Source organism: Micromesistius poutassou (assembly GCF_964030765.1).
Source record: "Micromesistius poutassou genome assembly, chromosome: 20".
Taxonomy (NCBI): Eukaryota; Metazoa; Chordata; class Actinopteri; order Gadiformes; family Gadidae; genus Micromesistius; species Micromesistius poutassou.
This window is the reverse complement of record NC_140290.1, coordinates 4244647-4388825: the sequence shown is the minus strand read 5'-3', so window position 1 is coordinate 4388825 and position 144179 is coordinate 4244647. Positions and strand designations below refer to the sequence as shown.

At 47.7% G+C, this 144179-nt stretch overlaps 2 protein-coding genes across 2 annotated transcripts; both read left to right on the top strand.

Moving 5' to 3' along the window:
• The first annotated feature begins 31220 nt into the window (after positions 1-31220).
• macf1a (microtubule actin crosslinking factor 1a) lies at positions 31221-141268 on the top strand. Its single transcript, XM_084484494.1, is given in 105 exon segments — positions 31221-32935; positions 36474-36640; positions 36854-36966; positions 37334-37440; positions 37620-37739; positions 38606-38701; positions 39080-39207; positions 39596-39689; positions 40214-40368; positions 40694-40988; positions 41417-41545; positions 41686-41763; positions 42493-42654; positions 43813-43917; positions 44261-44356; positions 45266-45391; positions 46611-46763; positions 47811-47822; positions 49292-49446; positions 49948-50074; positions 50269-50452; positions 51115-51284; positions 51786-51964; positions 52691-52829; positions 53153-53346; positions 53771-53930; positions 54051-54134; positions 54242-54349; positions 54568-54666; positions 54815-54937; positions 55119-55210; positions 55307-55442; positions 57748-64611; positions 64724-64879; positions 65055-65270; positions 65449-65607; positions 65942-66241; positions 67272-67421; positions 67752-67985; positions 68267-68461; positions 68869-69042; positions 69703-69870; positions 70110-70301; positions 70589-70762; positions 71136-71259; positions 71571-71770; positions 72308-72625; positions 72903-73069; positions 73494-73650; positions 73878-73989; positions 74100-74162; positions 74385-74623; positions 74997-75126; positions 75463-75662; positions 76114-76341; positions 76883-77159; positions 79260-79858; positions 80166-80354; positions 80789-80995; positions 81857-82174; positions 82681-82863; positions 107036-107197; positions 107497-107667; positions 108694-108860; positions 110318-110477; positions 110932-111258; positions 111838-111922; positions 112172-112398; positions 112974-113180; positions 113851-114078; positions 114448-114582; positions 114584-114670; positions 114897-114899; positions 114905-115099; positions 117061-117286; positions 118260-118486; positions 118775-118897; positions 119046-119147; positions 119439-119540; positions 119713-119886; positions 120188-120343; positions 120639-120836; positions 121253-121381; positions 121895-122077; positions 122347-122502; positions 122886-123092; positions 123913-124032; positions 124328-124497; positions 124844-125003; positions 125470-125664; positions 126071-126343; positions 126699-126887; positions 127006-127117; positions 127547-127710; positions 128012-128174; positions 128359-128513; positions 128872-128946; positions 130421-130438; positions 131389-131506; positions 132129-132191; positions 132743-132775; positions 135118-135338; positions 136564-136674; positions 138410-138521; positions 138810-141268. Coding segments are annotated over 105 exon segments (24942 nt in total). The 5' UTR covers positions 31221-31621; the 3' UTR covers positions 139070-141268.
• Positions 92718-99277, top strand: LOC311364979 (uncharacterized protein). Its single transcript, XM_084484493.1, has one exon. The coding sequence runs from the start codon at positions 94817-94819 to the stop codon at positions 98429-98431; it is 3615 nt and encodes a 1204-aa protein (XP_084340619.1). The 5' UTR covers positions 92718-94816; the 3' UTR covers positions 98432-99277.
• Positions 141269-144179: the final 2911 nt, after the last annotated feature.

Genomic DNA, 144179 nt, shown 5'->3' with positions numbered 1-144179 from the left:
GTCACCACATGACCTACCAACAGGGCAAAAACAACACAGAACCAAACAGTGTTATTGGCGGGCAAAACGATAACCACTTTGGTGTGGTTCAATAACCAAATCCACTTTGGTGTGGTTCAGGTAGGATAAGGATGTGGGCCAAAGCAAAACTGAATAACGTTACCACTTAAAGAGTCTGCATGTAGCTGCACCTGTGCTGACATCCGTACCTGCTAGCATAGCACCAGCATCGCTCCTAGCACCTCACCAGCACCAAGTCACTGTCTTCCAGAGTCCTCCCCCACCCACCCTCACCTCCTGGTGGTGCAGCAGTGCACGTGTGCCCCCTATAGCTTGGAGATTCACCACCAGATCTGATCGTCTGGTTGTCGCCTCGTTGTTTATATCCAGAAGCTTTGTGTATGATAATAGAAGTAGCCTGATGGAGTGTTGGTTCATGACCTTTTAAGGCTGTATAGAGAATGCCGTGCTGCTCAACCATGGCAGAACGTTGGCACACAATTCCCTCTGAGACACCGGGTTTAGCCCCAGTTCGGTGCGTGAAATAAAACATTCAAATAAAATAAATGACAACGTGCTTCTATGTTGATAAAACCAGGAACAACCACGAATCGTACACTTTATGCTTAGTGGCCATTGAAGAACTAACATTTAGTTATTTGATTGTAACTCCCGACTCTGCCTTCTCCCTGTGGCAGGGTGTGTTAAAAGTATCATGCGCTGAAACTACTGCACCCACATGTGGCTGATAGGAACATGATTTGTTAACACTTAATGGGCCGCTACCTTCCCTCTCTCTTTCCCTCCGACCGAACTATAATCAAAGACGACGGATCACGGAATATGCAATTAGTGTGTGTGTGTGTGTGTGTGTGTGTGTGCGTGTGTGCGTGTGTGCGTGCGTGCGTGCGTGCGTGCGTGCGGTTAGGGGGTAGATGTGGTGAAAGGCAGATCTAAAGGAATAGGAGGAGGAGAAGCAGTGGAAAGAGAGGGGATGGAGGCTGTGGTTAAAAAGTCTTAGCTTCTCTTTACCTTATACTGTGGAACCTTTGGGGTACACACTGTTCTACATGTTTTTCAACCAATCAAAGTATTAAAAGAAGGTTAGTTCAATGGTCAAGACACCTGATCAGTGAATGTTAACCAGTAGGATTTAAAATGAACTTAAAGGTTTGAATTGGGACCCAGGTGAGTACTAGTTTAGGCTGGCTGTATATGATGCTGTCGCGGTTCAGGGTTAGAAAAACTGGTAATAGCCTAAAACGGATGCATTTGTAAGATGTTGCAGATGAGTCAGCACATAACATACTGCTGGAGAGCCAACAAAGGATACCCCTCCAAAGCTGATTTGACCAGGCCTGTAAGGCGCTGAGCTGTATACGAGGCGTGGCTCATGCGTCTTCCTGTTTACTTCCTGTTGCCCCTGGACTCGACAGGCCCTGGTTCCTGGAGACAGAGGGGCAGCGTTGGAGACTAAGTGTTCTTCACAGCTTGACAAGCAGGATGTCTTCCGTTGTCTCCATCTTGTGTGTATGTGTGTGTGTGTGTACAAAAGTGGGCTAGACATTCACATTTAGACAATTTTTATTGGGTCTACTACAGTTTAACATTCAAGACAGCTAGCATCTTGTGACCATCCTGCTGGCTGTGAGGCACAACCTGGACATAGCCTGGGGGATGTTTATTTGGCCTGGTTGATTTTTATATATTCTTGGAGCAATGCAGAGTGCAGCCATGTTGTGGTTGTTGGGGTGGGTCAGGGTCATCTTAGCACTTCTTGAGGTGAAACCTTTCTCTCACACTGCTAGGTGGCATGCGTTTGTTTGATTATATGGGTTTGTACATAGGTAGGTCGTTTTTTTTTAGTGTGTGTGTGTGTGTGTGTGTGTGTGTGTGTGTGTGTGTGTGTGTGTGTGCTTTGTTAGTCAGTTGGTTGAGTGGTACATTAAGAGGCTGATTGATCAGGAGGGCCCCCCCTTGTTAACCCCGTGTACTGCCAGGGGCCCCAGCTCCCTCTTTTCCCCCACTAATGTACATCCCTTTCCTTCTTTATCTCTTCTCTATTTGCTTATTTGTCAAGCAATCTGTCTTCATTCCCTGTCTTTTGGTTAAATTCTTGTTTGTCATGGCAAACCTAGCCCTGTCAACTTGTCTGTCGTCTTCTGCAAAGCCTGATTTACGTTTGTTTACACTTTGTCTGTCGGCATCTCGCAAGCTAGCCTACATAGTCGAGGTCCTTTCCCACTGCCTGATAGCCTTCGTGCATTCGGTGACAAACAAACTTTAATCTGTCTCACATGGGTTGAGAAACAATGAATTAATATAATTGAATTGACCTTTGAAACAATTTACCATAAAAGTTGAGGCGCGCTCTCACTCCTTCTCCCCATTATCGGATACACTTTGTCGGTTCTTTGTCTTGTGTTTCTTGTGCAGTCTTGTCTTATCCTCCCATGTCCAGTCTTGTCCTGTCTAGTGTGTTCAGCCAACTCTATTCTTCAAATTGGGGTCATACCTCTTTCTTGAAGTCCTCTTATCTTTTTTCCAGTTGCGCTTGGTGAAGGTCTTTGTTCCTCTATCTTCCTCCATCTTCCCACGTCAACACCTTGCCCCTGTCCTTCCTGCTTAAGTGTTTCTCTTCTCCCTTATCCCCCCTTTTTTTCTCACAATCTGTCCCTTCCTCTTCTGTTCGGTCTTTCTCTCTCTTGCTCGGCCCCTTTCTCTCCCTCTCTCCCCTTTGAGCTTGTTAAAAAGGAATTACTGTGCTGTACTGGTCCCAGGGTGATGAGTGTGGGTCTTGACGTACACCTGACTCCCCTAACGAACCTGCCCCACTGGCCCAGCGGGTGGTTACCACTGCCTCTGATCCCCCGCCGCGTCTGTCCCACCAACCTTGTCCCACTAGAGGGGACCGGATACCGGCTTAAAAAGCACACATGAACAGACACACGCACAAGCGTACGTGCATACACACAAGCATGCGTGTGCACACACAGGGGTATCTGTTTATTTGGGGTCTTCCAAAATGTGATGTATATGGTTGTAAATATTTTAGATCGGGAGATTTTGTGTGTTAATTTGAAAGAGTGAACAGAAGTGATACAAAACCACTGTCTCTTCTCTCGGCCCCATCATTTACCATCTCTCTCTCTCTCTCTCTCTCTCTCTCTCTCTCTCTCTCGCTCTCTCTCTCTCTCTCTCTCTCTCTCTCTCTCTCTCTCTCTCTCTCTCTCTCTCTCTCTCTCTCTCTCTCTCTCTCTCTCTCTCTCTCTCTCTCTCTCTCTCTCTCTCTCTCTCTCTCTCTCTCTCTCTCTCCCCTCCTCCTCTCTACTTCTTTCATCCTGTGATGCAAGCGACCAACCACCCGTTGTGGTGGTCAGAGAACAAACACGATAGCCGCCGCAGTGAGAGTTTATGTTCAGTTCACCCTGCGGAGAACCGACCATAAACTCTCCCTGTCACATCGCTGACGAACCACATGCATACAAGCAGGTCCATGCTTGTCATGCTTATCCGTCCCGGTGAGGGGGACAAAGTTCACGCCAAGTATACGTAGCGTGCACACGTGCGCCTCTGGAGTCAACAAAGGACCTGCTTGCTGGTTCAACACGAACACAAGCATGATCGCAATCGCTCACACAAACAGCAATCGCTCACACAGAATCTGCACAGCGTTGTCCTACTCAAACAGGCCAAGGAACCAGACACGCACACACGCACGCGCACACGCATGCACGCGCACACACATGCACGCGCACACACACGCACGCGCACACACGCACGCACGTGCACACGCATGCACGCGGACACACGCACACACAGGCTTCTGTGTTTGTGAGGGCATAGGGAAACGGTCCCATCAGTTAGAGGACTTTTCCCTCGGTCTTTCTTCATGCAGTGCTACCCGAGACCTTTTAACAAGCTGCACTCGGGACAGTTTAACCATCACACCCATTATCAGGCCTCTTCAAACCAAAAGCACTCCACTGATAAGAGCCCCCTGTTTTCACTGGTTCCTGTGATAAAAGTGTCACTCCATCAGGTTTCTTGTCCTTACCTTTTTTTAGTACTGAAAGTACTGAAAGTACTGAAAACCAATAATGCTGAAAAAAAAAAAAACATTAAAAACAAACACGCAACGCCGACGTGTTTGCTGTGCTGGAATAGGAGTGCTGTACTGGGCTGCGCTGTGTGCCAGGCCTGTCTGTGAGATGGTTACTGGTCTCAATGTAAATGTTGACGTCATGGGCCGCCGGGACCCCACCATTTCTCAGGCATTGTAGCGGACGCCCCTGACAGCCCGATAATTACAGCTTTTTTAGAAGAAGGTCGGGTCAAGTGGTCCACTAAAAAGGTCCATGAACGGCCTCTGTGTGTGCGGTGAGGGGATGGGGATGGGGGGAGTGTGGTTGTAATAGAGAGGTTGCCATGGGGACCAGAACAGCTGGGGTTAAAATTGAGGGTTTGGTTGCCATGGTTATGGTTGGTCGGTTGGCCTGTATTTGTGTACACTCTTTACGTCGGAAGACCTCGGGTCCTTTATTCTCCCACGTTGTTTTGTGTGCTTCTTGGGGCTTGTCCCTTCCCATCCGCTGACCTCATCACTAGAGGGGTTTTGTCTTTTTCTCACTTTCTCTCACGACCTTATAGATATCGCTCTCTTTGTGCCAAACTTCTCTCTCTCTCTGTCCTGCACAGACAAAAGTAGGGAAAAATACACAGCTCTGGTGTGTGTGTGTGTGTGTCTGTGAGTGAGCACATGTCTTTTTTTGTTTTTATCTTACTCGTGCAAAGTGTTCTTTAAATGTGGACCTTTAACCAAGGCCTGAAAACATCTCACCTTCTCTAACCTTCTAGTTCATTTCCTTTTTCATTTGTCCTCTCCTTTTAATCACGCATTTGTTTTGACCCCCTTCTCTCATTTGTACTCTCTGTCTGTCTCTCTCTCTCTCTCTGTCTCTCTGTGTGTGTGTGTGGGTGTGTCTCTTGCGGTCTCCCTTGTCCTCTCTTCGTTCTTTGTCTTTCTCGCTCTGTCTCCCTCCCTCTCTCTCTGTGATTAACCTACAATTATCAAAGGCCGTAAAATCCTAAGAACTTTGTCTCAAAGCTCCACTTTGTTTCCCTCCTGAGAAGATCATAAATCTCCTCTTCACCCCCCCACCCAAGCCCTCCTCCGCCCGTCTCCCACCGCCCATCCCAGTTAGCGGGTCCACCCAGCGTTCTGAGCTGCTTTCACCATCAACAACACTGCTTCTACCACAATATTTACTCTTCGTCTGCAATTTGTGTGTGTGTGTGTGTGTGTGTGTGTGTGTGTGTGTGTGTGTGTGTGTGTGTGTGTGTGTGTGTGTGTGTGTGTGTGTGTGTGTGTGTGTGTGTGTGTGTGTGTGTGTGTGTGTGTGTGTGTGGGTTTAGGCAAATTTTGGAGATCACCAGGTTGACTCAGTAAGGCACACACAGACACACCTTTGCCCTACGGAGAGATGTGTGACCGGCCAGTTAAAGCTCCATTAGTTTCCCCTGTGCTTGTATAGACGAGGGATGGATGGACATGAGGAAACCAGCAGGTCATAGATCAAATCAACTTTGGTCTAAACCAAAGCAACTCCCAGTGAATCTGTGGTCCACTTGAATGGTCCTGCATTTACATGCAGGGACTCGGCCCAAATCTTTTGAATGATTTAATTTAAATCTCGCCCATTATATCCCCTATTTGTGGCTGATATAATGAGGCATGTTTGAATCAGTCTTTGTTGTGTGCTGCTCTATTAAAAATAGATCTCTTAACTAGTGCAGACCAGGAGGGTGACCGAGAGGCTGCTGGTAATCACTGACTGTTTCCTGTAAATACAGGCGTGCGTGTGTGCGTGTATGTTTGTGTTTTGTGTGTGAGGGAATGCATATGTCTGTATGTGCGCACGGGCTTGTTGTATAAGCTTGTATCCTGTCCTATTTAGATGCTAATGTCCCTATGATCTTGGAGCAGAGAATGTCATAAACCGTTTATCGTTTGTCGATGAAATACGCCCTCTAGGCATGTGACGGGCCTCCTATATGTGTCTATTTGAATCCACACGTACCACAAACCCAAAAAATTAACCATACTCACAGTTTTACCTCAACAGTGAAGAGAGAAAGGAAACCTTGTGATGTGAGAGGAAGTGACACGTGGCCTACCAGAATCAGATCTGGGTTGCTACAAGGCCTGCTGTGTGGTTGGCACCCTGAGGGTACACGTGCCATGAGGTTCTGCAGATGTCTTCATCTATGTCCCGGTTTGTCTCTTTCTGTTACTTGCCAAAGCCACGGCCGGGAATATTGCTCCCAACTCTGAGGTGAACTCTGTTCAACTTCTTCTTTATAAATAGCTCACCCTCATCGCACTTATAATCCCCCCCCCCCTTGTGTTGTTTAGGTTTGTGCGTAATTTGTTGTGATTTGTGTGTGTGCCGGGTTATTAGGGTTAGGCCACCTGGAGGACATGACACTTCCCTTCCCTCTCCTCTCATCTTTCTCTCCTCACCTTTAATCTCCGATGGCACCCCAGGGTCAATCTGTCTTCTCTCTCTCTAACTCTTATCTCTGTCTCTCTCATTCTCAATCTCTCTCTCTCACACACACACTCTCTAATTAATCTTGACTATGCTCCTGCCCTGCCGTCTCGGTCCAAGCGGTGTAGTGATCCGTTCAATGATCCCCGTCAAAACAAAGCTCACTTAAAATCTGTCATCACTAATGCCGGTTAGCCTAGCCCTTTTGTCCATTAGCCTTCATGAGCTCAACCTCCAAGCTAATACACGTGTGTACACAGACAACCCTACGGTCACTTAAGATTTGTGCTGTAGCTAGATAATACAGTGGCACAGCCTTGACAGGCCACTTGATATACCACTGCAGGTTTAGCAAAGAGAAATGCAGCCTGCCTTTCCATTTAGCTTCAATTACTTGTTTTATTTTAAGATATATATATATATGCTAGGCTGTCAAACGCATCACCTGTAGGCTAACGTTTTAGTATCAATGATGGTAAAATGAATGTGTCTTAGTTGTTGAAAACATACATTTAGCGGTTGATCGGTTGGTCAGTTAAGATTTTATGTTCTTCCTGAATTTCTATTAGCTCCATCCCCCTGCTTGCAAACACCAGTTAACATCTGACATTTCAGCCTAAACCTCAAGTATTGGGTTTTGTCCCCCCAGGAATACGGTCTTGTTGGCAAGAGAATCCAGTGGCTACTCCAAGGCTGCCCCCTAACAGTAGCATGCAGTACTGCAGGGGGACAGCCCGTCCTATAGGGATAAAGCATGTTGTTGTAGAGGAGAGCATCATTTTCAACCTGCTCCATATCTTAGGGTTCCGAGACTCGGATGACCTGTCTGGACCTGCTTTGATTTTAGAAATTGATAAGTTTCCGATTACAACATAGCTGCAACCACTTTTGTAACGTGAAATGTTCAGAGAATTACACTTAAACCTTTTTCCTCTATTCACGTTCCTTAGCGACAGAGTTTCGCTCTACTCCGCACTGTGTGTGCGTGTGCGTGTGCACGTGTGTGTGTGTGTGTGTGTGTGTGTGTGTGTGTGTGTGTGTGTGTGTGTGTGCGTGTGCGTGCGTGTCCCGCTGGGCCCATTATACTCAGGGTTTTATATCCAGGATGGCGGGTCGGGCCCCCGGCAGCCGGCCCAGCATCCAAACAGGAAGTGCTTTCGCTTTGCTTGTCCAATGGCAGGGGGTCGGGGGTCAGGCGGCTGCTAGGGGAAACTGTGGGGGCTGCCAGCAAACATTGACGATGTGTCACGGCCGAGCCACATGCAGCTGTGTGACAGCGGGAAGTGCTCGGAAAAGCGGCAGTGTGTCGGGAGGCGAGGCGTTACGTCATAAAGCTGTCCCTGTCCTTCGCTTTAGACTGGCCTCCATTCACGACTCGTGTGTTTCACACAACCGCACGAAACATCATTCGATTTCACACCCTCGTCTCACAAGAGCCAGGGTGTGAGGTAATGGGGCTTTAGGATTGTTGAAGGTTTCTTATTGTGTCAAATGAACTGAAAGGTTTGTTCCTAAGCAGTGTCATGCCTGTGGGTTTCAAGCGTTATCACTGAGGGAATGTAGATTAGTCTTTACTTGGGAATGAAGAAATTCATTGAGAACGTGTGAATTTAAAAGGTTGAACGTATGATATGGGGGCTGAGTGTGTGTGTGTGTGTGTGTGTGTGTGTGTGTGTGTGTGTGTGTGTGTGTGTGTGTGTGTGTGTGTGTGTGTGTGTGTGTGTGTGTGTGTGTGTGTGTGTGTGTGTGTGTGTGTGTGGTGTGTGTGTGTGTGACCTTGCTGCTGTTCTTGCTGTCCGTGCCAAGGATGCTGACTAGATGAATTGAGATTTGCTGGTGGAGGGTGTGGCTGAGAATCTCTCTCTATCTACTTTCTCTTCTTTCTCAGGAGAAGGAGGCTGTGCATATGGAGTAGGAGGATGTTCACCTTGTAACATGTATATGATGTGGTTTGAATGAATCGCCTTGGCAAGTGGTTTATTTAGTCTTCGTTTAGTTCAAAGAATATCCTGGGACAGGACACACTGGGAGCACCAATGTGTGTGCGCTGGCAGTGTGAGATTTCTCTCTGTGATAGCCGAATGAAAGCGGCCATTCACGTCCCAGTACAAAAGGCCACCAGGCGTCACAATAACACTGTGGTCAGTATCTTGGCTGTACTTTCTTGCTCGATCTCACCCTCTCCCTGCCTATTTCGCTCTATTTCTCCTTCCAGCACACTCTCTGACCCAGTGCTCTCTGTCTCTCTCTCACTTTCACTTGCTCTCATTTTCATTTTGTCGTTTTTATTCAGAATCTGCCATCCCATCATCTTCGGTCTTCACTCTTGCTCTCTGCTTCTGTCTCGGCTCCTGCTCAGACGCGTCCAAGGTGGATCCACCCTGTGTGTGTGTGTGTGTGTGTGTGTGTGTGTGTGTGTGTGTGTGTGTGTGTGTGTGTGTGTGTGTGTGTGTGTGTGTGTGTGTGTGTGTGTGTGTGTGTGTGTGTGTGTGTGTGTCCTTGTGCTTGACTGATGAAGCATCATACAGGAAATACTGAATGTTTATTTGACCTCTAACCTCGTCAACACACATGCAATCACATACAAACACATCTAGAGGCACATTGACGCATAAAGACATACACCCTCCTACCTTGACAATATAATGCTGTATATATAGCTGACGAATACCCATTGTTCATGGTCATCAGGAATTAATGTCTTTGTAATTGTTCATGGTCCATTGGTAAAGGTCAGATTCAGCCTGCTTGTTGAGGAAGGGACTCCCCCATGTAACTGTAGATACACCGGATGTGAAAGGTAGTGGAGTTGGGTGGAGTGTGCACAGCTGTGCCATAGAACATTCAATATTCATATTTATAGATCCATCTATATATATTATGTTTCTAGAGCCTTCTTGGGACATCTGATACAGCACCCACAAATAAATGAAATAGTTGCAATAGTTTTCCCCCATAAGAGCTCAGTTACAAAATGTGATAAAGTGCTTAAATGGTACACTCGATCGGTATGAAGATATGAGATAAGAATGTAGGTATTTGGGTGCGGGTGTGTGCCACAGTCTGTTTTAAAGTGTAGCCTCAGTGTCTGTGTCACACACTCTAATGTTTTGGTCTCTCCTGCCCCACAGTGGCAGCTTAACATCACTTCCTACTGCAGTCAGGGTCTCTCTTTCTCTCTCTCTCTTCCTCTCTTGCCTTGAGGCTTTTTCACACACTTGGTGAAATAATGATATTATTAATAATTTATGTGTGGCAGCAGGGGAAATTATTTTGAGTAATAAGTTTCTGTCCTTTTTTACTTTATATGTTTCTTTAACTGCTGAGTCAGATTTGTTTGCTTCAGCCGAGGATGGTTTTCTTAGAGTTTTTGACTTTGGTTATGACCACCTGGATATTGCAGAAATATGATTTGGATTTGTTTTTACTTGACTATTAGAAATTTTAAAAAGAGGGCCAAGAGTGGATATTCAGTTTAATATTATTCTATGTTATTGTGACTCATATTCCCCTTATATATACATGCTGTTGTTCTCCTCTTCTCCTTCCCTTGATTACTTATTGGTTTTATAAGGCTGTATTTTTTGCTTTAGCCTTGATATTGCTAGTTGTTTGCTTTTGTGAATAAGCTATGTGGGTGGTTTTAACAACAGCAAATGTTTGATTGTCGTCAACGTCATACTTTATAGTTCACATACAGCATGTGGCATCTTGCCGCCTTGGAAACCACCAGCTTGCCTTTCTGGCCATTATAAAACAGCAAATGGAAAACATGGCCCCCAGAATTGGGGGTTTTCATGTGGTGGACCAAAGTTGTCATTAATGATTACGTAGGGGTCTATCTATGACTCTACCTCATTCTTAAGCACATCGTTTCTTTTAATTCATCAAATTCACTGGTTTATTGGTTTCGCTCATTGATCTATTTTCCATTGCACGTACCAGTTCGAAGGCTTTGTTTTGTGTAGAGGTTGCTAGGATGAAAATATCAGTGGCATTTCCCAGCAAAACACACACACACACACACACACACACACACACACACACATTGTGTGATGTGTCGGTAACTCTAGGACCCCTGTCTCCCAGCAGGCAAACTGAATCATACTGACTCACTTAGTGATGTTCCACACACACAACCTCACACTGGTTAAGGTCTTATACATGCTGTCGCAGTCAGCAGACGTCCATTCAAAGATAGCCGTTAATAAAAATAACCCTTGTGTCTTCCCTCAGAAGAAAATGGTGCGACACACACACGCACAAGCACACCGGGGTCTGTTGACTGCTGCCCCGGTGATTTACTGGTCTTAGCGGTGCTCCACGCAAAGGTCTGGCCGCCGGCTTGTATCAGTGGAATGGAATTCAGTGTACGAGTGTCATCGAAAGGCAGAGAGATTCAGACCTACAGCCAAGTTACAGAGAGAGAGAGGGAGAGAGAGGCAGGCTGTGAAGGAAAAAGGGGTTGCCTCGAAAGAGAGAGAGAGAGAGAGAGAGAGAGGCTCTCTGAAGTTCTCAGCCTAAACAGAGTAACGCTAACTGTACATGTTTCAGAGACGAGGGAGAGTGCAGGTTTTAGACAATCGAAAATGGCAGTTAGGAAGTAGGACGTATGGGAAAATACATATTTGCCTTTTTAGAAAGAGAAGTGAAAGAAAGAAGTTGTCTTTTTCGTAGAAGTTTTTTTTTTTAAACAAACTGATGATGGCAGTAATTGCCTTTTTCTTTCTTTCTCTGTCTTGGACATAAGCAACATCTGTCCTAGCTGTTCGATCTTGCAGTACATTTCTTCCTGGTTCGTGTGGGATTTACGGGTATCTTTGCTCAGCGTTTGGTCAGCAAGGAACGATGGATATCTTCATGGACCCAGCGGTGATGACATCGTTCCTTGTGGTCGGTGCGCACGTCATCACGGCGGCCGGTGTCTGGTTGTACCGCAGACACCGCAGACGGTCGCAGAGTCACCGACCAGGTAAACGTAGGCAGTCTGGACCTACTACCTGTCGAAGGTAGTAGGTGTCGTCCTTTTATACATTTCCCTGAGAGCGAGAGAGATACGGGTGGTGATTGACACCAATGACAACCTATTACCTTCCTAGTTCCCTTTTTATGTATATTTTTCCCCTCCCCATCGTTTAAGTGCCCCCCCCCTGATTTCTGTCGGCGTATCACCCTCTCTTTTTCATTATTTTGGAATGTGATGATGTGGTCCTTTTCAGTTAGCTGTGAGGTGGCACTTCACATGTTGCTAATGCAACTAGCCTGGTTACTTGGCAGCCGCAGGCTTTCTATTTTTGTTTACCATTACCGGAGAGATGTTTTTTATATGGCTATTCACTGCTCACTAAAAAGGCGCTTGTGTATGATGGCATCCCGAGTACTTCTGTGAGTCAGTGAGAAAGAATTGTCCTTATTTGGCATTCCCCAAAAAGGAGACAATTGTTTCACGCACTATTATGTCTGTTGTGTGTCTGTTTTTCTTTCTGCTGTAGGAACAAGCTTTGACTGGTTGGTTTTTCTTTTTTTGTAAACAATTTTGTGTTGGTTTAGTAAACAGATGTAATCTGTGTTGTGTCAGTAAGCTGCTTAATGCAGCCCTGTGTCTCAGTATTTACAGCTCCAATGTAAACACTGTGTTGTGCATTTGTACCGTTGTACAAATCTCATCCTATGTACAGTGTGTCAAATTATACTTTCCATTAATCTCATAGAGATAGGATAATTGTTTTAGCCAAATCATTGTAAAGCATTGTATTCATCATCTATTGATGAATACATCATTATTTTATTCATATAAATTTGTAAAACACTTAAGGTTTGTATGAAAACATTGGGCTCGGCTGAATATACCATTTGTGGGTTTAGTTTAATTGTTTTTCCAACTTTCCGTGCCATGACAGTGTTGAATTCAGAAAGAATCATCATATTGTCACGGTTTGTCTAACTAACTTGATTATGATGAGAACAGAGTGTGTGTGTTTGTGTATCTCGTGTGGGGGCGGTATCTTCATTGTGTGGGAGGAAGGGAAAGTTAATGACAGAGTGACAGTTGTGGGTATTTGCCATGGTTGTGTGTTATCTTGGCTTAAGTGAGGGATGTGTTATTAATGTGATCTTTATTTTTAGATTCTTGACAGGATGTGGGGTATGTCACAGTGATGGGCGAAGCTGGGTGGAGTCCTTCAACTGTGTGTTTGAAAATATATATGGATATTAGAGGTGTCCATGGGCGTGCATAGAACTTGTTAGTCATACTCATCCACATTGTTCATGAACTCTGCTGCACCCACAATGCACTGCACGGATCATCCCTTCCAGGCATGTTGAATGGAGTGTTACGTGTACAAGGTCATGTGACGGTGAATTATGATTAATCTCTGCTTCGAGTGATTCAATTATGCCTTTTGTGGTGTTGTTTTAGCCTGCGGTTTTCACACTTGACTCTATGTTAGCAGTGTCAGCCTGTCGCAAGAACAGTTTAACATAAATAGCGTTGTTAGATAGATCCTTAACATACGTTAGCAAAAGTGATTCATTATATTCTACAGTCACATATTCTTTCTAAAAGGTGTGTAACAATCACGAGATACATTAATATCAGAAACCAATCAAACAACCACAAAACCGGCCGACAATTCCAATTCAATTTTTTTATTTACACATAGCTATGACAAATTGAATGGACCGTAATTAAATCTGATGCTAATCTGTTGAGCGGCGAGCTAACCGAGCTAGTGATTAACATGTTGTTGGATGGTGTGGACTAACTGGAGAATGAATGAACTGCTCTGGGGCGCCCAGCACACTGTTCAGATAAATTAAATAAGACGGACCCGGAGACATGGAATGACCAGCATTGAGCGATGAATATTAATGAAACGCATGAGTCTGTCAGCTTTGTTTTTCTTTCACGTCCACTTTAACAAAGTGAAAGTGAAATAAATAGGTGGACATGATCAAAATGAGGGTTTTTTTGGGGATCCAGGGCTTGTTCCCATTGAATTACATCACATTGAATCAGAGCTGCAGACGACTAGAAGATTAGGAAAGGAGGAAAGATAGAGAGAGAGAGTGAGAGAGAGAGATAAGCACACTGCGTGGTATTAGAGGCGTTAAGCTGCATGTTATTTTTAGTTTTGATTTGTCCTGAGACAGGAAGATGGCAGAACAGGGATTGGATAGAAAAAAAACAACTAAGTGATGAGCAGGAGTAGCCGTGAACGAGGAACGAAAAAAAGCAATCTCTGTCTAAGCTTGGGACTCTGAGTCACTGTCTGGCCTGCATAGGTGTAATTGTCTGTCTATCTGTCCAGGTGTTTGTACGTGTGAAAGGGCTGTACTGTGTAAAGACATCTGTGTTCATCTCAAACACTCATACAAGCATTGAGGTCACGTAGAATGGATCGGCTTTCCACTCATCAAATTATGAACAGGTTTGACCTCTGACCTCCTGACTTCTTTCCTGGCCAGGTTTCATGACATGACTCCAGGGGGCAGTGACATCATCAGAGCATTCGTGCTAAGGAGGCGGCCTGTGTTGCTAAATGATGTCATCGCATTTGGGCTGTTTTCCTCTGGCAGCCCTGATCTTCTGTTCTGCCGTAGGGAAAGAAATGTGCTATAAATGATTAAACCTGAGCCCAGTGCAGTCGGAATGAAACCAACTATTTCGATGGACTTAAAAAGTTATACAGAGAGAGAGCCAATAAGAGAAAACAAGGTAGTGTCAGATGTGAGTGTGTGTCTCTGTGACGGTGTCTATCCAATGTGTCAAAAACACAAGGCGGTGTACCTTTCAGATGGCCCCCTTAGCTAGCTTAGCCTGTTCGCTGTTAACACATGTTACTATGGCGACAATATCCTGTCTGCCTATGGTTGTTGTGATTCTGGGAGGCCATCTGACAAAGGCTGTGTTGCAAGACACACACACACACACACACACACACACACACACACACACACACACACACACACACACACACACACACACACACACACACACACACACACACACACACACACACACACACACACACACACATTCACACATGCATGGGTCTGTTTCCACCCTTTTATTAAATCAGACATCGTCCGTAGTACAGCATCTTCATACCAGATCTGCCTCCAGCTGCTGCTTGCTCTTTCTGTCATACGCTCATGGCCATTGGACTAGAGGACACTCAAGAGCTTGGAGGAAGTCTCCCGTTCAAAAGGACCCAAGGGTGGTTATCTTTCGTTCCGAACGGAAGGAAGGAAGGAAGGAAAAAGGGCAGACTGGGAGATATCAAGGAGACGTTGCAAGGATACAGCCTGGCTTTACTCAGCTTAAAGTGTGTGTGTGTGTGTGTGTGTGTGTGTGTGTGTGTGTGTGTGTGTGGTTATTTTTTGTCTGAGTAAGGAAATATTTTTTGGTGTTATTTATTTAGAGCACTGCTGGAGCAGATGAGATCATCACAAAGGGTCGTTGGTAGAACTATTTCACATGTTTTAAGACTTCCTGGTTCTTGACCTTCCTGGATTCTTACTCAAGACCGTGTTATTCATTTAACGTTTGTTTTAATCAACTGCTGCACTTCTTTGCTCTTGGATATAATTTAAACTGAATGCCACTGTGTGTCAGAAACTTCTTGGCAGAACAAGGTCAGACACGTGTCAATTGTGAAATAACCTTTTGAATAATCACATGAAGAAACAATACCAACGGGATACCACGATAAGTGTATCTCTTTTTTGAGTGAAAACATGAAATGGATGGAGACAATTTGGATGTAAAGGAAAAAAAAAAACTGTATTCACAAAGAACTGTGAGCTCGTGTTCTGCCTCCGACGTACAAGAAGAATCCTCTAGAAAACCCAGTTTAGGACAACCATTTCGACCACAGCAAACGGATAGAGAGAGGAGTGTTGGAGTGCCACAGACTGGTGAGGCAGTGGAATAGTGCAGGAAGAGTAGAGGGAGGGAGGGAGGGACAGGGAGAGGGAGGCTGTCCTTGCTAGTTCTTAGGTGGGCGGAGCACAGACTTTGACACACACACACGTGTGAGCGATTTAGAGAGAGAGAGAGGGGAAGAGTGAGAGAGAGCGAGCAAGTAAACGTCACGGTGCGCCGTCCAAGAATTGGTTGTAATGGCTGTAACGGACTGCAGAGAGATAGACAGTGAGAGAGAGTGAGGAGGCGCAGGAGGAGTGGCTTGCTGGCTGTCAGCTGTGGAACAAGCTTAGTCTCTCTCTGCCGCTTGCATGCTGACGTTGTGTACAAACTTGAAGTTCCTGCTCCAGCTGCTCTTAGCTAGCAAGAAGAGCCGGTATGCATAGCTAGTGCCGCCGGAAGAAGAGGACGTCTTATAATTACACCTGACCTCTCGGCCGGACGCCGGAGCTCTGCTCACTGCCGCACACGGGGCACATGTGGACCTGTTGACCGCAGCGGGAAGGAGAGCAGGAGGGACCGAGAGGGGACACAACACAGGGATTAAGAGAGAGAGAGAGGAACAGCATGGTGGAGAATGTGGCCCGACTACAGGAATGAGTGTGAGCTCAATGCTCACCTGTACTCGCTCATGTGCTGTGCAGGTCAGTGTCTTGGCACGCAAACACGCGTGTGTGTTTGTTGGTGTGTATGTTTGTTTTGTCCTTGCCACAGAGGAGCTAGCGGAGCTAGCGCTGCTATTGTTTACATACGGCCGGTGTGCAACGTGCAGCAACAGAGGTGCTGTCAGCACGTGTGTGTGTGTGTGTGTGTGTGTGTGTGTGTGTGTGTGTGTGTGTGTGTGTGTGTGTGTGTGTGTGTGTGTGTGTGTGTGTGTGTGTGTGTGTGTGTGTGTGTGTGTGTGTGTGTGTGTGTGTGTGTGCGCGGGAAGTTTGAACAGTGTAGATTTGTGTACAGACCACTGACATGAAAAAGGCTGAACATGGTCTCAGTCAATCAATATGTGTGTGTGTGTGTGTGTGTGTGTGTGTGTTTGGATAGTATGCAGGGATGTGTGTGAACAATGGCTCTCTATCTCTTTCTGCCTCAATGAGAGCCATTCTCTGACTGACACACACACACACACACACACACACACACACACACACACACACACACACACACACACACACACACACACACACACACACACAGCAATACATTATTTTGATTGGCAGGAAATAACCACACGTGTTACTACAAACCATTATCTTCATACTGGTTTGAAGATAATGGTTTAGACAACAAGGCTAAAGGAGGCTACAGCTTGACGCCACTTCTGATTGAGTTGTACAAAGTCTGAACTAATTGCATGTTAAAGGTGTTTACGTGTGTGTGCACGTGCGTGCTTCAGACTATAAATGGTGGCAAGCAGGTCAGGTTTGTATAGAAAAGCATGTTGTAGTGGTGACACTATTGCGCAAGAGATTGTTGAAATCTATCTGCCTGGGGCCCTGCCCTAGTAAGTGTCTTTCATCATGTGTGCCTGTGTGTTTCACTTTGTGTGTGTGTGTGTAGGTGTGTGTGTGTGCGCATACGCTACTGAGGCTTACCTTTAACTAATTTAGGGATTTGACCTAAATCCCAACCTGCATTTCCTAATTGGATATCCCCTCTACTGTTGAAGCTTGCCTCTATTAAAGCTAAAGTTAGCATGTTGCTATTGCTGTTATAACATGTGGGAGAGCCTTAAAGTGTGTGTTGAGAGATTGTGTGTGTGTGTGTGTGTGTGTGTGTGTGTGTGTGTGTGTGTGTGTGTGTGTGTGTGTGTGTGTGTGTGAGAGAGAAAGGCTTTGGGGTACAAGCAGTTTTAAAGAGGAGGAAGGAAGTCAATGATAGCTTATTGCCACATGGTTTCTTGCGGTTACACCGTCACCATGGTAACTGTCTAAACAACAAGCAGGAAGGGGAAGTACCTGACACCCGATGCCTTCTGATTGGCTGAAAATTGTATTCATAGAAGGGAGGGAAAAATCTCAGTGTGTAGAGAATGGCGCCGAAATCATGACACACAATCTAATAATATATACTTAGTAATAGTTAATATCTTTACTACATAACATCTCTGTGTATTGAAGGAATATCATATATATATATACAGCTGGTATATTTTGAATAATTATGTAATTTATAGAGAACATTATAGTTCTCTACCATCAAAACTAAGGACATTCCCATATGCGTGAATGTAATACATGTGTGATATTTTAAGAGAAATGTTCATGTAATGAAATGTCAGTTATTTGTGTTCTCTATCTTTTATTGCCCTTTTATTTTTTAATCTTTTTTGCTGGATGTAAGAGGCATAAAACCACACATGACATCACTCTCCTGTGCTTCAAGACCGTTGGTTTGTGATACGAAAGAGAGGAAAGAACGTGGAGAGGGGGTCTGTGTTTACTCTGTCAGACTGATATGAGAGAGAGACATAGATGGATAGAGGCGAGAGAGAGAGAGAGAGAGAGAGAGAGAGAGAGAGAGAGAGAGAGAGAGAGAGAGAGAGAGAGAGAGAGAGAGAAGAGAGAGAGAGAGAGAGAGAGAGAGAGAGAGAGAGAGAGAGAGAGAGAGAGAGAGAGAGAGAGAGAGAGAGAGAGAGTGTAAGTGCAGAGGAGGCAGATGTAACATGGTCGTGGCCCAGCATGGGGCTCTATTCTGGGCCTGACGGCTTCACTCCTCTGGCCTGTGGGTGACGCAGCGCTGGAGCCCTGCCTGACTACAGCTCCCACTCCATTTCCCGGCCGACACCAGGCCTGGAACCACTAGAACTAAATAAAACAGTGGTCTCTCTAGCAAAACCAAAGCAAATCAACATGCAGCCTTTCAGTCTGCCTTGTGTTGCAGAGAACACTCCTGAATCAAAATGATGTTGGTGTCATGTCCCAGGCGTCTACATCCACGTACTGATGTCCTCACTGATTGTTTTGGCATGAGATTATTTAATTAAACTCTATTTCCATCCCTTCTCCCTTCCTCCCTCCTGTGTTCCAGATGAGAGAGACAGAGTACAGAAGAAAACCTTCACAAAATGGGTCAACAAGCATCTCATAAAGGTACAGTACCGTGCTACAAGCTACTTTCTGATTGGCCCTCCTGCCACTAGTGACAGAAGTATGTCAGAAGCTTTTGTGATGCTAACCTATCAACCTAGCAGTTAAACACACAGCAAAAATGTAACAGGAGCTTTCCTAATGTATATACTTTACATTGAGACATATCATATTTCAAGTACCTTAAAAGTTCCAGCGTGTTGGAAGTTACAGTTTGCTGCCACATATTGAACCAACATGACTTCACTTCAGTTGTTGCCATGGATACAGTAAATATCCGCTGTTGACATTCCGGGTGCAGGTGATGAAGATCGAATGAATGACGGAAATGCAGTGAGACTGCAAATGGTTCAGTAGTGCAGGTTATGTGCTACTGGGCTCTGTGTGGGGTAAGCCCCTTTTACTATGAGCTAGTGATGATCAATGTGTGTCTTTTCTGGTCTTTCTCTGTGACAACACACAGTGAGAGGTGTGAAATGACTACACATTGTCCTACACAATTGACTGGTTGCCTGGTTTACAGGTTTGTTGGTCTATGGTTGGTGCTTTTTTAGCTTGTTATGCTGGTTAGCTGTTTATTTAGATTACTAGGTCAGATTGTTGTATTGTTGTCTTTCCTTGGCTTCAGGTAGAGGAAAGTTATCTCATGTTACAATATATTCATATGTTAGAAGCTCAGGCCCTGGCTGGCTGTGTCCACTCTGCCTGTTGGATCCTGTAAGAAAATAGATGAGTAGATACATGTAAACACCTGTGCTCATATTGAATGGATAGGAAACAAATTATTTTTTATTTGCTAAATTAACTTAGGGTAACCAGACGTCCCCGGTTACCGGGGACCGTCCCCGTTTTCAGTGACCTGTCCCTGGCTACTGCTATCCCCGGAAATGTCCCCGGATTTCACTGTGACTGAAATAAAGATCCGAAGCCCCCCCCCGTCAACAATCCTGTCCGACCGCAAACCCGTACCACCCCCCCCCCCCCCCCCACCCCCCCGTCAACAATCCCGTCCGACATGTTTGGAGGTTTTTAAACCGCTGAACCCAAAATGTCCCCGGATTTTGTCTCAGAAATCTGGTCACCTTAAATTAACTTCAACTGAAAATGAGAGTGAAGTAATATTACAATTATATAAATAAATGAATAAATGTAAATGGAAGTAAAAAGGAAAAGTTCTAACAACCCACCAACTATCTGTATCCAATTTATATCCGTGTGGAGTCCTTCTATTTCTGGATACAGCATATGAATTTGAAGTTATGTTGCATGGAATTCTCGTCCCTCATGTACCGATCCTCTGCCCAACGCACATGTTTCGTGTCACGCACACATGCAACACTCCATTCTGTCACTGACCAGGAGATGTGTGTCGGACATTCTGATCACATGACTCTGATAGAGGAGATTCTATTTGACCTCATAACTCCAGAGCAACTGTTGGCACCGCAGTGTGTTAATGTCACTCTACGGTGGGCTAGACTGGCACAGCCCAGATAGAGAGAGAGGGTAGGAGCGGAGAGGGAGAGATACCGGTACTTCAAATCAGAGGTGGAACTTCCGAGTTCAGAAAGTTCAATTCCTAGTTTAGGAGATGGCGGGAACATGGTACTTCTTAATTTAAAAGACAAAAATGTTGCTCAAATGACATATATTATATCTAAATATTTTACAATATTAAACATTTTGAACAATGTCTGTCATAACTGGCTTCATGCCAACAAGAGAAGTATCAACTGAAGAATCACCTTTAAGTAAAGAAAGTGGAGGCAGAGCATCAAAGAAAGACATAAAACTAGCGAACAAACCATTTTCCTATCTTATCAAGATGGAAAACACTAGCGAGGGGGAAGACAACTTTATTTGTCTAATGACATCATCATTCCAGGCATTCCTCCTGTTTCACGCTTGTTCAATCTTATGTAAGTGCTGAGCTGGACAGGTATCCGATCAGTCAGATTGTCAAAGGCTTTGGTAGGTCTGTTTACCTGTGTGTGTGTGTGTGTGTGTGTGTGTGTGTGTGTGTGTGTGTGTGTGTGTGTGTGTGTGTGTGTGTGTGTGTGTGTGTGTGTGTGTGTGTGTGTGTGTGTGTGTGTGTGTGTGTGTGTGTGCAACAACAGAACAAACCCACCAGTGCAAACAGTGCCCTTCCTGTTAAACATAGTTTCTGTTCTTAAGGCTGCTGTTGAAGTGACAGACTAAGACCCAGTGTTTTTTCCTTGGCAGGACACACTCACAAACTGTTACACAAGGAGAGTAGCTGCAGGTTAAGACCCAAGCTGTGTTCAATATCTTTCCCTATCACGGATATAGTGCACTATATAGGGTGCTTGCCATTTTGTAGTGGTGTTCGAATTCTCAGTGGTTAATTTCATACAATATATAGTGGACAATAAAACATCCCAAATTTGAGTGAACATACGATGTTCCCTACATGTTATACACACAATGCAATCTGGCTAGAATCTGAAATATCTTGTATTGGCTCAAATCTTTAACAACAAAGCTGCTGACTGTAAATTAGGTGTGTCTTGGGTCTCGGCCAAGGCTGGTGTCTTTAGATGATCAGGTCCACTTGAGGTTTATTGGGCATAATTGTGGAGAATTGATGCACAAATGTGTTATAACTCGACCTTACTCTACAAACATCATGCAGGTAAAAGTAGAAAAAACAAATAGAATATGTGGTACTAAGTACCACAGTCATAATTAAGTCACATACAATTGCTACACTGATCCATGCATTTCCTAAAGCATCACAAAGTAAATCAAACAGTCCTGCTTAACTAATCCCAGAAACTACCCATATGTGAGTGAATGCTTGAGTTCAAATTGATGTAGCAGAACAGCCAAACAGCTGAAACCCAAAGGGAGATGAACGCATGAATGCACCAGCACACAGAAACACAGATGCACACACAAAATGTCCAAAAATAAACTATTATGAATTAGTGTTTATGCATGAGCAACGATTTGAATTGCCATCAAACAGGTTACAAATCATACTATCCTTAACTTTATCTACTATCCTATTATTATTTTGTCAATCTTACCTGGGGGGAAAACTATTGCCAGTGTTGTGCCTGAACGCGTTCATTGAACGATAGTTCGTGAACTCGTTCATATTTTGGGCGAACGTGAACTGAACGTACTGTATTACTGCCTGATGAACATTACTGTGAACGCGTTCATTCTGGTGTCTGTGAACGGCAAGCTCTCTCAGTTTAACTTCGTTCAATAGAGTGCCAGATTTCTAAAGATTTCTAAAGAGCCTAAAGAGCTAAAACACACCATAAACAGGCCTTAAAGGACAATTCCGGTATTTTGAACATTGAGCCCCCTTTCTGGTTTGTCTAGGATGAAATAGAGTGGTTGACACCGAATGTTGACGATTGTTCCTGTCTCGGGTATTTGGCTTGTTTCGAATCGTCCCTGCCTGCTTCAGAATGGCTGGCTACATGTATGCACAAACCTAATAATAGCTCCCAGCAACATATTGAAAAAAATAACTATGAACTAGTTCATTTAAAAAATTTGTGAACTGAACTTTGAACTAGTTCATGTAGAAAGTGAACTTTCCCCTGACTATTTCCCTAAATGCTTTCCTCAGCATTGTCAGAGTTGAAATGAGGTTGGAACAGAACTTCTCATAGTTGTAGGGGAGTTTGTACTTATCTTTGATCTACTACCCTTCTGAACCTGTGTACTGCACACAAGATGTAGATGTACCACACACACACACACACACACACACACACACACACACACACACACACACACACACACACACACACACACACACACACACACACACACACACACACACACACACACCTATGTTCAGTTGGCGATGACAGAGCTGTGCTTCCTGCGTCTAATTAATCCTACTTTAAGTTTTTTGTCCCGTCCATGACAACACTCGGGCCACCAGGGAACATAGGAAGGGAGGGGTGGAGAGAAGGAAAGGAGTGGAAAACATTAGAGAGATGTAATAAGTGCAGAGAGGAATAGGCGGTAAGCCGTGGTGACAAGATAATCCTACAGGAGGGACTAGAAAACCACTCCCAATAGGCCTGTTAAGCACTAATGAAGCCTATTGGGAAGGTGTGTGTCTGGTAAAGATAAAATGGTAACTTCTTTAATGCAATCATTTTGTGTAGTGTGAGAGAAACCAAGAAATGCTTGTTGCCATTTATTATCCCAGCTCAGGTGAACCCTATTAGCCGAACGATGTAACTAAGTACAGTGACTTAACGAGATGTCAAACTGGAAATGTTAATCTAGTGTTTGGTTTTTATCTGTTGATTGATATTCGGTTTTGACTAAGGGTTGCTGCTACTGGTGAACCTTTGCGGGTCATGTTTCCCCCTAGAGTTGGAATGTGGTACTGTCATATGCTGTCATCAGGGCTGGTCCATTTGACACTTGCTTGTAATCATGAATTTAAAAATACACAGAGAGGGCAAATTGATAATCTAAGGATAAATATAACAAATGTATAATGGTATTAATTAACTCATTTATTTATGTGTTTAATTATTCTTAATTTCTGTATTTTTATTATCTAAAAGTACTACATTTTATTGTGAAAGAGCCTTATATCAGAAGCCTATAGGGTCGCCTATCATATCTTTTCCCTGCTCTCTATTCCCCGATCAATAATTCATTTTGGTATGTCCCAGAGCTCTTTATGCTGCAGTAGTCAGTCGAGTGGTCTATCTAACTGTGGTCGGGAATCAATTAAAGTCTCTGACATTCTCTAACCCTGGTGCGGGTGCTTCACTGCTAGGGGTCTGAATGCTGAGTCACAGATTCCCCCGGCTAGCGGCAGTCACACCCGTTGCCTGATGTGACAGGGGGAGCAGCGGTCACAGCTGGTGCTGAGTCTGGGTTTCCATGGCAACCACTGATGGGGGTAGCTGTGGTAATCATTATGGCAGTTGTTGTCGGGAGTAGAGTCGACATCTGTGGATACTTTCTCCAACACTCTTTGTTTTTGCAATTCGTTCTATATCCTGATCTTGGCGTTTCCCCTTTATTCATCTTATCTCTCTCTGGATTTTGGCACAGCCGTTCATAAACATTAACATAAGAGTATAACTGATCAAAGTAAATAATGCTAATGCGTAATTTCTCTCTCTCTCTCAGGTGAGGAAGCACATCACAGACCTGTATGAAGACCTCAGAGATGGACACAACCTCATCTCCCTGCTGGAGGTCCTCTCTGGAGTCACCTTGGTATGAACGCACACAAAGACTCACACGCACATTCGCACGCACATGCACATTACAGATAGGCCGTTGGTAAGTAAAAAATCTTTGAATGCGTACATAATAATGTGGACTTTTTACACACTTTCACACAACAGGTACTCAAAGTAGCATCATAGGTAGCCACTACAGCTGCCTATATAGAACAAAAACACAGACACCAAACACAGCAATATTATTACAGACTTGTATTATTTAAACACAACCCTTCACAGAAACTTTGCCTCAACAGTTTGCCTCTGTTGTTGTGCTGTAGTGACCGTGGTGACAGTGGTTGTTGTTGTTTCCTGATGATGTGTTGAGTCATGCAGTCCCAGTGCTTCCCAGACACACATTATGGTGCTGTCTGACAGAATAGCCGACGGGCTGAACCCACTGCTAGCTAGAATGGTACCAGGGAGACACCTTTATAAATAGTGCATTAACAAGCACATTGGAAAAGGAAAAACTGTGAAAAAATAATTAAACTAAGGAAATTAATAGGAAATAATTCTCACATTCACATTTTCATAGGTTTAGGTGGATTAAACCTAGCCATAACATGAAGTATGTTTATCTCTAAGAAGTGGGTGTCTAATATATTATTTCCTCCTAAATATAACACGTTTCAAAATGTGATCCAAAAAAAGTGTTACTTTAGCCCCCGCCCCCCGTTCAACCTCTCCACTGTCTCTGTCTCTCGTTCTCTCTCTCTTTCCTGCCTCTCTCTTTCTCACTGTCATTTCTTCATACCATACTTTCTCTACCCCCTCCGTCATCACCATTTATCGACTCCCCATCTTTCTGTTGCCATAGCAACTCAAGAGCGGCCCCGTGTCGGTTAGGGCGTACGTGTCCCGCGCCCCCCCTCCCATCTTGATCGCAGGGGAGGATGAGGAGGAGGAAGGAGCCCAAGGAGTATGTCTGACCATGCCCCCCCCCCCCCCTCTCTCCATCGCATCCATACTCACTCCTTTCCCTGAGGATGACCTCTCACCCTTGAGCTTTGACCTTCACCCGGGGCTGGGGTTTGGGGCTGCATGGTAGTGCTGCTGTTCCAATTGTGTGCTGATATCACTCCAGTGTTAAACATCCAATGGTAGTCTCTATTGAATCCAAGTTAATTAATTGATGATTATGATGAGAAGTCATTGAATATCCTAGCTCTCATCTAATCTACAGTAGGTACACATAGTTTTCACATGCAGTTTGAATAGATTGCCTGACTCGGCTCATTGGCAGCCATGAAGTAGTCCTCTTCGCCATACATGGCTGGATAGTTGTGCGGTCATTTAATTGAACAATGGATGCTCTCTCCCTCTCATGGTTCCCAGCATGGTGTGAAGACCCACACAACCGCATAGTTGCACCTGCTTGTATTAAGGAACAAGTGTGTATCTGCATCAAAGTGTGTGCGAGTGTGTGGGTCACAGTGTGCAGTGTGTGCCCCGGTCCGAACTGTTCAAGTCCTTTGCACTGGCTATGTTTGACTTTTTTCCTAACAAGATGACACCTCAGGATTTTCAAATATAATGGCATGGTTTGATGTGCAGTGTTGTGGTTCTGCCCTGCCTTCAACAGGTCCTGTTGAAGACAGCGCCCTCTAGTGGATAATGAATATCACCACACCTTCACTTTTGGCCTCAATGTGCTTGGAATAGAAAAATGTCTGCATTGTCTTGTTGCCTGCTGTCAAGATACAATTGATAGTGGTCAACTTTCAAGATACAATGCTTGTTTGGCTAATCTTTTCTTCTTTGCTTTCTTATTTTCTAGCCCAGGGAAAAGGGCCGGATGAGATTTCACAGACTACAAAATGTGCAGATAGCCCTGGACTTCCTCAAACAAAGACAGGTACATGAGTCTCTGTCTGTCTGTCTCTGTCTCTGTTTCTCTCTGTCCGTCTGTCTCTGTTTCTCTCTGTCTGTCTCTCTCTCTCTCTGTCTGTCTCTCTCTCTCTCTCTCTCTCTGTCTGTCTGTCTGTCTGTCTGTCTGTCTGTCTGTCTGTCTGTCTGTCTGTCTGTCTGTCTGTCTGTCTGTCTGTCTGTCTGTGTCTCTCTCTCTCTCTCTCTCGCTGTCTCTCTCGCTGTCTCTGTCTCTCTCCGTCTCTCTCTCTCTCTCTCTGTCTCTGTCTCTCTGTCTCTCTGTCTCTGTCTCTCTCTGCCTCTGTCTCTCTATCTCTAGTTATTTTGTGCTGTCATTCATCCAAACAAACAAACCAGGACCCTAAATCCCAGTGGTTTCTCTGTCTCAGGTCAAGCTGGTGAACATCCGGAACGATGACATCACCGACGGCAACCCTAAGCTGACCCTGGGTCTGATCTGGACCATCATCCTTCACTTCCAGGTCAGTCTGCTGTTTCTGATTGGACGCGAGTGGTTCATGGCTGTGCTCTGAGTCCTCACTCATGAGGGATCGCTCCCTGGCTGATGGGGTTGTGGACCAAGAGAGCCATGATGCGAGGCTCCCTAAAACTGTGGCTTCATGAAATGCAGTATCATCAAATACCTCCCAGAGGGTTCATGTTTATTGAGCAAATCGATGGATTCTGTAATGAAAGGGCGATGGAAAGATGAGGGATGGTCAAGACGATGAAAGAATTCGGGGGGTTTCCATGGAAATATAATTTTTGTGGCTTTTGAGTTTCCGAGTTACCAGATGGACCAGCTGCTTAACATCTACTGCTCAGCATGTTAGTTTTGTCTCTAAAGAGTCGGGTTCTGCCAGCTAGGGGTTAGTTGTGTGCTTATTCACATATGCACACAGTGACATAACATGAAAGGTGGCTGGTTCCACAGCTGTACCGGTGCACATGTCCATGCACGTGTGCAGAGTGTATTTCTGTCTGTATTTGCTTTTGCCCCTTGTGTTTATAGTCTGGGTACACAAGGTAGTCTTTGACCAGTGTGATATCAAAGAACATGCAAATCCTTCCTCCAGTTCTTGTTATCATTCAAATGTAAGGCAAACCACGGTACACAGGACACCCAACAGATCAGGAGGTGTCTAATGTAACGGATTGAGGCAAGCCTTGAGGATGGTGTGTCCTGCTCTAGTTTAATTCACACTGAATGTCCCTGCACCAATGCTGTCATACAATGGAGAGCACATTTTATGAAAGGGAAAACCATCATTTTAACATGTATGAGGATATGGTTACTTTAGGTTTTATCACGTCAACAGTCTGCCACTGTTCTTAAGGGTGACCACTAGAGTGCACTGTGCAGCAGAACGGTAGTTGACGTCACCACTTGTCAAGGTGACACAGAATGGAAAACACGTTGCCACGGATACTGAAGGAGGGGCACATGACTCTGCAGCAGTCAATTGCAACAGCATGAGTCAGCGAGAGAAGCCCTGAGCAAGATAGAGATGGAGAAATGGAGAGATGGAGGGTCATAGAGACATAATTATAATCAAACCTGTGCACAGATTTGATCATAATTAAAAGAGTAAGAGATATAAAATACTGGTGATTTCTTTATTCACAGGTATATCTGTCTGGGTGAAATCAAACTTAAACATATTCTCACCAACCAAGCCGACCCATCTTTGTTAATCCTCCAAAAATATCAATAGAAATACAATTTTAATGTATGCAATGTTGCATAAACAAAATGTGACTGCAATTACTCTTTCAAACCACTGAGTGTCACTAGTCTCTCTTCATCTGAGTGGCAGCAGACTGCCAAATATGCCCAACCACTGGCATCTACGGCTCTGGCTTTGCTGAAATGGCTGTCATACCTGCTGCTCTATTAATTATCGCTGTCCTAGATGTTGGTGGACGCTTCCATACATCAGATTCTGCAAGTAATATCTGTATTCCCAATGATAGTTGGCCTTATTTTAAAGTTCTGTTACTTTCTTCCTGATGACCCAACGTATTTTCTAAATTCCTTTATCTTTTGCTGATTTTGTTGTTTAAACAGTGATCTTTGAAGAATTGACTTGGAGCCATGTATTTTATGTGCAGAGATGCTGGGAGTCTGTTGTTGAGGCTTGCTGCCGTTGAGCCTAGCTGTTGGAGCTAGCTAGCGGTGGCTGCTCGTGAGTTTCCCTTCTGGGAAATGTCTTACCGCTGTTGAAGAGGATTTACTGTGATGCCTGATTTGTGGTTCAACATCGGGCCAAAGTGTGTGTGTGTGTGTGTGTTGAGTGTCGAGTGTCGCTGTGGGTGTGTGTCATCCCTTTTAATCCTCCTCATAGTTTCTCTTTTCTTTCTTTAATCTCCCCTTTGCACTCTATTAGTCTACTTTTTTTCACGTGACCACAACATCCTCTGGGGAGATGGAAAGTTGTTTTAATGTTTAGGAGCGAGGGAGAGTGAGGGAGAGATTCCAGTGAAATAGATTGTATTGCTCCTTGGAACCATTCCCAGGAGACAATAGTGTGATGCTCATCGCATTCTCCTTCTTTTCCCTATTTTTATCTTTCTTTCATTTTCGTGGCTTCTTCAGATTCAATGGGGGCTTTTCAGGTCGTGTGTGTGTGTGTGTGTGTGTGTGTGTGTGTGTGTGTGTGTGTGTGTGTGTGTGTGTGTGTGTGTGTGTGTGTGTGTGTGTGTGTGTGTGAGATATCGAAGGGTTCCCACAAGCAACTGTGACTTAGAGGGAGCAAGAGAGCGAGAGAGAAGAAAAAGGAAGCAAATAGGAGGAGGAGCGCAGAGCTGGGAGGGGTAGAGAGAGAGAGAGAGAGAGCGAGTGAGTGAGCGATCGAGCAGTAGAGAGTGTGAAGCCGCAGCAGCAGCAGCAAGGAGATCAAAGCCTTTCCATCGCCCACCCTCTCTGTCTCGCTCTCTCCGGCGGTGGTTGAATACAAGGGATAAGTCGGGAGGAGGGAAGCCAGCAAGAGGGGAAGCGAAACGGGGCCGTCGGCTGTCACAGGAGCTCACGGCATCCCCTCATCTACAGGCCTCTCCACATTCTTCACACTGGGGGAAGACACGCACGCAGGAGAGGGCTGGCGGACAAGGACAACCTGGGGACTGTCCAGATTTGTGTGCACACACAAAGACGCACACACACACACACTCAAAGGACTCTCCTCTTGAGCAGCGGTATCGAGATGGATCAATGCCGGACGGAACCCCTTTCCACTTTTTAGAGGGACTATTAGGCTCAGCGCCGGCGCGCTTCCTCGCAGGATAAAGCAGCGTTAAGCTGTGGCACTGTGGCTGTCTCTCCTCTGCCTCGTCGTACGTATTGTGCAGGTTGTTTGGATTTTGGCTGGATTCTGAAACTGAACCGAGGGGGAGGGTCCCATCGCTCTCGAACCGGACACGGCTGGGGACACGTTCTCTCCCGTCCTCTGTAGCAGACTGGTCGAGGCCAGTGGATCTCCTCGCTTCATACTAGTCTTCGGACCCTCTACTGCTTCCTCAAGCCACCCCTCCTCCTCTACCTCAGCCTGGAGACGGACAGACGCGGTCCGGAACCAGCCACCGCTCCTGGCCCAGATGTCTCTCCTAATTAGACATGGAGCTGGAGTTGGGAGGCTATAACGAGACACCGGAAGAAGCGGAGAGAGAGAGAGAGAGAGAGAGAGTGGGGGTGCAGGACGAGTTTCGCTTCATCTTTCTTCCCACCCCCCTCTTTGTTACAACGTGATCTGCCCGATATCTCCCCCACCCCCTGCAAGACTATGTATTTTTGTTGGGACTATTGCATCGACGCACTGCACCACCTGATGAGGAGCACCTTGGCCTGACACAGAGGAGGGGACACAGGCAGAGGCCATTTGTTTTTGTGTTGCACTACCACCCCCGTGGGTATTGTCTTGACCGACTTGGTTGGAGGAGAATCTGTAGTCCTGGGTCTAGCTGGGAGGCGTGCGAACACAGGCTTGTCTGGTCTGCCTAATCCTCTGGAGATACTCTGATGTAATAGCTACCACCGAGACTGGCTGAGCTGCATAACGGATATGCACACACATGGGCGAGTTCAGATATCAAGGCTCCACAGGTAGCCAGAGTTTAGGCTTGCACACGACTTCTTTTGGACAAGCATTTGTTTTTTGGCTACGAGCTGTTGATCGAGCACCTGCTTGAACTAAAGAGGCATACACGCACACACACACACACACACACACAAACACACACGCTCTAACGCACACATGCACACACACATAGCATCTAGCATGTCAGCGGCTGTGCAGTTGGATGTGCAGGGAGGAGAGTTGTGGGAGGAGTGTGGGAGCCTGGAGCCGGCACTCTGATTGAGTTATTAACAAGATGTCACTCCATTGGCTGGCTCTCCCAACAAGCTACCGCAGCATAGGCTGAGTGCACACTCTCCTTCAATCTAGCCTCCATCGCCTGCGAATTGAGAGACTGTCTTTAGTCGTTAGCATCAGAGTATATCGACAGCGCTATCCGTACGACTGCTACGGCTACAGCTACCGCTACTACCAATACTACACTTATTACGACTGCTGCTTAATATTCAGTATCTTCTTTTACTCCGACTTGGCTGACAGTGAGGGAACAGGGCTACAGTTGCTATGCCACATCAATATTTAATGTGCTTACATCACAACAAAGAGATTTGCATCGAAGTCACAGCAGAGCCGCGGCCTCTGCCAGTGTGGAACTGCTGATTTTTAAACAGCCACGCCAACCCTCACTCCATGTGATATCATGTGCAGTGTTTGATGCCGTCCACCCCGGAATAACGTGGCGTCGAGCCAGTGAGATGAGACTGCTATTGATTCCAACTCGTCTTGCCACTTTAGAGCACACACTCGCAGACACATCCCTGCACACATCCAGCCTTGCGTGCACACACACACACACACACACACACACACACACACACACACACACACACACACACACACACACACACACACACACACACACACACACACACACACACACACACACACACACACACACCAACCAGCGAAGACCGAACACACAAGCTGTGCCGTGGAAATAGTCCAAGCCTTAATGAGGAGTACGAGAGAGTGACTTTGCAGTGCATGGGTTTTCTCCCCATCCCCCTCGCTCCTTCTCTCTCTGTGTTATAAAAAATATAAAATATCACTGAAGCCCACAGACCTCAACTGGTTGCACTGCCTTTACTACCAGGGGCTACCAAGAACAGGACTAGGACCGAGGACCCAGGACCAGGAAGCTCAATCCATGCAGCCCACATTTATTTCAACCCCCCCTCCCCCCCCCCCCCCTCCTGACTTGACGGTGTCTTGGTGTCCTTGACGACAAGCGCACGTCCCCGGAGACTAGCGGAATTCAGAGTAAAGGAGGCCAACACAAGCACACACACACACACACAACCAGCAGAGACACTGGCAATAGGGGCTAGCTGCCCACAGTGTGGTTGAAGAGAGGCATAGAGGAAGACCCGAGAGCGAGAGAGAGAGAGAGAGCGGACCGAACAGGAGAGTTTTGACACGCATTCCTTGCAGCAGGATTGGCCTCTCGCTGAACCAATGAGCACCCCAGGCAGGGGAAGCCTGACTGCCTCTCTCCAGCTCCATGTGACTGCGTTCACCCTCTGTCTTTTTAAATATTCAGTGTCCCATGTCGACAAGGCGGGAGCTGAAGCGTCCCTTGCTGACGTTTTCGTTCTCACAGGTGTCCGGGTCGACGCGGGCGACTGTCACTCGTATCGCATAGCCGCTCTGATCCGCCCCCTGTGTTGACCCCTACTCGGCTGAAACGGCCAGAAGCAGTCGTGTAAATGGCGACTTAAACGGTTCGTCCGCTTCCTATATTCCTATTTTTTCTAATCCTCTAGTTTTTCTACTTTTTCTACCGGAGAGCCTGTGGGCGGACAGGGCCGACATGGGGAGCTCCATGGGGTGCGTTCGCCCCCAACGGGAGGATCTTAGTGGGGCCCCGCCCCTTTCGCCCAAGAAGCGCCTGCGCTTCAAGAGGAAGCGCAAGGGACGGAAGGGCCGGAAGGGCGAGGCGGCCCAGGAGGAGTCTGGGCGTCGGGGGAGCCACGACCCGGACCCCCGGGACGAAGAGGAGGAGGAGGAGGAGGAGGGCGAAGGGGAGAAGGCGTCCCTTCTAGAAACGACGGATTCCAAAAACAACAGGCTCTGCTTCAGGGGGGTACCGGACCCCCGGTTGGGTCACTTCATGTCGTCCAGCAACACCCTCGCCCCTGGGTGTCACAGCGTCTCCATGGGCGGCAGCAGTCTTCTGGAGGTGACCCCCAAACCCAGCCCGGCCTGGAGGGGGGTCTTCTGCCTCCCGGGCCAGGAGGACACCGTCAGCGCCATCGTGGAGCTCTCCAGCCTCCCAGGCCAGACCCCCACCACCAGGGCCCCTCCAGCCAGCATAGCCCTGGGCACCGCCAGCACCGCCAGCACCGCCACCAGCAAGACCCCCCTGGGCAGCACCACACCGGGGGGCGGCAGGGTGTGCCGAGTCAAGGAGAAGGTCCAGGGGGTCCTGGAGAAACCTTGGATCCTCCGACCCAAGAAGGAGAAAAAGGAAAAGGGGAGAGCGCGGCAGCAGCAGCAGCAGCAGCAGCAGCAGCAGCAGCGGCAGAAGCATGAGGTGAAGGAGGCCGGAGGGACGGGCGGAGGCCGGAGCGGAGGTCGGAGCGGGGGCAGCGCGGGCGGAGGCGGGGCCCAGGCGGCCTTGGAGAGGGAGCGGAAGGGGGTCATCCACATCCGGGAGGCCGATGGGAAGCTGTGCGTGGTGCGGACCGTCTACCCCAGCGACTACGGATCCCCCGTGTGGCGGGGAGACGTCGACGGGGTAGAGGTCCGGGCAGAGCCCCCCGCCCCGTCCCCCGTCACGGGGAACATCCTCACCGTACAGCTCTCCGAGGACGATGACGGCAGGGCCAAAGCGGCCGACCCCGGTCATGCAGTTTCTGCACATCAAACGGGGAATCGGGAAACTAAGACCGTCGCTCAGCAGTTTGACCTGGACACTCCCCTAGGCAGGCTAGGGGGTATTTCGATGCTGGAGTCGGGCTATGCCAGTGACCTGCCGTTGACCTCCCCCGGTACTGGGGGCACCACGCCCAGTCAGACGGACTGGGGAGGCCTCACCACCAGCAGCTCCTCGGAGAGAGTGGACTCCATGGTGGAGAGTCCTCTGTCTCCATTGCAGCAGGCACCTGTTAAACACCTGCCACAGGTCTGGAAACAGCTACCCCTCTCTGTCTCCCGCGCTCTCTCTCTCTCTGTCTCTGTCTCTGTCTCTGTCTCTCTCTCTCTCTCTCGCTCTCTCTCTCTCTCTCTCTCTCTCTCCTCTCAATTGTTTTTTTTTACTGAGAATATGATCTCTCTTTTACTGTCTTTCTTTCTCTTTCCTCCAAGATATTTTTGGGTTTCCTCTGTTTCAGCCTGTGATAAAGCCTCCAGAGCGTGTGGTTGTCATGCTCGCTTTGTTCATTGCGTGTGCTTACTCTCTTATCATCAATGCAGACGGCTCTACCCCCCTCCCCTTCCTGTCCCTTTCCCCAGAGGCTAATCAACCCAACACAGACTGTCACCCCATTCTCTCTCATCTGTCATTCTCTCTGTCTCTCACTTTCTCTCTCCTCCTTTCTCTCTCTCTCTCTCGGTCTCTGTCTCTCCCCTCTCTGTCACTCTCCTCCTCTGTCTCTCCCTCTCTCCTCTCTCTTTCTCTCTCTGTCTCTGTCTCTCTCCTATCTCTCTCTCTCTCTCTCTCTCTGTCTCTGTCTCTGTCTCTCTCTCTGTCTCTCTCCTCTCTGTCTCTCTCCTCCCCTCTCTGTCACTCTCCTCCTCTCTGTCTCTCCCTTTCTCTCTCCTTCCCTCTCTGTCTCTGTCTCTCTCTCTCTGTCTCTCTCTTCCTCTCTGTCTCTCTCTCTCTTTCTCTCTCTGTCTCTCTCTTCCTCTCTGTCTCTCTCCTCCCCTCCATGTCACTCTCCTCCTCTATTTCTGATGCCCTTGGCACACCGGCCCTTCATCTCTCCCTCAGCCGTGGCTGACAGCGTGCATTAGTCTGAGAGTGACGAGTAAAGTGCGTGTGTGTGTTTACTCTGCTGGTGCCTGGAATTAGAAGGCAAAAAACTGTGTGCTGGGTTTAAACCTGCACTGCGAAACATTTCCCTCGCTTCCATCACATTTATGAAAAACCCTTACCCCCATTGCTCAACAAGCCCAGGGATTAGGGTTTCTGTTTGAACTAATGCATTTCAATGATGAAGTTGTAACATAGTGCAGCTTTTAAGCCACGCTCACCTTGAAGATGAATGAGCTACGGTAACTACTGCAGTACAGAGGGAGAATACGAGAGAGGGTATATAAGGGAGGTTGACCGGGGCTGACGCTGTGCAGGAGAGAAGTTGTGCGTTACCCTGTGTGTAGTGTCTCCCCTTACATTGTGCAGGATGGAGAGAAGCGCTGTGCGTTACTCTGTGTGTAAACGTTGTGCGTTCTTCTGTGTGTAGCTTCTCTTCTTACGTTGTACAGGAAGTAAAGAAGCGTTACTCTGTGTGTAGCGTCTCCTATTACGTTGTACAGGGAGTAGAGAGGCGTTGTGCGTTTTCTCTGTGTGTAGCGTCTCCTCTTACGGTGTAGAGGAAGGAGAGAAACGCTGTGTCACGCGTGCAGCTAAGAACGATGAGACAGGCTGTTTAGCCCTCTGCCAGGCGAGCAGCAGCTGCTGAGTAATGGTAAAAAGGAGGCAGCCAGCCATGTTCGCACGCACACACACACACACGCCAACGCACGCACACGCACACACACGTGCACAAACTCTTAGCTACACACAAGCTAGAGAAAACAAATGGAATTGGTGCTAGACCAATTTGATCACGTTGCAGGGATAGAAAGGACCTACGCGTTCTTTTTCATAAAAATCTGAAAATAAATCCTCCAGGTGGTGAAAGTGATTGATTTTGCACCAGAGCGCCATTAGCAAAGTTCTGGTACCGGCCAGGAAATAGATAAATTGAGATTTGGCCTGATAAATCACACATTCACACTCTTGTGTGCAATGTGTTTGTGTTGCATCTCCTCTTCTGAATAAATAGGGATTTGAAATGCGCATTCATCAACGGGTTAGCTACTGTGACTGACCCCCCAGGGAACGTCTGTCTCACAGCGAACATGGTATTCAAATCTTCCTGTCCAGCCTTCCATCACCTTTCTACCATCATTCTGTCCATCCATCCACGCATCCATCTAGTATCCCTCCTTCCATCCAACAGCTGCCCCTTCATCATCCCATCCCTCCCGATTTGTCTCTACTAATCCATCCATCCGGGCCAGGCATCCACCCACTCCTCCCTGTGTGTCTGAATCTATAAAGCGATCCATCACTCGTTCATTCACCAATTAAATTCATCAATTCACATTACTCAAGAAGACAATGCAACCAACCGTGATTACATTATCATGTTTCTCTCTCTGTTCCTATTAAACCCCCATTCTCTCCATCCTCCCCTCTGCATCTTTGCTGTAGTCCTCCATGTCTATCCCCCCCCCCGCCCCCCAATGCATGTCTTCATATTAACCCCCAACGATCTGTACTTCAAAGAGCCAATGTGGGGGGTTAGTGGGGTCTCCCTTGGGGGGGGGGGGGGGGGCTGCTGGGGGTCTTAGATGTTTGGCTTTGTATTAAGGATTAGTTCAAGCATGTTGTGTGTGTGTGTGTGTGTGTGAGGGGGATGCACACCGTCAGATCTTTCTAGTTGGCTTTTAAGACTCTTAATTGTTATGCTATATATTATTATAACTGAAGATATCATCTCCATGTTACACATTCTTCAGGGTCTTGATGTCAACCCCTTTCTCTTCACCGATGGAGCCCCCGCGGTTGCATATTCAGGTCCCTGTCCCACGAGGGGACAGGGACAGGGAGGGATAATTGGATCATGCTCGTGAGCGTTTCAAAGCATTTCTTAGCAGTGTCGCGGGCGGGGGGGTCTTATGTATGCCTTGCATGTAGGCCTCGCCTCTGTCAATAGCTTAGCCGTAGCATTAGCCCGATTGAGTGTTTTGTGGCCAGGCCTTTGTGGTTTCGAGGTAAGCAGCGCTGGCTAAAACACAATGCTACGTGCTCCTTCTCGTAGTACACAGCCATGTCAAGATAATTATTCTGTTCATGCACAGGGACCTAGAGCAGGTTTTTTCTATATTTTCTAATACTGCTGCTTCAATGAGCAAACCTGAATGGAGTGAAATATGAGCTGGAGAGTACAGAGTGCTTAACAACATAGTTGTCCCGAATAGACTGTTGGGGGGTTGGTGAACATACTGTGGTGATGACGAGGAAGACGGATGAGGTATATGAACAGAGATGACAGGTTGAATTAAGATGACTGAAGACCTTTAAGAAATCGTGCCACAGAGACCAATCAACAAGGTGTGTGTGTGTGTGTGTGTGTGTGTGTGTGTGTGTGTGTGTGTGTGTGTGTGTGTGTGTGTGTGTGTGTGTGTGTGTGTGTGTGTGTGTGTGTGTGTGTGTGTGTGTGTGTGTGTGTGTGTGTGAATGGATTTTTGGAAAGAACTATCCACCGAAACTATTTATTTAATGAAGATTGTTTTTCTTGTTTCGTGCCCGCTTTTCTTTTCAAGGTCCTTTTTTAAGAATGAAGAATTTAACCTGGATATTAAGAAATGGTCTCTCTCTTTCTATCTGTCTCCGTCTCTTTCTGTTCCTCCCTCTGTCTGTCTGTCTGTCTGTCTGTCTGTCTGGCCTCCAGATCTCTGAGATCTATGTGAGCGGGGAGTCGGGTGACCTCACGGCCAAGGAGAAGCTGTTGCTATGGACACAGCAGGCCACGGAGGGCTACCCAGGCCTGCGATGCTCCAACTTCACCTCGTCCTGGAGCAACGGACGCCTCTTCAACGCCCTGCTGCACCGATACAGGTGAGGGACGCACGCACACACGCACACACACACACACACACACACATGACAGACAGACCGACAGACACAGACATGACACAGACAGACACAGATATGACACAAGAGACACACATACACATATGACAGACAAACACATACACATATGACAGAGACACACATAAATGCATGTATTTGACACACACAGATAACTGTTTTAAATATTTCCCCTTCCAGGCCAGACCTGATTGATATGGAGGTGGTGACACACCAAAGTAACCGTGACAACCTGGAGCAGGCGTTTGAGATTGCAGAGTCGCTAGGGGTAACCAGACTGCTGGACGCTGAGGGTGAGGCTGTGTTTCTTGCTTGTCTGACTGCATGGCTCAGGGGCTGATTTACTGATGTACTGGCCAAAGAATAGGTTCAGTTGTTGGCTGATTAGTTGGTCCTCACGTTCACATAATGATAAGCACATCATAATAACATAATATTGTGGCATTACAGTAATCACATAATTAAAACATTTTATTGTTCTTTGTAAGTCGTGTTTGATAAAATTGTATTTGGATTACAGTACAGTACTACTCTACAGTAATCCAAATAATCCAGTAGTACACTATTAGCAATAGTAATGGTAGTAATAGTAATGATCTTCTTAAGGCGTTCAACTGTCTTTTAACTGCTGTTAACCCTGTGCTCCTCTCGCCCCTCCAGACGTGGACGTCCCCTCTCCGGACGAGAAGTCGGTCATCACCTACGTGGCTTCCATCTACGACGCCTTCCCTAAGATCCCAGAGGGAGGGGAGGGCATCCCAGCCCACGTACGTCCCAGTGTCCCCCGCACTCTGTACAATACACACACCAAAAAAATGTTTTTATTAAACATATATCTACATATTTTGATACTTACTTTTTGGATTACTTTTTGGGGCTTGTCCTCGTGCAGTGCTTTTTGTGTGTATAATATTCTAATAATAAAGTTACAATGTTCCCCCATCAGGAGGTGGACCAGCGGTGGTCTGAGTACCAGACCCGGTTCTCCTCTCTGATGCAGTGGAGCCGCAAGCACACAGCCCTCATGGCTGACAAGAACTTCCCCCAGAACCCTGTGGAACTCAAGGTGAGCCCGTCTAATCCCACCCAGCTAACCACCCACTGTAGCTGCACTGGGGACTTCTAAATCAATTATTCTGATTTGGGGAGTCCCATTTTGAATAAATGAGGGTTGCTGGGTTGTTTGATTCCCCGCGGGTTTGTTTTTGGGTTCGATGCCTATTGTCATCAGTCTGCCTGTCGGCATTACTGACCTATACACCTCACCCCAATCTGTTGCTTAATGATCAGTATCTGTAATCACCGTCTAACACCATCAGCTCCTTTATAACCCCTATCTGTATTCAATACAAGGCACCAATTTAAGAGCTGCTCTAAAAGTGTCTCCTTAATAAATAATTCAAAAGCAAAACAAGAAAACCTTGCACATTATCTTCCATGTTACTTTACTGGTCAACCACTCAAAACCAAACCAAACTGCGTTTTTCAGCAGTGGCTTCCCTTCACTTCCCTATTTTTGTTCACGTAAAAAAACCGCATTCAAGTAACAGGCAGGTTTTTCCCATCTCAGGGGACAGGGGGGAGGTTTACTAGCAACGCTTTTGCCTCTCGTCAGAGAGGGGTTAACGACGCTAATGATTTCTTGTGTGAGCCACACCGCCACTGTCCGTTCTAATATTGACCCCCCCGGTAAAACATCAATAACCTCCCTTCAACATCTCCTCCATCTCTTTCTCCTTCTCTCTCGCCATACTTGCCGCTCTTCAACCCCGCCCCCACCACCACTCTCTCTCTCTCTCTCTCTCTCTCTCTCTCTCTCTCTCTCTCTCTCTCTCTCTCTCTCTCTCTCTCTCTCTCTCTCTCTCTCTCTCTCTCTCTCTCTCTCTCTCTCTCTCTCCTTCTTCGTGTCCTCCACTCCACCTCTCCCTCCAGGCACTTTATAACCAGTACATCCACTTCAAAGAGACGGAGATCCCCATCAAGGAGATGGAGAAGAGCCGTGTGGAGCACCTCTACAAAATGCTCGAGGTAAAACAGCCGGAATGGAGGGGGCGCCGTAGGGAGGGAGGGAGGCAGGGGTGAGAAGAATTGAGAGAAATCGGGCTGGCGCACACCACGCGCTTGGCTTGCAGTGGATCATGAGGCAGAGCCGAGAGGTGTGTTTGTGTGTGTGTGTGTGTGTGTGTGTGTATGAGACACTGTCAAACCAATAACTTGTCTTTTATGGTGTGTGTGTGTGAGGTCATTGATCCCCGAGCGTTCCCGGCATGAAACATTCTTGTCGTGTGAAAGTGCAAACACATGATGGTTGAAGAAGGCTCTAATCAGCTCATTGTTTGTGTAAAAGGTTTGCTTCCCTGATGAACCGTATCGTTGTTGTGCTTGTGCGTTTGTGCGCATGTCCAGGTGTGGATTGAGTTTGGTCGTATCAAGCTCCCTCAGGGCATCCATCCCAACGAGCTGGAGGAGGAGTGGGGGAAACTCATCTTGGAGATGCTGGACAGAGAGAAGGCCCTGCGGCCTGCAGTGGACAGGTACACACATAAACACAGACATACGCACGGCCACCAGATTATCAACCAGAATCTAATAGTTCCCACGCGCACATGGTAACACATTGGGACACACACACACACACACACACACACACACACACATACACACATACACGCAGCACACATACATGCAGCACACATACACACACACTCTTATGCAACTCACACTTAGTATCACACACAAATTAAATCATCACAAACACACACTCAATAAGTAATAGTACACTCACAAGCATTTTCACACACATACATCCTACATAATTTATATAGATATTAACATTGGTTATAAAAGCTAGTCATGCATGAAATTAATAAGATTAATCTGTTAACTGCTGTATGTCTGTTTGTTTTCTTGTCTGTGAAACAGGGTGGAGTTGCTGCTTCAGATGGCCAATAAGATCCAGAACACGGCTCTGGACTGTGAGGAGAAACTCACTCTGGCCAAAAACACTCTCCAAGCTGTGAGTCCACACACAAACACTTCTGTATGAATATAACCCAAAATAACAGACGTCCAATCACAACGCCCAGCTTTTACTCTACACTGTTAAAGCTAGCCTAATAAGACCATCTTAATATTCCCCATCACTTTTCGCAGTGAATATCAGTTGGCTAGGTAGGAATTGATTTCCAAATATGGGCGCAGCCTTACATTGTTCAAAACACTTTGCACTTGCCGAATCCTTTTGAAGTAAAGCAAAAACATAGTCTTGCCTGAAAAATAGCCTTCAGTGCAGACTTCTGTTTTTCTATTTTGGAGAAAAACTAGTTTTGATTGCACGGAAGATTGCAACATTTTCCTCCTTTGCCATTATTTTTCATTTTGGGCAGACTGTTGCTCTTTCTTTGTCATTAACTTGAAGATGGATCTGCAGAGAGAAATGGAACATAAACCTATAAGCTCAGGATGGTCTCACGATGCTGATATCAAGCCGCCATTTAAACCCCTTGCCTCCACCCCCGCTCCCATCTCCATCCTGTGCAGGACATGTCCCGCATGGAGAGCGGGGAGGGGGTCCAGTGTGAGGGTGAGCTGGCCTGCTACCTGCAGGACTGTGAGGGTCTCATCAGGCAGCTGAACCAGGACGTCAGGGGGCTACGAGAGGAGCGCTACTACCAAGTGGACCAGCTGGCCTCCAGGTGAGCGGTCGGCCGGGGAGGGGGGGGGGGGGGGGCTGAGGCGTGGGGGTGGCAGAAGTCAATACCTTGTAGGCCTGAATGTCTTTTGAATGATTATGGGGATTGCTGCTGTGAAAGTGACAAGACAAAAAGAAATTGATTCATGGTCGTCAAAGGTATTTCAGAAACCCTCTTATCTACCCGCATCGTATTTATGGAGAGCTCTTATCTATTGATCTTGATCGTGCTGCAAAAGCAATACTAATCGACGAACACCTTCTAATATCCACCTTCCCTCCATTCAATTGACTTCAAGCATTAACCCGCCTCCGCCTCTCCCTCCCAGGGTGTCGGGTCTACAAGAGGAGCTGGTCTCCCTCAGGCTGCAGTGCTCCAGCGTCTACAGGAAGGGCCACTTCTCCTCCCAGTCCCCGCTGGAGCAGACGGCGCCCAGGCCGGCCGACCGAGGCCTCTCGGTGGGGCAGACCCTGCTGGGTGCGGTGGGGGCCGTGGGGGCGGTGGGGGCCGCCCTGCTCCGCAGACCCATGGCCCGCTCCCAGCTGGTGGCCATGTCGTCGTCTGAGGACGAGGGGAGCCTGAGGTTCATCTATGAGCTGCTGGGATGGGTGGAGGAGACCCAGGTGAGGCTGAAGCTGCACCCGCTAAATGAAAGCTGCACTTGCTCAAGGAAATCTGCATTGACTAGATTAAAGCTGCACTTCATTAAAGAACCACTAACTGAACTATAGATGCCCCAATTTCCGGACGACTGCCACTTTTATTTTGTTATTATGAGTGTGTGTAGAACTAAAACCCACCCACCACAAGGATTTGTGTGAATTAATCAAATCATTTTTTGAAAATGTATTTGTTTCTTCGTTTTACGATAAATGCTTAACTTCTTAACACAAATGTGCAATGGGGAGTATTCACCTGTGTGTGTGTGTGTGTGTGTGTGTGTGTGTGTGTGTGTGTGTGTGTGTGTGTGTGTGTGTGTGTGTGTGTGTGTGTGTGTGTGTGTGTGTGTGTGTGTGTGTGTGTGTGTGTGTGTGTGTGTGTGTGTCTTCAGGATCTGCTGGAGGGGGCTGAGTGGGGGGCAGACCTCCCCTCGGTGGAAAACAACCTCCAGGAACACAACGAGATACACACCGCTGTGGAGGAGCTGCTGAGCAGCATCCAGGAGGCACGCAACTACCAGGTACGCACGCACGCACGCACACACACACACACACACACACACACACACACACACACACACACACACACACACCCCCATGTAATGTGTTCCGCAGGCTGCACTCGTTTTTAATGAGCCCTTCTTCTACTCTTGTCCTCCAGGGTAAAGTTTCTCCAAACTTCAAGAACAGCTACTGTGAAACCATGGCCAAGCTGGAGCACCAATACTGCAAACTACTGGTCAGTCCCACACAAACTCCCACCAAATCTTTTCTTATATATGCCCTAAATATGGTAAGGCATGTGATGGATGGATCATAGAATAAACTACTTTTTGGTTGTCTTTCCTATTAAAGAACAAGGCCTTTAATATACGTATGAAATACATGTTTTGTTCCTCCATCACTTTCACTGGCACTCCTACACTCTGTCAAACTCTGTTTGCACCTCCCTTGAACTCGCTCTCATCGCTTAAGTCTCATAAACACATTCTCTGTGCATCCTGTTTTTGCACTCACGTCCGTTCTTTTATGACTGTGATTCTCTGTGTGTAATCACCCGCCTGTTATATGCGAGTGTGTTTGTCAGGTTGATGTTGAACCTTGTCCAGCTTAGTATTGGGTGACATGCTGACCATGGAGGGTGTTAAACAAACTGACCCTGTTGTTCTATGCTGCACACACACACACACACACACACACACACACACACACACACACACACACACACACACACACACACACACACACACACACACACACACACACACAGTGTATTTAATACACTGTACCACAAGGGCTATATAAATACCAATCGTGGAACACACCAGAAAACCACGACATAAAACATGACACATGACAAATAAAAAAAGAAATGACAGAAGGTTCCTTTCATCAGTTGTTTCCCCTGACCCTGACCAACGCTCACCACAAACATGCTATTTATTTGTGTGTGTGTGTGTTGCCGTAGGAACGATCGTCATGGCGCCTGCGGAGCCTGGAGAGCCTGCACGGGTTTGTGACACGCTGCACAGAGGAGCTGATCTGGCTCAACGAGCGGGAGGAGGAGGAGATGGCCTACGACTGGAGCCATGGGAACACCGGCCTGGACACCAAGAGGGAGCTCTACGCCGTGAGTGGAGGGCTGGAGGGGTGATGGGGTGGTGGACTGGAGGGCTGGAGGGTGGGAGGGTAAAGGGTAGAGGGTTGGAGGAGTGGAGGGTGGACGGGGGAGGGCGGAGGGCAGAGGGGTGGAGGAGTGGAGGGCGGGAGGGCAGAGGCATGGAGGGCTGGAGGGTGGGAGGAGTGGAGGGCTGGAGGCTGGAGATGTGGAGGGCAGAGGAGTGGAGGGTTGGAGGGTGGGAGGCGTGGAGGAGTGGAGGGCTGGAGGGTGGGAGGCGTGGAGGAGTGGAGGGCTGGAGGGTGGGAGGTGTGGAGGGTGGACGTAGGCGATGATTCAAGGTCAGTGGTTCCCGTGATAGAGTGTGGTCGTCACTGTGGAATAGAGATATTGACTCATTGAGATGCCCAGTCCAGGTAGTTTAAAGTATTGTGGTTGGTAAATAGTATATGTCCGTAAAAGGATGAGAATAGAAGGTTTGGAAAGGCAGAGAGCTAAAATGGTAGTTTTAGCCTGGTTAAGTGTATTTTAGTAACATTTACTTTAATGTATCTCAGTTAGACTGTGTTCGAATGGTCTTTACAATTAAAGAATTCCCCCATGAAATAAAATAATAAGTGGTCTTGTTTCTGGGGTATTTATTTATAAGAAATTACTAAATATGCCATTTACAGTATCTTCACTTACATTCTTGACTAATGTGTTTGTGTTTATGAGCTATTTTTGCTATTAAATGCTTATTATTATACTGACAAGGATTTATAGTTCATCATGAGGGAAATAAACTTAAACTGTTACTATAGTAAAACTATAAAACTGTGTGTGTGTAGATATATGTATGTAGATATATATATATATATATATATACATATATATATATATATATATTCTGTTTGAAGGCATTGAAGGAAAATATATTATTTTGAATGAAAATACCAATAACAAGGTATCCACTATACTCTTCTATTCACTATGTGAATATCTAATAAAAAAGTTAACGATACAGAAAAGTTCACTCATGCATACTTGTATTAAAATTAAATATGAATTAAAAGGACATGCAAACCATGTTGTGTTCAAAGATAATGAGCTTCCTGTCCCAGTTTAACAGCAGCAGGCAAACATCATATTCCCCTCGGGTCAACCTCTCTTAAATCACCTATCCGGCAGGAAATGAGGTCGGAGCTGGACGAGAAACAGGACATGATGCAAGTGCTCCAGGAAACAGCCGACCGCCTCTGTCAAGAGAACCACCCCGCCAAACAGAGTGTAGAGGTGAGGTTGCCTAGCAACAGCCACCCCTCTCTGCTGGGTACACAAGATGGTGACCTTCACGCACAGGGTCTGGTGTAATATTGCGTGCATAAGTCAGAGTGAATATAAATCCTACTTGATTCCCACAGTGAAAACTACCATCCTTCATATTGAAATCTTTAAAAGCCTTTTGCAACAAAGGATTTAGACACTTGGCATTGAAACATCTATCATTCATTTGGTTTTTCCCATTATTTTGATATGGGTGCATACGCTTGTGTGGTACCACTGTGTGATCCCACAAACCCAATGGGGAACTCTGAGGACTATTCTTCATCCGTATGTCTGTCTGTCTGTCCTCCAGGCATACAGTGCGGCCCTGCAGACCCAGTGGCAGTGGGTGAAACAGCTGTGTGTGTGCGTCGAGCAGCATCTCAAAGACAACGCTGCCTACTTCCAGGTAGGACAGCCCAGGGCAATAGGCCCCAGCCCAGGGCACTAGGCCCTATCCCAGGGCACTAGGCCCTATCCCAGGGCACTAGGCCCCAGCCCAGGGCACTAGGCCCCAGCCCAGGGCACTAGGCCCCAGCCCAGGGCACTAGGCCCTATCCCAGGGCACTAGGCCCCAGCCCAGGGCACTAGGCCCCAGCCCAGGGCACTAGGCCCCAGCCCAGGGCACTAGGCCCCAGCCCAGGGCACTAGGCCACAGCCCAGGGCACTAGGCCCTATCCCAGGGCACTAGGCCCCAGCCCAGGGCACTAGGCCCCAGCCCAGGGCACTAGGCCACAGCCCAGGGCAATAGGCCCCAGCCCAGGGCACTAGGCCACAGCCCAGGGCAATAGGCCCCAGCCCAGGGCACTAGGCCCTATCCCAGGGCACTAGGCCCCAGCCCAGGGCACTAGGCCCCAGCCCAGGGCACTAGGCCACAGCCCAGGGCAATAGGCCCCAGCCCAGGGCACTAGGCCCTATCCCAGGGCACTAGGCCACAGCCCAGGGCACTAGGCCCCAGCCCAGGGCACTAGGCCACAGCCCAGGGCAATAGGCCCCAGCCCAGCCCAGGGCACTAGGCCACAGCCCAGGGCACTAGGCCACAGCCCAGGGCACTAGGCCCTATCCCAGGGCACTAGGCCCCAGCCCAGGGCACTAGGCCCCAGCCCAGGGCACTAGGCCCCAGCCCAGGACACTAGGCCCTAGCGCAGGGCCATAGGCTCCATTCCACTTACCACTACTAATGTGCTATGAGGCTTTAAGACCATCTTGATATCAGAAACAAAATATACTGTGTATCATATGATTTTGCCCCAATTATTGTTAACTCTCTGTTCGTCTCTCTCTTACTGTGTGTGTTTCTTTGTGTGTGTATTCTCAGTTTATGAGTGAGGTACGCGACTGTGAGTCGTACCTGCGTCAGCTGCAGGACACCATCAAGAGACAGTACACGTGTGACCGCAACAGCAGACTGGGCAAACTGGAGGACCTGCTACAAGACTCTATGGTACGTCCTGCGGTTCTGTCCTACTCTCACATTCAAGGGCTTTTCAATGATCAACACAGAACTTCTGGGGAAATCTATTCTCATGCTGTGCACGTCTCGTCTTACCCGCTGCCTTCAGATCTGTGGTACCAACTGCTGTGCAAATCCAGCCTTTGGAGTTTCCATTGAACTTCTTAGGAATACATAAGAATACAGCAATAAATCCTCCACAGACGTTTCTAGAGCTACTTTAAAGAAGAGCCGGTTGAAAGTGAGCTTTGAGGTTAATCTGAAATGATATTGAAGTTTTTAAAGATTTTCTGTAGACCAGCACTGAGTGCAACTCGCTGCATAGCCTGCTGTAACTGCAGCCCCTGAATCTTCCTTCTGCCTCGGAAAGTTATAGCTTACTGCTGGGTTATAAAGAACACAGGCTGATAGGCCTGTTTGTCTCTGGTAGCCATGGCGATAGGATGGGAGGTAATCTCTTGTGCTGGAGGATTCTCGCTGAATCATGCCCCCTGTGGTGTCTTAATTAATCGCATCACACAAACACACGCATGCATGCATGCCTGCACTCACACAAACACAAACACTTTCTCCCACGCGCACATTTTCCATAAACAAACAAACACGCACACGCACACACGCACACATTGTGACTCAGAGCAGATGGTTGACGGAACAAATAGGAGCAGTGGTACGGCCCGGTAGCTCGAGCACATCCCTCAGAGGTGTGTTTGTGAGCATACGTGTGCAGACACATACGTGGGCCTTCAGCCGCAGTTAATGACGTTTCCGGTCGGCTGGGTTGCGGCTCCCTCTGGAGGACGCCCCTCTAACCTCTGTACCGCGCGGTAACTCAAGTTCGGGACGCAAACCAATCTCCTCTCTGCTCAGCAGGGGTGAAGGGGTGAAGGGGTGAAGCTGGGCTGTCACTGCTCTTTCCCTTTCTCACTGCTCTTTCTCCTAGTTATCGTTCCTTTCCTTGTTAAGACACGCGTCTACTTTTTCATTCATTTCCTGATGCGATGCCTTGCTATGCCTCACGACTGAAAAATGTATGTAAAAGTATGAAATGTTGAGATATATATGTTATAATATTAACATTCATATTATTTTGAAATAAAAGTACCCCAGTGTTCACTACCTCACCGGCCCACTTCCTCATCTGTCTGTGAAAGCATTAACATAACGGGGTGATGGACCGTCCCGCTGACCAATGACACGTGCCCTACAGGAGGAGAAGGAGCAGTTGATAGAGTACCGCAGGTCTGTGGCCAGCCTGGTGGGGCGGGCCAAAGCGGTGGTCCAGCTCCGCCCACGCAGCACAGACAGCCCCCTGGGAGCCGCCATGCCCATCAGAGCCATCTGTGACTACCGACAGATAGAGGTGAGGACGCACACGCACACGCACACACACACAGACACACACACACACACACACACACACACACACACACACACACACACACACACACACACACACACAGTGGTATTCACCATCGCACTTTTCAGATGAAAGGCTCACTTCAAAAGCTCAATGAACAGCCTTGCAGCGTTCAGATGTCGTGACTGTTCCCTGTTCTATTGGATACAACGATGCTTTTTGTTCTTCGAGACTTTGTTTCCCAGACTAGAATAGTGCTGATGTCGTTCCGCTGAACAAACTGAAACAAATAGCAGGAACCGTGGAGCGGCACAGCCATGATTAATGAGAATAGGAGAATTCCATTTGCTAATGTTATTGCTCTTTTTTTTCATGCCAATCTCATACAGCACTCACATGAAATGGCCCAGACACACACACTTTATATCCCTCCTCTCTCTCTCTCTCTCTCTCTGTACCTCTCTCTCCCTCTATGTGTGTGTGTGTGCTGTGATATCCTCTGGGATTTCCAAAAAACGTTGAATAATGTAGTCGCCAACACCTTTGCGGGTTTTTTCGTGGCAGATCGGTGTGTGCCTGTTAAAGCTCTCTCTATCTGAGGTCCTGGTTGGCACGGACACCTGACCGCATCGCAGCGCTTCTATTTCGGTCCACAGTCCTCTCTGACAGTTTGTGCATGAAAAGGGCTCCAGTATGTAGCGGACTATTGGCCAGGTCATCTTTGGCTGTGTATATATACTCCACCATATAACATAGCATGATGGGAAAAGCAGGAAGACACATGGGCTGTGTTGGAGGTAGAAATGCTATGAACGTGCACCTTTTTATTTTTATCGGAAAAGATAATAAAAAAAAAACGTTTCTCCTCCCCTCCTCTTTTTGTTGTGTTCCTTCTCTCCTCTCTCTCTCTCTCTCTACATGTCCTCGTGGTCATCTGCTACCTCGGACTACCCTGCCCCCTCCTCTCCCCTCCCCCTTCTCTTCCCCTCCCTCCCCCTTCCTCCTCCTCTCTCCTCCTCTTCCTGTCCTCTGTCGGCTGGGTTTGGCAAGACTGACGTTCAGGTATAGCTGTCTTCTCCCTCTCTCACCTCAGACCCCGCTCTCACACGCCGCACACTCAGCACACTCAGGGCTAGCATGAGATAGCATTGAAAGCTAAGTGTCATTCAATAGACATATAGAGGTATGCTGGGAGGGACATCACCTCAGACGGTGGGGGTAAGAGAGAGAGAGAGAGAAACCGGATGCTTAAAAAAACAAAGCACTGGACAGAAAATCAGGGGTTCATAAGTGGGGTCAGGGGTCATTAGGAAATATCTGTTGATGATGTGAGATAATTTCCGTTGGACACTGGGGGTTCTGAACAGAGTTGTAGTTATAAAAACATGCTTGTTCACATGTTTAATGCTGTCAGACATTTGGGGGTCTTTCCCACTGTGAGTCAAGACCATTTTTTGAATCAAATCAAAATGTTCAGTCAGTTGGGGCAGGCTGCTAACAGTTGACCTAAGTTTAGCTGAGCTAAGAGAACTGAAGCGACCTGAAATCAGACTTCGGAGGCTTTCAGGCAAATAGACTTCTTAGAGACATCTTTAAGCTTTAATGTACATTTCTTATGCTGTACGTGCACCTCTTGCATTATTCATATGTGTGAGGGGCTTCTGTGTGCGTGCTCGCGTGCAGAGGGACGAGGTGAGAGAAGAAGAAGCGGGTGGGTGGGGAATAGAGATCTATCTTATCTCTGCACAACCTTGAAAGTCTTCCCCGCTGTTACTGCTTTTTCTTTAGGTTTCTTTCTTATTTTTTCTAGATTATCACTTAAATATGCAAGATTTCTAATCTAATTACTAATTCTAATTGAGTCGTGATGATAGCTGGTCTTCTGAAACGCATTCAATCGAAAATGTGTTTTATTGAAAGATGTACCATCTTCTCGCTTGTAATTGGAGCAACCCTAGTATTTGTGTGGCACCATTCTCCTACCTATTGCTTTCCAACTAACCAAATTAAAATCATTAACCAATGCATTGTTAATAATAAGTGCCATTATTTAATCGTGGCTTTGGGATTTTGTTTTACATGTTTCTGTATTTCTGTTTCTGTTGTCATTGTCGTTTCTTTCCTCATCTTTTCACCTCTCTCTTCTCGCCTTCAAACTCTTTTTTCCTGTCGGCGTCTCATCCTCTTCTGCTGCTGCTCCTGGTGTCGCTGTCTTGTGAAAACATTTCTCCACCTCCAACCACCTTGTTTTCTGTATCTTTTTCCTTCTGCTCTTTCTCTCCTGTCTTTTCTTCTCTCCTCCCACAACCCGTTGTTTCTGTCCCTCCACCTCTCCTCCATCCTCATCCATGTGTCCCCCCCCATCCATCAACATCCTGTCTCCCCCATCTTTTCTCTTCCTTCTCCTCTGATCTCCCCCGTTCTGGCTCTCTTTCCTCTATCCCTTCTTCTCTCTCCCTAATGTTTTTCCCCCCTCTTTACACTCTCTGTGTCTCTCTACGTCTCTCTCCCGTCCCTCTCTCTCTCCGTAGATCACTATATCCCGTGGGGAGGAGTGTGTGTTGGAGGACAACTCCCAGAGGACCAAGTGGAAGGTGATCAGCCCCAGTGGGAACGAAGCCATGGTCCCTTCGGTGTGTTTTACCGTCCCCCCTCCCAACCAGGAGGCCATCGACACCGCCAGCAGGTACTGTAGTACACACTGTTACTCTGCTCCGCTGCTCTACACTGTTTTCTACTGTTTATGCTGTTCTAATATACTTTGTTCTAATCTACTGTACTGTACTCTACTCAGTTATATTATACTCAGTTATATACTACTCTGTTCCATTTGACAATACTCTGCTCTATTTTGTTCTACTCTACTCTTCTGAACCCTCTTACAGTTTGCTCTGTTACTCTTTTTTATCTACTTTCATCTTCTCCACTCTACATTACTCCGCTCAATATTACCTGACTCATCTACATCAATACTCAATAAATTTTTCTGCAATCCTTTTGATCTACGTTCTACTACTAAACACTACATTACTCTTTTACTTGAAAGCAATATCCCTTCTCTATTCTGCCATCATCTACTTTACTCAACTCTGCTCTACTCTACTGTGCGGTTTGTGATCACACCATGTCCGGCTAACAGTACAGCAAGTGTCTAAATCAGTCTGTCCGACCGTCCGTCTGTCCGCAGGATGGAGCAGATGTACCAAAAGGTGATGTCCCTGTGGCACCAGCTGCACATGAACATGAAGAGCGTGGTGTCCTGGCACTACCTGACCAAAGACCTGCGCACTGTGTCCGCCTGGAGCCTCGACACTGTGAGGACAATGACATAACAACAACACAACCAATAAACATGAATATATACATACAAATAAGAAGTACAGAAACTCTGGATGCTACCATCAAGAGTATTGTTTTAAAGCCGGGCTTACTAAATGTACATTCCCATCACCCCACCGTCTCCCCCCTTCCCCACCCCCTGTCTCCCCCTCTCCTCCTGCTGGTCCAGATGCGCTCCCAGACTCCGCCGGAGCGGGACCAGGCCCTGGATGAGCTGGAGTCCCACCTGGCGGACTTCCTGTCGGACAGCAAGGAGAGCGCTCTGTTCTCGCCCTCCGAGAGGTCGGACCTGGAGAAGGAGGCCCAGCAAGCCCAGCAACACTGCCAGGACCTGCTGCTCAACATGGAGACCGGTAGGGAAATATACATGGATACACATTTTTACACACTTTTCTCTCTCTCTCTCGCTCTGTGTCTCTGTCTCCTTCTCTCTCTCTCTCTCTCTCTCTCTGTCTGTCTGTCTGTCTGTCTGTCTGTCTGTCTGTCTGTCTGTCTGTCTGTCTGTCTGTCTGTCTGTCTGTCTGTCTGTCTGTCTGTCTGTCTGTCTGTCTGTCTGTCTGTCTGTCTGTCTGTCTGTCTGTCTGTCTCTCTGTCTCGCTCTGTCTGTCTCGCTCTGTCTCTCTCTCTCTGTGTCTCTCTCTCTCTGTCTCTCTGTCTCTGTGTCTCTCTCTCTCTCTCTGTCTCTCTCTCTCTCTGTGTCTGTGTGTGTCTCTCTCTCTCTCTCTCTCTCTGTCTCTCTCTCTCTGTGTCTCTCTCTCTCTCTCTCTCTCTCTGTCTCTCTCTTTCTCTTTTTCTCTCTCTCGCTCTCTCTCTCTCTCTCTCTCTCTCTGTCTGTCTGTCTGTCTGTCTGTCTGTCTGTCTGTCTGTCTGTCTGTCTGTCTGTCTGTCTGTCTGTCTGTCTGTCTGTCTGTCTGTCTGTCTGTCTGTCTGTCTGTCTGTCTGTCTGTCTGTCTGTCTCTGTGTCTCTGGGTGTTTATTTATCCATCCATCCTTCCTCTCCTACTCCCCACTGCAGTGGAGAAGGACGAGTCTGTCTCCCGGTCCTACCTGTCGGAGCTGCAGGACATCAGCCTCCACCTGGAGGACGTGGAGCGCAGGCTGACCCGGGCCATCCAGACCCCGCCCCTCAGCCACCTGTCAGGGGACAGTGCGGACGGCGGCGCCGCCAGGATCACCGAGCAAGAGGTGGGTGTTGGCTGGGCGATAGTTTGTCTGGTTTGTTTGTCAGGGACAATGTGCAAATAGGCATTGGTCTCAATGAGGAGAGCTGCATTATATGGGGTTACAGTATTGATAGTGTGCCAGGGGCTTCCCCTGCTGGTTGTAAAGGGGAATGACAGGCTGTGTCATGTGACATACATGTATATGAAGACAATTCTCACTTTTCAAATGGCAAGTGGCTGACAATATTAAGTATTAAGAGTATATTATTTTACATTAAGAGTCTTTAAAGAATACAATAATAGCCTGAATATAATATATTTTATTGTCCAATGACCAGATAAATTAAGATAAATAGTTAGTAGCAACATCAGTAATTATATTAAAAAATAAGAAAAGAAATACAGGATATTCTTCAACAAAAACTACCTTTAGAACTGGTTAAGCATTCCCATAGCCTCATGGATAACCACCGTTTGTGGACCTCCTCCCTCCCCTCCCCCCTCTCCCTTCCCCCCCTCCCAGAAGATGCAGGCGGAGCTGGAGGCTCTGCAGTCCAGCGTGGGGGAGGTGTCCCGCCGCTGCGTGGGCTACTTCCAGGAGAAGCCCACCTCCTCCAGTGTCCCGGCCATGCGCTCCGAGCTCAACCAGGCCGTGGAGAAGATGGACAAACTGTACAACCTCTCCCACGTCTTCCTGCAAAAGTCAGTGCACCGCTGTCAGGGTAGCACACACAGTTATGAGTGATGGAGGTGGTGTTATAGTTAGGGCTGTCTTGGTTGTTTAGTTCATTTGGTAGCAGTTGACAGACAGAAATTACAAAAATAAAAAGGACATAAAAAAAACTAGACGGATTTCGGCAGGGGCCTCATTATATGATGCAACGTTGATTTTTTTTTTTAATGCCGGAACGATATTTATACTGTAAATATTGTGGTTCTGTAAAAATTGTAACACGATATTATGATTTTTTTAATGCAATTTTATATTTTGTGTAGTTTAACTTATGGGTATAACATTGGGGTTTGCTTTCTTCAGGCCTGTTAGTGTCCTCCATTGTCTTTTATATGAAAGTGTCTGAATAGAACAGAACCTAGTTCAGGGGAATCAGCTATAAGGGAATACTCTACAGTGCCCCCTGTAGGATGGTACCCTTAATGTTTCCACTAACATTACATTGATGATGAAAAAGACAACATTTTCTATTTTATTTCTTTGTTCTTTGTACAACAAAGTCTAGAGCACCGAAGTTGAGCATCAGTTGTTAGCCAGACAGATCCTTATTTTAGCAGTAGAAAAACATAAGGTGTTTTATTATGGTTTCAGTGAGGGTGCTGACAATAAGAAAAGCCTTATGTCACATGATGTCACGTTTGCCCACTCTTTCTCTCCCGGCAACGCTCACTCTCTGGCTGACCTCTGACCTCCAGGCTGAAGACGGTTGACATTCTAATGAGCCGGCTGGCGGACACAGAGGAGGTGGTGAGGAAGTACGAGAGCCGACTGAGCGACGAGGACACTGTCCCCGCCGACACCGCCGCCATGCAAGACCTGCAGGAGCAGCTAGCGGTGAGAGAGAGACACTCACTCACTCACAGAAGAAATTGTTTACAGAATGTTTCAAACTGTTAACACTAATGCACAAACTCACAAACTCAACATAGCCCACGCACAAGAACTAATCAGACCAAGAAAAAAGCAATCAAACCAAATTTGCCACCACCTAATACTCTCCCTCTACCCCGTTCCTCTGCACCCACGTCTCTAAAATCGACTAATCTAAGAGGCAGAGCATATTTAATAATCCAATCTAAACCTAAAATGCATTTTCATCCTTTACTGGGCTCCACACACTCCACTAATCCTCTCCCCCTCCTCCGCTCTCTGTGTAGTCGTGGCAGGGGGAGCTGAGCGCGCAGGATGCCGTTCTCCGCTCGCTGCAGGCGGAGGTGGAGCGGGCGAGGGAGGCGGGCTCCCAGCTGGCCCGGCTCCACCCGGACCGCAGCTCAGAGCTGGAGCGCTACCAGGAGAGGGCCAATCAGATGGCAGAGAGGTGGAGCAACGTGGAGCGGCAGATGGAGACACGGTGAGCAGGGGAGGGAAGGCAGGAAGGAAGGGAGGGGACACCTGGTCGAATGGAGGGACGCTAGAAGTCAGGATAGTCGTGAGTGCCAAGGGTTTTTTGACTCGAGGCCAGAAGGTTCTGGGTTTTATACCCAATGATCCATACCTATAGGCATCCTTGAGCAAGTATCCCAATATCTACCTGTTACTTAATGACCTGTATCTGATTATAATATGTACCTGCATACACTCTCTACACCTACCGGTTCCTTAAAGCCCTCTATCTGTGATGACCTATGCCTATCGCTTACCTGCTCCTTGAAGCCTTCTATCTGTAGTGAATGCCTACCCCTTACCTCCACCTTAAAGCCCTCTATCTGTAGTGTCTGTGTGTGTCTTTGTATGAGAGCATCTCCTAACTGGTGAGCCGGTGCATGTTGTTCCAGGCGTGCTGACCTGGAGGGCCTGGGCTCGTCCCTGCAGCAGTACAAAGACGGCCACTCAGGCCTCATCAGCTGGATCGAGGAGACCACGGAGAGACAGGAGAACACACAGCCGGGCCAGATGGACAGCAAGGCCCTGTCGGAACAACTGGCTCAACAGACGGTCTGTATCAGGGCGGACACAGAGCAACATCAAAAATCAAATGCTGTGCTTGGTTCAAATCAATGTTTGTGAAGTTTTTCCAGTGTTTTAAGTTTGTTTATGCTTCGATTCCTTCCCCAGGCCTTGGTAGTTGAGATCGAGGCGAACCAGACCAAACTAGACCAGTGTCAAATTAACGCCAAACAGTACTGTACCTCAGTCAAGGTGTGTATCTGTTTCACCAAACAAAAACATTTCTACTTGCTCATAGTGAACTATGATGAAATATACAAATTGTTATAACTGTCTCTCCACTCTGTGTGCTTTTGTAGGACTATGAGCTTCAGTTGATGACCTACCGAGCCTTCGTGGAATCCACCCACAAGTCCTCCCTCAAGAGGAGGAGGATGCACTCCTCCTCAGACGCCATTTCTCAAGAGGTAAGGAGAGCGACGAGGGACAATAGGCCAATGCAAACTTGTGTTAAGATGTTACCAGTTGCTAAGCATATTCCTTTCATTATATTTATTTTTCTTATACATTTTTCATTATTTTATGATAAAAAAATTGCCTGTCTCTCTATCTCTCTTTCTCACAATTTTTCTAGGCCGAAATGTATTCCTGAATGTATTCATAATTTGTCTACGTGTGTCTGTAGTTCATGGACTTGCGGACACGCTACACCGCCTTGGTTACCCTGACAACGCAACACGTCAAGTACATCAGCGATGCTCTGAGGAGACTAGAGGAAGAAGAGGTTTGTACTTTTCGTTATTTAATATCTGTGGTTTCTACATGCGCCTATATTTAAATTTTTTTGTACATACATACATTTCTTCTCTTTGCTGAATTCCCTCTATCGCTGGTCTCATTATACTATACTGTCTCTGCCTGTGTGTGTGCAGAAAGAGGTGGAAGAGGAGATGCAGGCCAGGGTGGGCCCGGTCTCAGATCTTCTGGGCTGGGTGAAAGGTCTCCAGGGGCGGAGCCTGGGCCCCAATGCTGAGTCCTCATTGGCTGCTCAGCAGGTACTGTTCAATTTGTCAAAAAATACATTTGATATGATACATTACAACCTAACTTATTACAGAAAAATAGAGATGTTTGACCTGACTATGTATTTTCCATTCCATGGTATTCCACTCACATTTTACCAAAATAAATGTAAACAATTTAGAATGCACCTGAAATTTATATATTCTGTTTCAGGCCATCACAGAACAACTCTCCGCTAGGAAGGAGGAGGTCGCAGAGGCCATCAGGAGCACCCAGGTGTTCCTCCAGTCTAAACAAGCCAGCAAGTAAGACTCACTCACTCACTCACTCACTCACTCACAAGAATCCCGGGCCCTTAAGTCCTCATATTAACCATGGGGGCCCCTGTGGTTCCCGTCCAGGTTGTCCCCAGAGGAGAGTGCCCGGGTCAGGGCCCAGCTGGAGGAGCTGACCTCCACCTACAGCCAGCTGTGTGACAGCTCCAGCCAGCAGCTCCAAAAGATGGAACACCAACTGGCCAAGGAGGAGGAGGAGAAGGTAAAAAAGACGGAGAGAACCCGACACTACAAAAAACAAGTTGGAGGGAATGGCCCTGGGCAAGGTGGAGGAAGGGGTGGGGGTGGGATACAGAGGGGAGACAGGGGGTTGGGCGGATGAACAGAACACACGGATGTAAAGGTTTGGAGGTAAAGAAGGTGTCTCGGCCTGTCCAGAAGGACGGGATCATCAGAACTGCGTTTTTATTTTAATGCAAGCTTTCGAAAAACAACCTGCAGTCACGCTGATGTTTGTCTGCACAACAACATCGCCACTTCAGCCGCGTGGCTTCTCTGAAGTGTGCGTGCCATCCGAGAGCAAGAGGGTGTGTGTGTGTTTGTGTGCGAGGACCGTGTGAATACTTTATATAACGAATTGCATGATATGTTTGTATTGCTCGACCACTGTGTGTTATGACATCAGCATCAAACCGGGAATTGTGGAGCTGGTTTGATTTAGCTCCTCCGACCCTTTTCAGACACCAGTCCACTAAACCATCCACAAAATCAATCAGTAGTTCACTTTATTTATCACATCCTAAGCTGAGGTAACCAGAAGGAGCAATTGTTTGCATGTATTTATTGAATGTATTAAAATTTTCATTTCGGTGACGATATTTAATCCAAATCACTTTTGCAAAGATATAGCTTTTGGCTCATTCTTTTGAAAGAATAAGCTCATTGCACGTGGACACAGGATGCATTGGACTGCGCAGTCTGAACTGGGTCGTAGCACAGAGCGTTGTTTTATCACGGCTCCAGAATGTCTGCATCTCTCACCTTCTCATATCACAAAACCCTTCACCCTTCACACGGCCACCGTCATCTTCATCACCTCACTTTCATCGTCATCATCGTCATCGTCATGAAACACATCTGCTTAACGGCTAACTTGGCTAATCTGTGGTCTTTGTGGTGCGTCAGTAGGGTAGCGCTGCCATGCTAGAAGTTATAGCCGTAGAACCTTCATTTGGTTAGAAGACATTTCTGGTGTGTGTCACTCGCTAAAGGATGCACTAAAATGTTATTGGTTAACCGTTTAACATTTTGAGACGGTAGTAGTAGTAGTAGTAGTAACGGTAACATCAAACATGTTCCATTGGTTTCACTTATTTATGTGTAAACATTGTAAATGTCATACAGTCCTTCTTGTGATATTCCATCATTTTTTGATGTTTGGCATGAGATGATTAGAGCATAATGGATATTTAATAGTTGTTTGCTTGTGTGCAAGAATACGTGCAGGCTGTGTGCGTGTGCAGATGTCTGTACAGCTCAATGAGTTGGACTTAATAGGCCAAACAGTGCTGTGGATATCAGGAAAACTTTCCTCAGTTTCATTGCTTTTTAACATGAATACCTCCGAATGGCCCGTCGAATGAACGGCGGGTCCTTTCAAAAGTGTTTTTCCTTATTCCCCGGGAAACAAAAGGTTTAGATTTTCAAGGTGTGTTTAGGCTGAAGTGCACCAGAGGCCTGCTGTGCAACGTACTCACATCACCGTTTTGAGCATGATGTGTCCAGGTCACGTGTGTGCGTGTGTGTGTATGAGAGTATATGTCTGTGTTTTGTTTGTGCTAATGCTCAACTGCAAATTATTTGTGTGAAACTTTAAACCAGCATTTTGCTTGAAAACCACTAACAGCTGCCATTGGAGATTCCCAGAGGACATCTGAGTTCAAAGCAGAAATGGAGTTAATGCTTTAGCCATCTTGAATGAGTTATTAGACAGTATAGTAGTATTGGGTTATGAGTTATAAGGTTCAGGTCATAGGTACAATACCGCATGCAGACAGCTTACTTCTCACCTGTTGCGCCCCGCTCTGCCAAGCACAGGGCTGCCCACGATAAGGTAAGTGTCGCTCGGCCTCTATCTCTCTCTCTCCCACTCTCTCTTTTACAGTATCAAACCATATTTTCTTTCACCAATTTCTTTCACATATTTTCTTTCACCTTCTGAGGTTTTTCTTTTAGTTTTTCTTTCTTGCTTTTTTTTGTGTTTGTTGTTGCAAAGCTGTGCATGCTTAGTGCTATTTGTGTGTATGATTTAATAAATGTGAAGAAATTGTAGCTATATGTTAGCTATAATTGTGTGTTCATGCATACTTTTCTTGTAATTCAAAACATGGTGGTGGGCTTAAAACTTTTTAGTTTTACTCTTCTCTGCTAAATTTATATTATTTATATATTATATATAATTTTAATTGAGAATTAGTTCTAGATTCACATTGAAATATTTTACATATTTATTATACATCGAGATTCTAGTATACATGTATTGATTATATATTTTTCAATTTTTACAGAAACAAACTGTTATTGCTGGAGTCATCGACATGGGATCCATGGAAACCTTCTCAGTGTTCCATGCAGCCCAGTGCGGCCTCATTGACCAGGAAACCTGCCGCTTCCTACTGGAAGTCCAACTCATCTCTGGTGGGCTCCTCCAGCCTCCCTCCCCTCTCAGCCTCTCACTGGAGCACGCCTTGGCCCAGGGAATGATAGACAACTACACCAGCCAATCGTTATCTTACTTGGAAAGGGCCTTGCATCTGGTGAATGAGACAAAATCAAAAGAGGGAGAGAAGCAATGTCTCCTGCCAGTGGCTTTAGCCTTAGAGGAAGGGGTTATCAGTGAGCAGTTGGGGCTCCATATTCTAGAGGTCCACATGAATACAGGAGGCTTGAGATATCCCAGTGGAGAATTGGTGGATTTGGACATTGCCTTAGACCAGGGTCTTTTGCCTCCAAGAATCTACAATAAGCTCCAATCACAGCTTCAACGTAGGGAGCTTATTGACCCAAATACAGCAGAAAGGTTAAGCCTGTCTGAGCTACAACAACGCTGTGTAAGTCATGAAGAGTCTGGCCTTCATCTCCTGCCTGTTCACCAGCAATCTGGAGGAAACGTCTCCCTATGTTCTGGAAGAAAAGTGGGTATCTTCCGCGCCATCCAAGAAGGTCTTGTCGACCAAAATGTTGCCGTGAGGCTACTTGAAGCTCAGCTATTTGCTGGCGGTATTGTTGACCCACGTTCTGGACATCGTTTAACCCTTCATGAGGCTGTTAGCCAAGGATTGATGCATCGGGATCAGGCATGCACTATACTGGCTCGGCAGCTCCAAGCTGGAGGAATATTGGACCCACGGAGTGGAGAGCGTCTAGGGTTGAAAGAAGCTCTCCGCAGGGATCTTCTGTCTCCTTCTTTGGCTCTCTTGGTACTTGAGTCCCTGCAGTCCTTCATGGGAATGCTGTGGCCAGAATCTGGAGAACTAATGCCCATTGCTGAGGCCCTACAGCAGGGAGTCGTCTCAGAAGATCTGGCGCGAAATGTCCTTGGGCAACGTCATGTTGTTGGAGCCTTGTATGATGCTGTAGCACTTCACTTGGTACCTCTCAGCCAAACAACTGAAAAAGCCCTGGATCTCAGTGTAGCAAAAGTCCTAAGCAAGATCCATATCCCTGATGTTCTCCACTATATGACCCCATTGAGTACTCCATCTATGAATCGCATCAGCTGGTGTTCCACCAGCTCCTCTCCTCCTCCATCCTCCCCACCCCCTGGATCCCTAACTACAGGGCATTTCTGGGACTCTACTCCCATGGATTATAGTGATACACAAGAACAAGCAAAGCATGGGTTACTTTTCCATCTAATGACTCACAGCTATGTTGATGTTGATTCTGGGAAACGCGTTGTGCTTCTAGATGACGAGCTTGTGGAGTTGGTCAAGGCGACTGGGCTGTCATGTGCAGACAATTCTCCTGGATATCAAGTTCAGGAGGAAGGAAGCAGTTTGATCCCTGGTTCAAAGCAGACCATAGGGAGTATCAGAACAGTAGGATTGAGTGCCGAGGGAGAGAAAGAGGAAACAATGGAACATGTACAGACAAGCTGTCAAGCAATCACAAAGGATGTCTCCTCCAGTAAAATCATTGAACAAAATGGCAGAACTAGTCAGGAAAGTAAAAATGGTGTAGGTGACAGATCATTGCAGCAAACATCAACTCAGAAAATAGAGCCAGCAATCGGAGGGAAAGGCGAGAAAAGAATAGAAAGTGTCACCGCAAAAGGTGAAACAGATATGGCTCCTCTGAAACGAGAAGAGAACTCTGCAGGAAAACCTCTAAGTGAGCAGATAAACAAGTCAGGTGAACACAAAGAGGTGCCTAATCAACAGGGTAGCTCACCCTCAAAACAAGAGGACACTTCACAATCCATTAACCAAGACAATGCAACTTCTTCTGTAGTAAATACAGAAAGAGTCTATGCTGAGTTAGAACAGGATCTATCCATCGTAGAAAATTCTAAAACTATAGATTCTGCATGCTCCCAAGATGTAAAATCTATGGGATATGCTAAAAAAATTAAAAAGTCGGAAGCCTTAGATTATAAATCACAGTTTAGTAACCGTAACACAGAGACAAATAAAACTAGGGAGGAAGCTGAGATGGAGAGGTTAACCATAGAGCTTAAACAAGGTGGCCTCCTGACGGAGGAAGGCGACAGGCTGCTCCCAGATGAGGCTGTAGCTCAGGGAATCCTCCCAGGCCACACTGCAGTTAAACTCATGTCCCAAGCTGGTCTTTTTGGTGGTTTCCTAGATGCCACTAGTGGTGAGTTACTCAGTTTAGAGGACGTAATGCAGGAAGATCTTCTTGATGAAGACCTAATGTGGAGTGTTCTTAAGTCTGATAAAAGCCTATCTGGTGTAGTGGACATTGAAAAAGGAAAGATCTGTGGGTTGAGGGAGGCAGCTCAGAAAGGCTTGATCGACTCCAACACTGCTTCTCGTCTTCTGGAAGCCCAGGTGGTCTCTGGGGGAATTGTTGATTTAGATAGGGATGAAAAAGTATCAGTAACCCTCGCAGCTAATCTGGGTCTGATCGAGGAGAATCAGAAAGAATCATTAGAGGCATTAGAAAATGCTTACAAGGGAAAGGCCACAGAACCGCAAATGGCCATTGCCAAAGCCACATTACAACTACAGATGGACGGCATTGTTGACCCTGAATCTCGGTCTCCTGTTCCACTCGAATGCGCCATTCAGAAGGGATTGATTGGTTCAGAGGAGGCTTATCAGGCACTGTCAAAGCAGGTTGCTGAAGGGGGTATTTTACACCATGCTTCAGGAACAAGGCTGTCCGTTTCTGATGCTTTGGAGAGAGGACTGGTGGACCGCTCCCTTGCCCCTGGACTAGAAGAACTGCAGTGTGTCTACAAGGGGAACGTCAGCCTTTTATCACATCCAGAGGCTGCTCTTTTCCAAGCTTCAACAGGAGCTATTTACAGCCCAGAATCTCGACGTAAACTGACACTGACTGAGGCAGTTTCTAATGGTCTGCTTGAGGAAAAAGTGGCCAAGGAAGCTATGGCTTCTGCTAGTGTAACTCAAGGAGTAATTGATCCCCAATCCTGTCGTATTGTCCCTTATTCTGACCTAGTACAGCAGGGTAAGATAGATCTTAACACAGGAAAACGATTCCTGGAGGTAAAACAATTCAGCGGTATTCAGGATGAGCAAACGGGCAACATTTTAACATTAAAACAGGCCATTGCAATTGGAAAAGTTGACCCTGTTCCAGCTTTGAGGCTGCTCCAAAGCCAGGCTGACAGTGGCGGGATCATTGATGTCACATCTGGAGATAGGCTCCCTCTGCCTGAAGCCTCTGAGAAAGGTTTGATTGAGGAGGATATGGCCAGAGTAATAGCCATCAACCAGATCACCAAAGGAGGCCTGATCCATCCTACTACTGGTAAAAGAATTGCAAGTCTTGATGATGCTATCATAGCAGGGCTAATCTCAAGTGAAATGGCCTTTGGTATCCAAGAGAGCAGGACTTCAGTAGAAATAGATGATGGGGAGGGTAGTTCTACGCCAGTGATTTCCTCAAACAGTGCCTACAGCCCTGGTGCGGGTTCATCAGTAGCTAGCAACCTGGCAAAATGGTCAAGTGAAAGCTCTGTATCATCATCTCCACTCTTGGAGCAGTCAGAGAGAGATTTGGTAATTAAAGAGGTGGATGAAAAGCAATTGGATTATTTGACATCAAATCAATTGAGCTTGTGTGATGACACTTTAGAAGAAGATACTGTAGAACAACCACTCTCTGAGTCTGACTCATCCATTGACCTGCTGGCTGAATTTGCCAGCAATGTTGGGAAAAGGATTCAGCAAGCAATCAATGAGATCAAACCTCAGAAAGGTGAGCTAAAACAGGGGCCAGGTGAGGCATCATCAATCAGGGAAAGCCATGCTGTCGGAACACAAAAAGAGAGCAATTATTCTGATATCACCGCAGTACCACCCTACCAGGAATCAGACCCTGAAACATTCAACACATCTTCTCAAGTACAAGTTGCAGAACAGGTGACTATCACAAGATCAGTGGACCCACCTGCAAGGTCTGACAAGAAAAAGACAAGGACAGTAGATAGGGGTTTGTCAGTGCATCATGTAGATGATAATGATGAAGGAAGGAATGACGAAACAGCAGATGAAGTCAGGGAGGAAGGAGAACTCAAGGAAAGCATAGGTGTAGATGGGCTTTCTCTAAAACAACTAGAACATGAATACACTGAAAAATGTGACGAAGCAGGGAAAAGAGAGATTGAAGGAAAACTGAAGGAGGACACAGCTGTAAAGATTGAAACTGGAGAGGCAACTGATGTGAAGCATTCAGACCAGAGTTTGACTGCTTCAGATAAAGAGGCCGAAACCAAAAGCAAGAAGAAGAAGAAGAGTAAGAAGAAAGGAAGGGGAAAGGAAAGTGAAAGTAAGCCGCTAGCTTTAGAGGAAAACGATAATGTGTCAGACATTAAGCAAATTGATGCAGAAAATGAAGGGCAGTCTCAAGTCACTAAGTCAATCACTGGTGTTTCCCCATTACCAGTGAAGGTTAAGATATTAGAATCCACCCCCGAAAGGAACCTCCATGTCAAAGATGGAGAACTTAAGATTGATGGGAAGATTGCGCCAGCTGAAGTATCTCTGGTATCTGATGATCAGCAAGCAAATTATAACGTAGGGAAACCAGACATGAAAAGAGATGAAATGGTAAGGGGGCAGATGGAAGAATGCGTAGACAAACAACAGGATGGCAAGAAAGAGATTGGTGTTAGTGTGCAGAAGGGTGCACAGAGACCTGAGAAATCAAACCTACCAGAGAATGAGAAGGCAGCCCTAATACTGAAGGCAAAGGAGAGCATATTGAAGAAGGTGTTTGAGAAGGGAGTGACAGAAAAGCAAGCAGCTGAAGAGCTGGAGGCACTACGCAAGGAGGTGCACAGGAAGGACATCCAGGCAGGGAATGCCAGAGATGGAAAGATGCAAACTCCTGTGATTAAGATGGAAACTCCCTCGAGAATGATGGCAACTCCCTTGATTAAGACGGTTGATGTTGAGGGTAGTACTGATGAGGATGATCTCAGAAAACAGCCTGATGCTAAGCCAAAGGTGGAATGTATGGGAAAGACCACTGGCCGAATGGAGGAGAATTTGAAAGTGGATGTCAAGGAAGTTTTGGTTGTGGATGAGCCAAATATCACAGATGATTCAAGTTTAGCCCTTAAAGAAGCTAAGACTTTATCAAAAGAGGAAGTTGATCGTGTCAGTGGTGTTAAGGAGGGAAATAAAAAAGAGACAGTTTCACCAGAACAGCATAAAGAAACTCCTTCAAGAAAGATGGCAACTCCCTTGACCAAGATGGTTGATGTTGAGGGTAGTACTGATGAAGACAAGCCAAAGGTGGAATGGATGGGAAAGATCGGTGGCCGAATGGAGGAGAATTTGAAAGTAGATGTCAAGGAAGTTTTGGTTGTGGATGAGCCAAATATCACAGATGATTCAAATTTAGCCCTTAAAGAAGCTAAGACTCTATCGAAAGAGGAAGATGATTGTGTCAGTGGTGTTAAAGAGGCAAAAGATAAAGAGGCAGTTTCACCTGAACAGCATAAAGAGACAAGGCAAGGGAAGCGGAACAAGAAGAACAAAAAGTCTAAAATATCAAAAGTTGCAGACCATGCTGAACCTGGTGCAGAAAAGCCATTTACTGGTGATGCTGTTGATGCCGTTGTGATGGCAACAGGTGTGAATGTAGAAAGAAAAGCTGATGACCAGAAAGGGGAAAGTTGGAAAAATGTGAAGTCAGACAGTGATGTTGATAGGCCCTCGAGCAGTGACACTAACAAGATGGCTACTTCTACAGTTAATTCCAAAACGACTAATGAAGTTTTACAAACATCAATCTGTGCATCAGCACAGGCAATGGACAAGGCAAAGGCTGAGGTTAAGTCTGTCATAGAAGAATTAAAGGGACCTTTAAAAATGGATGGAAGAAAGTCTGTAGTTGAAGAAATTAAGGAACCTTTACAATTAATTGGGAATCAGTCTGCTGGAGATGAGTTTAAGAAATCCTTACACATTGCTGTCATTAAGTCTGGTGAAGAAGAAGTTAAGGAACATGTACAGAAATATGTTTGTGACTCTGTAGGGGAGGGAATTAAGGAACCTTTGAAAATAGCTGGGATTAATTCTGCAGAGGAAGAATTAAAGGAAGCTTTACAGATGACTGGACCGAAGACTGTTGTCAAAGAAATGGAGAAACCTGTACAAATAGCTGAAATTAATTCTGCTGCAGAAGAAATTATGGAACCTTTACAATTAACTGGGAATCAGTCTGCTGGGGAAGAAGTTAAGAAGCATGTACAAAAAGCTGGAACCGACTCTGTAGGTGAGGAGATGGTTGGGAAAGAACTGAAAGCACATCAACTCAACATTAAAGAGCACCAACACCCTGTAGTTCTCACTGCTGAGGAGTCTTTTGATTCAATACCCAGCATTGCTGCTGATGTTGTTGGCACCGATAATGAGGCTGTAAAACCCAAATCATACTTACAACCTGATTCTACATCAATGGATCCCAGGAAACAGGATCCAAACCTACATTTGAAGGGGGAAAATGGGCAAACGCGACTTCTAGTTGAAAGTCCTCTTCCAAGACAAACAGGCCACAAGACACATTCAGAGTCTCTTTTACCATTGGAGGACATTCCCACAGAATCTGAGTTAGCTGAGGTACCAGAGTTTGATACAACTACAGGGAGCAGTGGGGAGGGGGAGGAGGACAAGGAAGAAATAAAGATGAAGAAAAAGAAAGGCTCCGCTAAGGTTAGATTAAATTTTTTTTATAAATTCTCGATGCGTGACCACATAAATTATCTCTTTGTATCTGCACAATTGTGCTTCTATTGTCCTTTTAACTTTGATCTTTTCCCTGCAGTCATCACTGATCCGGCAGGAATGCCTGGAACACGACCAGCGAATTGTGGCTCTGGTCTCCATGGTGAGGCACATAGAGGTCTGCCTCAAACAGCAGCAGCAGCAGTCTGTCGGCCGCAGCCTCATCTCTCTGGAAGACATCATCAGACAGACAGAGGTAAACAAATCTGCACACAGTCTTGGTCTACTGATGTCACACAGCTAACTTTTCTGCTTTGAATTATGATGTTAGGTACTTAGGATTTAGGACTCTAATTCTTAGGTTTGTACAAAGCTGATTGAACAATGAATATGCTGTTGTTCTGTTCCGCTCTAATTAATCTGTCGCTTAGGCGCTGAGCCTTGAGCTCCAGGACCTTGAACCAGAGGTGAACAAGGAGGTGGAGGCCGCTGCCCAACTGCTTGAGCCACGCCCTTCCAATGTCCCACCTCAGCTCCTATTGGCTCTGGAGAAGGATAGGCGGAGCCTGGCCCGAGGGTACGAGTCCGCCCGGGGAGTCTCTCAGACCATTCTACGCGGTCTACAAGAACACAGAGACGCTTACAAGGTAAAGGAGGGTCATCGAAGCAGAAGAGTGTCTTTAATGTTATTATTTCTCCCTGTTTTATTCAAATTACCTAGTTGTATTTATACTGGTCTCATATGTCTTGGATTGGCACCAAGATTAGGTGATTTAGTTGCATGCTAACAAAAACGGTTGGCTCTCCATCTCTCGATTGTTTCAGGAGGCTGTGACAGCAGAGCAGAAGAACCTGGGAGGTCGGGTGGAGAACCTCCTGTCCTGGTTGAGTGAGACAGAGGCCAGGAGTGACGGAGCGATGGCAGGGAAGGAGGAGAAAGATAGCGCTGTTGATCAGATTACGCAGCAACTGGAGTACTGCAAGGTAAATGACACACATGGTAGTCAAGTCCAATGGCTAATAACGATAATGTTCAATACCCCTGAAATATGTCCTTTGCCTTTTTAAAATAATATTTTTTAACTTTGACGGTGGAGTTTTTTTTCTCCCAGGAACTACTAGTCTGCCATAGCTAAACTTTTCGAATGAGGTTCAATCTCAGATTTAACATGGGCACACAAGATTTGAACTAACCCTAACCTTAACCCTATATTATCACATGAAAGTGAGTTGAATGCTGTCTCTCAATCTGCCTACTTCTACAACTATCACTACCACTACGTCTTCCCTATTCACTGTCCCTTCTCATCCCCATCAGGAGTTCCAGGCTGCCCTGACGGCCCGCTCCAATGAGGTGATCGACGCGGCCTTTGACATTCAGGTGTTCATCTCGGAGCGTGCCCAGGACCTCACCCCTGAGCATAGCAGGCACCTGCTGGGGCAGCTCCAGAGGCTGCAGGGGGCCTTCCACCAGGCCAGTGGGCAGGCCCGGGCCCGCGCCGAGGCCCTGTCCAATCAGAGAGCCAGGGAGGAGGAGCTCCAGCAGAAAGAGAGCGCTAAAGTGCAGGAGGAGGAGAAGGAGAGGGAGATAGAAAGACAGATGGCCCGGAAGATTGAGGTTTGGATGCACGCGGGACAAGTTCATTGACATGAACGCGTGTTTGGAGTGTGTTTTTCTCTCACCACTCTGCTTTACTCACCGAAAGAATGTCTGCATTTTGCCTCGCAAATCACAATCTTCTTCTCGTAACTGTAATGTTCATTATTTAGCTCTACCATGTCATGGTCATGTATCCATCACACTGATCCATCCTTGCTGATTTAATAACTACAACTTGCAATCATACTCACATCATTGCCTCATACCTTGGAGAAATCCTCCATCCTTACAATAATAATAATTGAATATCAGGCCTTTACATTAAGCTTTTTAAGCCACTTGAATATATCATCTAATAATACAATCTTTGAGTTGTGTATCACTGCTGCTCATGCTGCATATGCTCTGCCACTAGACAGTTCATGTAGAAAGCTACCATCACATGCTTCCTCACCAGTATGTGTGCTACTCTCTTGCATGTCTCTTGCGTGTTAATATTAACATGTCTGCCTTGCTCTTCCAGATTGCCACGGAATGGAAAAGGCTTTCACGCCAGTGGAAAAACTCTAGAGAATTGATAGCAACCAAACGTTACTGGCTACAATGCTTTCTCTTTTCACCCCTCGACTCTACCGTTGTGTGAGAGAAACGGGGGAGGAAAAGAGCATATGTGTATACGTGTTTTTTTTTTTTTTTTTCCCTCTTGCTGTCTGATTTTACCTTGACTGAACTGTTGCTGACTTATTGATGAGATGATCCTGTGTATGTCTGTGTGTGCTTGTTTGTCTGCCTGTTTGTGTGCGTTGATGTGAACTCTGGACACAATATGCTCAAAGCTTTGCTCAAAGTGTGTGCACTGCACAGAAAAAGGTATTACAGACAAGTGTGCACTCCAAGTTGATGTAGGCATGGTCGGTTTTTGGCTATTTTGGTCGAGGTCTGTAAAATAGGATGTCACCATCGATATCAATGGTTCAGCTATTGGTTCTTACTTTTATATTTCTGTGGGCCGTCCTTCTCTCCTTCCTCCCCCTTTTCTGTCTCTCAGGTGGTCAAGCAGCAGAAAGCAGAATGCTCTCAGAAACTAGAAGGCCTCAACATGTGGTTGGCTGGAGCCGCCAGCATGTTGGCCAATCAGAAAGCCTGTGCAGAGTCGGGGGATGTGGATGTCTTGCAGGAGAAGCAGAAGGAACTCAAGGTACTAAAAACTTCACAAAGATCTCTATTGATCTTTATCCACAAGACATATAGGCTCATAATGACCTAACAAATGGCAAAACAATTTAAATATAAGAATGATAATTTTATATAATTGAAGCTTTATTATTATATCTCTCTCTACTAGTCAAAGTATTCACTGTATTCACAATCAATCATGTCTTCAGCCTCTTTATCTAACTGTCCCAACCAAAACATTTCTACGTACCACTGTGTTGGGGATCATGTGGCCAGACACACACACAAATCTAAATTTTCTTTGTATTAGCATCAATCTCTCCCTCTCCCTCTCCCTCCCTCCCTCGTCCAGGAGGTGCAGAAGGAGCTGCAGAGCAAAGCAGAGGGCGTGGCCGGGACCATCCGCTCGGTGGAGGACTTCCTGTCGGAGCGAGGGGACTGCCTGAGCCCCGAGGAGAGGGACAGCCTGCAGGGGGCGCTACGCCAGATGAAAGAGCAGTACGCTGCGCTGACCACCTCTGCCGACGCCTCGGTCACCCAGCTGGACACGGCCATCAGCACCACGCTCCAGCAGAACACACAGAGGGTAAGGGGAGCAGAGGGGGTTCATGGGAAATGGAGTCTTAATAAGAGTATTATTTATATAGAGTGTTGTTCGCCTTCTCATTGTAAAGTCATTTCTTTGAATATTTTGTTGATGGGAACTAAACAGGTTTCTCTTTTAGTTTTCTTGACCCCACAATGTTAAGATGCACATTTTAAGTTTGAATTTAATATTGGCTGTTGATCTCTCCACTCCACTCCTCTCCACGTTTGTCCACTCCTCCTCCTCCTCCTCCTCCTCCTCCTCCTCCTCCTCCTCTCCAGGCTAAGGCAGAGGAGGACCTCCAGGAGACCCGGGGACAAATCGATGCCATGCTGGAAGGCCTGTCCTCCCTCAGCGCGCCTGCTGTAAAGGCAGCCGCCCCCAGGTGCAGCACGTCCGCTGAAGATGTCATAGATGGGCAGCTCTCTTCCACACAGCCAGAGGGCGCTCTACAGTCACACACAGACATGCTACAGGTCAGACATGGGATGGCAGGGGTATTTTGTTTCATTATTTAACATAACTGTGGAATTCTTTGACAAAATGTATGCTTTTTTTTAATTATGCATCTAGGAATATATCTAAATAATAATATGACAAATAATATATGTTATATATGTTCATAGTTCATTAATAAAGATTTTATAATACAAAGATGCTGCATTTGTAGGTTACATTTACATTTAGGGCATTTAGCAGACTCTTATCCAAAGCGACTTACAATAAAGTACATTTGTCAGAGTTTCTAGAGAGGTTATAAGTTCATAGTTTGTTTCACACATTGTTTTACATTTTCCAAACCTCTCTCTGAGCCCAGCTGTGACTTGACCTCAACCTTTAACCCTCTAATGGTTCTCCACCCGCTCCCCTTCGACCCCGCCAGGCGGAGATGCAGCAGCTCCAGGCCCAGCAGGCCCAGTTGCTGCAAGTGGCCCAGTCCACACGCTCCCTGCTGGAGCAGCCCGACTCGGCGGTACCCCCCGAAGAGAAGCGCCGCCTCCGGGCCTCTCTGGACCAGCTTCAGGCGCAGCACCAGAGCAAGCTGCAGAACTGCCAGGTATGCACGGCTGGATCTCTCTCTCTCTCTCTCTCTCTCTCTCTCTCTCTCTCTCTCTCTCTCTCTCTCTCTCTCTCTCTCTCTCTCTCTCTCTCTCTCTCTCTCTCTCTCTCTCTCTCTCTCTCTCTCTCTCTCTCTCTCTCTCTCTCTCTCTCTCTCTCTCTCTCTGTGTCTCTCTCTCTCTCTCTCTCTGTGTCTCTGTCTCTCTCTCTCTCTCTCTCTCTCTCTCTCTCTCTCTCTCTCTCTCTCTCTCTCTCTCTCTCTCTCTCTCCAAATGGAGAGTCAGCACACTGGAGTGAAGAATGCAGATGGGATGGTGGGTTGCGCAGTGGATTTCCATTGGCAAACATTAACTAAAGCAGGAGTAAAAATGCATGGAGTAAAAAAAGACAAAATCCTATTTCAAATACACTTTATCGTAAATTAAAATCTCTAATTCTACATTATATAAAATTGTATCCTTACAAAATCTGAATGAATTGAAGAAACTCCTGCACCCAGTAGCTCATTATGCAGCACATTTTATGAGTAGTTATGTCAGACTGATCATGTATTGAATCCTTAACTTTCTGTCTGAGATGAATAAAGTACTTCTGCATCTTCAAAAGACCGATCCGGCAGGAGCTTGCATCACCGCTCTCTGCGTGTGTCTCCCTCTAGGACCGCCTGAGGAAATCGGAGGTTCTGCGGGACGAGCTGTCCAAGTTCCTCCAGGAGCACGGCGGCCTGGGCACCTGGCTGGACCAGAGCGAGCGGGAGCTGCGTTCCCTGGGGGAGGGAGAGACCGACGCACAGGGGCTGAAGGGACGTCTGGAGGAACACAAGAAGGTAGGCGCGCTCGCGACTCAAGACTAGAGGGACGTTCTCCCACGCATCGATCGCCCTTGCATGCACATACTGAGCACATGCTCTTTCCCACAATGTCTCTCTCTGTCTCTCTATCTCAGTCTCTGTCCCCCTCCCTGTTCCCCCACACATCGATTGCCCTTCCATGCACATGCACAGATCAGGTTCCTCTGATCTGGTTCCTCTAACCTGGTTCCTCTACCCCCCCTCCCCCCCTCCAGCTGGCTGAGGAGGTGATCTGCCACAAGGCGGACCTACGCTTCGTGTCCATCTCGGGCCAGAAGGTTCTGGACTCGGTGCAGGGTGCGCTGGAGCAGGCTGGGGGTTCGGACCCGGCGCTGGACAGCACCAAGCAGCTGGTGACGGACAAACTGCACGACGCCAACCACAGATACACTGCCCTACACACCAAGGTAGGCCTCCACAGATACACTGCCCTACACACCAAGGTAGGCCTCCACAGATACACTGCCCTACACACCAAGGTAGGCCTCCACAGATACACTGCCCTACACACCAAGGTAGGCCTCCACAGATACACTGCCCTACACACCAAGGTAGGCCTCCACAGATACACTGGCTAACTCCCTCCCTCTGTCTCTCTCTCTCTCTCTGCCTTCCTATGTCTCTCTTTCTCTCTCCCTCCATGTGTCTCTCTCTCCCTCCCTGTCTCTCTCTCTCTCGTTCTCTCTCTCTGCAGTCCTCTGAGCTGGGCGGCCGTCTGTCGGGGCTGCTGGAGCGCTCCCAGCAGTACCAGGACGAGGCGGTGTCGCTCCACTCCTGGCTCAGCAGCCAGGAGCAGGAGCAGGACACGGCCCGGCCCAGCGGGGACACCAACGCCCAGAACCTGCAGAACACACTGAGACAAGTACAGGTGGGACGCGCGCGCGCACACACACACACACACACACACACACACACACACACACACACACACACACACACACACACACACACACACACACACACACACACACACACACACACACACACACACACACACACACACACACACACACACTCCCTTGTTCTCGTTAAACACATCTTGTTTCGCAATATATTTATTCTCACAAAAATTATTAGAATTGCAGCGAATCCACCATTTCCTTGTGACGTTTTTTCTACAAATGCATCCCTGAGGCATATTTTATTTTCATTAACTGTGGATTTTTGGCGGATACTCTGCTGATATATGCATTTTCTCATATGCACACATTTTTACATCATTGTTTTTCCTCCCTCCGCAGCTGTTGCAGGATGAGCTGGCGGCCCGTTCGGTGCAGCTGGAGAGGGTGAAGAGAGCGGGCAGGGAGCTGGTCAGCACGGAGGAATCCCCCTCCCTCAAGGCTGTGGATATCCTCTGCACAGCAGGTAGGAGCTGGGCCCACTGGGTGCAAAACAGCGCCATCTAGTAGCTCAGAATAAAGCTGTTGGTTCTCAACTGAATTACAGTCATGCACAGAATATTTTTGGGCCTATTTTTTCAAGGACATTTCTTGAATTTAAGTCTCCTTTATGTTTTTTTGTGTTCATATCTGTTGGAAAGATATTACGTCTAAATCAATTGTATTTAGGTTTTATTTTATTTTTTTATTTTCTATTACATATTTTAAAATGTGGTCAAATGTATGCATTTTGACTAAAACCGGCAATTCATTTCCTCTGCTCTCTGTCTCCCTCAGATGGCCTGGAGAGACGGTTCGACACGCTGTCTGCGTCGGTGTCGGAGCGGGCCGAGCAGCTGCAGACAGCGGTGGCCCAGTCGGTCAGCGTCCAGGAGGGGCTGAAGGGTCTGCTGTCCTGGCTGGACCAGCTGGTTCTGAACCCAGGACCGGTCCAGGCCACCACTCAGGCTGTTCAAGACGCCATGACACAAAACCAGGTGGGTAGGCCTCACGGCCGCGGGGGAGATGGCTGCCACTATGTTTCTCGTGTTGGAATAAGCAACATGCTTTTGATCAACATGCACTTATGAAGAAATTGACTTGGAGGTCAACTAGGGACGAACATGAAGTCTCTCTGTATTAATTGCTGGCTTTAAATAATTAAAGTCGAAAACCATTTAACTTTAATCGACACACTACTCAACTGAAGTACATATGTGCATGGTGTACACATTGACTTCGGCATTTCAAATGGAAGAAGCAAAGGCATACTTCTATTTAGGGTCTTAACTTAACCAGCAACAATCATCACACATAATATTCAACAAATGAAACTAAGAAGAAATAAAAATACTTTTCCTAATTTGACTTGTGGGTATAACAAAGCAAAATCCATATCTCTGGTATACCCCCTTGACCCGCCTGACGTACTGCCTAGCGTACACCGTACCCCCCCCCCCACCGTGGAGAGGGGTGTTGGCGTTACGTGAACCCCAGCCCACCTAACCTACTCACGACCCCCCTCTCCTCTGCAGAAGCTTCGCCAGGAGTTGCTGTCCCGGCAGGGCAGTGTGGACGCCACGCGCGACTCCCTCTCCAAGCTCCTGCAGAGCGCCGACGCAGCCACGGCCTCCGACCTCCAGGGGGCGCTGGCCCAGCTGAACGGGCGCTACTCCGCCGCCCAGGCCAACCAGGCGGAGCGGGAGGCCGAGCTGAAGGACCTGCTGCCCAGGCTGGAGAGCTACGAGCGCCTGGGGGCCGACCTGCAGGGCTTCACCCAGAGCAGGCTGAAGGCCCTGGGGCCGGTGGGGCAGCCTGAACACAGCGTGGACGACTACAGGCAGACCCTGGAGGTTAGCAGGAGAAGATGTTATCCGCTTTATAGTCACAAGCCTTCATCGTAGTCCACATTGGCATGAGTTTTATCAAACGTGTGGATATTATTAGTGTTGAAGTTTAACATGTGGTTTTATTCACCAGCCATGCATTCGTTGGGCAATTCCATCATGGTTTTTATTGTCAAAAGGCTTTCAGATTTACCGTAGTTTTACCATAGGACAAAGAATGATGGACAATGAAATGTTGTTTTGTTAATAACACAGTGCATACATCTTTTGTGTCCTTTCACAGGAGGTGAAGTCAGAGCTGGAACAGGAGGCGGGACAACTGAAGTCCTTCTGTGAGCTGGGTACGGACCTCAGCCAATCACAAGCCATCTCCAACTCTCAAAGCCTGTTGGATAATGTCAAGGAGGTGTCAGATGAGTTCAGCCGACTGGAGGCCAATGTCAATGACAGGTAATATTGCAAATGGAAACCTTATCTCAACATATTTTTTAATTTATGTACAAACCTTTTTTTTCGTAAGAGCTTTACTGTGAATATACAATAGAGGTGTTAAGGTTAAAACATTAACAGATAGGAACTAGTAAAGCTAATGTACTGTACAGTAATGTCTGGGTGCTGTTAATCATCACACTTTTCTATCAGAACGTGACTGTACAATTCTTACTGTAACCCGTAGTGCTTCTCAGAAACATGGAGTACACTGAGAATGACATTATGGTCAGGGTGTATTAGTGGTAGCCTGATGCTGTTCAGACAGGGCTGCATCGGGCTACTAGGCCTCTGTTTCTGGATGCCTGCATTAATCATGCTGATTAATCATCTTTTTCTTATTTCTCTCTCCCTCCCTCCCTCCCTCCCTCCCTTTGTCTCCCAGGTTTTCAGCCATCCAGGGCTGTGAGCAGCGTCTGGCTCAGTTCCGTGGGCTCTCTGGCTCCCTCCTCAGGTGGCTCCAGGCCTCTCAGGAGCAGCTGCCTGCCAAGGAGCCCAGCCTGGACACCGAGGGCATGCAGCGCAGAGTCCAGCAACTCCAGGTGTGTGTGTGTGGGTGTGTGGGACTGTGGTGATGGCTGGGGGTAAGCGCTGGTGGTTCAACTATATTGCAGATCAAATTCAGTTCTACTTAAGCATATTAAAAATGATGATAGAGAAGTCAATAGAAAAGCACTATAGTCAATTGGATTAAGTACAGATACAGTATGTATTTAAAAGGGTTCAACGTGAGTGTGAACTAACCCTAGTGGGACTGTGATGGGTGCAGGACTTGTGCAACGACTGGGAGTCCCAGGGTGCCCGGGTCCAGGAGCTGAACAAGACCGGCTCAGAGCTGGAGTCCACCGTCATCGGCATCACCGCACCACAGACCAAGACAGGTAAACACCAGACACTGAACACTGGACATCAGTGTTCCTTACAGGAAGGTAAAGGTCTCGTGACATAGGCCGACATTCCTACTGCTCTGATTAAGTTGTATGTCCCTTAGGTGCTCCTCAGATCAACGGTTCAGCCAACCCAGGCAGTGTTAACGGCATCCATACCTGCAAAGGTGAGCTCTCACTCTGTCTATATCTCCATCTTCACTGACACTATCCATTTCTCTACCTTATCTCGTCACCTTTATCGCTCCCCTTTTCTCATTCCCTCAATCACTCACTCTCCTACACTTCTACAGACAACACCTATTAGCAGTCCCTTCCTTCTGTCGTCAAGGTTATTGATGTTTCTGTGCCTGCGCCTCCACCCCCCCCGCCCCCCCCCCCCCCCCCAGACCTGACGGAGCTGCAGGTGGCGGTGGCGGATGTGAACGGCCGCTACGAGACGCTGGGCTCTGATCTGAAGGAGCGCCACGGCCGGCAGCAGGCCGCCCTGGAGCTCAGGCAGCAGGCCAGCCAGGGGGCCCAGGAGCTCAGCAGCTGGCTGAGGGACCGCGAGCACAGCCTGGAGCAGGGCCAGAGCGCCTCCCCCTCCAAACCTGAGGTGGTACGCGCCAAGGCTCAGGAGAACAAGGTGCGCACCGGGTTCCTCCACGTCTCAAATAGGGGGGGTGGTTTGATTTTGTTTGAGGGCAGCATGTAGTTATTAATCACTGTTCTTCACATTAAATAAATTCTGGCAGTATATACTGTAAACATAAACATGCACTTTTAGAGTATGTGTAATATGATAATAGTACTTATTATTATTTGTGTTCAATAATAATAATTCATAATAAACAGGGGCAAAAAAACCCTACAAAGTCACCAAGTTATGTCATTTTTCATTCATCGCTTTTATTCTCTCCAATGCCTTCATCTCGCCCCTTCAATCACCCCAGAAGCAGTACCGCTACTGTACGTCAGTTTGTCCTGGTTGTTAACCTGCTCCTCCTCTGCTCCTCCAGGCGCTCCTCAGGGAGCTGACGGAGCACTCGGGGAAGGTGGAGGAGCTGAAGGCCTCGCTGAGGAAGCTGATCGCCGACAACCCCGACTCCCCTGAAGCAGCCTCCTGGAGACAGCAGCTGCAGGAGCTGGGTCAGTAGAGCAACCAGAACCCTGTGGCTCCCTGGAGACACCGACGCCATTGTTCTTTAAAAATACATTTGACCAACGTTTATAACCTGTAACTTCTACTGCTGCAGCGATTTACTGCAGTGGTACTGCAGAAAATGATATAGCCGTAACTGCAGCTACACCTCGTACCACTAGAGGCTGCTAATGGGAAAACAAAGCAATAGCATATAATTTGTGAGGCTGAGAACGATCAAGACCAAGTTTCCTTATCAGCAGCTGGACAGAGATTTTATTATTGAGTAGTTGAATGCAAAATGATCACATCTCAAAGTGCATCGTTTCCCTTTCTCCTCTCAGACTCCCGCTGGCAGAAGGCCAATGAGACCGCAGCACAGAGGCAGACGGAGCTGGAGACCTGTGCTGATAGGCTGGGCAGTTTTGCCACGGCGGCCAGTCAGCTGGGGCCGTGGCTGCGGGAGAAGGAGCTGATGATGAGCGTGCTCGGACCGCTGAGCATCGACCCCAACATGCTCAACACGCAGAAACAACAAGTACAGGTAGGGGGCGCCAGTCAAACATACAGGCAGCTCACCACAGACACTTTTAGAGATGTACAGCATTTTGGTTTGTTCTCTTAGGGTTAGACAAACACACATTTATGAATATTTGGATGTGTGCACACTGCACGCTTGACTGGACATTGACAGACACACAGAGAGACGCAGAGATGCATTTTGATCTGCTGAGCCCTTTCTCACAGTTACAGTTAAAGGCCTCACGGGTCATTTGGAAAAAAAAAAGAACTCTCCAAATCGAAGGGAAGAGGGATCCATCCTTCCTTTAGTTTAAGGGTTCTGTTCTGTTCCTGTTTCTCTCTATGGTTCTCCAAACCTTTGACCCAACCAATCCCTCTCTCTTTTTCCCCTCTCTCTCTCTCTCTCTCTCTCTCTCTCTCTCTCTCTCTCTCTCTCTCTCTCTCTCTTTTTTCCCTCTCTCTCTCGCCCTCAGTTCATGCTGCGCGAGTTCGATACCCGGCGGCCCCAGTACGACGAGCTGACCCAGTCTGCGGAGGGCATCCTCTCTCAGTCCGGCGACGCCCCCCAGGACCCCAAGGACCTGCAGGAGGTTCGGGCCGAGCTGGGCTCCATCTCGCAGCAGTGGGAGGACCTGACGTCCCGCCTGGACCTCAGGTCGGGCCGCATCGACCGGGCCCAGGGCACCAGCGAGCGCTACCAGGTAAGCAGTGCGCATGGGGTGCTGGACGGTTGCCCCTGGCGACGGTGATGTTCCTTTTCTAATACTGCGTGCCGTGACAAAGCCCTGCATTAATTCATACCTCGTTAGTTTGACATGGTTATTATTTTGCCGTTAGCAGACACTAGGAGTGGTTAGTGTTTTCAACTCCCTGCAAAAATGTTCTTGTATTGAATCCAATTTCGCAGTCCACCTCTAGGCAGCCTTGAGCAAGAAGCCTTACCCCTACTCTCGTTCATTATATGTATCTGATAATGACTACAAATGACTACTAAACTGCGATAGTACTATACGACTACTATTTAGTAATATAGCATCCAAAGCATTTATTATAATTCATTTTAGGTAGGTGGGGTTTAATCAGGGATCGAACCTGGGCCCTTTCCGTTTCCATCCGCCCTGGCCTCTCTGTTATCCGGCGGGGTCGTCCCACCACTGCTTTAAACAAGCCACGGTCCAAAGTCAGGCCAACACTTATTTCACCAAGCGCCCCTTTACCCCGACCCTCCACCTCCCACCCCAGGGCCTGCTGAAGGATCTGGCGGCCAGCGTGAACGACCTGGGCGAGCGGCTGGACGGCCAGGCCTCGCTCAGCGCCCAGCCCGAGGCCCTGCGGAGCCGGCTGCAGGAGACGGGCGAGGTGCGCTCGGAGCTGGAGCGGCGGCGCGCCGAGCTGGGCGAGGCGGAGAGGCTGTGCGAGGAGCTGAGCGCCATCGTGGCCGAGCCCTACCTGCGGGAGGAGCTCAGCAAGCGGCTGGAGGCCGTCGGCGCGCCGCTGCGGAGCCTGGAGGAGCGCGCCGGTAGGTGGAGATGGGGGTGGTGGTGGTAGTGGAGATGATGATGATGCTGATGACGATGAGAGGGACAAAGGTCTCTTGTCTGGTTGTCAAGTTCCATCTTTTTTATATATATAAATACAGACTGACGGCACAACAACAACAGAAACAATACTATAAAGAACAGAGGTAGCCCAGACACGGTATCATATTACGTTTGATTTGCTTTATGATCCGTTTGTTTGTTTGCTTGTTCAAGTTCGGTACCATCTTTGGTTTAAACCTGATTCTTAAAGTTAGCATCGTTTTTAGCATAATAGATAGAAAAATAGTTGAGCATAAAAATTGGGCAAGATGTCCTCAATGATTCAAATGGTATTTATAAAGGATACTTCAGTGCGATACAGGAATAATAGATAAGGAATCAAATGAAATACAGTAAATTACTGTTTTTCATTTCAACAAAGAACATGGACAACTACCCAAACATACTCAGAATTGCTACTATTACATGATTACGTCTTTGACTAATTTCAACCCGTAGAAAAGCAAGCCATTTATCCTCCTGGGGATAACTAGCACGGGTCGACGGCAATACGAGTATTCTAATGCCCCTTTTCCACCGACAGTACCAGCTCAACTCGCCTCAACTCGCCTCGACTTGGCCCGCCTTTTTTTGCGTTTCCATTGCCAAAAAAAGTACCTGGTACTTTTTTTAGTAGCACCTCCGTCGAGGTTCCAAGCAAGCTGAGCAGGTACTTTTGTATGACGTAAACAGGCTGCTGGCAACTGATTGGCCAGCGGCTGCAAACGGGAATAATCAATCTAAGTTAAGTTGTGGCTGGAGTCCACAGACCCTCTGCCGAGGGGGACACGGATCAGCATTTTGTGTGTCGCTCCTTTCCCGGGGCTAGACTTAGGCTGCGCATGGTTGTGTGTGTCGGGTGTGGTTGTGTGTGTCGGGCGTGGCTGGAGTCCACGGACCGGCTCCCGAGGGGGACACGGATCAGCGTTTCGCTGTTTTGTTTTTTTCGTTTTTCTCGATTTTCGCCTCCATCAACGTTACCATATGACAATAGATTCGCAGTTATTGCGTTTTTTATTTTATTTTATTTCCCATCATAACCTTTCCCGGGAATCAGGAAATAGTCTCGATCAGATTTCCCGGGAATCCTGTCCCCCGGGATTCTAACCTAATGACGACCCGCCCACGTTGAATAGGTACTTTTTTAGATGGAAACGCGACGTGCCTGGAACCAAACCAAGTCGTGCCGCACTAAGTTGTGGCGAGTTCAGCTGGTACTGTCGGTGGAAAAGAGGCATAATTCAGGTCAAACCGAATCCAAAGGTAGATAGGAATGGGAATCTTTGATATTTTCTTTGTTTCATTTCTACATCTTTTTCTCGTTTCAAGTTCCTGACGCTGAGATGAAAAGATAGTTTTTGATAACAAACACAGTGGAACTGGATATTATTCAACACCCTGCTGCCCCAGGCTAGAGCGTCATGCTGCTGTCATTTGATTTCAATCTCTGGCTGGAGACACTCACCGCTCCCTGATAATCATTAAAATCCAATTTCTTTGTTTGCCAGATGTAATCATGTTTGAGAGCAAACAGATGCAACTGTTCGACGTGTTATCTCTCTGAATGTTACCAAAATATCCTACTTCTTCTACAGTTTTGACAGTAGATTGTTTTTAATACAGAGCAAAGTAAATAGACCAGTTGGATATACTAACAGATGTATTTCCAGAGCATCTCCAAATCCCAATTATTTTTGTAAATCTGTCATACAAATTGTTTGGACAAAATCAAAAAACTCCTAACAAACTCTCACTTACACTCTCTCAATCTCTCTCTGTTTATCTCTCTTTGGCTGTCGCTCTCCTTCTCTCTCTCCCCCCATCCATCTGTCTCTCTCCTCCTGCTTCGTTGTCTTTCTCTCTCTCTCTGTCTTGTTGTCTCTGTCTCTGTCTCTGTCTCTCTGTCTTGTTGTCTCGCTCTCTCTCTCTCTCTCTCTCTCTCTCTCTCTCTCTCTCTCTCTCTCTGTCTCTCTCCTGGGCTCTCTCTCTGTCTCTCTCTCTCCTCGGCTCTGTCTCTCCTGGTCTCTCCCTCTCTCCAGCCGACGGTCTGTCCCAGCTGCAGGCCGCCCTCTCCTCCACCCAGCAGTTCCAGCAGATGTTCGACGAGCTGCGCTGCTGGCTGGACAACCAGGCGGACACCAGGGACTCCTCGGCCGACTCCCTCCCCTGCCAGCCGGGGGCGCTGCGCTCCCTGCTGGCCCACACCGAGGACCTCCAGCGGGGGATCGCCGCCCAGCGCGGCTCCTACGAGCTCCTCCAGGCCGAGGGCGCCTCGCTCCTCGCCGCGCTCCCCGCCGGAGGGGACGAGCGCTCGGCCCTGCAGTCGCGCCTGTCCGGCCTGCGCCAGGACTGGGACGGGCAGAACCAGAGGGTGACCGACCGGCAGAACCGCCTGAAGTCCACCCTGGCCAAGGCGGAGACGTACCAGCAGCACCGGGCGGAGCTGGTGCCCTGGCTGGAGGAGTGCGAGGGGAAGGACGCGGAGATACGGCCGTCGCTGGACCCCGCGGCCGTGGACGAGGCCCTGCAGAGGGCCAGGACGCTCTCCATGGACCTGGACAGGAGGCGACCCCTGGTGGACGCCCTCAACACTGCAGCGGACCAGTTGCTGGAGCAGTGCCGCGTCGGAGAGGAAGAGGTAAGTCGCTCGTTAAAGAATTTCTACAATTTGGTTTGCTTCCAGATTCAGCCAAAGCTGTAGATTTTGATCTATGTTTGCTTTTTTTCTATATATATGTTGCATTTGCGAGAATCACAACAAATAATCAAAACAAATTCGAAACCACCCTAGTTTCGATGACTCTTGTCTCCAGTTACAACAGGTTCACAATTCACATTTTCTTTAAGACATGCTTGACTCCCATCGCTCTGTTTTTTATACAGTCCAAAAACAAACCCCCAGCAATGCTAACATGTCCCCCCCCCCCCCCCCCGGTTGACAATAGGTGCGTGATGAGAAGGCCCAGCTGAACCGCAGGGTGGACGGCCTGGGGGAGCGGGTCCACGACCACACCTCCCAGCTGGAGGAGCTGGCCGGCCGCCTCAAGGAGTTCCAGGAGGGGAGGCAGAGTGTGGAGCGGAGGCTGGATGCGGCCAAACACCAGATAGAGGTCCAGGAAGCTCTGGGGCCACAGGTAATCTGAATGGATGTTTAATCTGAATTTGGTTGAGTTTAGTCTGATTTACTGTTGAGTTGTAATACTGAGTAAATCATTGGGCTGTTGTTAATATGCTCATCAGATAACAGATGACAAAAAATGTACTTGATGATTTAGAAATGTACATCTGAGAATAATGCAAAGAGCTCATCCACTACTATTATCATTTAGTCATTCTAACAGATACGTTTATCTAAAGTGTTGCACATCATTTACAAGCAGGTAGGGTAAAGGCATCTTGCCATAGGATCTCTACGGGTAGCCTGCAGACATTGGGAATCAATCCCAGAACCTTTTGGCTCAGAGTCAAACATCCTTACCCCAAATAGACCATCCTGCTCCCCAAAGATTGTAATTATTTTCTCTTCTAAATCATTGACTTTTAAACCCTTTCTCTCTGTGGTCCACAGGCGTGCAGTGCAAAGAGCCTGGAGCGTCTGAGGAGCCAGCAAGAGGCCCTCAGGTCCCTGCAGCCCCAGGTGGTCTACCTACGAGACCTGGCCCAGGGTCTGGTGCAGGACGCCCCCCAGACACCAGGGGGCGGCAGAGAGGGAGCAGAGAGGCTGCAGCAGCAAGCCACCGACACTGAGAAGGAGTATGAAGACGTTACAGAGAAGGTGAGAAGGGATGGGGTCGTTTTTTATAAATTGTACAGATTTCATAAAAAACACACATGTAATTCACTATCATTATGAAGAAAGAGAAACAGTACAATTTTTTCCCAGCACGGCACAGGGGAAAAAGTAATAAGCAATGAGTGAGATCATAGATTATTACTCCTGAGTAGAAAAAGACCAATGAGAACAGCTCTTCGTGTGTGTATGTGAGTGCGAGTGAATTTAGGTCAAGGCTGTGTATTAGACTGCGTGGACCAGTGTCCAGGCGGTTGAGAAAGTGCAGAGAGTGCTGGGCTGTCAGGAGACTAGCGCTATTTGAGTTACAGCTAGTCTTATATGGGCATTGTGGACGTCGTGGCTCTTTTAGTCATCGTTTGAAATGTAAACCACATGTCCTGGAATACAAGGTACTATAACCATAACTATTATAACCATATTTCTCCTTTCTCGTCTCCAAACTTCCCATACAAGGTCACTCCAACCCAAACCGTTCGCCAGGACCATCGTGTTAATATTAATATGTATTTGTTTTACCTAAATACATTGGTCTGTTGCTGCTATTGCACAACCTAGTTTCGCACAGATAACTGGACAGAAGGCAGTGTAGCAATGCATATCAGAAATGCAAGGTGAATCACTGTTTTATTTTATTTGCCTAGTGAACAGCGACCACATATGGTGTATCAAAGTGCTATCTATTTACTTAGTTATTGTATAATTCATTATAAAGTCTATTTACACCTAGATAATACATGCAGTATTAGATAACCCCATGTCTCTCTCCCGCTTAGATCGAGTAGTATTAACCCTATTGTGTCTCTCCCTCCCCCCACCCCCACCCCCCTCCCCCCCTCCCGCCAGGTGGAGCGCTGCTCGGCGGCGCTGGAGTCGCGCCTGCAGGGCGTGGGCGAGGTGCAGACGCACGTGCGCGACGTCTTCTCCCGCCTGGCCGACCTGGACGACGAGCTGGACTCCCTGAGCCCCGTGGGGCGCGACGCCGACTCGCTGGCCTCCCAGGCCGAGGCGCTGCGCGGCTTCCTGGCGCGCGTGGGGGACCTGCGCGGCCAGCTGGACGGCCACGGCTCGGAGTGCACCACCATGCTGCGGCGGGAGGGCTCCTCCCCCGACCTGCTGGCCCTGCGCCGCGAGACGGAGGCCCTCAGCAGGCAGGCGGGCAAGGTGAGACGGGGGCGGTGTGGGGGGGGGGGAGGTGAGAGAGAATGGGCGGGGGGGGGAGGAAAGAGGGATGGAGGGATTGAGGGGGGGGGGGGGAAGAGTAGAGAGATGGTGGGTGGGGGTGAGAGAAGGGGAGAGGGAGGGGGAAAACAGGAGAGAGAGAGGAAGGGGTGAAGAGCGAAAGGGGGAGAAAAGAGATGGGTGGGGGGATGGGGGAGGACTAGAACATAGGCAGGGGAGAGTAGGTAGGAAGGAGAGAGTGGGACAAGGAGAATGGAGAAGGGGCTGGGTGAGATGATGGCGAGATAAGGGGGGAGAGAGGGTTAAACGGGACAGGTGGAAAGATGAGGTGGTTGCAGGGTCGAGGGGGGGAGGGAGAGAGACAGGAAGTGGAGGAGAGGAAAGATTTTGCGGGTAGCAAAACTCAAACACACACACACACACATGACCACCGTTCTATTTCCTCCATCAAAGCTGACTTCCCTCTCTCTCTCTCTCTCCCCCTGCAGTTGAACGAGCGAGGCCAGGTCCGCTTGGGGCAGATCGACGACGCCGCGGAGAAGGTGCGGGAGTTCTACGGGCTGGTGGCCGAGCTGCAAGGCATGCTGGGAAGGGCCGAGGAAGGCCTGACCGCCCAGGGTTTGGTCGGCACGGAGGTGGAGATCATCAAACAGCAGCTGCAGGAGTTCAAGGTAGGAGCTGAGTGTGTCGTCATACAAGTGTGTGTGTGTGTGTGTGTGTGTGCGCATAGGCCAGAGGGAGAGTAAAGATGATGCTGTGGTGGTTTCTCAGCATTGCTCATCAGAACATTGTGCGTGAGTGTGTGCGTGTGTGCACGATCGTAGCGTGAGGTGGTTCCGGGAGCCACACGCTCGTCATCCCCTCGCTTCATCCTGGAGAGCTTTACACACACACACACACACACACACACACACACACACACACACACACACACACACACACACACACACACACACACACACACACACACACTGTCTGTCTCTCTCTCACTCTCGATATCTCTGTCTCCCATTAAACATTCAAGCCTAAGCCTAAGTGTGTGTGTGTGTGTGTGTGTCTTCCAGGATCAGGGTTATTACACACTATCTGTCGTCATTTACAAAATAAAAGTATGATGCATCCATTTTGTCGCGGCGGAAGTGTGTTGGTTGAAGTACACACAAGCGTGCCTGGAACCCGGCAGAGCTGCCTCACTGCCCCCACGATTACCGCTACCAGACTGTTGTCATAGCAACCAAACGGGGCACAGTTGGCAGCGGTATGAGTGAGTGATCAACACAGATGTATCTTGAAAGGGATCGGGCTGATTATGCCGAATAATAGAAACACATTGCATTCAAATGCCTTCAATACATGTTTTGTGTGAGGGCACAGATGTGGTGAGATTTACAGTCTCATTTTTTCGGTCTTTTGATTCAAAGAGACCCAAATGGTATTTGGTCAAAAAGTTAAATGAAGATAATCATCATCATCATTACTGTTTCTCTTTCCCCAGTCAGTTGTTTTGTTAAAGGCCTTCCCTTTTACTGGGTCAAATTAATATATGTATATGGTAGGAAGATGGGAACAGAAAAAAACAAAGACAAAACAGTTGTCTAATTTTGGTCATGGGATGGTGATATGTTGTATGTGATGTATCCTATATCCTGCTGTAGTCAGGATTGGCACTTTCCTAAACTCCATAATAGCTGATCACCTATGGACTCTCTAGAAATAGACTTATGCACAACTGAACACCAGTAAGAAACTTTTCCCAGGTGGAAACACAATTACTCTGAAAACGTACATAGCCCGATGTCAATACATGACACATGTCAATGGCAGAGAAAGTGCGAGAGATTGTAAACATGCTATTAATACAAAATGTCTTCACTGCATTGACGCAATGGTCAGATGCGCTGAAAGCGTCATCATGGTCCATTCTAAATAGCTTTTAATGTTGGGCTGGAGTCACCGTTTGATGGCTGGGGACACAGCAGGGACCTCTGTCTCAGTGTGTTTTCCTTTTCACGGGTGCTGCATCTGTGCCCATGACTTCACCGTATGTCTGAGGTCTGCCAACAGAGCAGGTTAGCAAAGCTCTCTCTCTCTCTCTCTCTCTCTCTCTCTCTCTCTCTCTCTCTCTCTCTCTCTCTCTCTCTCTCTGTCTCTGTCTCTGTCTCTAGACGGTTAACTTCAAAGAGAGCACATCCTGGCCGAGATATCGTATCCTGTCCGGTGGCGAACGCTGTGCAGGCACGCAGCTATGCAAGACTGCAAAAGCCTGTTTAACTTAGCAAGTTAAATAAATAAGAAAAACGGTCCCCGCCTCCCCCTTATCACGGGGACTTTGGGGTCAGCCCTGTCTTTGTGAACTGTGATGGGCGTTTTGGATGAGAGGCCTGGTCCAAATTGTTTTTGTGCTTTTGAAATATTTAGTAGGAGCGCTGCACGTCTCCTGTGTTGTTGCCGCCATCAGGACATGTGGGAGGTTGAAAGAACATCTATTTTAATTTCCTCTTTTTCTTTCTGGGTTTCTGCTAAGCCTTCCTACCTTCGCCTTGTGTCCGACGCACATGTCTCTGATTAGTGTGTTATTTGTCCTTTTTTCTTATTTTGATGGTTGGAATGTGTGTGGATGGTTATTGATCTAAATGGCAGCCCTAGATCTCTCTCCCCCTTCTCTCTCGCTCTCTCTGTCTTTGTCTCCCAGCCTCCCGCACTCCCACTCATGTACCCCTTCTGTCACGGCAGGGAGGATAAAGAGACCCAGATAGAGAGTAGGAGGTGGGTGAGAGATAGAGAGACAGACAGACGATGTTAGAAGATATGCTATGTAATTCTTCCTGAGTTGGACACTGACAAAGAGAGCGAGAGTTCCACTTGTTTTACATCTGCCTCTATAAACAGATATGTCTACACGCTGTGTGCATGCATAATGTTTTATTTCAATGGACTCCCGACCGTTTATAAAGGAGGTTCCTGCAAATATAAACACACGCACGCTAAATAGAGAATGAAATGTGAACACAAATATAAACGGTGGCAGAAATAGTCTGTTTGTCTGCCTGTCTGTCTGTGTACTTTAATCTGAGCACAGATAATTTATTCATAGTGGGCAAGAAGTGGAGAAGAGGATATGTATATTTATCTTTGCACTGTATAGATATATATATGTATACTGTATATATAGTGAAGAAGAGGAAGGGTTGAAGCTTAAGGACAAAAAGATGAATATACTAGAAAGTATCACCCCCCCTCTCTCTATCTCCCTCTCTCTCCCTCTCTCTCTCTGTAACTGATCCAGCTTGGTTCAGTTTGAACCTAAACATGTCTGTCTGGCCCCAGACCCCTTCCTTCCCCCTCCCCAGAACCCCATACACCCCCTCCAAGCCCAGACCTCCCCTCCCCCACCAGACCCCATTTCCAGTCCTAAGCGATGAGGTCATTCCTCCGTTCACAGAGGGATGGGGGGATGACATCGGGGTGTGTGTGTGTGTGCGTGCGTGCGTGCGTGCGTGTGCGTCATGGGGCCGTAATGGCTCCATTAAAGAGAGAGGTTATGTTTTCAGGTCAGGTCTTATTGTTGAAACTTCCCAACAGTGATCTCATAGCCCGGGTTCACCGGGACAGAGGGAGGGTGGGGCGGGTAGTAGTAGGCACTCAAGTCCCTCAAGTCGACTCTCAAGGCATTCATTTGCAAGTGTTTCTGCTAGTGCTTTTTATTGCAACTTTTATCACAAGGAAAAGTCCGCCGTGGTAGGGAAGTTAACTAGGAAGTTCTTCTCTTTGTGTCTGCGTGGAAGGTACTGGGAGGACCTCTCCATTCTGATTGGCTTTTTAGTAGCCAATTTGATGTCTTTGTTTTGCTAAAGCTTTTGGGGGAAAACGTATTCATGTAGCCTCCGCCCACAGTTCTGATTCCCCAAATCCCCTTGCACATGAATGGATGAAGGAATCATTGAACGAACAAAGGGGTTAAAACCTTTCTCTTTATTTGCATCTGATGTTCATTGGTTAATATTATTCTTCTGGTGTCTAGTGTAGTACATTTGAACCACTTTTCATGAGTTGTTGTGAAGAAGTGGAATATAGTATGTGCTTCATTTGGACTTCTTCGTTAGTATGTGTGTGTGTGTGTGTGTGTGTGTGTGTGTGTGTGTGTGTGTGTGTGTGTGTGTGTGTGTGTGTGTGTGTGTGTGTGTGTGTGTGTGTGTGTGTGTGTGTGTGTGTGTGTGTGTGTGTGTGCGGGGGGGGGGCATGCTTGGACAGCTGAGATTCCTGTTGCACCTAAAAAAGGGAGACAGGAATTACAAACATGTACTTGTGCAGAAGACTCACACTCAAACACACACATGCATAAATATAAATATATGTATAATATATATAACACTGGGTGTGGTGCAAACAACCATGTACATGTCCCTGCACCCCTCGGTCCCCAAACAGCTGACACAGTCCCTGGGTGGGTTACACACACACACCTTGCCTGACACACAGAAAAACCATCCCTTTTTTGGAATGTCCATGTGCAGCTGTGTGTGTGTGTGTGGGTGCTTTAAATCATGAACGCACACATAGCTCTGTCCTCACCCTGCACCTCTCTCTCTCTCTCTCTCTCTCTCTCTCTCTCTCTCTCTCTCTCTCTCTCTCTCTCTCTCTCTCTCTCTCTCTCTCTCTCTCTCTCTCTCTCTCTCTCCTATAGCCTCCCAACCACCTCCCTGTCTCTACCTTCCTGTAAGCCCCCCTCTCTCGTCATATCACGACTCCCTCCATATATCATCCCATAGTCTCTCCAACATGCCCTTCCCTCTCCTCATCACATCCTAAGGCCTCTTGCCCATTTCACTGTCCGTGAGTCACGGCGCTCGCCCACCAATGATTATGTCAGCAACTATTTTTGCGCTGGTTCTGGGTTCCAGTGTAAACCAGCTCAAATGGCAGAATTTCTAAAGCAGTTCTAACAGCTACATCCAGATCCGGGTGGTTGATTATGTTTGGGCATGAGCCATGGCAACACATATTCTCCTGCTTTATTACTTTGTACTTTGTTTATAACACTTATTTGATGTATGTCTGGGTTGTTGATGATATAAGTTGATCTTATTTCCCATATCAGTGATAAAACCATTCCTGTGTTTTGGGTTGGCCATATTGCACTCACTATTGCAATCTCCGATACTCAATAAAGTGCCTCATTGCTGCTTGTCAGATGTGGTATGTTCACCAGTATTTATCTTTCACTACATCCTCTTTGAAGACTTTGCTTACATAGTGGGATGCGTGTGTGTGTGTGTGTTGATGCTGGTGGCTGGGGCGTGTCTGGTGTAGTAATGTCTAGAGTTCAGTTTGTGTGTGTGGGTTAATGTGTAAGTGTTAGAGTTCAGTGTGTCGACTAACCCGCCCTGATCTAAACCATACGTCACCATGGTAACCCGATCTACCAGCCCTCTTTACGCATCCAAATACGGCCCTTCCTGAACCAGATTCTCTCACTTTCTCTCTCTCTTTCCTGGACTTTATTATCTCTTATTCTTCCTTCCTCCCTCCCGGTTAAGTTAGTGTGTGTGTGTGTGTGTGTGTGTGTGTGTGTGTGTGTGTGTGTGTGTGTGTGTGTGTGTGTGTGTGTGTGTGTGTGTGTGTGTGTGTGTGTGTGTGTGTGTGTGTGTACCCAAGGGTCTGATTAAATCATGTGAACATAATTTCTCTAATCTCATGAAGTTATTAGTCTATCAGGCCCTCTCCTTAACCAATTCACACACACTCTAACCCTAACAATATCCCTCAACGCCTCAAGTACAAAATCCAAATAAAACAAAAACATATATATATATATTTTTTAAACATGTTTTGGCCGTCATCATGCCCCTGTCTGTTTTCTTTTTCTTCTATTTAATTTTTTTCAAATGGGCATGGTTAACATTATGTTTAAAATTATTTGCTTCTTCTACTGTGTCTCTGTGTGTGTGTGTGTGTGTGTCTTATGAGTTTGTGAAAGCTGTATAGTTTCAGCTGTTAGAAGCGAGAACGACAAGGTCGGGCTTTCTCTCGCCCTCTTCCCACAGCTCACTCTCTCACTCTCTCTCTCTCTGTGTCATTCCGTTCAGAGATGGTCCCACCAGCACACAGAAAGCAATAGATCATCTATAAATAACATATAATCCAATATTTCCAACATGATGCGATGCAGAAGATAGTGGACGTTCCGGGAGCCACAATCTGGTTGTTGTTTTCCACTCCTCAACATCATCTGACATTGCCCATCTCAAACGCGAGGGCTCGCTGAGGGGTCACTGACTTCCCCCAGAAGCCTCCTCCTGCAGGCCTCATACAGCAGCAGAGGTGTGAGAACGGCAAGAGAAGAAGAGAATTGGGTGGGAGTGTAGTGGTTGGGGGTGGTGATCCTACCCTCGACAATCTCACAGGTGGTGGTGTGTGTGTCTGTGAGGGGGGGGGGGGTTTGTGTATCAGTGTGTACATCAACAAGGCAACTTTGTTTTTGTCTCTCATCTTAGTGTGTAAGGAGTTGAAGCTGAGCCTGTTTCACCTGTTCAGCTTCTAGTGGCTTGATAATGTGGAAAAGACCTGACCAAATCAATAACACATGGGCTGTTAAATAGAAACACACACACGCACCCACTGCTTTAGAGGCTGCTGTCTGGTATTTTCCCTTTCAGCTTTTATGTTCTTAAGAGAATGTCCACACACACACCGTTAAATAACAAAGACAAAATCGGTCCCACAATCTGTAGTGTGATATGAATGTGGTGAGGAGTGGATGATTGACGGGCCTTATTGAGACAATGAAGTGGGGGATGGGGCTGTGTGTGTGTGTGTGTGTGTGTGTGTGTGTGTGTGTGTGTGTGTGTGTGTGTGTGTGTGTGTGTGTGTGTGTGTGTGTGTGTGTGTGTGTGTTAGGGAGTAAGAGATTTGTGGGTGCGAGTTTCCCAGTTTCTTTGTCTCTGTCTGTCTGCCCTGAGGAGGTGGGGAACATTATCTGCTTTCACTTACGCACACACACGCATCCACATACACACACACACACACGTGCGCACACAGACAGACAGAACAGTGTGCTAGTTAATATAATGCTCCCCGGGAGACTTGCAAAGGGTGGATACCCACCAAGAGTGGTGCAGTCTGCATTTCTTAAGCTGCCTGGTTACAGGAGAGGGGGAGGGGAGCAGGAGAGAAAGAAAGGAGAAAAAAAAGAGAGACAAATTATGTTTCAGGAGGGAGAGTGGTGTATAAAAGTGTTAAAGACAGAACTTAAGCTGCACGACTTGGAATCAAACTGCCTTTGTGTGGGCAGAATGGGGTGAGAGATGCATGTAAAAAGAGAGAGACAGGAGTGTACTCTGCTTTTGACAGGTGCTCTCCCGCAAGGTACACAGCGACCCAGGAAAATCAATAATGCACATTCCCTGCGTGTGTGTGTGTGTGTGTGTGCGAGCATGTGTGTCAACCGCTAAGTAGTTTACTCTCGGGAGCGAACAAAGGCAACCTGAGCCCTTTTACCTGTGGCCTAACAAAGGCATGGTTAACCAGACCTGTTAGAGTAACGAAATTGGGACGTATTTACTTTTTTAATGCAAACACGGGACAACGATTGGCAGGGCTGCGTGTGGGGTTGCTCAGCAGGGTTGTTTGCTGGAAATCCACTAGAGTCTTGAGGAAACCTACACATATCCTGTTAATATTTACTGTGTTCCGTAAGAAATACAGTCGGGGAAAGATGGATGACGGTGCGCCTCTTTGAAGACGCATCCCTCTGTCGGGGATGACCGTCTTGTCTGGGACGTGTTTTAGAAGAGTTTCTAGTCCTTCCGTGGTAGGGGGAACTACTTGGTAGAAGCCTGGGCTGACGGCGTGGGATGTGAACCCTTAACCGTGGCCGTGCTCCATCGTGATTTATCACCACTCCTGTGGCCCTGCTAAGATGTCCTAATATTAAATGAAGGAGGGTTTGAAAGAGAAAGGCAGGAGATCGATATGGTTCAATCAATGGATGGATCATGGATCATGGATGGACAGATCAGGGTTATGGGGCAGGGGGAGGTCAGGGTTGATGGGTAGAATATTTGAAAGTCAATACTGAAAGCACGGACGGGTAGGGGGGCGGTGGCTTTGTTTGAATCAGCAAATGAAATGACAGCTCCCTCCTCCCAGCCCCTCCTCCCACCCTTGGTAGCCTTCCCACATCTGTAAATACTTGGAGCTAATTGTGGTCTAGTCCGATAGAGTACTGGCCAGCCACAGGTGTGTGTGTGTGTGTGTGTGTGTGTGTGTGTGTGTGTGTGTGTGTGTGTGTGTGTGTGTGTGTGTGTGTGTGTGTGTGTGTGTGTGTGTGTGTGTGTGTGTGGGGCCCAGTGACAAACCCCTTTTGTTTCTATAAAGACGTTTGCGTTGGACGAGGCCTTGACAGCTGCAGTGCAACTGACAGAGTGAGGGAGAGCGGGGGCATTAGGGGAGAGAGAGGGGGGCGAGAGCGGTTAACAAGAATGAGTGGCGTATTTAGCGTGGTTGACATGCAGATCACGGGAAAGTCTCAGCAACAGTTGAGCGAGTGAGAGAGGGATATGGAGGGAGAGAGAGAGAGAATGCTCCCTCCCTTCCATGATTATTAAGAATGTGTTTACAGGCAAAGGAATGAGAAGGAGCGAGCGAGTTAGAGGGCGAGAGAATGAAAGTGAGAGAGAGAGAGAGTGAAGGCGTAGTTCAACGGTGATCAGATAGTTTTAAACAAACAGAGACTGGCTCATATAAGGAGCCAAGAGAGGGAGAATTAGAGGGCGAGAGAGAGAGAAACCTAGAGGGAAAAAGAGGGAGAAAGAGAGGGGAGTATGAGGAGAAATAGAACAAAGCACCCAAACGGAGGGATGCTCTAAGTGAGTACAGCCAGAGAAAGCAACCGGGGCCCAAGCTCTCGCTCTCTCACTTTCTCTCTCTCTTTTACCCCCAGGTAACAGGGCCCCAGGTTGCCCTGTTTGGCAGTATCCCCCTATTTTTGATCTGACTGGGTGGTTTGTCAGACATTTTGTGAACCCCTACGAGCCAACCCCCAAACCAACTTTGTTTGGTTTTTTTCCATTTGCCCCCCGGATATTACACACAGACACACATGCACGCACATGCACACACCCACCAATCTTCCTCAGTGAGATAAGGTTTCGATCTAGGCACAGATCGGCATGCACAAGTGGAGAATGTGACGATGAGCTTGAGTGTGTGTGTCTGTGTGTAAGTGTTCACATATGGGAAGAAGGCCACACATGAAGGAATGCTTTTTGACCGTCACTACTGCTCATTGTTAAAATACCACAAATATTTCTGCCAGCCTCGTTCCAACACTGACTAAACTGGGAAACTTGAGTAAACTAAACTGGGAAACTGAGTAAAAAAGCCTGTAAAAGCAGGCGGCAAGTAAATACACCAAGAATAAACGTTAAACCGAGAGAGAGAGAGAGAGAGAGAGAGAGAGAGAGAGAGAGAGAGAGAGAGAGAGAGAGAGAGAGAGAGAGAGAGAGAGAGAGAGAGAGAGAGAGAGAGAGAGAGAGAGAGAGAGAGAGAGAGAGAGAGAGAGAGAGAGAGAGAGAGAGAGAGACTGTTTGGAGAGCAAAACACTGGGCTTATTATTGATAAGCTCGTTTTACCCCTCATTGAGAACGTAGCTCCACCCCCCCTCCCTCGAGCTCCCGTTCCCTCCTCCTTTATTTCCCTCTGTATCGTTTTACTCTCCGCGGACCTTGTTTTTTTGTGCTGCGACGGGGTGGGGCGGGTAATGACACACACACACACACACACACACACACACACACACACACACACACACACACACACACACACACACACGTGGGAGAATTAGGAGTGGATTACAAACCTCCAAATAATGCAACCATTTCACACTGGTTGACAACCCCCCACCTCTCTCTCCCTCCCTCCCTCTCCCTCTCTCTCTCTTTCTCTAATGTGTCACTTCTTCTCTCCCCCCTGGAACACTGATATCATCCAGCTCCCAGTCTGCTTCCTCATCAGTTATTCTTTAACCATTTTAATTAGTTCCTCTTTCTTTCTTTCGTTCGTTCCTTCTATGCCGTTGTGTGTCTGAAAAAGTGTGGGAAGGTAAACGTTTCGGGCATAGTGGATGGCCTTTCAGAATCAGTCACCACGTGCATTTTTCTCTGGAAACAAAGAGGAATTATTCCCCTGTTCCACTCTTTTATTCTTTCCTCTCTTTCCCTCGTATCTGTTGCCCTGGCTCTACGCCCCCTCCTAGCACTCTCCCGCAATGGTAACTCTGCCTCTCTTCCCCCCCATGCTTTTCTCTCTCTCCCTCTTTCTCCCCCTCTCTCTCTCTCTCTCTCTCTCTCTCTCTCTCTCTCTCTCTCTCTCTCGCTCTCGCTCTCTCCTGTCCCCCCCCCCCCTCCCTCCCTCTCTCCCTCTTTCTCTCACTGTGATTGGTTATTCATGCTGGGTTTTTTCCGGGTGAAAGGAAACCGGCATGATAAGAGCACTTCCTGTGTTTTAATACGAGCACAGGAAACAGAACAAGCGGAGCAGAATTCAAACAAAAACACTGTGTGAGCAAGCGTCTGAGGAAGGAGAGAGAGGGAGAGAGAGAGGCAAGGGAAAGAGGGAGGGGGGAGCGAGTGAGAGGGACGGGCGAGCAAGCGAGTCAGAGAGGGAGAGGAAAAGTGGGAGATTTTTTTAGCAGCTGCAAACCATTTCAGCTGTGCAGCGGCCTGAGAACAGAGACTGGGAGAGAAAAACAAGTGAGACCACAAGCCAGGGAAGGCGAGAAAGTACAGGACAAAGAACCCGGGGAAGTCTCAAAGGATTAAAAACGGAGTTCAGAGAAGAGGAACTGTGTCAGTGGGGAGTTTTCTTACGATTTCTCTGGAAGGAGTCCACAAGAAAGGGGGAGATTGTCCCAAAGAGGAAACAGATTTCAGAAGTGGGAAGCGTGTCTGCAGACTTTTGTTGTTTCCAAAGGCGAAAGAAAGAAACAGGGGAAGGAAGAAAAGCAAAGGTTGGACTGCAGCACGTAGGGTTGTCTGGGTCTCTGCCCCCAGGATACAGTCCCACAGCTCACTGCCTGACTGCCTGCCTGCCCCGGCTGGTTGGCTGGTCCAGCCCTCCAGCCCACTCTATCAAGCCCCAGACACACCTCTCTTTGATATACATCTCTCCACCACCACCACCACCCCCGGAGCTGTGGCCAGCCCGGTGGGAGAAGAGAGAAGAAGCATGGAATAATGTGGATACCTCCATGGGGATTCTGAAACTATGACTGGAGGACTTTGGACTGGGCGTAACTTGTTTCTTGCTCCATCTTTTGTTGTGGTCAAGTGTTCCTTTTTGCGTGGAGAAATGCTTGATGGATAGCTGTGCTTGTTGCAGAGTGACTTGCCTGACTGGGGGAATTGTATCTGGGATAACGATGACAGCGCTGTCAGTAGGCGGGACAGGGAGACCTCTCAGACAAAGATTTGAGTCCTTCCTGCAGGCGAGCAAGCGAGACTCTTTGTGATGGAAGCAGAGGAAAAAAAAGAAAGGAATAGAATAGCAGTAGGCTGCAAGAACGCTCACTGGGACTTTGCCGGGAGAAGGAGTTGCTACTATTTGTCTTCATAAAAGTTGTATTTTTCACATTGCTCCATCCCACTCTGCATGTGCATTGATTTTTTTTTTCCCTTTTTCCTTTTTTTTTGTTTTTTACTTCGGCTTTGTACCTTAAGTTTAGCCTGGAGCATTACCCCTGGATCTTTTTATTTCTCTTGACGATGAAAGCAAGAGAAAACGGTGGGTGACTTGTACTTACCTATCACCACGCAAGCCTTTTTCTTTTATATAACACCGAGTGGGATTTCTCACCTTAAAAGGAGCCTCTAACACTGCCATGCTGGCTCCTCGCTGAGCATGTCAAACTCCCTGCCGCTTTCCTGTTGTGCCGCGGAGAACAGAGCGAGCCAGCGAGGCAGGGTCTCCAGGACACCGAGAGGGGGGTCACACGGTGGTTTCAAGTGCGTGCATGGGGGGTCAATGAAAGTCGACGGGTAAATGTCAAGAGCAAAACAAAGGGATGATATCGGACCTCCTTATCACAGACTTAAGCTTCTTTGGACGAAAAGGTGTTAACTGTTTATCTTGTCCGTGACACCCGTTTCAGCCTGTTCCCTCATGCCTCATGCCTCACTCCAAAGAAACCTGGAAATAGACAGAGTTGGTGATTAATATGTTGCCATGGGGGAGGGCTGTCTCCCCCCTCTCCCGCGATGATGTCTCCCGGTAGCATGAGTGACATGCCAAGGAACAACGCTTGGTTGTTGAGATGACATAGCCCCGTACCGCGTTAAGAACCCTTGGATTTATACTGTGGATTATAAAACTTAAACAGAAAACATTAAAGGATTATATCGGAACGCAGCCTCACGGACTGATTTAATGTTTTTTTGATGGTAAAATTTTTTGTGGATTTTGTAAACGGGGGAGGAGAGGAGTACAAATATTTCCTATTTTTTTTCGGAGTTTATCCATGTGAGCTGTTCCTGTGTAGCACCACTGCAGAGTTTCCTCCACTAGGTCCAATAACTGACAAACACTGGTTTCTCTGGTGATTATAATACCTGGGTAAAAAGGGACAACATGGGGAAGCCCCTGAGCCGCCCGGACTGTCTGAGGCAGAACCCTCGCTGCCTGGGTAAAGGGGACGAGGACGAGGCCTACATAGAGGACTGCTACGTGCCACAGCGCTCAATCTACGACACCATGCGTATCAATGAGCAGATCGACCAAGGGACCAAACTGAACCAGCCTTCCAGGGGCACCTTAGGTTCTGGAGGGGAAGGGAGGGGAGAGGGCAGCACGCTATCCAGCAACGGCACCATCGGCACGGACATCGGCAGTGTTTTTCTCCCCCGACATCCGGACAACACAGGAGTGAAAAGACTAGACGAAAGGGTGATCTTTGACGCGCTAAAGCTGACGGGGGACCCACAGACCATGTCACCGCTGGTGGGCCTAGTGAGTTCTGGTTTGTCCATCACGCCCTCCACCTCTGCGTCCAGCGGGGTGGCAGCAGTGGCCAAGAGGCGTCATCAGGGCAGTGACAAGAAGGACAACCCCAACCGTCGCTCTTGGAAGGCCTTCATGCCCCCAAGTTATCCAGAGTTTGCTGAGAGACTCGAGTTCTCCCCCACGGAAAGTGCAGAGAAGCGTCTGTCTGGGGCAGGAATCCCCTTATCTCCTCTGCAGCCTTTCCCTTCTTTGCCACAAACCCTACCGACCTCCTCGGTTCCTCCTGTACCTCCTCACAGAGCTTCCCCGCTTTCTTCCGCTTCACACACCCCGCCGGTCTCCTCGTCCTCTTCAACACCGACGGCTAGTCCTGTACCTCCCCTCCAGCACCACCCTCCTAGTCGGCAGAAGCAGCTTCACCCTCTGCTGCAAAAGCACCAGAAACAGACTCCTGCTCTGCCCTCCCCCTCCAAAGAACATCCAGCTGCCTGCAGCTTAGTCCCCACAGCCCAGGCCTCTGGAAGAACTTCACCAACAAACACACCTACCTCCAGACACGGCGGAAGGAGGAAAGAGAATCACAGGCGGCCCACGGCTTCCCCCAAGGCAGTACCGAGGAGAATACTGGAGGAGCCCGTTGAGGTGCCTAAAACCTCAGACTCTGAGAGTGACTCTGCTCCTTTGGAGCAGGACCAAGGGGACAATGCTCCTCTCCTGCCACCGAGGCCGGTCTTCTGTCCCCCTACCAAGGCCCGCACCTGGCCCCGCGGTTTGTCAAGCGGTAGGAAGAACCAGGTAGGCCTGAGGCATAACTTCCCTCTCCTCCCCCCTTTGCCGCCCCTAATTGGTGAGGATAGCGATATGGATGATGAGTCAGTTTACCTCCTGGAACCTCCTTCGCCGTTTCTCCAGGAAGAAGTAGGGATGGTGTACGGTGGACTACCCCTTACCCCCTGTGTGAGTCAGGAGGGAACTGGAGAGGGCCTCCTGGGCTGGGGCAGTGAGCTCAGAGAACGTACAGCGTCTGAGCTCAAATTTGAGGAGGATGAACTTCGGATCCTTGCAGAGCTTGAGGAGGATGGAAATCCGCGGCAGGATGCGGATGAGCTGCGGAACATGATTGAGATGGAGGAGGCAGAGAGAATGGAAGAGGAGAAAAGAGTGCAGAGAGAGGAGCGTGAGTGGGAGGCAGTTCTCAAGATAGAGAATAGAGAGATTATTGACCTCTCTTGGGATAAAGAAACACTGGAGTCTGAAAGCTGGGACATTACCGGCTCCTCGGGACACTGGCCCCTACTCACGCCCCCAATGGGCTTTGGGGGCTCTGAGGTACCCAGTACTTCGCCCTGCCCAAGCTCAGGGTCTGAGTCTGATGACCTCTTCCTAGAGCTGGAAAGACAATGCCTAGAGGATCTAGGGGCGGAGGGAGAGGAGATGAACGTAGACTCTGAGCCCCTTGATCCCTACGCCCTTCCTCGTTGGGAGGAAGAGGCCAAGCAAAGTGAAGGAATAGTTCATACTGACTTTATAGACCTGGAGGGAACTCTGCCTCTTGATTCCGTTCACAGGGAAACCCCTGATGTATATGAGCCCCAGCTAAAAGATTCTAGAACTGATTCAGAGGTAGACCCTTCAGAATCCATAGAGAAAATGTTTCTCAAGTTTCAGCACTTTGACTCATTGCGAGCACGAGACCATGAGAATGAACATGGCTTTATCGATGACTCGTACGATATTGAGTATGCAGAAGGAAAAGTGTTGGAGGAAGACTGTAGCTACCCAACAGACTCTTTTCTCAGACAAATCCCAGAGTCCGACTCGAGCGGGTTCCCCATGTCGTCCCAGCTGGAGGGAACCGCAACGAGTGACCGCACTCAGCCGCAGCCTGCTGAGGCAGAGACAGACTTGGATAGTGGCGCTTTGTCTGGCAGAGATGCCGACGACGCAGGGAGTGATGGGGAGGAAGACGAGCCTGTCCAGAGAACCTCTCTCTCATCCTGCAGCCCATATGAAGAGGAGGGGGAGGAGGGAGAGGAAGATGAGGAGGAGGTGGAGAATAAGGCTGGGGAGCTAGACAAGGAAGCAGAGATTCAGATCGCTGAGTGGGATGCTTATGACCAATCTGAGCCGAGTTTGGACAGTACTGATGAGCCTCAAGAGAAAGAGTCCCTCGAGAACCTTCACATGAAGGAAAATGAAGGGCAAATCGACCAAGAATGTACACAGGATGTTGACATAGAAACGCCCTGTCAAGAAGAGCAAGACTCTTCTGAATTGATCCACGTTGCCGTGGTAATGACCTGTGAACCTGACGCCCCCCTGTTGTCATCAGAGAGCCTTGGAGCCTTGGACCCAACAGATGTAGCATGGGGTGTGAACGTGTCAGAGGAGAAAGACACAGAATCAATGACCGTAGTAACCAGCACTCCGAAATCAGACGATACCCCAAACTTAGACCTTGACACTGCACACTCAGTCCCACCCTCTCCTTCATTAGAGTCCCCCTTTAAAGAAGACCATGATGGTGCGGGGCTAGCTACTAAGGACTCAGAGGCCTTTGTGGTGTCTGACAGTTTTGTATACCTGGCTGTGTCCGCACCTCCCCAGTCCGCCGTGGATGGACCCCCCTCCCCTATGGAGGCCGCCTCCACTCCTCCCAGCCCCATCTCCAAACAAATCACCTGTCCACAACCCGAGGAGGATGATGAGGAGGAGAGGGCCTTCCTCTGCAGCGATAGTTTCATTTACCTGGCGGCCCCTGAACGGCCGCAACCGGGGCCTTCGGATGGCAGCTCCGCCTGTGAGGAAGCCCAGGAACTGGATTTGGACTCGTACTCCGAAGGGACCCAGTCTGGGATGGACGGGGTGGACTTTGCTGTCGGCTCTATGACTGGAGACAGCGATTGGGAGTCAGACGATCCGGCCCTGGATCCCCCATCTCGGCCCCGCTCCTTCATGGCTGGAGACCAGGCCTGGGAGCTGTTGGAAGGGGGTCTGCTGCAGGAGCTCTTCAGTCTGGCTGAGGACCACCAGGACCAGACTCTGAGGCCCCAGGGAGATGAATCTGGGTCGGGAAGTAACACCTGTGACACAAACCCCCTCCCTGAATCGGACGGGGAATTGGATGAATCCGCTACCCCCTTGCCATGCTCTGATATCGACGCCCAAGTAGAGGTACAACCATTGCTCTTGCTTTCTATTGCAGTGTTCCTACAGTTTTATAGTGTGTGTTTAATGTGGTAATTGGTTGCAGCAGGAGTGTAGTATTGGTATTAGCTCGTAAACAGCATAGTCTGATTCGATAGTACTTCAACACTTCAGTGATTCATAATGTGTTGCGATTAACCTAGTAAATCAGGTTTAGGGTCTAAGACAAGCTTGAGACAATATAAATTGTATTCTTTCTTCCAAAACCATATATGGTATTGGGACGTTTATTGTTGTGTTAAATCCATGCTCTGCCAGAGATGGTGTAGATCGAGAAATGCCTCCCAGTGTGGAAATGAAAGTAAATGAAAGGGAATGAAATGTATGTACATATACTGTGACACATGGAGAGGCAAAAAGGGTCGCTTTAGAAAATGCATTAGGGATGTGGCATTCTTCACATTTCTTCGTCTGAAAACGTCTAGCCATTGCTTCAATGCTCTAATTAAGAGTGACTGATTTTACAACTGCTCAGGGGATGGCCTATTGTTCTCAACTCGAAAACGAATCCTGTGAGCCAGAGCTTGGCCCAAAGCGATTTAATAAGAAAAGCTCTTCTTAAGTAGTTAAAAAAGTAAAATCCCAGCTTTTTGAATGCATTGGACGTGGACACGCATGGTAACGGATGTAGCTGACGTGAACATGCCTAGCCTGAGAGCCGGCTAGCCTGAAAGAATCAGGCCAAGTGGCTTAAGACTAGCTGTGAATGTAATGCATGCAGACATAGCATGGAAAATTCATCTCTAGGAGGGGCCCAGCTATGCAGACGCCACAATTAGCTAGCGGTGTTTCAGTAGTAGAGCTTTAACTTATTGCAATACGATACGTTGAGAGGGTCCTGCTACTTATAGGAAACCAGCCTACCAACCAGGGGTCATTAAGTGTGTGTGTGTGTGTGTGTGTGTGTGTGTGTGTGTGTGTACATGTTTGATGAATGTGAATGCACACATTCACACTATTACAAGTGCATTCAGGTTTTGTATATTTATAGAAGCCGTTTGAGCAAAATCATTTGTGTGTGTTTATGTGTGTGCGTGCGGCCCATAAACTTTGCTATGTTGTCTAAATGTAGTCAGTATGTCGAGCTGAAATGCGGTGTTGGCAAATGCAGTGAAGCTGTGATAAACTTCAGGATAGCAAAACAGTGGCTACGATAGTATGTCTAGACTACAATTCAAATTTTCTTTTCATTATTTAATTTATTTCTTGAGTTTCTCAATATTATTCAAGATCACACAGTGCGTCATTACGGAATGTTCATGGTGATTGTTGGTCTTGGACGGGAGTCTTGTTTGTTAAATGTCACTACGTCTTTAGCTGCTCATTTGTTTGACTGTATCCAGGTGTGTGTGTGTGTGTGTGTGTGTGTGTGTGTGTGTGTGTGTGTGTGTGTGTGTGTGTGTGTGTGTGTGAACATTTCTGACAGGGTCCTCCTGGTATATCTCAGAGTATGTTCAGCGTGGCCAAGAATTTGCCTGATACCAACTGTGTTTGTCTCCCTTGTTGTTTGACTGCTGCACTTCTTTTAGGAATGTGTGTTGGTTTTTATGACATTCATAACAGCAGGACACGTGGACATACAGGCAGAATGCTTCATGTGGGTTTTAAGTAGGTTTGTGTTTTATCTGATCATTATTTTAAACTTCATTACAAATCTACTACAAGTGTGTGTGTGTGTGTGTGTGTGTGTGTGTGTGTGTGTGTTTGTATCAGTGAATGTGTTTATTTATATCTCTGGCCTCTTAGGGAGAATGTTTAATTAGTGTGTGTGTGATTTTTCCATCTTAGCCTATCTCCCCCAGTTACATTGTATTGGGATGCTGTGAATGCCCTGGCTTCCAGTTACTCACAACACAGAGTGTGCAGAAGTAAACAGCACCTGTGCTCAATGACGTCAGTACCCACAGTACCCAAGTATAAATCAATAATAATTAAATCGAGAAACTACAAAAGTGTAAAAAATAAACAAGTTATAAGTTATTATTACAAATCGTTATACACAATGTTTATCTTCAAACGTTTTCATTCATTTTAAGTGGTTAAGACCAGATCAGACTTTTGAGTTGTTTTGTTTCATTTGTAAAGGGAGCTGTGGGCTGTGGCCGTCTTTACTCTGTCCTCTCCCCAAACATCCCTCTCCCTTACTCCTCCTCCTCCCCTTTACTCCTCCTCCTCTCCCTTACTCCTCCTCCCTCTCACCACGGTTGAACGGTTTTGTTGAAGAGATAAGAAGGTGTTAAGTAAACAAAACAGGGCTGTGTGTGTGTGTGTGTGTGTGTGTGTGTGTGTGTGTGTGTGTGTGTGTGTGTGTGTGTGTGTGTGTGTGTGTGTGTGTGTGTGTGTGTGTGTGTGTGTGTGTGTGTGTGTGTGTGTTTTCCGCTGCGTGTGTGTATGTGGACTTCCCTCCCTGTGTGTGTGTGTGCACGCACCTGTGCGCATGCGTGCCAGTGTTGGTGTGCAGTAGATGCCAGTGCCTATATGGCCAAACAAAGCCATCAAGGCTGTTTTGGGAATATAAATATAGACGGCGGATAAGTATGTGCCCGAGTATACACTGTTCACTCTGGACCGTAGCACAACTCCAGACCTCGGTTAACAGCACATAACTCTCCTTCTCCATTTGTTTGCAGCTGTGACTTTTCTTCCTCGGTGTCTAACTTCTACTCTTCCTTCTACTGTATTTTATCCATCTCTTACTCTGCCAATGTTTCCGTTTGTCAGTCTTCATCCGTCTGTCTCCACCTTCTCCCACTCAGGCCACGGTTGTCAAATGTGTTTCTATGTCTGTCCTTGTGTCTGATGCCTGCCTGGCTTCCTTTTCTGTTTGTCTTGTCTATCTGCTGTCTGTCCCCCTTCAGCCCCCCGCCTCCCTCACTATCCCCCCCCCATCTCCCTCTTTCTTCTGCTCCGATGCACAGCCAGGAATCACGAGTGTTTGTTTATTTACTGTCCCCCCTCGGGGGAAACAAACCCAAGCTGAACTTGGTCCGTTGTTTTTGTAACGGGGGTATTTAGCAAATACAAAGAGGAGCAGTAGAGGGCCACTTGCAGAGAGGGAGCGAGATAGAGAGAGAGAGCGGCTGAGAGTGAGTGGGACAGGGAGGGAGAGGGAAACAATAAGGTAGAGGAACAGACAAGATGTTGGGGAAGGCTTTGGGTGGAGACCAGCAGGCTATTGTTTGCACGGAGGAGCACCTGCCAGCCAGGCAGATAAGACCGAGCAACAATGATAAGAGAGCTGAGCTGGCAGGCAAATACACAAGCAGACGGCCCTTTGGATTAATACACACCGTGTGTGTCTGTCTGTCTCTGTCTCTGTATGTGTATGTGTGTGTGTGTGTGTGTGTGTGTGTGTGTGTGTGTGTGTGTGTGTTTTTCCTCCTGCATATGTGCATTTGTTTGCTGGCAGGAGAATGAGAGACAGACAGACAAAAGGACAGATGGACTACTGTATCATGCTGTTTAAGGGCCCGGGGAGAGAGAGCCGTATGACCCACTGTCTGCCTGAGACCATGCGTTTATTTCACCACTCCAACATTTCCTGGATCCTGGTTTCAGGGGCTTTCGGTGAAAACGTTTAAGAGGCTCTGAAATATTCAAGTTTGTGGCTATGATGAAAGTGAGAAGGGCAGGATAATTTAGTGACATCGCATTAGATACATTGTGCGCAGATAATTAGGCATTTTAGATAGAACCAGAATGTGTGTTTCTATGAAGTTTTGAACAATTTTATAGTGTGATAGATTTAACAGTAGTTCATTTGGGCGAAAGGTAACCGTGAATCCTATTTGATCTAGCGTCTTTTTGTAGCTGCCTCTTCAACCATAGCACACCAGCCCATAATAGTCTACAGCCAGCCATAATGATTTCCAGTAACCGATGAAAGGACGGACAAAAAGAAACACCAGGCTGATGAGAGATGGAATAGGTTGCAGAAAGACAGAGAGGGGCTGAAATGGAAAACCATAGAAAGAGAGAAAAACAGGGGGAGGCAAACAGCGGTTGAATAAATAAAAATCTGATGTGTGAAAGGTGCAGGCGGGCATGGGTGCCCTGGCACGGGCGAGTGGGCTTTGATTGATATGATAATGATGGTTCTGAGAGATGGCCTCCCAGAAACACCTGCAGGAGAGGAGAGGGAGAGAGGGAAAGGCTGAGAGTGAGAGAGATTGTGATGTGTTGAGAGACACACTAGTTGCAGCCTGACACCATAGTGATGACACTAGCAAAGGGCCGATATTTAAATTGACCCCTGTGCACGTACTTCACCATGTGAATCCCTTCTCACGTACAGTATTTGAGACATTCAGCCTCTCTGACTTTGAGTCCAGTAGACGTGACTCAGACAAGTTTCGTGTTGTCCTTTTTGAGACAAAAAACGTTTGTGTGATGTGGTTTGGATTTTGGTTGATTCATAGTTAAAAAATGACCAACACAGTCCAACACAATACACGCGTTATAATCGCCCCTCTCTCTCTTTTTCTGATTCACTTGACCTTATCGTTTCTATGCATAATCCACACACACACACACACACACACACACACACACACACACACACACACACAGGTACTGCAGTGAACAATATGAAATATAATTTCCATCTCTTCTCCCTCCCTCCCTCATTCTTCTCTCCCATTCCTGGTGCTATTGCCGGGGCTAGTGGGGTGCACAAGATCCGGGACAGGAAAAGACCATTTAGGGCAAGGTGACGGTGAGGGAGGAATAGAGAGAGAGTGGGGGGGAGCGACACAGTCAGAATGAACTGGATGCTTGTTGCAGGCGTGTCATTGGTTGCAGGGAGGGAGAGAAGATGCCTGCCATGCTTCTTAAGAATACACAAAGTAGAAATGTAATTTGAATTCTGTTCCTTCTATATCAATATCATTCACTTTTCTTCACCCAAAACTTGAGCTGTTGTAACTAGGTCAGTGAGTATTAGGCGTGCACTCCCAGGTTTCTCTCCCACCCAAGTTCACCAGATGGTTTCACAAATAAGCAGTCAGTGAAAACGAGGCGCTGTTCAGCTCTATTTGTTCTTGGCTCGCGGCTTCCATCAGGACACTTGGGTCTTCCCTTCGTTTGTCGCCTCTGCCTTGTGTTCTCATGTTGTTGATAGCATGTAGCAGGAAACACTGCATTGACGTTAGCTTCTCACTGCAAGCGGCCATGTTTTTAAAGATATAATCATATGGAAAACCAGAGTGGATGTGGGTGTGCAAACAGGATTATCATCTATTCTGATTAGATTGTTGATTATCTCTTTCGGTAGCTGCTCGACCAAAACATCTGGTTCCACAGTGATTCTGAAAATATAGCAGCTATTTTCAGTTTGAATGCAAACTTCTTAACAGGCCCTTATCCGTGTCGTTTTGATGCAATGTCATTCTGTCTTTAACCGCACATTTATTTGCATGAATTGTAGTAAGCACAGCCTCTACTACGTTGGCTTCCATACAATATCAAAAGGGTGCCATTGTAAAGTGACGGTTACTCCACACACACACACACACACACACACAGACACACAGACACACAGACAGAGAGACAGAGACACAGACACACGTCATCAAACCTGCTAACCACGCCTTGTCAAGAATTAGTGACAGGAGCCCCGTGTCTTCCCCAGTGGTGTCTGTATGGTCCGCTAGCACACATATGACAGCCCTGTGTCGGTATTCAGGAGGGGTTTGTGGTCGGCATTAGGAACCAGGGCGGAGGGGCTGTTTACGATAGAGAGGAAGAGGTGAGAGAGAGTGAAAGAGAGACAGGCTGTGTATTGTTTAGCTGCAGTGTATATAGTAATTATGGCTAGTTTAGTCATGCATTTGGTATCTATTTATTTCCACGGTTGGTTGGTTTTATTGTTGTAAAATCACTCCGTGAGAGGGATATATATAGAGAGGGAGAGAGCAAGAGAGAATCATGGAAAAATAACAAACAAATTTCAGTTAATGAATAAAGGAACACAGGATTAATGAAGATAAATGAACAGCATGAGCAACATCCATCATAATGGAAGGGGGTATTACACAGATTAATCACTAACCAATGAGTGTACCCAATACTTTTCAAGTCATTGAGCATGCACGTGCACGCACGCACGCACACACACACACACACACACACACACACACACACACACACACACACACACACACACACACACACACACACACACACACACACACACACACACACACAGGATGAGATAGAGGTAGGGTGGAGCAGGCCTGGCTACAGCTCATTGTTATTATAGCCGACAGGCTTCCTGTTTTAAAAAGCAATGCCGTTCATCACCATAACACACACACACACACACACACACACACACACACACACACACACACACACACACACACACACACACACACGTAGATACAGTACATACATGCTTATTGTATCACACATGTCAGTAGCAGTCACTTGTGAGCCTCCAATTGGGTGTTGCCCCCACCACTTTCCCTGCCTAGTTACGACTAATCAACTCTTGTGGGCGGAGCTTCCCCCACCCTCGTTGACTCCGCCCACTGACGGACTAGCCAACCATTGCCGACTGTGCCTCAGCTCATCGGAGATCAATGCAAGTGGTTTGCTTATTCTCTCATGCCCGTGGGTGGGCGAGGGCGTGGGTGGGCGTGTGTGTGCGGTTGGCGTAGAGAGGCTCATATTCACTCCAGTGGCACAGAATCCTGTTAAGCCTTTGATTATGCCCCCCTGCAAAGCCTAGCAGACACGTAGCCTCCGCCTAAGACAGCTAGGAGTGCGACGTACTTGGGGAATCAAGCTCAGAAAACACACTATAATATATATTTTTCATGACCTTAGTCTGGACTTGTCTTTGCAATTCCCAGGAGCCTCCGTGTTGTAACCACAATGTTTTTACCTTGGGGTGCGTCATAAATCAAGGCAATATGAAATCAATGACATGAGATCATAACATGCTCGTATTGATGCCCTCCTCTTTGGCTGTAAGGGACACCACACCCCCGTCATACCCCCGCAGGTCCCACACTGCCTGCTCAATTCAGCCTCTCATTCCTTCTATTTTCCATTTACTTCTAAGTTGTAGGTGTCGGTTCTCATCCAAAGAGACTCATGGTGAATGTAACCTAGAGTAGTAGAGGAGCAGGCAAGGGTTAAACACTGAAGAGTGCTCAACAGGTAGGCTGAAGACACTATTGCCTGGTAGGATACGGGGGATTACATTGACTCGGTCTGAAAACCTGCAGACTTCCTGCAGAGATTCTCCCGCCATAAACCACATGATCTGTTGATCCGTCACTCCATCTGGAGGTAGCGTGGCGACATATCAGGCGAGGACTTGGGACTGAGGGTGGGCCAGGAGTCTTCTTTTAATCAAAGGTTATATGTAGTTGTTAAGTGGTGGGTATTATTGCCGTATTGGTGGTTTGGGCGTTGTAGTGGGCACTTAAATTGTGTGTGTGTGTGTGTGTCCATCTGTGAACTTCCCTCTCCCGTTGTCTTCACATCGACTGTGTGCGTGTCACACCAGAATCTATGCACACACACACACACACACACACTCATTCCCACACACACACACACACACACTCATTCCCACACACACACACACACACACACACACACACACACACACACACACACACACACACACACACACACACACACACACACACACACACACACACACACACACACACACACACACACATTCATTCCCACACACACACACACACACATTCCCACACACACACATTCCCACTCTAGGAGCATAAAACCCCATGCCACTAAGGGCGTTGTTAGTAGACCGCTGCATTCTTAGAAGTTAAGTGGTAAGCCACAATCCCCTTGCTTGATGATTGCAGGGGCCTGGGATAGGCCGCTGTTTCAGGTTAGGAGCTGAAAAATGAAACTGAGCTCATGTCCTCCTCACCCTTTTTCCACCCAGGAAAGCAGTTAGACTGTGTCTGTGTATGGGCTCTCTTTGTTGCATGGCTGGCTCCATTGTGCCGATGGTTTGAGCCCTGTGCGCCCGGTGGGTTTCTGAGTAGATGTTGCCAGACAGGGGGGGGGGGGGGGGGGGGAGAGTGTGTGCATGTGCATTCTCTTGTTCAAGTGGGTGTGGTTGCATGTGTGTGTTTTATGCGCGTGCAAGGGTTGACTCAGCCTTTTTTAGACGGCCCCTTACTCCTCTAACTCCCATTTCTCTCTAATCCTCCCCCGCCTCTCTCTCTTCTTCTCCTCCCTCCATTCTAATCCCTCTGCTCTTTCTCCTGTCCTGCATTCCTCTTCCAGCCATCCCATCTCCCTTTTACTCCGTTGTTCTCTCTCTGTCCTCCACCACGCCGTCTATCTTGGTGACTGGGATGTCAGCCCCACTTGTCACAACGTGTTTAACAGCATGTTCTTTCTTCTCGTCGTCTATTCAATTTGTCACTCACCAAGGACAGTGATGGACGGTGTGCAATGATGAATATGATATACTTGTCCACTCTTAATTTTTACATTCATTTATTCAGAGAGCCCTTTTTGTGAACCTGTGTGGATGGAAGAATTAATACATTGATGGATGGATGTCTGGATGGCAGTTATGTTGCTGTCCTGCATAGTAATGCATTAGTCTGATCTCGCTCTTTCTCTTTGTCCCTCTACCAGGCGGTGGAGCGGGAGCAGGTGGATGGCATCCAGCCGCGGCTGCAGCACGTCAACGCGGTGGGCCAGGGTCTGATCCAGAGCGCCGCAAAGCACACGGACACCCAGGCCCTGGAGCACGACCTGGAGAACACCAACCTCCAGTGGAACTCTCTCAACAAGAGGGTACGAGAGCAGATTGGGGATTTGCACTTCAGGGCGGAATTTAACTTGATGCAAAGCAAATGCATGTTGAAGAAGATTATTTTATTGATCAACGGTTTGATCTTGTGCGAGTGCCTGCGTGCGTCGCTAATCCATGTGAACCGAATGTCTGGAATCACTATGGATCTTTTCTTTCAACTCGCTGAAGATTTTTGCCTGAGGCAGCCCTAATACACTATGATTTAACAAGCTGTCACCACAGCGTTGCATTCCTCTCAATCTGCTGAGCCACTCTATATTTTTTCTCACCCTCTGCTCAGGTGGCCGAGCGAATCGCACAGCTGCAGGAGGCACTGTTGCATTGTGGGAAGTTTCAGGATGCCCTGGAGCCCCTGCTAAGCTGGCTCAGCGACACGGAGGAGCTGGTGGCCAATCAGAAGCCCCCGTCCGCAGAGTACCGAGTGGTCAAAGCCCAGATTCAGGAACAGAAGGTGAGCGGGTGAATGAAGCGTGGAATACGCCTATCCTAGTAAACCCGAAACACACACACACACATACAATGGTCTTTTTGCCTGACAACTCAAATTGTGCCATATATATAGCCAGACTACCATTTACTCTGACACACAAACAGAGTGCACACATACAGAGTGCGCACACACACATATACACACACACACACACACACACACACACACACACACACACACACAGTGTGTCCCACACATCCTAATTGAACACACCAACAATAGGTGGCTGCCGCTTTCAGAGAGTCTGAGCGGTATCGCACACTCACACACACAAACACACACTTTTCCCCCTGTTTATGCAACGCACATATCCTGTGTTTGTGCGTTTGGAAGCGTGATCGTCCCAGTTGGCAGTCCATCACACACGTTGGCGTCCACGGCGGCCAACAGGGCCGTCGTCTGGGTCAGGAACACAGGAAGTTGTGGTTAAGTGCATTCCAGGGTCAGAACCCAGCAATGAAAGGGTTCACCAGAGAGAGGGAGAAAGCAGGAAGCAGACAGGAAGGCAAACGGTTCCAACAGGAAGGAACTCAATGTCCAGCACCTTACAGAAAGTGTGTGTGTGTGTGTGTGTGTCCCGTACAGAATGACAATATGAGAAACAAAACACAGATCATGCCATGCCAGAAGGTTGAACATTAATGGTGGTCAAACTCCACTTGCTGTTTTTCAAGTCCAAATGTGTTTGATAAAGTGCATAGATAGGCAAAAATAATATTTAATAATATTTTTGTTGCAATTTCTTGGAAATGTTAGGAGACTAATGTCCCAATCAAATAATTGGGTTTCATAAGTGATTCTGTAACCCAACATGTTTCCCAAAGAGATATATTTACACCGGTGAAATTGTCTGATACATATCTATATACTCAAGTGCATTGCTGTCAATGGCGCCAGTGGTTTGTTCCACCAGCCTCTTTCGCCGGGTGTCTAAAGCAAGAGTATGACTCAGTCCACCGCGTCGCGTCTGCTCCTTCCTCCCTCCAGCTGCTGCAGAGGCTGCTGGACGACCGGCGGCCCACCGTCCAGATGATCCAGGCGGAGGGGGAGAGGATCGCCGCCACGGCCGACGCCCAGGACCGGGACAAGATCCAGTCCCAGCTCCAGAGTCTGGGGGAGAGGTGGACTGAGCTCCTGGACAAAGCCAGTGGCAGGTGAGCTCACCGGTCGAACAACCATCTCTAACTTAAACAGCACGACGGCAGTGGCATTTAGTGTGGAAGGCCTACGTTGGTCTTGCGCACGGTCGGAATGCACCGTTACTGGTGCACTGCGCAATAGTGCGACACTAGCTCGTGGCCGATGCCAACTCTTGTCAAATAAAGTTCTCTTGTGAAGTGGAAATAGTTAGCCAACTGCTGGTGGATCGCTCAACTGCCGCACTTGTTTTAAGGGGGAAATCTGTTTGATCGGCCCTACGTGCCAGCGAGCTGACAGGCTCCAACCACAGACTGTAGTTCTTACTAATTCAAGGGGTCAAGGGTCACCTACTCTTTCCACTGGTTGCGTCAGCCAGCGACAAAGAGAGAGAGAGAGAGAGAGAGAGAGAGATGAAGAGAGGCTAAATAAGTAAAATGTTGTTTTGTGGGGGGCTTTCATGAGTATTGCCATCGGGACAAAGCAGAATTCCCCTGTCACAATGTTAATGTGTCTCAGGAGCTGTTTTCTAAAGGAGACATAACACGAGCTACATGTGCGCAGACACACACACACACACACACACACACGCCAGAGGATAAATGTGTGAATTCCTGCACAAATGAGAAGCACACCCCTTATTTCAAACTTTTTAGAAGCCACCCTTCTCGAGGTCAACTGTCATCAAAGGGGGAATGCGTTCACATTTAGCCACAGAGGTTCTCATTGTCTTCAAACAAAATCACAATGACTGGCCTCCCGAGTAAACACATTCTGTGGCACTTTTATTGAGACATAGCGCAATGGTGTACACACACAGGCTGAAGCCCCACCTAATTCTTTAAATACACTGTAAAAAAATAATTTTGGTTTCCTCAACTCACCGCGTTTCTTTCTTTTATCTCTTAGTTTCCCTGCACTTACACACCAAGTCCTCGTCATGAAAATGTCATATGTGAAATTAAAAGACAGAAAATTCTATGAACTCTGAGAAAATTGCATCCACGGATTCGGCAATAAATGCGTCATTGGGTCCCAACAGTATTAAGATATCACACCGACAGCATGGAATATAAAAAAAACCTGCTGAGAAAGCAATAAAACACCAATAACGGCACACCCTATCTCCTCTTATCTCTCGTCTCTCCCCTCATCACTCCCCTTTCTCCTCTCCCCTTCTCTTCTCTCCCATCTCCTCCTCCTTCTCCTCTCCACTTCCTCCCTCCCCTCCTCCACTCCTTTCTTATCCACCTCCTTCTCTCCCCTCTCATTCTCTCCTCTCTCCTACTCTCCTTTCCTCTCACTCCCTCCCCTTTTCTCCTCTCCTCTCCTCTCCTCTCCACTCCGTCCCTCCCCTTCTCCGCTCCTGTCTCATCCACCCCCTTCTCTCATTCTCTCCTCTCTCCTACTCCCCTTCTCCTCTCCTCTCCCTCCCCTCTCCCTTCTCCTCCCTCCCTCTCCCCCCCGGTCTCAGGCAGAGCAAGCTGGAGGAGCTTCAGGGGCTGGCCCTCCAGTTCCACGAGGCCCTGGAGCCGCTGGGCGAGTGGCTGAGCGCCACCGAGAGACGGCTGACGTCGGCGGAGCCCATGGGCACGCAGACGGCCAAGATCTCCCAGCAGATCACCAAGCACAAGGTCAGAGCCCGGTGGGGTGGGGGCGGTTGGTCCGGGCGGAGGGGTCGGGGGTCGTGGTCGCCGCTAGGGAGAGAAGCCCTGTTGAGATTAAGGTGTCGGAAGGTTCCAGTACCTCAGCGTCGTCGTGCCTCTGAGCAAGGCATCCGAGGACCTCGCCTGTTCATGTGCCCATGTTCACTTTTTATCAGTTTTAATTTTGCTCTGTACGTTTTTGATTTATGTGATGTCATTTTTCCATTTTTGTTTGTTTGTTTCATGCCATTTTTATGATTTGATCATCTGCATGTCCACGTTGACATTTTGTGTTTTTACTCTTTTCGTTTGTCCCTTGTTTGTTTGTTCTTCTCCATCATATTATTTCCCACATCCCATTCTATCTATATTACATATGCACACACACACACACGCACATGAACACACACGAACACGCATATGAACACGCACCCACTCCCAGGCGCTACATGCGGACGTGTCCTCGCGCGGGGCCGAGGTGGACCTGGTCGAGGCCCTCGGCCAATCCCTGAGCCCGCTCTGCTGCGCCGCCGACGGCGATTGGCTGCGTGAGCGGGTGGGGGCGGTGCACACGGGGCACTCTGAGCTGGTGGAGTGGTGCAGGCGACGAGCGGGCATGCTAGAGCAGGCGCTGGCCAACGCCCAGCTGTTTGGGGAGGAGGAGGTGGAGGTGCTGAACTGGCTGGAGGAGGTGGGCCAGAGGCTGGCTCAGGTCTCCGTCCAGAGCTTCCAGCCTCAGCCGCTCACAGAGCAGCATAAACACACCCTGGTACGGACGTGGCAGACACATACACTCTCTGGGATGGACCTAACACGCACACACACACACACACACACACGCACACGCACACACACTCTGGATGGCTCTAACACAGACACACACAAACAGTCTGGTACAGATGTGACACACTCTGTGCCACATACTCTGGAATGGATCTAATAGGCAGACGCACACACATGCACTGGTATGGGCATAAAACACATGCAAACATGCTATTTTATGGACGTACCATACACAAACACACACAAAAAAAAAACACACTCATACACAGACATACCGATACTGGTGACACTCAAACATTACAACCACAATCTGGAATGAGTTTGGGGCGAGGTTACAAATTAAAAGTCACTCTTATATCCAATGCAGGTCGAGTTACATTGACCAAGCCCATTTGTTATTTTGACAATAAATGCCAATATGAGGGTTTTAACTTGAAAGGGTCTTTTGTCCGTCTGAGTAGTTCAATAACAGCGCTTGGCCTTTGGAACGGACCATGTCTCTGTAACGAAGTTAGGATGGAATATTAATTGAATCAGGGAGCTCACTCCGTCCTCTGCCCTCCAGTCACTGAATGAAGAGATTGTGAGCAGGAAGAAGACGGTGGACCAGGCCATAAAGAACGGACAGGCCCTCCTCAAACAGACCACAGGTGACCTCTGACCTCTGACCTCTAATTTCTCAAGTGATTCAATCATTGACTCTTTTTTTTTTTGTGTGTGTGTGTGGGGATTTGGATATGTGTCCCAGTCAACGTATCGTACGAGTGTGCTTCTGCTCAATGCATCAATAAAGGCTCCATTCTCCCTAATGCCCTCTAACCTTTGATCTGTCCTGCATACAACCCCCCCCCCCCCACACACACACACACACACACACACACACACACACACACACACAGGTGAGGAGGTGCTGCTGATCCAGGAGAAGCTGGACGGCATCAAGTCTCGCTACGCAGAGATGACGGCCGGCAGCAGCAAGGCCCTCCGCACCCTGGAGCAGGCGCTGCAGCTGTCCACGCGATTTGCCAGCGCCCACGACGACCTCAACCAATGGCTGGACACCGTGGAGGCGGAGCTGAACAACATGGAGCCCGACGCCACGCCCGCTTACCAGGAGAGACAGAAGGTGAGAGCGAACGTTTGTGAAGATGATTTGCAATACCCGAGTTGAAGGAGTTATGTTGTATATATTATACTACGTATGGGTAAATACATTAGTAGCTTTGATAATTCTAGTAATTTGTCTTTGTTTACATGTCAAAGAGGGTGGGATGATGGGTTCTGTGTTCATGTTACCAGTGCATTGAGTCTCAAACGTTTTACAAGGGAGATAACTTACTCCAGAAGGGCATAAATGACAGTGAAAGTTATGGCGTGTCGTAAACATGTGGCTACTGGAGGAAGACATCCTGGCGGTAAAAGCTTCTCCTGTAGCTAACGGCTATGTTGGCGTCCCCTTACTTCTTTCACATCCACGGAGACGTGGGATTGGATGTGGAGAAGTAAAGGGACGCCGACATAGCCGTTAGCTCTGTAGGATTGGTGGGACGTCTCTGTGGGATTGCCCCCTCCGTCTGGGCGGTTCGTCATCTCGTACTTCACCACATCACTAGGCTCCCACGTTAGTTGTAAACCTTTCACGACCACATCGTTCTTCATGCAATGAGACCCGTCTTCGCGGTCGGCCCCTCTCTGCTGCAGGAGCTGAAGAAGCTGTCCGCGGAGAAGCGCCTGGTGCTGGACACGGTGAACGAGGTGGGCAGCGCCCTGCTGGACCTGGTGCCGTGGCGGGCCCGCGAGGGCCTGGACCGCCTGGTGGCCGACGCCAACCAGCGCTACCGCCAGGCCGACGAGACCATCACGCAGCGGGTGAAGCTGGTGCAGGCCGCCATCCAGAGGTCACAGCAGGTATTGCGGCCCAGAGTCTGTCGCTTTCATGGTCTTGTGTAGCCTGGCTATTGCCAGACCTAGCCCAATCGTAGATTCCACGTTGGTCTGGGGAAGCTGCTGTCATTTTCTTCAGTTAAATTGACTCTGTACACAATTGGCTGCTTGCCGTCGCTTTCCTGTCGTCATTGTGTTAAACCAGCCAATAGCGCCCCAGTGGGAAAAGCCAGCTTGGTGATTGGCTCCCGTAAAAACGTATTGAAACTACAATGAAATGTAATGCTCTTCTCCAGACTCTTCTGCAAGGCGAACTCAAATCGCCGGCAGAATGGGCAGAGATACCCAGTCTAGGTCTTGTGTGTTGTGAGGTTGTTTTCTCGACAAGCAGGATTCGTTTTTTTAAGTGCTTTGAGTTACAGTGTATCTATTTATACAACACCAGTGTTGAAATACTAGTATTTTGATAGAAATATAGAATATATATATAGTGTCTTCTAAATGTAAAGATTATAGTGACAAAAACTCACTAATTAATTGTTTTTTGTCTTTTAAGATGGGATCAAATGGTATTTAATCCCAGAATGGAAGTTCATGATTTTAGATTTCTTACCTGTTCTGGGTTAACTGAACTGTTTCCACACACACCTCCAAACCCTTAACTCCCTCCCCCTCCTCCCCGTTCCTCCCCCAGCTCGAGGAGGCGGTGGACGCGGAGCTGGCCTGGGCCCGGGAGACGGAGCGCAAGCTCTCCTCCCTGGGGCCCCTGAGCCTGGAGCCCGACGTGACGGTGGCCCAGCTGCAGGTGCAGAGGGCCTTCAACATCGACATCATCCGCCACAAGGACACGGTGGACCAGCTGCTGGCCACCCACCTCGACATCCTGGACACCTGCACCGACGCCCAGAGGGACGCGCTGGCGGTGAGCGCACGCTTTGGCTGGGTTAGCCGTGTTAGCCGCGTTAGCCGTGTTAGGCGTGCCTCTGGCTGACCCCCTCCCACCTCTTCACCTTTCCCAACCCTTGGGAGAGGTGAATGGGTGGAGGGGTGACTGAGAGAGGAAGAGAGGGAGAAAGATGAAAAAGAGCCACGTTTAGGACCGCCGGATGGACGGTCAATAGATATAGTTCCTTTGTTAATATATTTGAATTCTATCTGAACCAGCTGTTGATTATTAGATTGATGGATGGGGGGGGGGGACGAGAAAGAGAAGAGTACAGGCAGTAATGACACCTTAAATGCTGACGAAGGCTGACCTTTGACCCTTCCCCTGGTGGTCTCCGCCCCTCAGACCAAGACGGACGCCCTGAGCGAGCGCTACGAGGCGGTCAGCCAGAAACACAGCGAGCGCTTCTCGGCGCTGGAGCAGGCCCAGGTCCTGGTGGCCCGCTTCTGGGAGACCTACGAGGAGCTGGAGCCCTGGCTGGGGGGAGGAGTCGGAGACCCTCATCGCCCAGCTGCCCCCCGCGGCCATCGACACGGACGCCCTGCGTCTCCAGCAGGACCAGATGAGGGTACGTCGACACTAGTTCTGACTCTATGTGGACTTGGAGCGCTTTAGTTTATAAAGCGCTCTAGAAAGTTGTATCTACGCTAGTGAAAGTGAAAACTCTCTCCCTTCCTATCTCTCCCTTTCTTACTTTTTTTGTCTCTCCCTCCCTATCTATTTTCTCCCCCTTTCTTTTTTTTTGCTTCACACACTTTCTTCTCTCTCTCTCTCTGTCTCTCTCTCCCCTGCAGCTCTTGAGGAGTCCATAGCAGAGCACAAGCCCCACATAGACAAACTGCTGAAGATCGGGCCCCAGATGGCCCAGCTGAGCACTCAGGAGGGCCCGTCGGTCACGCAGCGCTACGCAGACTCCGAGCGGCGCTACCTCGCCATCAAGGAGGAGGTCAAAGGTCGCGCGGGTGCCCTGGACGAGGCGGTGTCCCAGTCCGTACAGGTACTGTCCCAAAGGGACCCCTTTCAAACGTTAAGGTTTGTTTTGGGGATCGCTGTTCGATTAAACCATGATGGACAGTGTTTACATTTAGTTTGTGCCACATGGATGGAGTTTAGGAGACATGAAGCAATGTTTACAATAATGCCCAATGATTATTTACGTGTACTAGTTAAGCCTAGGCTGGGGTACGCTTGTGGTTTGGCTTCTGCTGCCCACCCTGAACCTGATTTAAAAGATGTAAATGATTACAGCATGACATGGTTTTTTGTCTGATTGTTCTATTGTTTAATATTTGTCAAGATCACGTATATCAACTGTGCAAAAAAATTCATCGCTGAACAACATAAAACTTGTTTTTATGTTGATATGATTAACTCACTTCATTTTGTTCACTTCAGTTAACTTCAGTTAACTACAGTCGTCATGCGACAACTGTTCTGACCATCTGCATGTAGTATTTAACTCATTATGTTGTTTTGTTTTTTTCACCCGTCAAACTGATCCGCACATGCCTCCGTCTCTTGTCCTCCACCTGCATCTCATAATCCTCTCTCTCTCTCTCTCTCTCTCTCTCTCTCTCTCTCTCTCTCTCTCTCTCTCTCTCTCTCTCTCTCTCTCTCTCTCTCTCTCTCTCTCTCTCTCTCTCTCTCTCTCTCTCTCTCTCTCTCTCTCATCCCTCGATCATCACTAAATACAAACCCATGTCCATTCAATGTTTAATCCTAATATCAACCAATCTTTGTACACCTCCACCCCTTGTCATCTTGCATCCCCAATCTCCCTACCTATCTTTCGCTCTCTCTCTCTCTGGTTCGTCCCATCCCTCCATCCCATCCCTTGTTCATTGTGGATGTGCTGTGTGTGTTGCCATGGTCACTGCTCACTGCACTCACCCAGCTGGTAGAGGTAAGCGAGACTGAGCCAGATGTGAAGAAACTCTGCCACTCTGAGCGGGGAGGTACTGCTGGATTCAGACAAAGAATAATAAATGTTTTATATTCCAATCATAATTTAATGCAATTCCAATACGTTCAGAGGATTGGCTTAACACAGCCTATTTGTGTCTTGGATACACTGAGCATAAATAGTAATAGTTAACGTAATAACAATAATAATGAATTTCAGTAGTACCAAACCTGCTTTGAGTGACTTAGAAACTGTAATAGCTGTCCTTTGTTTGTCTAAGATATTTAACACAAATTAAGACAAGTCTACCACTAAAATATGCAACTTAATATCTTGGTGGTATACTATGCTTAATGTAGTCCAGTCTTGTGAAAACCGAGTCCTTCCCTTCTTTCAGAATTGTTTATATGTGCTCAATTTTACCAGATATTTCAATATAAAAGTAACCCACTCTAGAAATTCCACAACTCTGCTTCTCCTATGTGTAAGTCCTGTACATAGGTTCGGCCCTGTTCATTTGTATTGTCCTGTGGTGCTAGATGATCCCCTTCCTCTGTGACGGATCTTTGGTGTCGCATTAAAAGAACTATATCAAGATGTTGCATAAAAAAACAAAAATTTTTATGTAGTTTTCTCAACTTTTGTTTCCAATGTCCAATATGGATATCAGTGTGCATGATATAATACTGGTATTCTGGAGTTGGGTCACAATCTGTCTAGGGATATACGTGTATATCCCTATATAAAATTGCTCCATAGTATGAACATAGAAATGTATCTATACTATTCATTATGTACTCTTATTTTTATATACAGTATATAAATCTATTATTCTAAATCTATTTATTATTTAAATCTACAAATATCCCCGTTCCAACGTAGTCCGTTCCTAGGCAACATCTCGGTATTATCCTGCTCTTAACGCGCCACCTATCAGTCCACCTTATCCTCCCCCCTCCCTTACCCTCCTCTCCCCTCTTCCATCAACCTCCATCCTCCTGCCCTGTCTCACTGCCTCCTCTCCTCCTCTCACCCCCCCCCCCCCCCTCCCCTAGTTCCACGACAAGATGGACCCTCTGCTGGAGACCCTGGAGGGGGCGGTCCAGCGGCTGCGTCAGCCCCCCCCTGTGGCCGCCGAGGTGGACAAGATCCGGGAGCAGCTGGGGGACCACCGGGCCCAGGGCCTGGAGCTGGACAAGCTGCTGCCCTCCTTCTCCGCCCTGTGCAGCCGGGGCGAAGAGCTGATCGGGCGGGCCGCGCACGACGACCCCGCCGCCCAGGGTGAGTCGCCATGGAGACGGATGATGCGTCTTGTGAGCATCCCTTCACAAGATGGCTAACCCCTACCTGCTCATTAGTGCCATGTATTTTAAAATGTATTTACTGCAATAACATCGGACGACAGTAGTATGATAAATTCATACTCACAAATCTACTACTAGTTTCATAGAAACAAGAGTGAATGTTCTCTCTAATACACACACACACACACACCGAAACAAGATTGTCTTAATCAGTAACACAAGTCCGTCTACCAAGTCATGCACGTGGTCAGACACATAAACACACACACACAGGCTCCTTTGTGTGTCCGCCAGCCAGCCTGAATAGACCCCGCCCCCACTATAACGGAGTGTATCTCTCTATGCTGATCAATGGCTCCTCTGTTTAGCCTGGAAGCTAACACACTGAAACTCAGATCAAAAGGGTTACTGTTTACTGCACATGGCCGTTTACTGTGGCGGTTTGGAATACTCAATTATCCAAATAATTGTATCCTCTTTTTGTGAACTGTGGGTGAATGATGTATGAGGGACATATGATAGCTGGGTTGGTGACTGGATGCGACCTCTGAATAGGATCGTAAAATCATGCTACAATGAAATGGTTAATATGAATAATATTATTCATGCATTTGCCAGTTGACACTGACCAGCATCAACAAATTCACCAATACACTGAAAAAACAACTCCATTCCCAACAAACACTAGACTGTCATAACCTTCTCCCAACTCTCATAACCCTCTCCCCACTGTCATAACCTTCTCCCAACTCTCATACTCTTCTCCCAACAGTCATAACCTACTCCCCACTGTCATTACCTTCTCCCCACTGTCATAACCTTCTCCCCACTGTCATTACCTTCTCCCCACTGTCATTACCTCCTCCCAACTGTCATTGTGGGTGATGTCAGTTTCCCCATACAGTGACTAATAAAGTTTCCTGTACTGTACCCCCTCCCCCCCCCCACAGCCGTGCGCTCCCGCCTCCTGCGCCTGCGCTCCCTGTGGGAGGAGATCCGCCAGCGGGCGGAGGAGCGCGAGGCCAAGCTGAGCGACGTGCTGGACCTGGCCGAGAAGTTCTGGGCCGACATGGCGGCGCTGCTGAGCACGCTGCGGGACTCGCAGGACATCGTCCGGGAGCTGGAGGACCCCGGGGTCGACCCCTCGCTCATCAAGCAGCAGATCGAGGCGGCCGAGGTGAGGGAGGCCGTGGTTGAGGGAGGGGGTTGTGGATTGGTGACCTGCCAGCAGGGGGCGGTGCAGTTAAAACAAGGCTACGAACCGAACAACGGCTCTTTGGATTCTGAATGAAGGATTGAAACGGTTAACTAATAAATATCAAAATATATATAAATGATTTTATTCATGAAGGGAGCAGTGTTTTATGTAACTGGGTTTAGAACTTTTCTGTGGAAACTAATACATATTTGAGAGGAAGAGAGTAAAGTACAGACTTCATCTAAATGAAGTCTGTTTCTCCTCCAGGCCATCAAGTGCGAGACGGACGGCCTGAGAGAAGAGCTGGAGTTCGTCAGGACCCTCGGGGCTGACCTCATCTTTGCCTGCGGGGAAACCGAGAAGCCAGAGGTTAAAAAAACCATCGATGAGGTGAGAATTTATAAATCAATCGATAAAAGAGGAAAAGCACATTTATTTCAAATCAAGGTGAAATGTTTGACACATGACAAGTTTCAAAGAGCAAAAAGCATACAGTCCTAACATACCCATTTCTCTCTCTCTCTCTCTCCTCCTCCAGATGAACGCAGCGTGGGAAGGGCTGAACCGGACGTGGAGGGAGAGGATGGAGCGACTGGAGGAGGCCATGACCGCTTCTGTTCAGTACCAGGACGCACTGCAGGTCTGTAACGTCATCGGACCGCAAGCAGGCCTCTCAACCTCCTCCTACAGGCTGGAGGATGAGTGATGACTGACGAATTAAGTAGACCCACTCTGTTGAATGTAATCAGTACAGTTTGTAGATGTACAGGCTTTGTGTAAATTAAATCTGACAAGGAGAAGAAAATGAACTGGTGAATGGGTGGATGATGGATGGGTGGGGGGGATGTATAGGGTTAATGATATATGGAAGAATGGATAGAATAATAGGATGAATGGATGGATGAATAACATTGGTCCGTATTGTTTCCAGGGCATGTTTGACTATCTGGATAACGCAGTGATCAAACTGTGTGACATGCCGACTGTGGGAACAGACCTGGGAACAGTCAAACAACAGATTGAAGAACTCAAGGTTAGCAACACAAACCTTTTTACTATGTGCAGAAATATTACATTTGCAAAAATGAGTTGAATCTTTATTTACATAATTATTTTGAACTAACACAGACCTTCTTATTGTCCCATGTATCCTTACCTCCTTCCCTCCTTCCTTTCCTCCCTCCCTCCTGCCTTGCCCTGAGCAGCAGTACAAGGTGGAGGTGTACCAGCAGCAGATTGACATGGAGAAGCTGTGCCACCAGGGGGAGCTGTTGCTGAAGAAAGTCAGTGACCAGACAGACCGGGACATGATCCAGGAGCCGCTCACCGAGCTCCGACATCTCTGGGAAAACCTGGGAGAGAAGATCACCCACAGACAGGTGATAGGACATTCAATACAGAGTTGGCTGCATTTTACTTGTCTGCCAAGCGTCCATTTTAGCCAAGTGCCCTTCACTAAACACTAGAATTGAATCTAACTAAAATAAGCAGGAATATCATCAACATTAACATAAAATAGGCTAAATAACATATTATAATTTATTTATCACGTTTGTTCTACTCTATAAATGAATAATTGCTATTATCAAATGAACAAATGAAATAGAAGAAAGAAGCTTTATATATATATATATATATATATATATATATATAACCTGTGTGTGTTTCCTCCCTTCGCAGCACAAGCTGGAGGGGGCTCTGCTGGCCCTGGGTCAGTTCCAGCACGCCCTGTCTGAGCTGCAGGCCTGGCTCAACCACACACACGCCACCCTGGACACCCAGCGGCCCGTCAACTCTGACCCCAAGGCCATCGAGATCGAGCTGGCCAAGCACCACGTGAGTCACGCTGTTAGGTGGAAACGATTTGTTCTAGCCAAGGCAATAAAAAAAGATATATATTTAAATATTGATAACATTTTGTTGATTGTTTAATTTAGTGTGATCTGTATTTTCTGGCAAGCTCTGGTCATATTTTCAGTTGAAAACAAGATTAGTGTTATTAGAACTGTCGAGTAATCTATATGCATGCTTTGTTTCATGCTACTGTTATGTTTTGGCTCTCAAAGCCACATCGTTCTGCCATTTAGCTGCAGTGTTTAAGCTCACCATATCAACGTGTCCCCTCCCCTAGGTGCTGCGTAACGACGTGCTGTCCCACCACTCCACGGTGGAGGCGGTGAACGGCGCCGGGGCCGAGCTGCTGGATTCCACCCCCGGAGACGAGGTCAGCCACCTGAGAGACCAGCTGGACACGCTCAACAGCGGCTGGGAGAGCCTCCTACTCAAGACCCAGGAGCGCCAGAAGCTGCTGGAGGCCGCGCTGCACCAGGTACAGTAGTAGCAGCAGCACGCTAGGGAACTACAGCTAGGGGCAACTGAGTGAGAATGAGTGAGAGAGAAATCACAGGAGATATCTTGGCTTGGCTTTTTTTGGGGTTCATTTTTTACATTAATTCCAGTTGCAACATATCATTTTTTATTAATGCGCATACAATATATTTGGGTAAGAACAGACAATATGTGGTGTTGCTGTCAGCAGTTATGCTGCATTAATATTATGCTTGTAGCAGCTCGCCTGAGAAACATCTGAGCTTGATTAAACCCCATGGCGACAAGAATATAGGAATTATTAATAATGATGAATAATATACTAATAATATTTCTATATAATATGCATGACATTATGACATACATTACAACATCTGTACGCGTCTGGTCAAACTTGAATCAATCTGATTGGTGCAGGCGGAGGGTTTCCACGGCGACCTAGAAGAGTTCCTGCAGTGGCTGCGGAGGACGGAGAGCCAGCTGTCCGCCGCCAAACCCACCGGGGGTCTACCTGAGACGGCCCGGGAGCAGCTCCAGCAGCACATGGTAACGCACGCGTCCTGCATCAGCACCACGTCGCCATGGCAACCCCCCCCTCTATCTGTAGTTATGACATTGCATTTATCATATTGCTGTGAGTGTTCTAAGATAATGAATTTACCTATTGGGTTAATTTACTCTGTACATGTGTTATTTACCTGTTGTTATTATTTCATTTCATTGAATGTACTCGCTCTGGGAATTAGGCGGTTGGGTTCTTGGGTCAAAGTGTCTGCTTACACACCCCGCTCTTTTACACCTTTGTGTTGAGGAGGAATACCTTCATGTTTAATGCATATCAGTAACCTAGACACTTCTTACAGTGTGTGCGTGCTTGTGTGTTCATCCTTGAATCGGTCTCACTCTTTCTCTCCCTCTCTCTTCTCACTCCGGGTCTCTCACCCCTTCTCTCTCTGTGGTTCTCTGGTTCTCCCTTGCCCTTCTCTCCTCTCTCTCTCCGGTTCTCTCTCTGTGTCTCTCGCCCTCTCTCGCTCGCTCTCCCCCCCGTCCCTTTCCCAGGAGCTGCAGACCACTCTGGGCCAGCGGGCGGAGCACTACCACCGGCTGCTGGACCAGGGCGAGGCCATGCTCCTGGCCCGCGGCGGGGAGGAGGGCGGGCCCGGCACCACCCAGACCCAGCAGAACCTGGCCATGCTGCAGAACAAGTGGGCCAGCCTCAGCGCCAAGATCGACGACCGCCGGGTACGTTGGTTCTCACGGCACCGCGCTGTGTTCAGCCGCTCGACAACCGCCTCCTTGTTTTGTGTGTTTGGTTTTGTATCCTATTATATACTTTATATTTCTCTTCTTATATTAATGATTATTTAATGATTTTAATCAAATATATGATTTGTATTAGAATTTCGTTCATTCTGTACATTTTTTCCATCTTTAAACAAAAAAAATCGTTATCTTTATGCATTTACATGATCTGTCCTATAAGCTCTCCTCTCTGCCTCTGTCGGCCCCAGGGGAAGCTGGAGGAGGCTCTGTCCTTGGCCACGGGCTTCCAGAGCTCACTGCAGGACACCATCAACTGGCTGACGCAGGCAGAGCAGACCCTCAACATGGCCCAGGCCCCCAGCCTCATCCTGGACACCGTGCTGTTCCAGATCGATGAGCACAAGGTACTGGTGCACCCCTCCTCCTCCTCCTCTTCAATGCGTAGCAACCGATGGATGTAGAGGTGGTAGTGTGTGATTACTGGATAGAAACCATACATTGGATGTCTGTTAAATGTTGTATATCTTTTTTGTTTATCTCTCATCTCTCTGATCTCATTGGTCATCTCCTCTCCCATCCTGTCCCCTCCTATCCCTCCCTCTCCTCCACATTCCTCTTCTACCTCCCCCTGCCCGCCGCCCCCCTCCTCCCCTTGCTCCATTCCGCCCCTCTCCTCCTCTCCCCTCTCTTCCCTCACGCCCCCCTCCTCATCCTCCCTCCCTCCTCCCCCCTCTCTTCCCCATTCCTCTTCTACTTCCCCCCCCCCTCCCTCTCTCCCCTCCCGCAGGTGTTTGTGAACGAGGTGAACACCCACCGGGAGCAGGTGCTGGCCCTGGAGAAGGCGGGCTCCCAGCTGCGCTTTGCCAGCCTGAAGCAGGACGTGGTGCTGATCAAGAACCTGCTGCTCAGCGTGCAGGCGCGCTGGGACAAGCTGGTGCAGCGCTCCCTGGACCGCGGGCGCCACCTCGACGAGGCCCGCAAGCGCGCCAAGCAGGTAGATGACCGTGATCACCATGAGGATTTGAATTATTATGTTGGCCGATTTTGGCAACCCTGATGCACTGGAACAGGTTGTGGTCAAATATAGACAAAATAAATTAGCGTTAAAATATCGTAGGTTGTTATCGGCCGATTTAACAGGATGTGTTTTGAGAAGGGGTTGAAGTTGTTTGAGCTATGATGAATACACAGTCAGAAGAGAAATGAGGAGGATGATTATGGTGACGCTATGGTGATGATGCTCTTAAAGAATGGATGTGATGGAGCTTTTTCCCAAAGCCCTTCTGGGGATGGGTGTTGCAAATTAGCATCCGCTGTGAACACTGTGATGTGCTTGCATCGGAGAGCGGTCGTTAGTCTATGTACACTGTATCAGTCCCTGTCCAATAAGTCAACTCTTTGTTCTGTCTGAGTCATCCGACTGTACCAAAGTAGGCCTGAATGGGTTTGTTTGTGTGAGTACAAACGTTGGCCTGCGGTCAACGTATCGATGCTCCCGAAGGAATCGGGACGCCCCATTCTGTTTGTGAGCGAGTTTAGGAAAAACTGAACACTTTTAATTCCCGTGGTTGGATTTTTTGGAATTCGAGCTCATGAAACCAACTGTAAGGAATGCAAGAGAAAAAAACACACGGGGCGCACGGTGGTTATTCATGTTTGTGGTTTTAAGAAAACACCAACTATATTTAGTTTAGCGGTAGTCCATCGTCTTTGAGTGCTTCCGCACGTATGCGATTGTTTGGGGTTCTCTGTGAGCTGTTGAGACGAGTGTGTTCCTGCAGCTTTGAACCGCGTGCCTCTCCCTGCGTCTGTAGTTCCACGAGGCGTGGAGGAAGCTGACCGACTGGCTGGAGGAAGCCGAGAGCCGCCTGGACTCTGAGCTGGAGATCTCCAACGAACCAGACAAGATCAAACTGCAGCTGTCCAAGCACAAGGTACGGCACGCTCACAGGGATCCAGGGTGTTGTGGTGGGTTTTACACTCGACACGAGACACATCAATGGCTTTTCCTACGAGCCTTTGAGAAAGTTGCCTCAGGTCGCAATTCTCACTTCCTTTTTATTCGTGCGGAATTTCTGCTTGGTTTCTCACAGGCAACAGTGCAACAAAAAACCCTTTGTCGTGTTCCTCCCTAAATTCTCCCCTGTGTCTGTGTGTGTGTGTGTGTGTGTGTGTGTGTGTGTGTGTGTGTGTGTGTGTCTGTGTGTGTGTGTGTGTGTGTCTCTACAGGAGTTCCAGAAGGCGCTGGGCTCCAAGCAGCCAGTGTACGACACCACAGTGCGGTCGGGCAAGGCCATGCGGGACAAGACCCAGCTCCCCTCCGACACCCAGAAGCTGGACCACCTGCTGGGGGAGCTCCGGGACAAATGGGACACCGTCTGCGGCAAGAGTGTGGAGCGGTGAGTGGGGGGACCGGGCTAGCGTCGCACAATGTTACGTCCCGGTTCAAGTTACTTCCTGGCCTCCGAATCTGAATCAGATGTTTGTCTTCAGATGATGTTGTGTTGCAGTGCATAACATGACACTGTGATTTGAAATGCATTCACTTACTTTGATCTGTTATTTTAATGCCGTGCTACAAAACGATAATTAAAACAAACGAAACAGGGAAAGAATATCAAAACAGGAAGGAATAAATTCATTGCATTATTGATGCAATATTTATATATCTTTTTAATATTTATATATCAATATAATAATATCCACGAGAGAGGCTGTGTCTAATCACCTCTGTTCCTCTCCCAGACAACACAAGCTGGAGGAGGCCCTGCTGTTCTCGGGGCAGTTTGCTGAGGCCCTCCAGGCGCTGGTGGACTGGCTGTACCGGGTGGAGCCCCAGCTGGCCGAGGACCAGCCCGTCCACGGGGACCTGGACCTGGTGTCCAACCTCATGGACACCCACAAGGTCAGTGTGTTTTCAGGGTTTCTCAACGGTGTAATTGGCAGCATTGTTGTTGTTTTTTCTCGTGTTTTATTTTGGCAAAGTTAAGTGATTAATGTTGAAGTCGACAAGAACAAACGGAAATTGAAACGTCAAAAGGATTGTAATTGCATTACCAGGGTAATAGCTTCATCAAAACAGTTAAAAAGATATAGAAAAGATACTACACTAGCTTATCAAGCTAATCCAACATGTTAACTATCATCACCATTTTCTTGTTTCATGACTATATGCCTAATATTATAATGCATATTATGATACTAATGACTGTTAATATTATTATACTATTATTATTATTATTATTATTATTATTATTATTATACACTTTCTTTAACTATTTTACTATATACTATTTATTTTTATACCAATGTCCAGTGTCAATGCTTGTAATCCTCACTAACCCTCCCAATGTGTGTGTGTGTGTGTCCAGGCGTTCCAGAAGGAGCTGGGCAAGAGGACCAGCAGCATCCAGGCTCTGAAGCGCTCGGCCCGCGAGCTTATGGACACCGGCCGCGACGACACGGCCTGGGTCAAGGTCCAACTGCAGGAGCTCAGCAACCGCTGGGATACGGTGTGCGCGCTGTCCGTCAGCAAGCAGACCCGCCTCCAGCAGGCCGTCAAACAGGTCAGAGGTCAACCCTTACCGTAGCATCCAGAAAAGCGTTCATCCTAACTACTCGGTCCTCAGTAATAATAAATATCACTGTTTGATTATGTATTTTCAGTGATTTATTTATGCTTCGAAAAAAATGCAGTATAATTGAAAACGTTAAAAATATATTATTGATATGTTACAACAGTATTACTGTTATTATTGTTCTTATTAGCGTTCATAAGACAATGATATAAAATCCTCAACGCCTTGGAAAAAAAACAAGTTATTTTCCAGCAATTTAGAACACACTTATTCTTACCTTGTATGCATTGTATACATATATACAGGACAGATGCATAGGATATATATATATCTATATATCAGTCCCCACCCGGCGCATTAGGCTAACTCCTCCCTCACCCCCGCCCCCCGGCAGGCGGAGGAGTTCCGCACCAACGTGCAGATCCTCCTGGAGTGGCTGTCGGAGGCGGAGCAGACGCTGCGGTTCCGCGGCGTGCTGCCGGAGGAGGCGGACACGCTGCAGACCCTGCTGCACACGCACCGGGACTTCATGGGCACCGTGGAGGAGAAGCGCTCCACCGTCAACTCTGCGGCGGGCATGGGCGAGGCCATCCTCACCCAGTGCCACCCGGACTCGGTCACCACCATCAAGCACTGGATCACCATCATCCGCGCCCGCTTTGAGGAGGTGAGGGGGGAGGAGAGGGGGAGGGAGAGAGAGGGTGGTCCTAAGTCTCTTGAGGCCGTATGCTGTATTATACTCGTGTTGGGTGCTTCGAGGTTGCAACAGTAAAAAGTGAACAGATGATTATCTTTTTTCGCAACGGATATGAATTGTCTGTATTGGAAAAAAAGTTTGGCTGAAAAGGGGGGAGGAAGGAGTTACGTAAAGTAACTGAGTATGTAAAACCCTGTAACAGTGTTTTACTTTCTTTGATTCTTCCTGACACTAATTATATTGGGTCATCCCCATGGGAGATTAAGAGACTAGTTAGGTCAATTTGTAGCCTAGTTAAATTAATCAGCGTGGTGGCTTTCTACAGGTGCTGACATGGGCCAAACAGCACGAACAGCGCCTGGAGACAGCTCTGACTGAGTTGCTCAACAACGCCAACCTATTGGAGGAGCTGTTGTCATGGCTACAATACGCTGAAACCGCATTGGTCCAAAGAGACACGGAGCCCCTCCCACAGGACATCACTCAACTGAAGTCGCTCATCACAGAACACCAGGCAAGTGATTGGCTGACTAACATTCCATTCACTTTGGTAGTTGGTTTGGTTAAGTTTATCTGGAACAGAACAAAAGCTTGACCAAAACGTTTCCAATCAACTCTTTCTTTCCCGCCAGGTGTTCATGGAGGAGATGACCAGGAAGCAGCCAGACGTGGACAAGGTGACGAAGACGTACAAAAGGAAACCAGCCGAGGTGTCGAGCAGCCTGGCAGAGCGGAGAGGAGCACGTACGTTATGACATATCCACCACGTCTACACTCTCTGCCTTATCTATTTTCACTTTCACTTTCACTTTGATTTAGTTCAGTTAATTTTTTGGGATCAAAATGTGTATTAATCACTTAACTACAAGAAGAAAAGTATTCAAAAATCTATCTGGTTCAAAACCGGTTGTGCATTCTTGTTTTCTTGGCTGCAGTAAATCCAGTATTTTACTTTTTCTACATCCCTCCCTTGAATTTTTTGTTGATCTTTTATGAATTAGTTCTCCCAATGTTGCGGTGACAGACTTTGCCTGAATCCGCACCAAGACTCCCGGAATATAGATCCATTAAACATAAACATAAACAACACAAAACACTGATTCTCCAGATGTACAAAAAGTTACCAACAAAACCCCTGACCAAGCTTGGCCTGCCCCCCTTTGCCCCTTGCAGGTAAAAACCAGCAACAGCAGCAGCAGCAGCACCAACATGCCGCCATGCTGATCGCCAGCAGCAACCCGCGGCTCAACCAGCTCTGCGCCAGGTGGCAGCAGGTCTGGCTGCTGGCCCTCGATCGCCAGAGGAAGCTCAACGATGCGCTTGATAGGCTGGAGGAGGTAATTACACTTCCTGGTTCCGTGCTGGCCCTGGTAGCGATGTCACAGGCCCTATAAGAACCATTGGCTCCAAAAGAGATTTGGATGTGAACAAACTTTTTTAGATAATTTGCGTATAGTGAAATGGTTAACTATGTTCATCTTGGATCTAATTATGAGCCTTTGTGACCATATGCCTCGAATATGAAACAAAATACTATGTTTGAAGTGAGGATCACTCAAAGGTCATTTGAAACGGTTCCCCTGGCCACAACAACAGAAGAGCCAACCTTTTGTTTGTTTTCTCCCTGTGGTCTTGTAGCTGAAGGAGTTTGCCAACTTTGACTTTGACGTGTGGAGGAAGAAATACATGCGCTGGATGAACCACAAGAAGTCCCGCGTCATGGACTTCTTCAGGCGCATCGACAAGGACCAGGACGGAAAGATCACGCGGCAGGAGTTCATAGACGGCATCCTGGCCTCTAGTACGTCAACCATTTGACGTAACGCCATAGTGGCTTTCCTTCTCTGTTTACCCTGGGAAACTCACTATGAAGCCCCTTGTGTTTGGAAGTCACTCAAACTGCTCAGGACCAGCCAGACAAGTGCATTGTAGGGTCTAGGATGTCGTTGTTTACAGGGTGTTCTTGTGGTTGTCCCTCTCCTCAGAGTTCCCCACCAGCCGGCTGGAGATGACCGCGGTGGCGGACATCTTTGACCGCGACGGTGACGGCTACATCGACTACTACGAGTTTGTGGCAGCGCTTCACCCCAACAAGGACGCTTACAGGCCCACCACGGACGCAGACAAGATAGAGGACGAGGTGCGGCACCTGGCAGAGCCACAAACCAACTTGTTCAGAAATCAACAGACACATAGAAGCAACTCTGTCCTGTGATTTATACCCAAGCATATGCGGATGTCGCATTTTTTTATGTGCTGCTTGATGTTTATTACTAACAACAACAACAACAACGTTTATCACAGTCTTAATGAACAAACAGAGCCAGATATGTATCATATAATAGGGCGGTGGCTACCATTGTCCGCTATCACTTTGTCTATTCAACTGCCAAACCATACTGAATAGAGAACGTCAGGTAACAGTGAATAAAAGTCCAGTGATAGTACTCGTCATGGTAACAAGGTGTTGATGTTGTGGTTGTGTCCTCTGTGCCCAGGTGACCCGGCAAGTGGCGCAGTGTAAGTGTGCCAAGAGGTTCCAGGTGGAGCAGATAGGGGAGAACAAGTACAGGGTGAGTTGGGATCCTGCTTCAGCACGCTGGAACAGGATGTTTTGGTGAAGGCCGATAGTCATCATGTGTTGTTTTAGAGTTATGTCGAAAAATGAGCAATTCCCATTAGAGAGTTAGAGTTAAGTTGTTATTTTGTTGTGAATTTTTGTGAATAAGATATACTGTGATACAAATACATCCTTTTGTAATATATAATTTATATTGTTCAATGCGTTTTGTTCAATGTCCAGTGTAACATTTCCCATCTACTTCCATGCTGTAGCACATTTGTTGTAGGACTGTAAATAACAACACATGGCTGAGGTTCGGCTGTTTTGAACACTGACAGCCTGTTTTGATGGCTTATATTTAACGCACTCACTGCATGTTTGATGGACGACATCAAGCATAAACAGACTGTCTGTCTGTTTATGGTTCATATTCAACCCACCCTGACTGGCTGTTCATCCACCTTCTCTTTCAGCATCATGTAGCCTCTGACCTTTCTCAAGGCACTGTCATCACACTAACCGTATGTGTCTCCATGTGAATGTGTTCACTCACCGTTTGGCCCCAAGCTCTTAACATGTTTTCACCTGTGTGTGGTAGTAACAGGTTTGTCTAACATCTCACAGGGTCGCCAGCTGAGCTCACCGGCAAAATAATGAAAAGATGAACCTGTAGACATGGATGCCACACAGGGGCCGACTAGTCAGTCAGCTCACCAGGATGCAGCTGGTAGCGACAGACGGTTCTTAATTACTGTCATTAAATGCGATTAGTGACAATATGCGTAGCAGGCATGAAAGTTTGACTGTTTGATTGATCAACGGGCAAATCAACCTTAATTCTCAACGGATCAGTTCATCCTATGAAAATTACTGAAATGAAAATGAAAACTAAATTCATAAATATCTATATACACAGTCCCTAGTAGGCTAGCTAGCCAGTGGCCGGGCCTCTCTGTGTGTGTGTCCATGTGTAACGGCAGTAACCTTTAGAGTGTTCTACAGCTTGATGCGGATACGCCATTACCACCGCTACTGAGCGCACTCACATCGTCATTCCCCTTTTGGGTGATGACCTCCAGTGTCTGAGGCTGCGGACACTGGAGGATACTAACAGCGTTGTTGTAGATGTATTGAGTGTTCATCCGTCTCCCTCTCTCCACTGTCTATTCTCATTCTCACATCAACTCACCCTCCACCAAACCTCATCTCTCACACGCCATCATTATTCTGTCCGTTTTTACGAAACGTTTTCACACCCCCACACCATTTTCCCCATCCACCCTTTCATCTCGCTTCCTCCATCTTGAGGCCGAGCCACGAAACTAACTCGACACATTGTAAAAATGAACCAGTTTATACAGAGTACCACAAGCAGGCTTATGAGTTCAGGCTGAAATAGGTTGCACAACATGTTATTTCACTCTCTCTTTTTCTCTCTCCCTGTGTCCCTCTCCTCCTCCCTGTGTACCCCATGTTTTTTCTAGTTCTTCCTCGGAAACCAGGTAAAGTGACTGCCGCTGCGACCGCTGTGATTGGACGGCTGGAATCTGCTTCTGCTTTTTTTTGTCCAACAATGGAGTCTAATAACCAATATTACAGCAATAAGCAAAATGATTAGTATTGTGTGAAATGATACAAACAATTATTAAATGAATTAAAATGATATTGCTTTGATATATACGCTCCATTGTTGGTCAGGAGCGTGTCAGCAGATTTCACCGTCCACATGTTTGCCGTGAGTGGTCGGTTTTGGTCGATGACAAACTGCATAATGTGAACCGGCCGAACAGGACATGGGGGTGGGGGAGTAGTCACAGTTGGATGATGTGCTGGGAAAAAATTCTCGTTGGGCTCGTTGGGTGAGGGGGGTGGGGGATACAAATCCAGATATGATTGTGTGCTGGGAATGCTTGGCCTCTTTTGGTGATGGGATTGACAGATTTTTTTTTTTTTTTACGGGATGAAAATGATTGATTTGATTGTTGATCCGGGGTTTGAGCCGTCTGGGAGCAGTAGAGGACTCCTTCTACATCCTTCCGTGCATGGGGTCGTCTGTCGATGCATGGAATATAGATACCTGGCTGTGTGTCCGGGTGTGATGCCTACAACCGCCTTCACATGTCCGCCCACAGTTGAACCCCTGACTGACTCTCCCTCTCTGTCTCTTTCCTCCGTCTCCGTTACCCCACACACTCTTTCCTATCCTATACTTTTATTCCTCTTTCTATTCTTTTCCTTCTTTTTTTTCTTCCGTCTTCCAATCTCTCTCTCTCTCTCTCTCTTTCTTTCTTTCTTTCTTTCTTTCTTTCTTTCTTTCTTTCTTTCTTTCTTTCTTTCTTTCTTTCTTTCTTTCTTTCTTTCTTTCTCTCTCTGTCTCTTTCTCTCTGTCTCTCTCTCTCTCTCTCTGTCTCTTTCTCTCTGTCTCTGTCTCTCTACCTCTCTCTACCATCAGTTCGGGGACTCCCAGCAGCTGCGTCTGGTGCGGATCCTGCGCAGCACGGTCATGGTGAGGGTGGGCGGGGGCTGGATGGCCCTCGACGAGTTCCTGGTCAAGAACGACCCCTGCCGTGGTAAGTCAGGGACACGCAGAAATGCACACGCAGACACACACACCACAGGTGATGAGAGACACACATCTGCACCAGTTCTGGTACGCAATCCAGAAATCCGGACAGCTGACCACAAACTGAGCTGCACAACAGACCCATTCCAGACGACCAGAATCCAACCAACAACTTTTTTTAATGTTCCACCACCACGGTTAAACAAGTTCCTGTTGCCATGGCAGCAGGTGGCGCACGAGATGCCAATGCTACTGGTTTTTTTTGTTTTTTTTGCATCACATTTTCTTTCACTTCTCTTCCTTCTCTCTGTCGGGGGTCCCTACCTCCACCTCTGTAACCATACGTTTCACGTTTGTGATGTATGGTTATGTGTTACATTTCTTTATTCCACGTTTGCCTCTCTGAGTGCTTTCCACCAATTTCACCTTTCCTTAAATTGATTTCTCTTTCCTTCTGTATACGGTTGCCTTTCATCTCTTTCCCAATTTCTGCCGTTTTTATTGTCTTATAAAGACGGTAGGGATTGCATTCTGCACAAGTCCTCAGTTCTGTTCCTCTCCCTTCCTTGGTCTCCCACCCTCTATCTCTTCCTCCCTTCCTCCCTCTCTTCCTACTTCTCTTTCCTCAGTGCAACACCCTGGACTTAAGATTCTCCGCTCCGATTCCAGTAGCTCCATCTCATCTCGTATAGGTTGGACTCTCTCTCTCTCCCTCACTCCTTCCTAACTTCCTCTCCTCACCCGCTTTGAGGGTTTTTTTTTTACGTTTGAAAGACATTTGCTTTTTACTCACCTCTAGTCAGATATGTTCTATCTTTCTCTCTCTCTGCCATCTCATTTCTGTCCTCTTCTCATCTGCTGAGAGTTTTGCATTTGTGTGCAGTCAAATAGACTGCTTCAAACACGCTTTTATTTTGTTATTTTTCATAACTCTGTTCTGGTCTTGGATTGGTCCGTTTCAAGCTTGTCTCTGTCTTGCGGACTCTAACTGTGTGTACTAACCTAATGTCTTCCTCCTCTCCCCACCCCCTCCTCACCCCTGACTGTCTGAAGCCCCCACACACACCTTCACTTCCAGGCCTCACCTGGTGGATGTTTGAGTGTGTGTGTGTGTGTGTGTGTGTTTGTGTGTGTGTGTGTGCGTCTGTGTGTGTTTATGTGCATGCACACTCTTTACAACATTCCTGTGTATGTGAATCTTCATTCCACACACGTGTTTCACATTGTCTTCTGTGTCTCTTAGTGGCGGTTACTCCTGGCTATTTCTGCTGCCGAGGTACCTACCCCTTTCCCTTCCTCTCCCCTTCACTCTCTCTCTCTCTCTCTCTCTCTCCCTCGCTCTCTCTCTCTCTCTCTCTCCCCCTCGCTCTCCCTCCCTCCCCCTCGCTCTCTTTCTCTCCCTCTCTCTCTTTCGCTGTCCATCTGTCCATGCTTTCAGCCCATCGGTTCAGGCGTCTAAAACCACTGATGTCCTGTGTGTGTGTGTGTGTGTATGTGTTTCTGTGTTGTATGGGCATATGAATGGGCCTTGTGTCTGTGTATCTATGTTATGCTCTCCTCTCTCACGCACACATAGAAGCAGCAGGGCTTGGCTGACCCTGGTCTTGGTAGAGTCTGATTTATGGCCAGCAAATTCAACATGGACGCCCATGAAACAGGGCAAATAAGAGGCTGAAGGGGAGTTTTAAGGACGAGGCTGCGGTGTAATTCTATGTTGTTGTTTTTTCTCCAGACGTCCCCAATGAAAATACCAAAAGTAGCTCCGTTTCTATTTTTCATGCTATTCGAGCATTGAAGCTCTTGGTGGTTTTATTGGGTTATGTCGTTGGTAAAAAAAGAATCACCCGCTTGTCTTGTTATTGAAATACAATAAATAAACAAAACACGACAGCTAGCAGAAAAATTCACAAAGAAGTTCCTCATGTCTGATGATAAAATTTAATCAAAACCATTCTTTAAGTATTGATTTCTCCAAACCATCTCAATAACGAATACTAGCAATAGCGTGTAATCAGTAGCAGGGGAGAGAGAGAGCCGGGACCATGTGAGAGCGGGCCTCGGCCGGCCTGTGGTTCAGAGAGCTCTGGCTTCCAGTGCGGCTCCTGTTTAAATGCGCTGGCTGCTTGGTGGAGGACCCAATTACAGGGTGCACCTGGGCTGGCGCGGGGGAAGTAATTGCAGGGTGCACCCATTTAATTGACCGGGCCTTTGCTGGTCCCGTTGCTAGGGGTGATGAGTGCGGCCGGTCACGCGCAACACCGTCACTGCTGCTGCTACTGCTACTGCCACTGCCACTAGCTTCAGCCCACCACCTCCTCCTCCTCCTCCTCCTCCTCCCTCTTCTTCTTCTTCTTCTTCTCCTCTCCCTCGTTGCCTAGATGATTCGTCTCCCCCATCCCTCCTCCCACTCTTTTACCTTGTTGTTTTTTCCCCTCCACCATCAGTTAGGGTTGAGGCTTGTCTTCCTCCACACTGCCTGCCTTAAAAGCTTTCTGTGGCACTAAACTTTTGTCTATCATTTATTTGTTTGTTTATTTTCATTCCTGTACTCTTTTCTATCGTTCTCATTTTTGCTTTACTATTATCCGATTCTTATTCTAATCATTAGTTTCTCCCACCTCCCTGCCTCCTTCCCTCCCTCCCTCTGTGTGTGGCTGGCCGCTCTGGGCTTGTGTGTTCTGTCCGCTGCCCTCACCCGGTGCACACTGCTGCTGAGATGAGTGACGTCTGGGGACTCTTTGGTGTTGGAAGTGACTTCTCAATGTAGCTAATACCACAGGCATACCCCCCAAAAAATACAATTGTATATTTGTATTTACTGTTGAGATAATTGAGAGATGATGTTTCCACATTTTTTAACTGTACCTGCAGTGTACATTTTTGGCATTTGGCATCTATCGCATGTGAACACACCTTGTGTCACGTGTGAGTGAAAAATCTGCACAAATCTGCACAAAAAAATAAAGAGAATCCTAGCTGACGACACCAACTTATTTGGTGTCCCCAGTCGGGAGGAAGTGTGAATTGATTGGTCTACGGTGATGATTTGGTGCCCCGATGACTTGTTGAGAAATCTGGATGGGATGCCGCTCTCTGCGCGTGTGTGTGTGTGTGTGTGTGCGTATGTGGCTGTGTGTGTGTGTCTATTAAGGAATGGGTGCTCATTTAAAAATAACATTGTTCCTAACGGTCCACTTGTGCACAATCCCCAGTCACATGCTTCCTTGTGCACGCACACACATCCTCACTCATTTGACCCTTGACCCACCACAGTGTGCTGGTCCAAGCGCACGTGCTATCCGCTGACCTCCGTGCACGACCTCTGATGTCCTCTGCCCAGGGATGCACTGTACACCCTCCCCCCCCCCCATTGACACACACACACACACACACACACAGATCCCCCACTTGCCACACATAGCCACCTTCATTGCTTGCTATATTCGCAGCCTCCTGCGGCACCAACCACAAACTTGTATGAAAATATAATATTTGTTTTGTTCCCTGTTCTTATTTCTACTCCCTCCTCTCTTCTCTCTATATCTGTCTTTCTCCCTCTCTGTCCCTCACCTTGTCCCGCTGTCTCTCTCTCTCTCTCTCTCTCCCCCCCCCCCCCAGCCCGTGGGCGGACCAACCTGGAGCTGAGGGAGAAGTTCATCATCCACGAGGGCGTGTCCCAGGGCCTGGCCGCCTTCCGCTCGCGGGGCCGGCGCTCCAAGCCCGGCTCGCGCACCGCCTCCCCCACCCGCTCCTCCTCCTCGGCCTCCCACAGCGCCCACAGCTGCGCCTCCCTGCCCTCCACGCCGGCCACGCCCACCGCCTCCTCCTCCTCCTCCAGGGTGAGTAGCCGAGCACAGAGAGGCGGGTCGGGCCGGAGATGCCGCAGTATGACGGTAAAGTGCGCTCAGTTGTGGAAGAGGGGAAGAGATGTTTGTAGTATTGCAACACATTTTCCGCACAGTTGATTGATGACACTGTGACCGAAATGTATGTGTACACACACACACACACACCACAAACTCAATAAAAAAAGCTTGTTTGTTGTTAATGTTAACGAGCCAGATAACCCACAACCTTCAGTGTGCTCCTTGTCAGGTTATTAATATACGTTTTATGTTTTATGTTTGTCAGTAAAGTGTCCCAGTCAATACCATTGGTGTCAAAATTGTGTGTGTGTGTGTGTGTGTGTGTGTGTGTGTGTGTGTGTGTGTGTGTGTGTGTGTGTGTGTGTGTGTGTGTGTGTGTGTGTGTGTGTGTGTGTGTGTGTGTGTGTGTGTGTGTGTGTGTAAAGGTATGTGTGTGTGTGTGATTGTACCTGTGTGTGTGTGTGTACGATTGTGTGCATACTTTTTGTGTGCAACACACGTGTGTGTTGTGTGTGTGTGTGTGTGAGAGCGTGTGTGTGTGTGTGTGGGGAGCTCCTTGATCCTTGCGTCGAGGCGTCCTCGTTTTTGTTTCATTTGATGTTTATTTGTTGTTTGTTTTCTTTTGTCTGTTTGTCTCCTCCTCTTCTCCCTCATCCCCTCCTCCTGTTAACCTGGCTTTACAAATGTCCGTTCTGCGCTTCGCTTGGGGTCTGTTTGGAAAAAAACTAAAAAAATCAATCAAAACAACTATTAAATTACCTTACGCATCCGGGCTCGCACCAAAAAAACACTGCGCTGCACTTCCTGCCAACTTTCCCAACTTCCTCCTCCTCCTGCTGCCAATCCTGCACTTCCTCAACCTCCTTTCACTTAAACAATCCATCCTTCCTTCCCTCCTTGCCCTACCTCCTTCCCTCCTACCATCCTTATCTCCTTGCCCTACCTCCTTCCGTCCTTGCCCTACCTCCTTCCCTCCCACGTTCCTTCCCTCCTTGCTCTACCTCCTTCTCTCCTTGCCTTCCCTCCTACTTCCTTCTCTCCTACCTTCTTCCCTCCTTGCCCTACCTCCTTACCTCCCACGTTCCTTACCTCCTTGCCCTACCTCCTTACCTCCTTGCCCTACCTCCTTCCCTCCTACCTCATTCCCTCCTACTTCCTTCCCTCCTTGTCCTACCTCCTTCCCCCCTCCCCCCTCCAGTCCTCAAACACCCATTCTCGCGACTACGCCAAGCCCTGGCTTGCTCACAGTAAAACCCCGACGACCTCCAAGTCTAACTGCTGCCCGGATCAGGCGGCCCCGGGGCCCGAGGTAACTGAGCGACCCACCCACCCCCACCCTTAAAACCCTCCCAACCCCACTAACTCCCCCACCCTTAACGCTAGGCCTCTCAGACCCGGTCAACGCGCTTAAAACCGCAAAAACTCCCACACGCATACTTGTAAAGATACACACACGCATACATGCACAGACACACACACACAAACACACACACGCACGCGCATAAATGCACACACACACGCATACATGCACAGACACACACACACACACTCATAACTGCACACACACACACACACACACACTCATAACTGCACACACGCACACGCACACACATGCACAGACACACACACTCATGCATGCACAGACACACAAATGTTTACATGCACAGACACACCCACGCACAAACTCACAAATTCAAGGTATCCCTTTAAGATAAGCTTGTGATGGTTATTATTGGTTCTAAATGGTATTGTCTTTTTTTATATTGGAAATAGGTGTTTCCATGACTACTACAATGCTGGAAATGTTTTAAATTAAATTCAGAATTTAATAATATATTTTATGCAATTTACTTTAGTGCACATTGTACCTGGCTGCATTGCAATGCAAGACGTAGACATGCCTAAAAATGTCCCTCATTTTAATATAAAGGTTGTCTATGGAGTGTGATGTGACTATATTAGGTAATTCAAAATTTTTACCTAATGCGTGTATATAGTCCGATACAAAAACTACAAAAACGGGTTTGTTGGAGAAAATATTTTATTTATTTCCAGTAGCTACCGTCATCAACTTGTTCAATGGTACAATATCACTTGCAGACAGCCAGGTCTAATGCCGCTTTTCCACCGACAGTATCAACTCGACTCAACTCAACTCGCCTCGACTCGACTCGGTTCCAGGCGCGTTTCCATCTAAAAAAGTACCTCTTCAATGTGGGCGGGTCGTAGAAAAGAACCTCTCTACCATGGGCGGGTCGTCATTAGGTTTTAATCACGGGAGACGCGATTCCCGGGAAATCTGAATCTGATCAAGACTATTTCCTGATTCCGGGGAAAGGTTATGATGGGAAATAAAATAAAATAAAAAGCGCAATGACTGCGCGTCTATTGTTGTCATACGGTAACGTTGATGGAGGCAAAACTCGAGCCCTAGGAAAGGAACGACACTAAAACGAAACAGCGAAACGCTGATCCTCCGGAGCCGGTCCGTGGACTCCAGCCACGCCGGACACACACAACCACGCCCGACACACACAACCATGCGCAGCCTAACTCTAGCCCCGGGGAAGGAGCGACACACACGGCGAAACGCTGATCAGTGTCCCCCTCGGGAGCGGGTTCGTGGACTCCAACCACGCCGGACACAACTTAACTTTGAGTGATTATTCCCATTTACAGCCGCTGGCCAATCAGTTACCAGCAGCCTGTTTACGTCACACAAAAGTACCTACTCCGCTCGCTTGGAACCTCGACGGAGGTAGTACTAAAAAAAAAGTACCCGGTACTAGGTACCGGGTACTTTTTTTGCCAATGGAAACGCAAAAAAGGCGTGTCGAGTCGAGCTGGTACTGGCGGTGGAGAAGCGGCATAAGAGTCATTGTTTTGGTCATGTTGAGAGTGTTGGTGTAGCAGTGTGTAGCTGGGGCCACCCGTAGTACTGGGTCGTCAGGGTCCCTGTAAACCCTAGCACCGCAGTAGCGCTACATCAAGCCATTGAGCTAGCAGTAGCGCTGTGCTGACGTGTGCCGGGGGCCCTCCTACAGGGGACGGCGGCGGGCTCCAAGCTGAAGAGGCCCACCTTCCACTCCAGCCGAGGGTCTCTGACCGGCGAGAACGGGGGCTCCACGCCCACCAGCGCCAAACCCTGCCGGCCCGGTGAGAAGCCCGTCAGAGCGTCCTAACGGTGTTACTGTAGAACGAACGTCCCCGCTTGTTTTACTGCAGTGATCCTTACAGGCTGAAGTTAATCCCTAGCTTTTGTTTTGTTTAGAATTTATATTCAGTTTTCATACAAACTGCACAGCTTAGCTTATCGCTAGCAGGGCATGTTAGCAATTAAAAAAAAGAAGACTAGATTTAATCTCCTGCACTCTTTAGTCTTGTTTGGTGACGGTTCACTCAACCGCCCTCTCCTTCCTCCTCCTCCTCCTCCTCCTCCCACAGACCCCAAGCGCGCCGGCACCACGGCGGGCGCCGCCGCCGCCAGCCGCGCGGGGAGCCGGGCGGGCAGCAGGGCGGGCAGCCGCGCCAGCAGCCGGCGGGGCAGCGACGCCTCGGACGCCTCGGAGCTCCAGGAGTCGCGCTCGGTCTGCTCGGACGCCTCGGACACGCCGCGGAGACCCGGCGCGGCCAAGCCCTCCAAGATCCCCACCATCTCCAAGAAGACCCCCAGCCCCAAGGGCCCCTCCTCTCTGAAAAAGTAGGCCCCCTACCGGTGGGGGGGGGGGGGAGGATCACAGACGACGACGTGACGAGAGAAAAAGAACGAAAATGGAGAAAAATAAATAAAGAATGATCCGCACAGAATGATGGATGATGTCGCAGTGCACCGAGGGAGACGTTTGTTTTCCCCTCCAGTCGTGTTAGGGGGGTCAGAGTGGTCCGATCCAAACCTCTTTCCATAGGGCTGTTATGAGACGCTGCACTAAGACACGGGGGGAAGGGAGGGCCGGTGGTGTGTCTCATTCTCTCCATCCCCCCCCCCTCCTCCTCGCACACGAAAACAAACCAAGGGTTCAGGGCCCGTGCGACCAGAGATGACGAAGAGGACCTCCCCGTTACGAACCCAATCCAGATGGCCTTTCCCGGGACTCTCTTGGTGTCCTGTGATCCAGAAAGTTCACGGGGATCGTAACGAGAAAGGTCTCCCACTGAATCCACACACACACACGCACACACACGCACGCACACACGCACGCACACACACACACACACACACACACACATCTCTGAGCGGGACGGGAAGCTGCCTTATGTCCCGTACCAGACCTCTGCTCAGAGAAGAGAAGACAAATACGTGTTCCCCCACTCTACGCCTCTACAACAGTGATACACAGAATACACACACACACACACACACAAACGCACGCACACGCAGACAGACTCTGAAAAACATTTGAACAGAAAGAAAACCCTCACATTTCTGCCCTGATGTGGTGAGGTCGGCGGCTTCCACCATACGGCCTCCCTAAAATAAACGGCCCCGCCGACACCCGGGATGGGAACGCTTTGGGGTTTTTACCCGGTTGTGTCGGGGCCGCGACGCTCCTCTCACAGATGGCAGATGGGACGCTGCTAAAAGAACCCATGTCACGACTGGCTGTGCTGAATTCCCCGGCTCTGGTCGGGGTGAGCGGACCGGGGAACCAGACACCCACAGCATACCTGTGGTGGGCGGCGTCAGGAGGAGAGGAAGCTTCCAGAAAGGAGGACGCTTCACTTCCTGCCAACGCCGAGCATCCCCCTCCTGGCCACTAGAGGGCGACACCTCTGTGAACCCTCGGACACCGGTGTGATCAGAAGGGGGCGGGCTGGCTTCGAACCGGCAACCCCGTGTTTTCTAATGGAGGTGTCAGCCGCTCGGCCCAACAGCACATCGGGCACACGACGAGACGAGAACCCGACTCTGTCCGAAGAGTGTGACCACCAGCGCACACACACCAGCCAGCCGTCCCCTCAGCCCTCGTCTAGTGCGTCGCCCCTGGCAACCAAGCACACACACACACACACACACACACACACACACACACACACACACACACACACACAGACACACACAGAAGCGTGTACAAGTAGCTGTGTGTATAATGTGTGTCACTGGCATGTGTTACTGAAAAACTAAAGGTCACTGACTTGAGTGACTGACTTGAGTCACTGTATGCAAAACCTTTGACAAATGTTCTTTTTTTTGTTTGGATTAGTTTTTTTTCGTCTTTGTCATTGTGTCGTTCTGGTTTATTTATAATCCAGTTGTACTTTTGTTATCCAACTAAAACTAAAGTATCTAACTAAAGTTACAAATCTATATTTATTTTTGAGCTCCATATCATATCAACCGTTGCAGAGAGCAATTAGTATTACAAATCAAGAAAACATGTTTTTTTTGTACAATGCAAATGTATGGTCTGATCTGCTCTTTGGACATATTTTGTGTGTAAATGTGTTTTCACGTCATCCTAATGTTGCATTCGTCGTAACAATGTTTTTTGTTATTTTGGATGATATCTATTTACCAGATCATGACCAAAGGGGTTTGCCCTTGTGAAGAAAAAGAAAACTTCAAATGTTGATTGACGGGTGACTTTGGCAGAGCAGGGCCAATGAAAGGGGTAACTTCCTTTCTCATGTCCCGCCTTCCCTAGCATCTCTCCCTATAGGTTCGTTTTTTTAAATGTCCCATTTGATTGGATGGGACCCCCGAGATTGTCTGTGTTGTCATCTCGACGCAAGAGATGAGGTTTGTGAGAAAACCTTGAAATGAATTTATAGCAAGGAAGAATGCGAAGGAAAAAACATCTTACAGTGATTTTTATTTATTTATTGTCCCGGTGAAGCAGGGGTCTTGTTTCCGTGCAGACGAACCCTCAGCCTTTTGATGCCGTGCTATTTTCTGTGTGACAACGTTGGGGAGGGGGGGTGGGGGGGTAGATGAAGTCCATTGTGTAAAACAAAAAACTAAAATTATAAACATTTTGTTCTGTTTTTGTATTAAAAAAATATGCTTGCAGTAAACATTCTCTTGTCGTTAATATATTGGGGGTCTTATGTGCTGATATTAAAAGTTTGTCTCGTGAAATCACTTCCCATATAATAATACAATTTGGAAGGAAAATGGTGTTTTTGATTCATTTTATTAAAACGCGTTTTTAATTGAATTGATAGACTTGTTGTGTAAAAGGAGAATATGAACACATTCTGAGATCAAAATCACTGAACAATTGTACACATGCACTACGATGACTAGGCCCTACGATTTTTACATTTTTTAAATTATAATTCAAATAATTATGAGTAAAGTGTGTTACATTGGAAGGAACATAATATGGTTTGAATTAAATTAAGAATGGTCATAGAATGTTGGACCCCAAACTTTCCCCCATAATTCATACTATAGCATATTTTTTGTGTCGTGCAAACTTTAGTGCACTAGTGCACTAGCCTGTGAATGTGTGTTGACCTAAATTGTGTGTTTGTGTGTTTTCCCACTGGTTGATGTCTACTTGAACATGGCAGGTTTAAGAGACCAGCTCTCAGCAGCGACCGGACGTGGCCTGGTATTTGGGGGGTTTCTAATTGGCCTCCACTGAGATAAGGCCACGTCCTGTGCATGTGTGTGTATGCAGCGGGACAGTGTGTGTGTGTGTGTGGGGGGGTACTCTAGGTAAAGGGGGCTGCTGTGGTGGGTTTTTCCTGAGGGATGTCCAGCACTTGTTCCATCTTGGGTAGCCTACATAAGAACAAAACTCTAAGCGTAAACATCCTTATCTTTTCCACCTGGTTTAAAATGGCTGACAGACAGGGACGGGGTGTACTGTTTCCTGTTTGGATTCAACTGGTTCCATGGATATGATCTGCAGCGCTCTCTGACATTTTAAGCGCTGCATTAAAGGACACCACAACACCAGTACATAGATTTGCATTTGAGACGACTGTAAGACAAACACATTGCATGCATTACCTGTGATTGGTTGACATGGTTACCTGGCCACCTGCTGATTAAGCATAAAAGAGTGAGAGAAAATTGATGGAGTCAGAATCAGAAAACAAAGGTAAATTATGGAGAGAATAAAAAATAGGACGAGAGAATAAAAACTGAGAAAAAGAGGACAAGAAAAAAGATGGAGAGAACGAAATTCAGGAAGAAGGAGGAAAGCAAAAAGATGGTGAACAAAAAATCAGTTTAAAAGGATGAGGGAAAATGATGGACGAGAAAATAGAGAAAGAAGATGAAGAAACATGATGGAGATGGAGAAACAACATTTTGAAAAATGACACATATTCCGAACAGTCTACACACTTTATTCCAATGTCCACCTGCAGCAAAGACAAGGTTGGGTTTCTCCTCAAGCAGCTTGGTGGTGAATTGCCCCATGGTATTACAGCACTATTTGATAAGCTACATTTGGCATCAGAAGTGTCCAACAAACATTTTTTTTTTAATGTGTTGGGAAGAAAAAAGCCCTTTCAGGGTTCAGCAGCCTGCACTGCAGTGTGCCTTGTATCACACACCCGGAAACGCCAACACTCACCCTCTCTCTCTCTCACACACACACACACACACACGCACACACAGCATTACTAAAAATAGTTTACTAAGACTAGTTTAGTTAGGGTTAGACTGGTAAACATTTTCCACATTTATCACATATCCCTTAAAACTAAGATGCTTATTTATCTATTCAGAAAGATATTTTTCTTGGAAGTGGAAGAGGCCTCTACTACACTTGTCTAATGAATTCCAGAGGTCCTCTGAGCACACACACACACACACACACACACACACACACATGCTATCAGCTCCATATCTATACGCCTTTCTCCTTCCCGATCTTAGTCTACCATCTTAAAACTCCCTTCCTCGAGTTGCAAGTGTCATTCATATCCTCCCTCTCATGTAACATAGAATAAGACTCAGTCTCCAAAAGAGGAATTTGTAGTCTCTCTCTCTCTCTCTCTCTCTCTCTCTCTCTCTCTCTCTCTCTCTCTATATATATATATATATATATATATATATATATACAAATATAGTATACTTATATGGTGTAATATAAGGCTATTCATTAGGATTATTTTATATCTCACACAGTTGCTCATCGATTTTGAATGCCTAAATATTGAGTGACATTGATCCACAGTGAGAGGTGGTGTATCTATTGAATGATACTCATTTAACAATCAATTAATAATACAGAAAACCCTTCTTAGATACACATTCACAGGTTTAATTTCCCATGTTACTGGGCCCTGGATCTCTTCTCATCTCCTCTCCACCTTCTCCTCTCCTCTTATCTCCTCTCCTCCCCAAACACCTTCTCCTCTCCTCTCCTTTCCTCTTCTCTCCTCCTCTCCTCTTCTCTCCTCTCCTCTCCCCTCCTACCCTAACCTCCTCTCCCTCCCTCCTCCTCTCCTCTCCTCACCTCTTCCGTCCTCTCCTCCTCTCCTCTACCCTCTCCTCTTCTCTCTTCTCCTTCTCTGGCATCTGCGGTCCTAACCTCTGATGTCCAGGGCGTGAAGCAGTTGGAGCGCAAGGCGGCATTCCCAATTCCTGATGTGTGGGAACGCGTGGGATGAGACTCGGGGCGGTCAGCACGGTTTGCACGGTTTGGTCAACATTATTCGTGCCTCTTTTAAAGTACCTTTCAAAGTTGACCACAAGCACTATGGGCTGCCTTTGAAACCTAGAATGCACACACACACAAACGCACGCACGCACGCACGCACGCACGCACACACACACACACACACACACACACACACACACACACACACACACACACACACACACACACACACACACACACACACACACACGTC

Excerpts from the sequence above, each read along its gene's own strand:
- LOC311364979 (XM_084484493.1), top strand. The coding sequence starts at position 94,817 with ATGGGGAAGCCCCTGAGCCGCCCGGACTGTCTGAGGCAGAACCCTCGC.